The sequence below is a fragment of the Crocodylus siamensis genome, chromosome 1 (genome assembly GCF_052110815.1).
Source record: "Crocodylus siamensis isolate JL-2025a chromosome 1, ASM5211081v1, whole genome shotgun sequence".
Lineage (NCBI taxonomy): Eukaryota > Metazoa > Chordata > Crocodylia > Crocodylidae > Crocodylus > Crocodylus siamensis.
This window is the reverse complement of record NC_143395.1, coordinates 313,275,291-313,419,469: the sequence shown is the minus strand read 5'-3', so window position 1 is coordinate 313,419,469 and position 144,179 is coordinate 313,275,291.

The following is a 144,179-nucleotide window of genomic DNA, read 5'->3' as shown; positions in this document are numbered from 1 at the left end:
TGCCAATGCGGGAGAGGTGCCTTATAACCCCAGCTCCCTCTACCCTGTGGGTAATTTAGAAAGAAGATACAGGGAGGGGGACACATCTTGAGATACCTGAGCCTCATGGGCTGAGTACCTGTAGCCTGCAAAGAGAAGGGCTTAGGACAAGCTGAATGAAGATCCTTGGTGGTATAAGACCTCAGTGGCCCTGGCTAGGGGGCAGAGAGACCACAGGGATGGGGCAGAGAGTGACCCAGAGAGGGGTCAGTGGCTGAGTTCAGTCCACAAAAAGTAGGGCTGCACGTGTACTGGATAAGAAGCCTGAAGGCCCATGTAGACTAAGGCCCAAGGGGGACCCAAAGGGCTGTGTGGAGTAGGGGGGACGTGTGGGGCCCTGTGAGAAGGGATGAGTTAAGAGGCCCTATGAGAGGAAGTGGTATGCATGAGGCCTAGGAAGGCGGAATGCTAGAGCCCCACCAAGGAGCAGAATTTGACCTGGCCTTAGGCCAGAGCAGATATAAACTCAATATGCCATCTGCAAGGCACGGGACATAGTGTTGGGATGGTACAGAGCCATGTGTATCACCCTTGGCGTCACGGCATTAAAATGGGTAGCCTCCCGTATTTTACATCAGTTCATTAAACAGCAAGCTGTGGCAGGCGAGACTGGACAGGCTGCCCCATAAAGACAGGAGGGAGGGCCAATGATGAGACCAGGCCCTGAGCTGGCTTCCTGTCACAAAAGTGTTTTATTACTGACAAGTGTTTCATTCTTAGCCACTGTAGGGACAAAAGGGGGAAGGGAACATATTTGTCACCTTTACAAAAACATTTTTACAATCAAGATTTTAAAAGTCCCCCCAAAAGCCAAAAGTCTTTCATTTCTCCCTGCCTTTCTCTCTCTCTCTCTCTTTAAATTATGGGGACCTACCTGGCCTTAGGTGCATACCAGAGTGATTCTATTTCCTTGGTAGCTTCCCAGCCAAAGCAAAGCCCAGCTGAGTATACTCGGTAGACTAATTGAGGCAATACCAAAATGTTCATAAATGCTGTTAAGTGCAGTTATGTGGTTGGTACATGCCATTTAGGCACATAAAGTGAAAGTCTCAAACCTGATGCTTAGTATGCTGAGTAGCCCATATTCTTAAATGGGCCCTAAATAAGCAGCTTCTAATAATTCTATAGATTACCAAAAATATTGTACAGGAATATTAGATCTCATAGAGAAAACATAGGAGTCAAGTTACAGGTTGGAGGTAGATTTTACCCTTTGCAATGGAACCTTCCCCCCCCGCCGGTTTCTATTCTTCTACTTTGTCTAATGATAAATATTAATTCATTTCACAATTTTCTCTTTTTCTTTGATAGACTATGCGAATCATCACTAGGGTCAGGTAAGGTGAAAAACTGCTAGTGCTCAGACGGGACAGTGGGAAAGAGTTCTGTATCACACTGACAGAAAAGTACATAGGAAAAGACTCTCCTGAACAGCTCATCCAACCTGGAAGTCACTTCACTTATTAACTTTTTTTTCAGTAAAGTATGAAAATAGCCTTGGTTCTTTTCAGATAGGCAATGCTTTTCAGAGAAACACATTTTTTTCTTAATCCTAAATTTTGCAGTGGAAACAGCTTTTCCCAAGATTGCCGACAATTCTGCTCACAAATTGAATAGAAATGTGTTGGAATAATAAAGCAACTTTTCTTCTCCTGCCACTTGGCATTTCATATCCTAAAAGAGGTTCATCTTCTAAAACTCACTGCCTGATGGAGATTTTCAAATTTGTTTTTTCCCTGTGGCTCTTCCTTAGAACAGAGCAGCATTCTGCCAACATGCAATCTAATGTCAGAACCAGTGTATTTTAAGTTAACAAAAACAGTAATAAGAACAGTTACGGCTTTTTTGAGTAAGATGCAATAGATTTTGAAACCCAAAGTTAATGATTCATTTTTAAAACATAACAAACAACCCTCACTGATTTGGGGAAACTAGCTTTTGCTACTTTCTTTGGGGGAAGTTATCCTGAATGGAGAAGCCTTTTTCTTTCTTTTTTTTTTTTTTGGACAGATGTCTATGGAAGAAGGTTTATTGGTTAGTACTCCTTCATAAAGAAAAAAGAGAGTCTCTTTTTATTCATATGCCAAATCAATTTTGTAGGAAAGTTACCAAGGAAAAGTATGTAGTTTAAAACTAAACTATCTACTGAGGAAATGACAGCCTTACCCAGAGGGCTTCATGGTCTTTGAAAATTACTGCCTAAAATTTTGCAGATGTCCCATCTGATTTTTAAAATTATTTGCAATAAACATAAACAGAAGGATGAAATTCTCAAATAATCTCCACTCAAGATAAAACGTATATGCCATTTGAATCTTCATTTATAGAGCCAAATATGACATTTATATATTCCTTATACAGTGATTGATTGCTTTTCCCTTTGGTGTGTTCTTTTGTTGGATAAATAACAGCCACCATTCAGGGGAAAGATATCATCCTTGCACAAGAAAGAGGTGGAGAAAAATCCAATGAAAAGAGTAGCAGAAGTGAGAAACTCCTGTATTCTAAAGTTCATTTAAAACACAGAAATTTGTTTAGGAATGTCAATGTGACGTTTTCTTCTCATTTCTCCATCTGTAATAATATTTAAAGATGATGTAAGGAATAATTAGTTAATATTTAGAAAGCATTACATAAATGTTAATTATCAGAAAAGCATTTACCAGCAGGGTACAATTTTGCAAAGGGCAAAATGCAAACATATTTTTATTTTTATTTCAAGCAGTTATTTGTTTAAATAGAATCATCTCATTGCCTTATGGAAGATATTAATACAACTAAATAAACAAACTGTGATAGCATGAAAAACATTTGGCAGTCCTAGGCAATGAAACTTGCTGTATTCATTGTATTTTTTGAATGATTAGTTTACATTATCTATTGGCTATTGTATTTTGCAAAAACATGGCTGCTATTTCCCAATTATTTTAAGAATTAGAGTATACTCTTTCAACAAATACATCAAGGCAATGATAACTGATGAAAATAAGTATGCTGGGGATTATTTAGCTTAAAATGGTTAAATATCATGGCTAACTAGTACAGTAGATGACAGCTACCACACAAAAGTAATGAGAGTTTTAGGTTGTTTCTAAACATTGCAGTAAGGTGACATTGCTAGGGCACCATGGTTTAATACTTCGTTGTGAATGAATTAGGAAGTTCAAAATCTTTTAAAACCAAAATAATTCTTGAAAAATGGAGTGAGGCAGTAATCCCCAAGGGGGACTGTATTATTTACAAAAGTTTTATTGAATTTGGTAATATTTTTTTCTCCCCCAGATTAAGTGGTATTCTAGGGTATCTAAGCAGTTAGCAAGTATATTAAATTATATGTGGATTGTTGAACTAATTTGGATATGTAAGTGTAAGAGGGTTTCCATTAAAACAGTGCTACATTTATAAAAACACATAAAAAACAATGTGATATCATAGAGGGAAAAAAAGATCATCCCAATACTCCCACTGCCGTAGCTGGATTATTCTCTGCCAATGCACATACTTTTCTTCCCCTAGTTTGAGGATGAAAAGTCTAATATAAAATAAGATTTTGACATCCATAGATTTTTTTTGGTGTCAGAAATATCCTTTGTTTCTGAGTCAAGAAAAAGATCTTGCTATGTCAGAGCTTCTGTATGACAGGATCTTGCATCGATGACATAACTTTGAACCTTATGTGCTGGGATTGACTGATCCCATCTTGTACCTTTTGGAATCCTTATTTCGAGTTTGTTAATGCAACCTCTTTCCAGTTAATGTTCAGTGAAATCTGTTTAAAGATTGGTCTCAGTAGCGATTTTTGTCTTTTCCTGAAGAGAGTGAAAGATTTGTTACAGCTGTGCTTTTTCACTGTGGTTTTTATTTCTAGGGATAGTAACGTATGCTTCTAACTTGAGATGTTACTGTAGGTAATCTAATATTTAACAATCCTTAGACATCAGGTGTGTTCAAGTTTCACAAATTCTTTGAGCCTCAGAGGTACAAAAATCACTTTCATGGTGACCCTTCCACTGGTCAGAGGACTAGAAGTGCATATTCTCTTTGACAGCACTCTGGCAATTTTTTTTAATCTGATCTGACAAGGAGGATTTCAGTCTTCCTAGGGGTACCAAGAAGAGATTTATTCAATTGTTGTAGATAAAATGATGTGGCACAGAAAACCCTTATCCTTTTAGCCTTTTAAGGTGAAGAACGGCTTATCAGATAAATAAGAGGTAGAATAGTATGTTGCTCTTTAACAGGTTCACTGGTGAATCTAATCTTTGCAGAGGTGAAAGATTTGAATCAATTCAAAGAATGTCCATTTACTGGCAACATCCCACACAACTAGATCATCTCCCCAGGAGGAACAGTGCATGTTATACCAATCTGAAGATGCTGCTCTTGCTTTATTTAAGCATTGTTTCAGCTATCCTTTGATAAATTTGGAATTGTCTATGCCTCAGGGCCGGCTCCGCCACAGGATTCTGGGCGGGATCTATGTCCCCCTGCCCTGGCAGCAGGGAGCTCCAAGGCCCTTGCTCCAAGATCATGATCAGGGAGCAGGGCCTGGGAGACCCTTATCTCCCAGCCCCCACTCTGCCATTGTGATTTGGGAGTGGGGGGACTGGGAGACCCTTATCTTCCAGCACTGGCTCTGACTGCAGGACCTGTGATGGGAGATAAGGGTCTCCCGGCACCAGCCCCATGGTCATGGAGCTGGCATTGGGAGCTCCCTGCTGACAGGGTTAGGGGAGCCTGTTCCCCACCCAGCTCTGTAAGCACATAGTTGTGGGGGTTCAACACTCTGGGGAGCTTGTTCCCTGCTCTTCACTCATGAAGCTGGGTGAGGAACAAGCTCCCCAGCCTGTCCCTCCTCCAACTCCATGCTCATGGAGCTGTGCAGGGAACAAGCCCCCTAGCCTGTTCCTCCTCCTGGTCTGGGACCATGGAGCTGAGCAAGAAACAAGCTGCCCAGCCTCCACCTGGCATGCAGGGCAGAGGCTGGGAACTATCGTGGTCAGAGATGGGTCCCAGCCCCATGTCCCAATCAGTGATCAAGGCATGGGGCCTGGAAAGAGCTGCAGGAGTGGGGCAATTACCAGTCCCATGCCCCAATCCACTATTGGTGCAGTGCTCCCTTCCAGCCCATGGGCTAGCACCCAAGATAAGCCTAGAGCTCCCCCCATTGGTGGCAGGGGCCCATTGCAGGGCTGCATGAAACTTGGTGCAAGTAGTATCAAATCTGCTCTCAAATCCCCCTGCCCAAAGCACTTACTTCAGAGTATTTTATACCAGAGTAAATTTAGGCCACATCAAATTCATGTGTAGATGTGCCCACTGTGCAGTAGCATATTAGCACTGTCCATACTGTGATGTGCTGCTGCACAGTGTTATTCGACTGTCCCATGTAGATGTGCCCACTATGTACCAATTTATATTTTCACTCTGGAAGCATTCATAGAATCATAGAATAGTAAGATTGGAAGGAATCTTAGGAGGTCATGTTGTGGAAACCCCAGCTCAAGGCTGGATCATCCTTAACTAAACTATCCCAGTCAAAGGGCACATTTACACATGACACTACATCATCATAGCAACATGCTACAGCAACATAGCATTAACTGGCAAAAACCACGATAACGCAGCTGCATCACCATTGCAACATGCTCCCTCATTATAGTGTGCTCCTGTGGCAATGTAACAAGTAAAAATAAGTATGTAGTAAATGATGATGCAGTAACAATGGCACCATATACCCATTTGTAGACATGCCCAAATGTTATCTAACCTGGTATTGCATCTTCCAAAGATGGATATTCAACAGATTCTCTGAGCAGCCTGTTTCAAACCTTAGCCACTCTCTTAGTGAGAAAGTTCTTCCTAGTAGCTAACCTAATTTTTTTTGCAACAATTTAAGATCATTACTCAATTTTCTGTCCCCTGAGGCCACATACAAATCTTTAACTCCATCCTCTTTATAACCACTTGTTACATGATAGTTTGGCCTTTGAAGAGGGAGCAGAGGACCCTGTTGTAAAAGCTTTGCTGCAGGTGGTTACCTAATGTGGGAGTATCCCAGAAGCAGTTAAAAACCCAAAGAGAGAACAGAGTGGTAGGCTGGATGAAGGAGGCAAACTGTAATGGGAAGCTTGTTACCAGGGAAGGGTCACATTGCCATATTAGGACAGAGTTAAAGGACTCCTCCTACCACCTAGAGAAGAGGTAAAGTTTGTTGATTTATTCATTTGCTTGGTGTGAGGACTGTGTTTGTATTTAAAGGACCAGCTGAGAAGCTCCCAAGGGAGCAAAGTCAGCCTACAAGGCAGCAGGCACTCTAACCTACTTCATCTTACTGACCACCGTTCAAGTATTTAAGAAGTGTTAGCAAACTTCACATCAGTCTTATCTTATTCAGACTAAATAATCCTAGGTCTTTCAGCATTTCCTTATAAGTTATTTTTCTTAGACAACTAATGATTTTTGTCAATCTCTGCTGGACTATTTCTAATTTGTCCACATATTTCTTAAAGTGAGCTGCCCAAAAATGGACACAGAACTCTGGTTTTAACCTACTGATGCTGAATAAAGTGTGAGCACATTTCCATTAGCATAAGTGCTGCTTTCAGTGATGGCATTTCTTGCCTAGCTTGACATGTGACTCTTTAATACATTTATTTGCATATTCACCAGTTTCAGACAACTACTGCCATTCCAATTTTTCTAGATACTGTTGAAACCACAGCATGTTGTGCTTTGTTAGAAGTGTAAGAAATGCTCAGTTTTATTTCTGCATCTGATTCTTCTCAAGATAGATCATGGGCACTTACCCTTAGTCTTTTTAAACTGGAAAATCAAATGGCATGCATTTCTCTATGTCCATGTTCTTATCTGACAGCATCCCTATATATGGTGTACAACGGAGAGGAGTGGGAGACAGGCACAAACAAAAAATAGTTCAGTGTCTGGGCACACCTACACAGGGTCTGTGCTTGTTGGAGTAGCACTTGTTAACTGGAAGATCAACCCCATAGCATCAGTATCAAAATTAAGCAATCATCAGAACATTTATCAATGCCAGCTCAATGAAAACTTCAGTGCTATCAGTCTATGGAATAATGAGTACAAAATTGTTTTATAAAGCTCTCATTGAAAATTTCTTCAGTTCATGAAGTTCACTCTATTTCATTCTATAATCTATTGATAAATAAGTGAAAATGAAGCTCTGAAACTGTGCACTACATTTATTGCAAATTGATAATTATACTCACGCAAATTACAAATCTTTATTCATGATACAGGATCAATTTTCAAAGTAGAGCATAGAGATTTAGCCATGTGAATTCCATTAATATCCATGGAAGTCACATGCCTAAAGCTTCTTATAGTGCTTTGATAATGTATCTCTAAGTATTTGTAGTGAAACAGAAATTACATGGTAAATGTATTACAGGGTAAACATTTAAACTTGGCATTTATGGAAAGGAAATCTAGGGGTAATGCTTCTATTGATATGCACCAATTTAATTACTTTGTCTCTTGTGACATGCACTACTAAAACTAAATTCTGGGCAGCTTTGCTGAATCTTTTTGAGTGGATTTTATCTATGGAATATATAATATACTCCCTTCATTATGCATCAAGTATATTTTATTAACACATTTCACTATGAAGTGTTTAAAAGACTCCAGTAACTATATTCATGTTATGTGGGATTTTTAGGTACTTCTTATTGTGCTTCACACTTGGCATACTTATTTTTAGCAAATATTTAAATAATGTACTGATTCCAAAGTCAATACATTAACAAGGAGAAATGAATAGACCCTTGTCCTTATGCTTGAAATGTATTATATATAAATATAATCCTGACTCTCTGCTTCTCATGCATGTGCATGCACGTGTGTATTAGAAATAAAAAAAGCTAATATAAGTTAGTTCCCACTTAAACACCTCTTTGATTTTCCTACTATACTAAACACAAAAAATTAGGCTGATAGGCAGTTATTTATTTGCAAGTGTATATACAAGATTTCAGTTTTTTTCTCCTTTGTGCCTTTTTTAATAGTCGTTAACATTGTGTTGTGACCCAGCAGTTGGATACTACTGGGGTCATTGAATCATATGTGACCATCTCATGTTTCTAAGGCTAAGGAAAGCTCCTTAAAATATGCCTACAGTGTGACCACCATGAACCCAAAATTACTGTGGAGGAATAAGTCCAACCCACTTGTGCACAGCCTGATGTAAATAACAAAAAAAAAAAAAGTAGGCTGTTTTTCATGCATTGCCACAGAGATGTTTAAGATCTTGGTCTCTGCTATATTCCTGAAACATCACTGGATATGCTGATACCACTCTTATAGCAGCCAATTTTTTTGGAGTGTAGAGTGCATGGAGTGGCAGCAAGTGGGAAGAGCTTTTTTTCCTCAGCACCAGTCTTGGGAAAGCGGAAACGCAAAAAAACAGGAAACTGCAAAACTGGAAACACAAAACAAAAAGCAGCCAAGCAGCAGTGCAGCTGTCACCGGCAGCCTGGAAGCTGTTGCTGCCCTATGCACAGTCACTGGCCCAGGCTCAGAGCTCTCTTTGAGAGTTTCAGTAGAAGTGAAAGAGAGGGAGAGGAAAAATCTCCTTTGTATGCAAGTAACCTGGGTCTTGTAAGGAGGTGAGATAAAAAATGTTAATAAAATAAAAATATTGAGTTCCTATTGTCTTGGGGGGTTGTTTTTTTTGGGGGGGGGAGGGGTGTTGATCTTGGATACAACCAAAACTGCAGAACCAGTTTGGGTCCAGGTATTCCCAAAGCAAACATGCTCAGGCTTCAGATTTGCAGGGCATATCTGTCCTTGACCTAATACAAGTGGATAAAATGTATATTGATTTACAGTTTGGCAGAGAACAGGTTTTTTTGCATTTGAAGAAATGGAGGATTTTTCCCATTGTTTTTCTGAGTGACCTGTGTTTTATTACTGGCTAGATGATCCCACCCCCATTTACAAAAAGCAATGAAGAGCAATGAAACATTTGAGATCAACTATTGGCATGGTGGTACATGTGAAACTGTCAATTAAGCAGATGTAAAAATGTATAGTACCTATATTATGTATATTTGGAGTTCTTACATCACTTTCATTGCCATAGGAAAAAAAAGTCTGTTCCTAAACCTACTGTGCATGTGAAGGTGAAGGTCAAGCACAAATAGTATCTTGCTGAACCAAAAGCTTTTGATCTTTATATTGTCTGTGTTCTAACAAAAATTGGTTAGAACTATCATTTTGCAAATTTCATGCAGTTGCCTACCAAAGAATTGCAATTTCTTAGTGTGACGTCCTTAAGCAAACCTAAGTTGACCTTGCCAGAAGTAGTGGTAAGTTTAGAAATAGATGTAATATGCTGAATACATTTTTGGAGATTTTCATCTTTGAGGCAGGTAATGCATTTTTTATACTGTTTTTTTTGATACTATACTCTTTGGCATTCCCTTGCAGTCAAGACTGTTGATCTTCCATGATTATCTTATCTGTGGGACCTATACACTGACAAACTCTGTTGCAGCTCAGGCACGTGTTCCATGTGAGATGGGTGGCTCTGGGTTTTTTATTCAGTCTGAGACACACTGTTTCTGCCACTTCTGCATTTCTGTCTCCTGTAGTCATCATAAGTTTTCAAAGTACTGAGATCCTTTACAGCAGACTGATATTGGTATTTCATTTTTTCAAGATGGCTGTGAAGATGTCCTTGAAGAACTTTCTCTGCCCTCCCTTTGAACATATGCCTTGACTAAACTGGGAAAATAATATTTTCTTTGGGAGTCCGAAATCAGACATCCAGATGAAGTGGCCAGCCCAGCAAAGTTGATGTTAGACAATCATCATCTCAATACTCATAGTTTTTGCTTGTGAGAGGACGCTAATGTTGGTGCACCTGTCTTCCCACTGGATTACAAGGATCTTCCACAAGCAGCATCAATGGCAATTCTCCAGTGACTTGGGGTGTCTTCTGTACATTGGTCATGTCTGTACAGGAAGGTGGAGGATCACAACTGATAAACCATGATCTTGGTTTTGAATGTAATGTCACGATTTTCAAAAACCTATTTCCTCAGGCATCCAAAAGCACATTTAAGGCTATGCTGGATTTCTTCAGTGATGTCAGCCTTCTGTAAGAGATGGCTTCAAAGGTATGGAAAATACTCAACATTCTCCATTCTCACCATGAATCTGAATTACCAAAACTGGGGACTGTTCATTATGAGGTTGTTGATAGACAAGGTTAGTCTTCTAAATGTTAAGTGAGAGTTGCATTTTCTTATATGCCTTGGTGAAGATAGTGGTGATTGCCTGAAGGTCTGCTTCTGAATTAACATACACTACAGCATCATCAGTGTACTGGAGCTTGATGATTGAGGTCAAGGTGATTTTGGTTTTGGCTCAGAGTCGGCGGACTTTAAAAGGGTTATTGTCTATTTGTTAGTTTAACTCCACTCTAGCTGGAAGCTTGCTAGTGATCAGATGTAGAGTCACAGTACAGAATATTGCAGAGAGTATTGGAGTGATGAAGCATCCTTGCTTAACTTCTGTCTTAAACTCAAACAGATCCATGATAGATCCATTACTGAAAAGCACTGCTCACATACTGTCAGGGTGCAGGCAAAGAATGGTGATGAATTTCAGTGGACATCTGTATTTCAGAAGGATCCTCCACAGTGCTTCTTGACTGACAGTAGAAAGCTTTTGTGAGGTCAAAGAAGACCATTTAAGAGGTTCGCCTTGCTGTCCACCACAGAAAAGATCAGGGCGGGAACCCTTCTGAATTGTCTCCTTCCACTTGCTGAAGAGGTCCTCCAGGAATCTCAGTGTGGTTTTAAGGCATCAATAGGCACAGCTGACATGACCTTCCCAGCTTGCCAGCTGCAGAAAAAATGTAAGGAATGACATTATCCACATTGAGAGGCTTCTGTACTAGTGCAGTGTTGTCCTAAAAGAAAACTATATATAATTGAGGTGCCAATTGATATATATATTTATATATAAACTTATGTCTCTACCAAGCCTTTAACCTGCATTTTCAGCTTTTAATGCTGTCAATGGTAGCTATATTCGCAGGTTCAGGCGTGATTCACAACTTCCAAATGGTAAGCATATGCTTGTTTCTAAACATAAAAACCTGGATATATTATATAAGACTTCACTATGCCAATAGTTGATCTAAAAGTTTCATAGTTAAAGAATATTCTAAAACATGCTTTTGTGAAATTCTTCTTGGAACAAATGTGCTATTTCAAATTCTTGTGTACTTATTTGAAAAGAGTATTGTTCTGAAGACTCCATCTTTCGTTTTTAGCAAAATTTGTGATCTTTGTTGTGCAGTTTTCTTGCCACAGTGGATGGGAAAGCTTTGCTGCTCAAAGAACTGTCAATATATCTGCTCATATAGCTGCAGGTTCTTTAAGACAGAATGACATGGTTATACCCATGAAGACCTTGTGACTCTATACTGCTTGCCAGCTCCAGTGAGGCTGCTGTGCATGTCTCTCTCTTTTCCTTTTTTAGGATAATTGTGATTCTGTCAGTTTCATCATGTATGTGGCTGTTTTCTATTCTGGTTAGGTGAAAAAATGATGCTCTGTTGATATACCCTTTCCCAACCACAAAGATACAAATGGACTAGGATTTACATGTGACTGTGGAAATGGAAAAATACTGTAGAACAGTGATTCTCAACCAGGCTGATGTGAGATACTTTTAAGAGTGCTGCAGGGCTCTACATGAAATTAGCCTTATTAGGTGTGCAACCATCTATACAAGATGCACAAGATAAGCCCAGATATTTCAAATAGGAGTCCCTAGTGTCAATGACATTCTGTGAACTTCCTGAGCTCTTTGCAACAGAAGAATTGCTCTATTATTTTTCCACAGTCAAAAACCAAGTAGAAACAGCACTTTCCAAGGGATGCACTGATTTTAATGAGTGTTATTTTAGTCCAACAAGGGCTGCCTTCAGTCTAAAAAGGTTAAGAATCACTCCTGTAGAGAGAATGAAGATCTTTCTTGATAGGATAGTTCTGTTTACCACACTTTTCTTTCACAGAAACAAAGGCAGTAATAGTTCAATGTGTATTTTCAAGAAATAAAATAAGACAGGGCTGTATTGCACTGTGCACAAATAAGCTATTTAGTTTCCTACAGAGATCCCCAAACAGATATCTGTTGGTTGTTCTCTCTGTATCAAATGGGAAAAAGCAATGCAATATATATATATTTTTTGGTATAAGATGAATGCTAGCTGAGGAAACACACTTGGAAATATATGCTGTGCAAACCTCTGGAAAAATTCAGAGTTTCCACTGGAATCGCTAAACCAGTAATGGTGGATGCCAGAGAGGATATTGAATAGGGTATAGTTTACTCTAGAGGTGTGCAATTCAGTGCTCACTGTCTATAGCATCCACTTCAGCCACTGTCGGAAACAGGATACTGAGCTAGATGGACCATTGGTCTGACTGAGTATGACACTTCTTATGTCCTAAAAATGGCAACGTCCAGCTTCCATATTTGTTGTGCAAACATGTCTTCCATGGTAGTGGAAAATGGTTAGAATTTTTCATAAATTACTTAGCACTATAGAGGTAGGGGTTGAATGTTCTTGTATCAGTTTTTCTATCTGTCCACTAATGATATTGAAAAGTGGATACCTGGCCCCAAAGTCCTATTTTACCTAAATAGCTCACAGTACTGCTTATATTTCTACGTGTAGCCATACAATATACATATTTGCCATTTCTTCAATTTCAAATCCTATTTCCACCTGTATGGCTAGATTTGCATTTCTGAGTATACTCGGAAAGGATTCACTTATGTCTTGGATCAATCACATTCTACTAAGTCAGCATGTAACTGCAAATCTTTGAAAGTGTGTTTGGAAAAAAGCAAGGGAACTGCCAGTTTTGGTAAAAAGAAGTAGGGTTCCCTCAGACTTTAAACTATTTCCTAGTTATTAGGGTACTTGCTTAGGAGATGGAAGACCTATATGCCAGACCCCTGTAAGCCATATCCCCAACTTCTCAGCAAAGTGCCATAATGATCAGGCTAAGAGAGAGCCAGAGCCAAGAGCATCCTTCCATTGAAACTAAGCTACTGGACAGATAACAGTAAAATATCATAGGGCCAGTAAGGAACAAGTCAGAGGCAGCCTGGCCCTATGCTCAGGGTACTGAGCACTTCTCTGGAGGACAGGAAGCCTAGGGTTCCAGGGCATGTTCTTTCTAGTGTTCTCGGCACATTTTGATTTGAGGTCTACTTCATACAAAATGCACAAACACCATCAGCTAGGAGTCAAACCCATGAGCAGATCTAGAATTTTTTGAATAAGGGAGTACACATGGTGAGGTAAAACTCATATTTTTCTCCAGTTAAAAATAACCTAGAAGCTTGACTAATATGCCAGGGGCCTAGTGTTGTATTATTCTTTTCAAGATTGAAGCAAAAGCAAATACAACCTTATTGGAATGTTAGATAGCAGCGCCTATCAGACAGCAGCCTTGTGGAACAAACTGTAGCTTGACTGGTGGATCATCAAGACCATTAAAAAGAAGAGAGCTTTTTTAACACCTGTGAAATGAAGAGGTTAGAAGGGATCAGGTACATTATGATGAGCCATGAAGTCAATTGACTCCCTGGGAACAGCCTGGCTAGAAATGCTGCTGCCACTGCCACTTCCAGGCAGCTGGTTTTAAACTCTGGGTGGATAAGGAATCAAAGTTGGATGCAAGTGCACCAGTACAACCTGCCTGGATCTGCCCTTGCCTGGATATATTGTTTCATCTTCTTTCCTTGTATTTATATTTTATCTCCTTTTTAAGCAGTTTTTGTTTGGTTTTGTTTGGTAGTCTATTTGTTTGTTTAGCTAAGAGGGAGATCTACATCTAGCATCAAGATGAAATTCTAGCCCTATTGAAATTAACAGAAATTTGACCATTAACTTTAATGGGTCTAGGATTTCACCTGTAGGGCTGAAATTCTTATTTGCCTGATAATTTCTGGCCTTATCTGTGCTTTAAAAAAATCTCTACCTTGCTGTACCACTTCCTGAAATATAAACACATTTTCTATTATAGCTTTGCTTTTATGCTCCCTTTCAGAGGGCTTTCCTTTATTGTGTGGACACTTGCTTCCCAGTTGAATGGTTGGATTTTATTCAAAGTCATGATTTCTCTTTCAAGTCCACCTTATTCCTGTGTCCAGAAGGCTTGAGACTGTTTCTGTGTAAAAAAGAGTCTTAATTGTATTTGAATGCCTGGGGGAAGAGGAGGAGTTGTATGCTACTCCTTTAATTTAATTTCCACATTCCTTGTTCTTTCTCTTCTTGATCCACCATATGTTTAGATCACATAAGAGCATGTTTTTCCTCTTTTTTTTTTTCTAAGGAACTAAGCTAATCCATTTATGGAATTTTAATAATTTATAAGGAAAAATGTCCACAGACTTTCTGAACATAGGAAAACATTTCTCAAGAGTATAGAGCATTTAAGATTCCCCCCCCCATTTATATTTGGGTAAGAGAAGCTATTATTGTACAATGTTTCATCTGCTCAGTGTAGCATGAAACACATATATCTCTGCCGGATATATTTGCCAGGGATCTAAAAGCCTGTGTACCCAATACATGTTTTTTTTATTCAATACTTAAAACAATGACACAGAGTTAAGTAAAAACAGAGTTTAGAGTAAACCATTCTTCCTCTCATTTTCATAGTGCTGTAAATCATACATCTACAGTCTATTAGGTGATGTAATGAAATTACTAACACACACAATTGGATAACATAAGGACAGAGTGTATGTCCTGGTCCTATAAGAATTGAACATATGGAACACCCACAAATCAAGGAGTGTTTGTCATGTGGCATGGACATGGATTAATTATATATCGCTAGGTATTTATAAATTTTAATCAGAATCATAATATTGTAATTTAAGGCAAATTTCTACTATGATTTTTCTGTCTAAATGGCTTCTCTATGCAAGGTCAGTTGCTAAAGATATCAAGCTCTGCTGTTTGTCCTGACATCGCTGGACTATAGCAGTAGTGCTCAAGCTTTTTGGTCATGAAAAGCTTGAGCACTACTGCTCAAGATTAGTGGTGCTGCTTGGGTTCAGGCCAGATGAAGCCCTTCATGCCACAGCTGGGCTTTGAGATCTAGTACCTCCCCTACGTGCCCCCTCATGCCAGGATTGTGCCCCAAGAGCCTGGTACCACCTCTGCCCAGCCCCACATAGTTGGATCAGACTCGTATTCCAGCATGCAGGACTGGGGGGCTTCCAAAGGGTCTAGAAATTTGATAGCATGATCTAACAAGTTGATACCACTCCCCCACTGCCAAATTTCCTGACCTGTGGAGAGTTTTGTGGGCCTGATAATATGGTGCACCCCTGGACTAGAAGATCCTGTGATTTCTGTCTTCTTTCCCCATTCCGGAACAATTAGGTAGAAGAGTGTTGCCTATCTTGATAAGGATTGGTTCAGAGATCTGTTTCCTTGGTGAGGGGAAAAGTGCAGATGAACTCTAGTAATTAGACCTTTCTGTCTTTCTTGACCTTATGGACAGAAGGAGGGGTCAGGAAATTTCTTATGGGAAAAGTATTATTGTAAAAGTCTCAAAATATTTCAGGCTGAACAATACTTGAAACATCTTGGGTTTCACTGATTTGCATCAAATCCAAAGAAATATTTCAACCAAACTCTGCTTTCCTTGCTAGTGAACTGCATCAGGACCATTGATCCCATACTCTCAGGGTCCATCTGTGGGACAGATGCCCTAGGTGGGCAGCAAGCTCTTGTTTCCAGGTCTGGGGCAGTCTGTTGTATGGACCCACATGGGGCTGTTTATCCCAGCTGTGCCTCACCTGCATGAGGGACCCAAATCCTCACAGTTGATAGGGCTCTGGGTCCTGGCTGTGCCTCACCCACAGCTAGGATGCAGATTGGGCTCCTCCTACACTGACTGTAAGGTGTGATTAGATTTAATTCATGATCCTACAATTGTGCCTCCTGACATATGCATGTGGCATGGAAGAAGGTGTGATTGTGGGGGTAATTCATAGATACTATTGCACCTTTACCTGCCCATGTTGAGGGTGCCTAAGGTACATATCTACCCCAGCCTCTGCATAACTTCAGACTAACATGGCTAACTACCTCTCTGTGTTTAGCCTACCAAAATAACTGTGAACTGAAGTATAAAATCTGGATGGACGAAGAAGGGTTCTAATGATCATAGAATCATAGAAGTAGGGTCGGAAGGGACCTTGTAGATCTTCAAGTCTGACCCCCTGCCTGGGCAGGAGAAAAACTGGGCTCAAATGACTCCAGCCAGGTAGGCATCAAGCCTCTTCTTAAAGACCCCCAGGGTAGGGGCCAGCACCACTTCCCTTGGAAGTTGGTTCCAGATCCTAGCCACCCTAACTGTGAAGCAGATCTTATGGATGTAGTTCTTATAACTATGTGTTGAAATCCTCAACAGAAGGAGGTAAGAAAAGGTGATAGTCAAAAATTAAAATAAAACACAAAGCAGTATTAAAATTTACTGGAGTATATGGTACACTGTCAGCAAAGAATAATATTTACTTAAGTGGAAATATAATTACCCTATTTGCATTTGTGTTTAAAGGCCTTGATATGTAAATTATAACTCCTTGGATCAGAGACCTTATCTCCATGGGTATATATTTAGCACCTGGTACAATGGGGCCCTTGGGTCCTGTTAAGTTAAAAATAAATGTACTTAGCCTCATACAGGATTTTTGACCTGGCGAACAACACAGATCCACACTTTGTACCATCTGTGACAGCATTTAATAAAATAAAACATTAACACAAAGTCATTCACAGTACAATCTATAATCTGCTTCAGTAGAAACTGTAAACAACTGTGTATTCAATTCAGTTGGCACCATCGCTCTTTATAGAGCATGGTGTATGCATCAATGGTTCTTTGATGGCTGCTGAGTCTAATGCATGAGTGACAGTCCTGGTAGAGCACACCCACTAGAAATATTCTGAATCTGAGCAGCAGATTCTCTCCTCCTCTGATGCTGGTTATCACAAAACATGATCCAGTCTGTGTCATAACACCTCTCTCCATCTGGAAGCTGACTCCACCAACCAGAGTGGCATGCTTCACTCCTTTCCCAGTCATCCAAAGAGATTCCAAAGGATACTAAGTCATCTTTGCAAGCATTTCAGAATCTGCACAGTGGTCTACTTTTTTTCTAGACCCTTCATGAACTTCAGAATATAGCACATTCTTTGGGATCCTATGATCCAGCATTTGTGTGACATGACCAAGCCACCTGAGTCTTCTTACTACTCAACAGGTCCATGAATGACTTACCAGCAAAATTTAACACTTCCACATTTGTTCCCTGTTTTTCCATCTTATTCAAAGAATTTTATGCAGGCATCTGATATGAAAGCTGTTTAGTCTTTTGGTATGTTTGGCGTAGGTCATCCATGTTTCTGATCCATATAGGAGAGTGGATAAAACACGTCTCATAAATCCAGATTTTCACTTTATTTGTCAGTTTGTTATTGTTCCAGGCTCTGTCCCACAAAAGACAAAAGTTCCTACCTGTTTTGCTGATACTACAAGCAAGCTCAGCATCAACATCTACATTTCTGGTAACAGTAGCGCCAAGGTAGAAAAATTGGTCAACAGCATCCAGATGAGTACCATCTAGAGTGATATCTGAAACTGGTTCTGAAGAGCCCTGGTGCATGATAACAGCCTTTTCAAGCTTATTGATAGCCCAAAGATTTTGCATGAGTCAGAGAACTTGGTAATGAGATGTTGTAGGGCATCAACACTGTGAGCCACAAGGACTGCATCATCTGCAAACAACAGGTCCCTTATGATGATCTCCTTTAGCTTCATTTTAGCTATGACTCTTACAATATTAAACAGTCCTCCATCATGTCTAGTGCTGAGATAGACACCCTCTCAAACATCATGATATGCGTGTTGAAGGAGGAACAAAAAGTAAATATTAAACAATGTGGGATCCAGTTACACAGCCCTGCTTCACTCTGTTGTTGATGTTTAATGAATCAGACTCTGGGGGCTCCTATAGGCGTGTGGGTAGCCTGCTCTGATGCACTGGAAATCCAGAAGATTAAGCAAGTCTGCTGGAGCATGAAAATCGATGCACCGTGGCAGACTTCTGCATCACATGCATATCACCACCACCATTTTTTCAGTATGGGGACACATGGGGATGCACAGGGACACTGACATGTGACATGTGTTTTCAATTAGCATGGCTCACTAATTAAAGTGCCTGGTGCTGCATCCCAAAACACATGTAGAAGTGCCCTTGATTTTCATACATTAGAGTTGCCTTCATGCCATCATGTAAAGATTTCACAAGGTTTAGCAGTATAGGTGGACAACCAAGTTTCTTTAGAACAATGTAAAGCCCTGACCAACTAACCATGTCAAAGGCTTTTGTTAAATCCATAGAAGCCCTGTACAATGAGATACAATTCTCTTTGCACTTTTCCTGCAGTTGTGTTTGTCAAAGATCAAAGTCTTTTGAAAAATGTCATCGAAAAATGCTAACAGGTGTTCTAGGGGGCATCAATCTCCTAGTCGTCTGCGCAATCCGTGCATTAAAGCTCAAAGAACAAGTGTTGCAAGCTCTTCCACTTGCCGTGTCACCAGACAACTACCATTGTCCACCTTTGTGTAACACAACTGCTTGGCAATATCGACAAATCCCGACTAAAGCATCATTGCAAGCCTCTCTTCAAGCCTTGCTATCTCGCTTGGAGCAAGAAGGTCACATCACGCCTGTTTCTAAAAGTATCTACTTATCGGCTGGATGGGGCATAGCCAAGCCTGGCCGCCCTGATGAAGCCCGGCTCATCATTGACTATTGCATGGCAAACAAACATTGTGCATCCATCATCCAGCCAAATATTTCAGACCTTCCTCAGCAACTGTGCAGCATAGCCAAGTACCAAAGTCAACCATGGGTGGGAGTAACCATCGACATGGAAGATATGTTCTTCATCAAAGATGTCGATGGCTCCACAGAACCTCCGCACCTTTTAGCGCACCACAATTAGTTATCTAGGCGTGCCGAACAAAAAGTTACGTGAATTGTGTAATATCTCTTGATACTGCTGTTTATTGTTTTTTTTTGCAGGTAAAGGCCATGAGGTTTCTCACAACCATCATCCTGCACTGTGTCATATGTACCGTTTCGGGCACAATTCAACAGAATGTGTTCCTGACTTTACTGGCCGTCTCTACCACCGAATGTCATGATTTCAAGAAGACTGGAGAATCCACATATGACTACCGACTATGTTTCCTGAAGCCTTTAACAACGATGGACATTGACATTATTACCCATCTTGGATGACCACCTTCTAGTCTTAACGTATCTCACTATCTTGAGTATTTTCATTATTATCTTAGTCATGTTATGCATTTTTTCTTATCCTTTTCATGTAATCAAGAAACGAATTACCTCACTTTCTGCTTTTGTATATACACGCTTGCCAATTATTTATGAGCTCAACGAGAAAGATAACCAATTCTAAACGATGTCACCAAAAGTTGCCATCGGCAAGGGGGCATGTCAGAGATCAAAGTCTTTGATTTCAGATGCCGATGGCAAAAGGTCAGATGGCAAAAGGTCAGAGGCTAACACAACAAACTCTGTAATTGTAGTCTCACACTATTATTTTTTAGTTTGTAACATTACTGCATATACACACCCCTGACTGTGCCTCATTTCAAATTACTTGAGCTCCCATACAAGAGAAAGAAACTGACCTTGACAACTCAGCACGAGAGATATCTGTACCCATGGTGACCAGATAAAAATGAAACTAATTTAATGAAGTTGTAAAATTAAAGTAATATACTACGCACCCCATCCTGTGACCAAACAGAACCAGTACCACCCAAGCAAAAAAATAACCCCCCTTTTTATAAAACTTGAGCAAACAAAGAGAGCACAAGTGCCAGCTCGTTAATTATTCATGCCTGGTGTGTAGTAATTAGTCACCTTTGCCAAGTATAACTTTGAAAGAACTTCCGCCCAAAGCGGAGAACTGCGTATACACTCAAGAAGAACAGATCGTGCATGAATATTATCTCTCCACCTACATAACTTTCTGGTGTACCCCCGTCTTGCCGGCCCGACTATCTCTCTATCTCTTTCGTTATCTTTCTTATCAAGAGCTCTCGGTAATCTGCAGACTGCAACGGCTTATGTGAATCGCTCGGAATCAAGTCTATTACCCACCCTGTAAATGCTGGGTAACATGATATCTGCATGCTGTAACTGAATAAATCAACTCTTCTGCCTACGCTGCATCACATCAGTAGCGTAAGTAAAATAAACTTTCTGTGTAACCAATATGCTGTGTTTAAATCATCTGACTCCTGCTCACCATTATCACCCACATGTCCAGTTATAAATCCCCCTCCTCGCGCCAAGCCAGTCGTGCCAACCTAGGCTCGTTGGTCAAGGGTGCACCGGTATTAGGGGTGCGACAGTGTTACAAAAGACCATATCTATGGTAGACATTTCCGAGCGGAAGTCACACTGGCTCTGAAGATAGATTTTCTTAGCTAATATCTGAAGGCTAAGTAAAAAAATATGGCTTAAGATTTTTCCCATGATGTTGACAAGACATATACCTCTGTGGCTATTACAATTATTTCTGTCTCCTTTGTTTTGGTGGAGTTGGATTTAATGAGTGTATTTGAAATCTTGTGGAACTTTTTTTTTTCCTTTCAAAAGAGAAGCAATGCAATCTTTGCAACAAGTCTTTGTCTTCACATTTGTAAATTTCAGTATGTAAACAGTCAGATCCTGAATCTTTTTGATGCATTGTCCAAGTTCCTTTAGTGTAGCTTTGGCATCCAGTGAAATCATAACTTCAAACCCAAGAAATTCATCTAGCACATGCTGATCTACTACAGTTTCCCTTGAGTATATCATTCCAGAGTGCTCAATCCACTGTGATGGCCAGAACCAGAAAGGGCAAATGGGCAACTTTAACTGGAGAGATCTGCTTTTTTGAGGTATCTGCAGAAGTAGCTATAGGAGTAGTTTTCCTGTCTGTCTGAAAAAAGATTTATGTATTAGCTTTTTGTATTAATCTCCAGACCGCATGAACTTTAAAAAGCAGAACTGAAAATTATAGCCACACACATGGCTGATTTATAGAATTTTGCTTAGAATGAGTAAAAAAACTAATGAGCGTAATCACAAGGTATAATTAACATAGTGGGTTGAACTTAGGCGGGGACATGTTAATCTCAGACCCCAAAGTGATGTAGTTTGATTTGCTTATTGGATAAACCCAAGCTTGGGCAGCAACTTATTGTAATGATTTCTAACACCTTTTAACCCCATAGGATAACAGCTATAAAGTAACACTATGAATGGCTATATAACCAAAAAAATTAGGATAAATAGAATATAAAAGAACACACATGTCAAAGTAACCCTCAGGAAGGATGGAAAAGAAGGGTCATTGCTGTCCAATACCCCCATGGATCTCTCTTACTACCTGTGAAGAGCGAGGACCAGATCCTGACTGAGGGATCTCCCCCCCATTACCCCCTCCGACAGCCCAGTTCAGAGATGTCTGACTTCGCTGAATCAACTTGATGTGTATCTTCTAACTGAGGGACTATCGATAAGTTGTTAACCAAGTGGGAACCCTTGGTTAATTTCTTTATCTGTTTTATTATCACTGTCAATTTTAATCTGTATTCTTATATTATCTGTTTATCAGCTTAACCTTTTTATTAACTGTCATATGTGTAAACTACATCTTTTGTTGTCATAAATAATTTTTTTAAGTGAAACTTGTCATTGCTTTCCTCCCCAACATCATCTCCTCGATCCCAAACCAAAATAGCTCAGGGGCTAATAAAGTTGCAGTGCTCATTCAGTCTGCAACTAAATTGATATACTCACAGTGCCCAGCTGGCCTGTGACAATCCACCTCTCCAGTTGCTTCTTCTTATCAGTTATGATATTACCATCCAGGTCTTTCAATGGGTCTCTCTTGTACTTTGTTGGCCCAAGAGACTTTCTAATACTCTAATATAACCATCTCCTGTCACCTGCATCAGCTGTTTGTTGGATGCTGTCACAGAGACCCAGCTAAAATTTTTAGCAAATCTCCTGGAATCAGTTTAAACACTCTTATGAGCTTCTCTTAGGTTGTTGAGCAAATAAGTAGTAGGATTAGACTTGTAGGTGATTACGGGAGTTCTTTTTCTCTCAATGAGTGGCAGAAGTACTTCTGAATGGTCTGCAAACCAATCAACTTTTTTCTTCGTATTTTTCCAAAATTCTTAATTGCTACATTGTACATACTTGTCTTCAGGACTTCCCATACATCTGATGCAGTTTCATTCATTCTGGCTGACTTTTCTACTTCTTTACTGAAAAGATGTTTCTTGATTTGAAAGAAATCAATACAAGGTTGTCTGGCAGGTTTATTGTGGTGCATCTTCTTAGCTTGAAATTTCACTTTGTATCAGACAAAGGAGTGGTCTGTGTTGTAGTCTGCACTTTGAAAGGAGTGTGTATGCAGGATATCTTTTACGTGTGTATGTCTTGTCAGTACCAAAGAAAGTGTTGGTCTCTTATAAGCCTTGACTGGCATAGACTGCAAGAACTCTCTACCATTGTCATTCATTTCTTCAATTCCATGCCTACGCTGAATCCCAGACCAGATCTCAGTATTGGACCCAAATCTTGCAATGAAGTCTCCAAGTACAAGGATGGGTTCTTTCTGTGGAAGCCTGCTGATCAGTTCTTCCTGCTGTTGATAGAATTTGTCCTTCTCTTCATCACTAGCCTGCAGAATTGGAGCATAGACACTGAAGATGAGGTTGATGAATCCTTTCTGTAGTCTAATTCAAAGTGTCACAGTACATATGGATACTGCAATCAGAACTTCACACAGTTATATAAGTTCATTTCTGATGGCAAAACCTGCACCATGGTCTCTCCTTACTCCTTCAGGTTTGCCATGCCTGTAAATGCTGTAGTTCTTCTCCTTTATAAAGCCCTTATCTGAGAGCCAAGTTTCCAAAAGAGCTGCAATATTAATTCTGAAACATGCAAGCTGATTACTCAACACAGCTGTTTTCCTCAGATATGAATCCAGATCAAAGTCATGTCCAGGGGTCAAAGTCCATATATCCCAGCAAGTAATTCTGTTTATAAAATCAGTTGAACCAGGATGTAAGTACTGAGGCAAGGATTGTTTGACCCACCTTTTCCAGGGTCACCCTCAGGTGAGACAAGCAGGCCATCCCTAAACAAAGCTACTTGGAAATCTTGGTAGCTGCCTCAGGGCCCCTATGCCTCTCTTGGATACCTGTAACCATCTTGCAAAGACTTTCAGCGCATATACCTAGGCAGAGTTTTGGAGGACCAGAGGCCACCATAGACCTGTTATCCCCCTTTAGACCACTGAGCCAAAATCCAAAGGCCAGAACGAGTCTAGACAAACAGTGACACCGAGATTGTAGCTTCTGCCAGACAGTAACTTGAATAGAGCTTCTAACGGCCTGCTGCTTCAGCATGACTTCCTTTTCTGTTCGGGTGAGGTCCCTTAGCACTTTCTTCAACCAAGAAGTGCCCATAAGACAGTGGAGGATGCAGTTTAACATCGTGCCCAGGAGAAACAAATGCATATAAATACTAACAAATACGTATTTAAAAAAGGGCATAAGAAATCAATCTGAACTAAAGATACAGTGTCAACAAAGTACAGGTTTTGCAAAATTTAGACATGAAGAGTAAATATAGTGTCTGGAATTACACAAGATTAAATGGGATTATAATGACTTTTAGAATGGAGATTAGGTGGGAGGAAAAAGACTAAACAAAATGAGCATTATATGATAACTTTTAATTTAATGGAGACTGCATAAAACTGTTTTAAAATTGTCAAGTAGTTAACAGAAACAAAATGTTTGTTAGGTGCTCTATACTTAATCTGTTTTGAAGAGTCTCTTTATATCCTGAAAAAAAGGAGCTTGTCAACTAATTTGATTAAAGAAAACCAGTGTATTTAAACCTTATTTATTTCCATTCTGCTGACAATATTTTGATCTGTGTATCCATAGAGTGTGATGATTAGAAACATCCACTAGATCATCTACTGTGACCTGTATATCAAACGTCATTGTTTTTCACTCGGTTATCCTTACACTTACCTCAAAAACTTGTATTTGAAGCATAATTGTCTTTCCTTAAAACATACCTTCTAGAAAGTTGTCTAGTCTTGAGTGAAGCTATCAAGAGAGGGAGCATTTATTTCATGCTTTAATTTGGACCAGCTCTTTTACAGTTCTTTAAGTGTCTAATTTGAGTTCATTTGGCTTAAGTTTCCAGTCACTGGTTCTTTTTATTGCCCCTTAACAACTGGTATTTTCTTCCTCTGAATATACTTAGACTGCAATCAAACTACCTTTCAGGCTTTTTGAGATAAATAAATTGAGCTCATCAAGTCTGTCACTGTAAAGCATTTTCTCTAGTTCTTGAGTAATTTTTCAACTCTATTCTCTGACATCTTCAGTTTTTCAACATCCCTTTTTAAAATGTGCCCACGTGCAATGCATTCAGCATTTTAATGTCTATTTCACCAACGCTATTTATAGGGGTAACATTTACTACTATCTTCCTATTCCCAGCTTCCTCTGTTATATAAACAAGTGGTTGCTTTATTTATTTTTGTGAAAGAATCACAAAGGGACCCCGTGCTTAGTTGGTTGTCCATAGCGACCGTGTCTACATGAGGCACTGGCTGAGCAGTCATTACTGCACAGTCATGACACTGAATAACTTTTTCATGATGCTGATTGAACAGTAGCCTGAGCCTACTGTGCAGTAGCGTTGCATCATACTTCCTGCCATGCAACGCTACTGCACAGTAGTCACAGACTACTGCACAGTCACTGCCTCCTGTAGATGCAGCCAGTAACAGTTAAATTGCTTTCAGAATCATTGTTTTTCATGAGCCAGTCCCCACTCAGTAGGTAAAGCTTCTGTCCTTTTTGCTAGGTGAGCAACTTCACATTTGCCTGTTTGACTGGGTCCAAACAATATATATTATTCTTTATGGCTCCCTTTTCTCATGATTCACTATGTTGTCAATATTTGAGTGATCACCACATTTTATCAGCAATGATGTGATATTTATTCTCAGGTAACTGATTAAAATGTTGAATAGAATCAGTATCAATTCTTCGTGAATTTTAAGTCTAAAAATTATTAAAATGTTATTAACAGGTTATACTCTAAGACCCTCTTTACATGCTATAAGAATCGTGCAATTAAGTGGTGAATTGTGCAGTTACCTTGAAAACAGCTACATGTGCACATAGGCAGAGGGAGGGAGAAAAAAAAATCGAGCAGGGGGTTGAGCACATGTGCACAAGCATGCATGCACCCCCCATGGGAAAGTCTATGGGGGAAGGGGCACGGAGAAGAGAAAGGTCCATGGTGGCTGGGAAGGAATGGGGCTGGGACTGGTCAAGGATTGGAGCAGAGCCAGGCCTGGGATCAGGGCTAAGGCCCGCTGTGCCCATCCCTTCCCCTGTGCCTGGAGGCATTGCCAGCTCAGGTGGCCCTGGTGAATTCACCACCCTGAGTCCTACACTGCCCCGGCTGCCTCCCCATACTGGCCCTGGCCCTGGCCCTGGCCCCATACCACCTGGGGGGGGCCCAGAATGGAGCCAACCTTGGCTGTACAACTGGCCAGAGGAAATGGAGCCCACAGAATCCCTGAGCCCACCCTGCATCGCCCCTGAGAAAAGCCAGGCACAGTCTGGTGGTTCCTCTAGAGGCACGGCATCAGGCAGCCAAGCAGCCATGTGCATCGGTGCCCCACCCACCCAGTGGCAGGACTCACTTGGTTCTGCGCCACCCTGCTTTCAAAGGCAGAAGCAAGGCAGGGAGCAGGCAAAGTGTAACTCAGAGCTGCAGCCCATCTTTGCCCCATGCCCCCCTCCCCCCCGCAACCATGAATGGGGCCTCGGGCAGACTGGGTTGTGGGACAGTCAGAGTCTGGTGGGTCACCCATGGGTGCAATGTGGGGGAGCCAGGGGGAGAATGTAACCTCTTCCCAAAACACAACTGAAGGGAATTTTGGCCTCAGCAGCTGCTGAGTCTGGGTGCTGGGATCCACTCTAGGGGGAGCGGAGGGGAGAGGCTCAGCTGTCTTGGGGGTTCATGAAACCTCTGGGGGAGCAGGATCCTGGTTGCCATGATCTCCCAGCCATGGGGGTGTGTGAAATTTCAGAACTGTGGCAGCCATGATCCCTAGCTGTGGGGATGCCTAGGGTGCCTCACTGAGGGGGCTCCCAGCTGTGAGAGCTTAATATTTGCTAGTGCGGGGAAAGCCCGAGCACATGTGGCATGGCAGAAAGCATGGTTGTGCAAATCACTCATTAGATCTCATGTCACCTCTACCTGTACATGTAAAGGAATCCTAATTAATGTAGCTCAGGTAACTCAGGTAAAACTCCCCTTCTCCAACTGAAGGGAATTGTGAGCTGGCAGGTGTGCTGTGGGGGAGCTGCAGACCACTCAGTTTCCCTCCGTCCCTATAGAACCAGGCCAGAACAGTCAGGGGACTTAACTATATACACATTTATTTACATTAACTTATCACAAGGAAAAGAAACATGGATATAAACATCTGTATACATATATATATAAAAAGTATATCTGAACAAATAACATAAACAATACCCTCTGGGTAAATGGCATACAACCTCATACCAGTGCTCCAGATACAGGTAAGTCACAGCTAAGTATCTGACCTGAAATAGATAAACCCCAGAATAAACATAGATAGCCAACAAATAAACTATAGGTAAGTATGGGTGAAAAACAGATAAGCCACAAGTAAATACAAATAAACAGCATGTGAATAATAGCAACAGGGGGTCCCAGCAGAGCCTTAGGACTCTACTCATCCACTAATTTACAAGCATGAGAGTTCACAAAATATAAGGCATGACATCACACCACTTATGGTGCAAGATTCCCAGAGATAAACTCAATCCTGAGGGGAAACCCCAATGCCCTTGGGCTTTTCCCAAGCTGCCTCACGCAGCTCCCAGGGTCTGGACGCCATGCGCTGTGATGCACACCGAGAGCTTAGCTGCTGGAGCCATCTGCTGTTCCCCCCTGATGGAAGTCTTCAGGGGTGCTTCTGGGCTACTGCTTTGCCCTGATGAGCAGCAATCCTCAGCTCGTCTAAGCCCCGCTCTTCTCTCTTCTCTGTCCTGGATGTGTTTTCCTCATCCTGTGCACGCAACTCCTTTTATATGCTCCAGGGTTCTGCCCCTGAAGTCTTCCGGACCTGAGTGTTACAGTCTTCTCCTCTTTCCCTCCCCTCAGGAAACGGGTGTGACTTCACTCCTTTTGCTGTCTCCTGATTGGTGGGTGGGCTCCACCAATCAAAACAGGAAAATTTCAAGCCTGGGACTCAACCCAAGCTCCAAAAGGCAAGCCTGCTGCATTAATATTCATCTGCTGGATATTACCTGTTTGAAAATACAATTAATAGCAGCTGACATTTGTCTTTATAATAGGTTATATGTATTGACATTATATACTGCACATTTTATATTTGTATAAATGTGATGGGGACACTGGCAAATATATAGGTATCAGATAAAAGGCTGGTCTGAAAACAGAAATAAGAAGGCTGATACTTTAATTTTTGCTTAGGCGTTGACTGCTCCCTGATTTGTAAACCTCACCCCTGAAAGAGCTAGCAAGGGTTTCTGAGAATGATATCACTCAAAACTTCGATTTACCATGCTGATTCACTCAGTGAAATTAATTCATATTTTGATAGTAAATTTGAGTTGCATGTATTCAACATACTAGGAATTACACAGACAATGAAATAGCAACAGGCTTCTAGAAGTTATCAGCAGTGAGTAATATCTGTGGTCATTGTGCAGAAAATAGGGACATTTTCCATTACAATGAGTGAACAATTATCTGCATGCTTTTTAGGACTGACTCATAGAAATCTGCTTCTCAAAGTACAAAAAATTAAACTTTGTAGGTCAGATCCCCTGCTAGTATAAAACAGCATAGCTATAACAACTTCAATGGAGCTGAACCTATTTAAACTGGTGGTGATTCAACAAAAACATATTTTTGTTTTGTTTATATTGCTGCATGCATGGAAATACATGTATTAGGATAGGAAGATGATACTTGACTGCATTTGAAGGGCTAAAGTAGAACTGGGACTCTTTTTTTAATGCTTATACAGAATTTTCCATAGACTGATATAACTCATAACATACAGGCAACCCTTGCTTAAAGCTATTTCGCTTAGCACTATTTCGCTATAGCAGTCATTTCACTTTGACACATGGTTTCACTTAATGCTCATCGGCTTCACTATAAAGTTCATGGGTATCGAGCAGGGAGCATTGGCAGTATGCAGCCTCGTTGCCATCTTGCTTCATTAAAAACTTTCGTGCTCTGTGCTCTTTCATGCTCTGTGCTCTTCCGTGCTCTTTTGTGCTTGTGTAACTGTCTTGCTTCGTTTTTCAAGTTACACCACGAGTCAGAAACATGCAACTGTCTCTGAGAGTGCAAGCGCTGAGAAAAAACAGCACAACAGCATAACACTGGAGCTTAAATTGGATGTCCTGAAGTAAATTGGAGCAGGGGAATGCCAGAATGAGGTCTGTAGTGCATTGAATTTGGCTGGGTCAACTGTTAGGACCATATTGAAAAATAAAGACAAAAGAATGTAGTAGAATTGTAGGTCCTTTGAATACTTTGAAACTCAGTAGGAGTAGGGCTCCAGTTATGTTAAAAATGGAGAGGTTGTTAAGTGTGTGACTTAAGATACAACTCAATGCCATATGCCCTTGTATATGCTGCTTATTCAGAAGAAGGCTAAGAGTCTGTATGATGATTTACAGAAAAAATTGCCTGAGGGGTCTGCTTCTGAGCCTTTTTATGCAAGTAAGGGGTGGTTTAAAATGTTTAAGAGGCACAGCAACTTGCATAATGTTTCTATTCAGGGGGAGGCTGTTAGTGCTGACACCCGAGCAGCTTCCAGTTATAGAAATAAGCTTGTGGAAATTATTGAGGAGGGGGTTATATGCCTCAACAAGTCTTCAACACGGATGAGATAGGCCTGTTCTGGAAGAGGATGCCTTCTCGGACCTACATTTCCAGGGAGGACAAGTTGATGCCAGGTTTCAAGGTGTCCAAAAATTGACTTATTTTATTGCTTGGTGGTAATGCTGGAGGGGATTTTAAATTGAAACTATTGCTTGTATACCGCTCAGAAAACCCCAGGTCTCTTAAGGAGTAGGTCTGGGTGACAATGTCAGTCTTTCAGAGTTGGTTCAGGGATTATTTTTGTCCTGCAAAATATTTGAGAAATATTGTGCTGAGAACAATCTGTCCCACAAGGCACTTCTCATTTTAAATAATGCACCAGGGCATCCTACCATACTTGATGGCCTTAGTGATAATGTAAAAGTTGTTTTCCTGCCCCCAGGCACCACCTCCATCATACAGCTGATGGACCGGGGTGTCATTGCTGTCTTTAAGGCTTCTTACATAAGGAAAACATTCACCCAGGAAGTTAGGGCTACAGAAGGAGGCTTCGACTGTAGAAAAAATCACTGTTTTAAGTAGTCACACTTGTGCAATCAAACCCCAGCTGAATTGCTTGGATTGCTTCATGTAATTCCAATACATTTTTAACTGACTACAAAATGACAAGTGAACACATTGACAAATCTTCTTTTTCTTCTATCTAAGTATACTTCCTTTTATACTTCCTGATTCCTAACAACAAAATAATTAAATCAGCCAGAATGTAAACAGAGGAAAATCATGTAGTCCATTTGAATTACCCAAAAGGAAATAGCTTCAGAAGTCCTTCAGTGCTTGAAGAACGTGGCTTCTGGAAGTGCCTATTTTTGTCTCTTTTTCCCCTTTCAAAATGAAGATAAATTGAAGTGTTGACAATATTTTTTCTAAGAATCAAGCTACTAATTAAATATACTTCCTGTATTGTCCTGGCTACTTAAGATTTGAAACCTAACAGGATCTTCTCTAACACTAAACAGTAAATTTAGTTAAGTGACTGACAGTCCTTGAAGTGTGATTTCCGGGTGCTGTTCTGAATATTAAATGGAGTCACTTTTAGTTGTAGTAGACACCACCAACAAAAAATCAAGGTTAGACCTGGTATGTTCATTAGGTATCTTGTTGCTACGAGTTTCTAAACCTTCTCTACAAATGAGTTTGGAAGCTACCTTCATAGTGTGGTTCCTGATATCATTTGACACACCTAATGCTATCCAAGATGGATAGGCATGTACACCTTTTGAGACTAAGAAGAAAGGATATGCTATCTTCTGTCAAGGATTTTCTCATGTAGAACTCCATAATATTGAAATCTATGATGGACAGATTTGTTAAGATTAGCATTAGCTAAACAGTTACAGCTAAATATAACATATATAACCAACACAATTTTTGTTCTGTTCTGCTTTAAGATCCAGTCATGAATTCCAAAGTGTCATTTAAAGTGTCAGGTGGAATTAAGGTGTATTACAATGAAGAGACTTGTCCAAGATTGCTTAGAAAAGTATTGAAAAATTTGCCTCTGAGTGAATGTACCATATTTACTTGAATATAAAATGAGATTTCCCTTATCAATCAACATGGAAAAAAGACTGCTCATGTTACATTTGCATACAAGGAAACCACACAGACTATATTGACTATCTTTGAACTGCTGCCAAAGGCAACATGTGTTCAGTAACAGAAACCATCTATGAAGTTGATTAAATGCAATCAACATTGAACAGGACTATAAAGTACTTTAATGACTATAAATAATACTGATTTTTTTTGCAAATATATATTTATATATACAGTACCTCTACAAACCTGTCAAGTGGCCACTGTGGTTCACTTGGCAAATCAAAATATACTTTTGACAGTGAAACTATTGTAGTTCCGTTACACCGTTTGCACTGTGCACCTGTGCACCTATCACCATTCCAGACTTAAAACTGGGATCCCTGCTAATGATTACAGATGATGCTCACTATTCACAGGGCATACATTTCCATGATCCCTGTGAATGGCAAAATCCATAAATAGGGATGAAAGCAGGGCTCCTGGTGACTGGGGGGGAGGGTGGCATGGCTTTAGTGGCTCCAGCGGGAGCATGGCAGTGGCAGTGGGAGTCCGGTGGCAGTAAGCGCAGCGCTCCCAGGGAGCTCTGGTAAATTTTTGAAGTGTATTTAAAATGTGGGTTTGGCATTTGCGAATATTTGAAACTGTGAGTGCTAAACCTGCAAATACCGAGAATTTCTTGTATTGGAAATGGCCCTCCTTGTGCATGCTTGAGTCCTTAAAGAATTACTCTACCCAGAGAAGGTTCACTGGTGCATTTCCAGGCTTTCTTTGGTGCATCTGTGTGGACAGGGGACTCAGACCCTTCCTTTTTATGACATACTGGGAGCACAGGGTAGACATAACACAAGACTGAAAGCATGCTGAAGAGTAAGAAAGTTAAACAGAATATTAGGGAAGGAATAGAGTAGCCTTGAGATGATAAAGATGTAAATATTTTTTAATGAAAATGCTTACCACTGGCTAACCGCTAACTGCTAAGAGTTGACTGTTTCTTGATTAGATCATTAGTTCACAATATTTACTGGGAATGGGGTTTCTGACATAGAATGAGGAGGATGTCCAGTCATTGGAAGTCAGGCTAGGTTGGAATGACTACAAAAAATGCACTGTCCAACGATGATGGGTAGTATAAAATTTCCTGTGGTATTTCTCTTACGCCCCATTTAAATAACATTGAAAATACTACAGCAAAGGCAGAATAATTTTGTGGAAAATGTAAATCCTTTTCATGCACCCTTAGATATTATATATATCTTGCAAGTAAGTTAGACACACCTGTACAGTTTAGATGCCTTGCATTTGTAAGCACTACATGGCATATGTACATTCTTCTTTACAGGTGTGCAACTATTTTGTCATGTCAAAGTTCTACAAAGCACATGAGTGTTCCCCTTTGCTTTCAAATTACTGGATTAAGATCTACTAAGCATTAGGAAGAAACACATTATTAATGTAATGCTCTTTCTTTTATTTCTTAAAGATGAGGATTTATTTTATTTCAGAATAAATGATTTATTGTCTGAATCTTGCAGAGTGCCTCAAGTACTTAAGAAACTCTATAGGGCTGGTCATTTTGCCTTCTTTTTTTTTCTTGTTTTTCTGAATGTAGGCACACTGGATGATACTGGAATAGTAGTATTTCATCATCTCTTTCAAGTGATTAACTGAATTTATTGAAAGGCAAAAAGATCTCCCCTGTTTTACTGTCATCTGCCAATCCCTCAAACAATCCTTTTCACTTGAACTTCTTTTTTACTTTCTTAAGCCAGTTGCCTTCACTAACAATGCAGCGTGTGTCTAAAAATCCCATAAGCAAAAAGGCCATTTCTAGCAACTGTTGGCAGCAAAAATGAAACACAAACATTAGATTCTACTAAAGAGAACCTGGCTCTGGCTTCTACTAGCATGTGAGTAACTAAGATCATTTTGTGGTTATGGACTCATGCTGTCTGTGCCTGGAAGAGGCTGGGATCACTTTCTACTTGAAAGGCTACTGCTGTTTGAATCAGGTTATCTGTTCAACAGCTTGCTTTTTAAAAATCCATGTAACGCTCATAGGAAAGGGGCAACACATTTATAATTCTCTTATATATCAAATCACTCAGTATTCACATCATTTTCTTTGTAAGAACTACTTTGATTTTCATAGAAAATATTTATTGTTTTTATTCAGTTTCTAAGATAATATTCATCCTATTCACATAACGGTATTTTATGCAGGGTAGCACTGCCTATTATTCAGGTATAGTCTTTTTATAGGACTGTTTTTTTTATAGCATGTTTTGTTTTTTATAGCATGTAACACTGAAAAACTGTAATCACTTGGGCTGAAATTTTCCATTTTGTCTCCCTGCCTCAGGGGTAACTTCTGGGAGGGGCAGATGTATGGGTAGAAGTTTAACAAAAATGTTTCAGCTCTTCCTCAGAATGAGACTAGGAAAAAATAAATTCTGCCCGTGTATTTTAAAATAAATAAATAAACAAAAAACCCAAACCAACTTGCAATCTTTTGTCTGTTGCTCTATGTTGTGGAGTGTGCCTTCCTACTGAAAATCCACCTAAGCTTAGACAAACCGTTGAAAAATTCGGGTTTGCACAATCTTGGAAGTTAGATTCTTGGAAGTTACAGTCATAATTTACCAGACTATGACATGAACTAGCACTCAGTCAAATCACCTACACCTATTAGTTAATATCACACATCTTTAACTGATAGTTCCTAAAAAGTAAGAATCATTTTTATCTGCCAGAGATTAAAAGAACGTTGTTGGACACGGTCTGGTGAAGTGGATTCCTAGGACTTACCTTAAATGTAAAAATATTTCTTATTGTTCCCTTTGAAAAACGTATGTAATAACAATCAGTAGAACAATAAAGCAAGAGAGGAAGAGAACAAACCTGAATAATGCAGGGTCTGCAGTGACAACATCTGCTCTGCCTTGTCTAGCCCCTAAGTAAGTGCTCAGTAGTATCAGTGGAACTTTTTACCAGTCTATTTTATTCTTTTCCCATTCAGACTTATTCCATCCTTTTCACCTTACTAAAGGCCTGGCATTAGTGAATGAATAGGGTGCACTTGATCTCCCAATAACTGGGCTTACAGTACTCTGTAGCACATCAGCTTCATCCTGTACTATATCTATCAGTACCATTACAAGAATTCTCCAGTTTTTCCTTTACTGTACAGAATGTAATTTCTGTATGCAAATACTAGTCCACAGACTAGTATAATACATAAATATATTGCTTCTATAAAAGCATTTTCCCTAAATCAATTTAAGGAGCCTGAACCATGCCAACTCACTATGTGAGAGATTCTTATTCTTGCAGGAATTCTTCATGTCTGTGTAAAAAAAAACGATTTACATTTTTAAAAGTAAATGCCTACACTCTATAAAGGACAGTTCTTTCATATGTTAAGCAAGATCAATCCATTTTATCATATTTTTAGTTCTGGCAAATCACAGCACTGCCTTACAGGAATACTTTGCAAGTGAAGAGACAGGAATAGCAAAAGCCCCCTCCCTCCACAGCTGCTGCTTGTCAATAGTGTTGCTGTATCAGCAACATGTTTAAACAATCTACGATGACAAAAATTCTTTTTTCTCTTTCTCTCCAGGTGGGAACCACTCCCCGCCTTCTCTCCGTGATTAAAGAGAATGACCCTTATGTCAATGACCCTAGGATCAGGAAATGTACCACCTTATTGTAATGACAGACCTAGGCCTCAAGTTTTTTTCAGTTCATGAAAGCAGATGTTTTCATATAGCGCTTAACTAGAATGCTCACTGAGACAGCCCTAAGCCTCTCTATAACCATCAGTTCTGTTTTCACAAGTGTACGCAGAGTATAATATATGTTCCTGATGGTCACTTCAGTTTTCAATTGACGAAATGATGAGCCTCTATTTTTCTAGTGGCTTTCATGTAGTAGTATCTCAATGAACTTTGTATACTATGTGTGGTCTAGCTGAGCAATATTTCATTAGGATGGTTACCTTTTGTCACTTTTTCTCCCTGGTGCATTAGTTGCAGTATATTCATATTAAAACAAGACCACCAACAACCAAACCCTCCAATACAGGGAGTACTAGAGTAAGGTCTAATTGACTGTATATAGACAGTTTATAAATACATGAATAGAACATCTCCCTTTAGTTTTGCTAGGTGTCTCGAAAAGTATTAACATGTGCTACATGCTTTTTATTGCTTTAGGGCAAATTCAGTTATTCATGTGTAGTTTCCATTGGAATACCATGAAAGGTGAGTATATATCCCTAAGGGTAGCACTTGTCCTAAAAAGATTAATAACATGCCATGATAGCATTTCTTCAACCACACAGAACACTAAAAGAAAGTTTTCTTCCACCACAAGTTCTGTGCAAGCTTCAAAAAACTTTCCTGGAAGGATTTGGAAATGGTATTGGTGGTTGTTCATAGACAAATAGTTAGGAAGGTAATTGGCCATGCTGGCTGCAGGCCCGCTGGTGACTGATGAGTCCAATCGCAGAGAGGCAAATCCTGCTGCAACAGTTGCATATGTATGTCTGATTGCTACAGATGAGGATGTAGCTTTCCTCCTATTCCTCTTCTCCTTGACGCTGGCTCTGCACTGACAATCAAAGAAGCCTGTTGCCTTTTTGATTTGGACCTGCCAGGCATCACAATCTGCAGCCTGTATTTTCCACAGTTTGGCTCTGAAAAAGACCTTTTCAGAGTGTGCTTGAAGCGCTTGTGTGGGATCCCTCTTTTGGGTTTCCCGGTTGTCAGTTCCCTGTACAGCATGGCCTTTGGTAGGCAGTTGTCATCCATCTGGGACATGTGGCCTGCCCCCCACAGCTATGTCTGCAGGAGATTTGCCTCAATACTGGTGGTATTGGTTCTTTCTAGCACATCCACATTGGTGACATAATCCTGCCGGCAGATCTTGAGAATGGTGTGGAGGCAGCACTGATGGCAGCTCAAGGGGGTGTACTTTGCAGTAATGTAAGACCAATGACTTAGTAGCATACATCAGGGTGGAGATAACAACAGCTCTGAACACCTTGACTTTGGTCTCTGCCCGTAGGCTGTGACTATTCCAGACCTGCTTGTAAAGTTTGCCAAAGGCACCGCTAGTTTCTGAAAGTCTGTTGTCTACCTCCTTGTTGATCTTGGTGTCATACAAGATGACACTCCCCAGGTATCCAAATTGCTTTACAGCATTTAGCTCAGTTCCTTCAGTGGCATATAAGCTTGGCATGGAGCTGGCTGATGAAGATTTTCAGTCTTTTTCAGGCTCATGGTAAGTTTGAAGAGTCTTACACAGTGAAAAATAACAATAGCACCTTGCAAAAAGAAGGCAGAACAGTGTGGATATGTCTAATCTACAGGTTTTGATATTTGTTCCATAAATATTACAATGAAAACCTGTTAGTATTTTGCACCACTGCAATGCTATTCTGGCATTAGATTTTTTTTTATCATTTTGGAGTCATGTAGTATATCAAAAGAAGCTTTTGGAAGCACGGTATTGGACACAAACTACATGACTATTAACAGTCCTCTAGTTCAAAGAGTCAAACAAAATCATTAGAGCTGATGGAACATCTTTTACTGACTTCAGTGGGCTCTGGATATGTACATCCCCTTGCATCTGTCTGGGCTATCCAGAGGTAGGACATATAACAGAGTGCAACATATCCTTATTTCTATAAGCAGATGTTTTCTGTTACTCTCTGTGACAGGAGGCCATCATGCAGTTAGTTTAACCATTGGCCCACCCACCTGTCTAGGAGAGTCTGCCCACCTGCCTCTCCTGCCATGCCTTTGATGTAAGTTTAGAGTAACTGTTTCTAAGGTGGGAGGCTGCCCATTTACTGCCTGATGCCAATGGCATAATACACATCTCTGAACCTTCCCTCATACCATGTCCCATGCCGCACAGATGGCATCACTATATGGCTCCGGCCCCATGATGGACCTCCTCCTTTGCCCGCCTGGAGTTCAGACCCCACCTGGATCCCTCCTTCTGGTCTGTAAAGTTCCCTAAGCCCTTCTCTCTCTCACCAGTACCCCCTCTGGGACCTTTGGCCATACAGGTCTGGGCCTTGCCTCTGCGCCAATTGAAATTCTAGGACCCTGGCTCTAGCAATCCCTCATGGTGGGCCCTCTGGCCCTTCAACAGTTTTGGTCCTGGCCCCAGCATTGACCAGTTGAGGGTTTCTCTGGTTAGGTTATTGAGCCACTTACGCTCCCTCTCATATATGGGTATACCTTCTTGGGCCCCTCCAAATTCAACTCACTCAACCACCAAGGCCAGCCTATACACAGCCCTTCAGGCCCATCCATGTGGACCCTACTCTGCATGGCCCATGCACAGTCCTTCAGGCCTGCCCATTTGAGCTCTACTCTATGCAACCTTGTCACCTGAGTTGACTGCTTTCTCACATGCCCTTTCACTGGAGCCACTACACCCCCCTGGAACTCTCAGTCCTTGTGCCCCTTAGGTCTCAGGCCTGATGACAAGCCTACTCCCCTCACCTGTCCCCTGTCTGGGTAACCCACCAGGTCATGGGGGTTGAGGCTATACAGCACCCCATATTCACCTTTCACTAGGGAGGCACTGGTGTGACATTTCCTGGGGACCACACCACTACAGGCAGCCCCACCACACCTTCCTTTCCTAGCAGGGTGTAGTTTTAGGTCACTTCCCAGGATCAGGAACCTCCTCCATCCCCATAGTTCCTACCCTTAACCACCAGCTGTTCTGGGAGCAGTAGTTGCGGCTGGTGATGTTATTCATCTGGCTCTTTGCAGTAACTGCCCATTTAGCTTTGAGAGCCTGGGCTTATACTGAGGCTGCCCAGCCCCATCCTCCAATCCAGGAACCATCTCGTGGTCATGTGACCACCTCATTAAGCTACACTGCACCTACGTGTTCCAGCCTCTTAAAGTGACAGGCACCAAAAGTGCCCTGCACGCACTCTTAGAATGATCATCAGGGATCCCAGTTTTCTCTGATTAAAAAAAAATCCCCAATTTTTAGACAGGAACCCAAAATCCATATTTTTCCATAATTAAAATGAAATAGATAGATAGATAGATAGATAGATAGATAGATAGATAGATAGATAGTAGTGTTTCATTTTAATCACAGAAAAATGTGGATGCTGGGTTACTTTTTTAAATCTGAAAATTGGTTTGTTTTTTTTTATCAGAGAAAACCAGGAGTCCTGATGATCAGGTATATTTTTTAAGCTGATAGCTGGCTCTTGGATACTTAAAGCTGGAAAGTGAAGCTGTTGGAAAGGAGCTAGATGTGTGTAATTAAACCCATGTTCTGCCTCATTACTCTTTTTGCATGGGCTAAAGTTGCTAGCTCGCACTTTAATATATATTGCTATTGACAATTTAGATTGTATGAAAAAGAAAGACTGTAATGTGAAAACTATGAGAACTGCAACCAGAAATAGAAACAGTCAGAAATGTCAAATATTTATTAACCACTACATAAACTGCAGTAAGTGAATATAAAGCAAGTCTGATTTGCAAAAAAATGGTATTTCCTTTTCCTAAAGAAAAGAAATAAAGAGACTTTTTACCAAAGGAATGGAGGTACACTTGGATTTACTCCTTTCTGGCTAACAAACATATTATATCTATTATAAGCAGCCACAAAAGAAAAACATTCTGCTCTAGAACTAAATATTATACACTGTTAAGAATTCAAATCCTGTAAAGGTGAGGCTACCAAGAACCAAGATAGACATTTTTCTTTCATTTAAGAATATATCTTCTGAAGACTGTTAAGACAAAACCAGGACATGGGATTTGATAAATGTTCCTGAGTTAATCACCCATAAACAACTTCTTGAACATTATTCTGACACTGAGTGTTGTCCCTGAACCTTAATGTTATAAAATTGGAAGGCATATTTACAGCCCAATCCAGATGGACTAAAACAAAGTACAATTATTTCTTCTTAAGTCAAATGTTGCATGCAGATTACAAATGGAATGTCTCCAAGATTCAAATGAAGAACTCAGTTGCTCAATTGTTATACTCATTACACCATCACTAGAGTTGGTTTGGGCTGTGCTAATTAGTGACATGCCTGTTATAGAAGTTGGATAAGCAGACTTGTTTCCAGAGCAGCACTGGGAAGAGTTGTTATGAAACTAATTACAGCTATCAGCAGTGGTTCCATTTTAAATGGTCTATGAACTGGGCAGTCTCACAGAAGCATATATAAGTGAATGTGCCATTAACAATGAACCACCCTGTGAAAGGAAAGCAGTATAAATATGTTCAATTGATTCTGGGGTTAGGCAGGAATCTCTCCTTCTATTCATCCTCTAAAGTAAGTTTCACTGTAAAACAGGAGTTCTTTCCCCAAGTGAAAAGAGTTATGCCAATTCTTGCTGCTGTTCAAAATAATATAGAACGTATTTCAATTACAGTAATATAGACCACATTAGTCTAGAGCTGAGAGTATTAAGTTCATTGTACTCAATAATTACTCTAGACTGAGAGAAGGGTATTTTCTGAGATTTTTACATCACTGTGCATGAGTTTAAAATCTGTATCTATGATGTCTTCGTGTGGTACAAATGGAAAAATGCAACTAAGAAATCATCCACAATATATTTTGAAAGTCTTCTCACAGTTGCTTATCACTGTACATATAAAGTATGTTCATTTTACAAAAAAATATGTCTAATTCACAATGGAGGATTCATTATTGTCCACAGATAGCAGAAGCTTCTTCACAACGTTTGTTTTATGCCTGCTTTTTTAAATTTGTTTTATGCCTGTTCAGTCGTCTTTTTTCTTTTGTTACTGAGGTCACCCATTAATGACAGTTGTGATTTGCTTATTCCTGGACAGTTACATGATCTGAAGCAACCAACTTCATTCATGATGGTCACCCAACAACTTATGAACCACAGACTAGCATTGAACTATGGCTGGGTTTCCAAAAGCAGCTAGCAGGTCTGAAGCTATTTCCCTGGGATGGACTTGTGCTCCTCAGTCACTCTAGGGATGTTTGAAATTTTTGCTCCTAAACTAGATCTGAATTGATGACTAAAGTCATAAACAGCATTTGTAATTAACTCATTTTTCAAAGGGTCCATTCTATCAACAATTTTTTTCTGGGAAACCTTTTTACAAGTGGAACTGGATCTACTAAATGGGAAAGAGTTCTCACTGAATCTATGAATTCCATTTGCTGCACCAGCTTGAAAAAAAAAAAAGATTTTAAAGTGAATATGTCATGGGTAAAAATTTGTGGGTAGACTATCATATAAAATATTTCATGTAGTAATTTTTGCATTCATTTAAAAATGAGTTGTGTTTTTGAGCAGTTTGAGTAAGGCAGAGCTGACTCTCAGAGGACATATTCTTCACTATTCCAGGAAGTGAAATATCTGTTCTATAATCACTGCAGAATAAAAAACTAAAATAGTCTTTATTGCATCTCTGCTCTGTAAGGACACCTGTCCTTGAAGCTGAATAGAACTGAATCAGACTACTCCTATATGGTCTCTTTAACTCCTGTTCTTCTAAGTTCCACAATGACTAATGGAGGGGGAAACTTCTGTGCTGCTCTTCCTCCTGCCACACTTTAAGTAACCTTATGGCAGAAAATACTTTCTGTTTTAACAGTTGATTGCAACATTATAGTATCTGTGGGAGAGAAAGTCTTTAAAGTTAACTGGGAGTCATGGTGGTCCTGGCTCTTTCCTCTCCTGTGAAAAGCCACCATCTTAATACAGTAGCAATTTTTCACCCACTTGGTACATGGTGTAAGTCAATCAAGAAAAAGGACCAAAATCTTAATATGTGAAAATGTTAAACTCCGCTAACCTACCATTAGGGAATTAGCGATACAATATGTTCTAAACTGGGTGAAATAAAGATCTTTCCCATTGCCAGCTTAATTGTCTTTTCCCTCATTCTGGGCAGGCAGAAATTACACATAAACCAATCTAAGTGATCAGAAATCAGTATAAACCCATAACCATACAGAAGTTCAGTGCACGTTAACCAATCTAAAAATGGTGGAACCAGGCCTAAGATAGACCTGATTCAAAGTACACTCAAACGTAATTGATTTAAGTTAGACTGATGAATCACATTTCTGTATCAGACCCCATATCAACTGAAGTGAGATTACTGTTCTCTGGCATCCCAGTCTCCTTTGCACCCCCCTGCTACCTCCCCTCTTACAGTTTCATAGTTAGTAGGGTTGGAAGGGACCTGAGCAGATCATCGAGTCTGATCCCCTGCCATGGCAAGAAAGAGTACTGGGGTCAAATGACCCCAGCAAGGTGTTCATCTAGTCTCCTCTTAAACACCCCCAGGGTAGGAGCCAGCACCACTTCTCTTAGAAGTTGGTTCCAGATCCTAGTTGCCCTGACTGTGAAGTAGCGCCTCCTGATGTCTAGTCTGAATCTACCTTCTGCCAGATTGTGACTTATTTCTAGTCACTCCTGCTAGTGCTCGGGGGAACAGGGACTCCCCCAATGCCTGCTGGTCCCCTCTGACTAGTCTGTAACAGGCCACTAGATCCCCCCTCAGCCTTCTCTTGTGGAGGCTGAACAGGTTCAGGTCCCGTAGCCTGTCCTCATAGGGCCTGCTCTGCTGCCCCCTGACCATGCGAGTGGCCCTCCTCTGGACCCTCTCCATGTTGTCCACATCCCTCCTGAAGTGCGGCACTCAGAACTGAACGCAATACTCTAACTGTGGCCTGACCAGTGTCACACAGAGGGGGAGTATCACCTCCTTAGGCTTGAGATGCATCTGTGGATGCATGACAAGGTATGGATGGCCTTCCTGACTGCATCCCCACACTGCCGGCCCATGTTCATCTTGGCATCAATGACGACTCCAAGATCCTTTTCTGCCTCTGCATTGACAAGAAGGGAGTTCCCCAACCTGTAGGTATGGTGCTGGTTCTTCCTCCCCAGGTGCAGCACCTTGCACTTGTCAGTGTTGAATCCCATCCTATTCTCATCCGCCTACCCATTTAAACTGTCTAGGTCCAATTGCAGCCTATTCGTCCCTTGTAGTGTACCCACATCCCCCCACATCTTAGTGTCATCAGCAATTTGAAGAGGGTGCTTTTTACCCCCTCGTCCAAGTCGCTGATGAAGATGTTGAACAGTACAGGTAGAAGGACTGAGCCCTGCAAAACCCCACTGCCCACATCCCATGACCCATCCACTACCACTCTCTGGGTGCAACCCTCCAGCCAGTTGGCAACCCATTTGACTGTGTAGGTGTTGACACCACAGTCCCCCAGTTTCTTAATGAGAATGGGGTGAGAGACAGCATCAAAGGCCTTCTGAAAGTCCAGGAAGACTATGTCCAGTGCTACCTCTGCATCTAAGGATTTGGTGACCTGATTGTAGAAGGCCACCAGATTGGTCTGACAGGACCTGCCTCTAATGAACCCGTGTTGGTTGCCCCTAAGCATAATTTCCCCTGCTGGCCCCTTATGGACATGTGCCAGAATAATTCTCTCAACGTGCTTGTCCAGGGTTGAGATAAGACTAACTGGCCTATAGTTTCCCGGTCCTCCTTCCTCTCCTTTTTGAAGATGGGAACCACATTGGCCCTCTTCCAGTCCTCTGGCAGCACACCAGAGCACCACGAGTGCTCATACAGCCATGCCAGGAGTACTGCAATGACCTCAGCCAATTCCCTCAGTACTCTAGGGTGGAGATTGTCCGGACCAGCTGATTTAAATACATCCAGTCCCTCCAGAAGTTTCCTAACTAGATCCTCACTAATTCTTGGCCTAGGTGCACCTTCCCTGGGGTCTGGGTGGGGCCCAGAGGGGGGATGGCTGTTCCGGTCTCTGTTCAGGAAAATGGAGGCAAAGAAATCGTTAAATTTGTTAGCTTTGTCATCTGGTGTGATGACCAAATTTCCTAGCTTGTCCTACAGGGGCCCCACGTTATCCGGTAAGTTCTTTTTGCCCCCTATGTATTTAAAAAAGGACCTCTTGTTGTCCTTGACCCAGGAAGCTAGTCCCAGTTCCATCTCTGCCTTGGCCTTCCTGACTGCCCCCCTACATCCCTGAGCAACTGCAGCATAATCCTGCCTGGTGATGGCTCCTTCCTTCCATTGTGTGTACACCTCCCTTTTAGCTAGGAGACACTCCCGGATGCTTTTGGTGAGCCATGGGGGCTTTTGCACCCTCATGCCCCCTTTGATCCATAAGGGATGACCTCCCTTTGAGCTTGGAGGATCATCTCCTTAAGGAGCAACCACTCTTCTTGAACACTTGGTTCCCCTCCCCTCCGGGACCTCAGTGTCTCCCCAACTATTCTCCTTAGCTCATTGAAGTCCACCCTCCTGAAATCTAGGGCTGCTGCCTTGCTGTAGGCCTTTGCCACCTTGCGCTGGATAGTGAATTCCAGCAGGTGATGATCACTGTTGCCCAGGTGGTCAAGCACCTGCAGCCCCCTTACCAGGTCATCACCGGTGGCCAGCACTAGGTCCAACAAGGCATCTTCCCTGGTGGGGCTGTGCACCTCCTGGGTTAGATGGAGGTCCTGAATTCTGGCTAGGAACCTGTGTGAGCAGTCAGACCTGGCTGATTGCTCTTCCCAGCAGATGTCTGGAAAGTTCAGGTCACCCATGATGACCACATCCTTTGACCTAACTTACCTCCATGATCTGACTTAAGAATTCCTGGTCTAGCTCTTTCCCTTGTTTGGGTGGTCTGTAGTAGACCCCCACCATTAAATCTCTTTCCCCTCGAATGCCTTGTATTCTAACCCAGAGCACTTCAGAGTGCCCCTCCTCTGATTCTTTGGTAATTGATGAGGATGTGTATTCCTTCTTAATGTAGAGCTTCACGCCCCCACCTTTCCTACCTGTCCTATCCCTCCTGTACAGCCTATAGCCCTTGATATTCACCGCCCAGTCCTGCACTGGGTCCCACCACATTTCAGTGAGCCCCACTATGTCTGGGTTGGTGTCAGCTAGCAGGAGGGTAAGTTCCTCTTCCTTGTTTCCCATACTACGAGTGTTTGTGTAGAGGCATTTGAGGCCTCCTGTGGATGTGTGCACTGGCCCCCTAATCACAGCATTTCTCTGGCCCCTGTTGTTTACCTGTGTATATGTTCCACTCGTTGGTCTAGGCTGGGCTGTACTTGTGGGTGTTGCTTGGTTTGGCAGTTAAAGGCTTCCTCCTCCCTTGTCTTCCCCTTCCCCTGATGATCCTAGTTTAAAGTCTGCCAGAAGAGATCTACCAACCTAGAAGAAAATAAATGCTTACCTTTAGGAGAAAGGTGGAGCCCATCCCATCCGAGCATGTCTCTTGTTGTGATGCTCCAGCCCAGTTCCCAGTGGGCCCCCACCCAAGCTTTCCCAGTCAAGCCAGCACAAATCCTATCCCCAGTTCCATCTTCTGATTCTGGCCATCTGTCAGTTGCAGGCAGACTGCAGGAGGAAGGAAGGCATCTGCATGAGCCCTGAATTTCATTTTGGATTTGGTGTTTTAACCTTTGAAAAAGTCTGAATCCAAAATGAAATGAAATGCCATCTGAAATTTCACACAACCCTATCCTCTTCCACCAACTAACAGTGGTCACACAACTATGGGGAAATGAGGGATCTGGGGAAAGGAGACCCAACACCATATGCAAAAAGGGCACTGAAACAGAGATATTTTCCAGTGCATCACCTAGCACATACAGGCATGGAACCACAAAAGGGACTGAGAACAGTGCTGTAGCAAGATCATTAAGGTACAGTTTAAATGCATGCTTGATACTAACAAGAACCTAGGACCCAGAAGTAGATCATGTCCTTCCATGTGGAACTGTCCCATTTCCTCACCAAGGACAGGGCCATCAAAACCCTTCACATTTACATCACTACTGGGTGGCAGGAGGAGTCATCAGTACAGACTCCACCAGAGGAGGAGGTACCAGGTGGCCCTGTGATGATGGGACAACCAGGTGCCCAGGAGCAGGTCCCCAGGGAGCACTGGGCAAGAGGAGAGCTAATGGATCTGGTGCATGAGTCCCTCCCATTGGTGTTGGTCCCTGCATTATCACAGGATACAGGAGCTGAGGTGTCCTGCAGCTGGACCTTAACACCCTTGACATCTTCTCAGGTGTGGTTGAGAGAAGGCAGCGTGGCATGCAGGAGTTGGGGGAAATATCCAACACCACCAAAATTGGGACCCAGGATCTGGAGTCTGAGCCTGTGCCCTCTACCTCATGGGTGCCCTCCCCACAATTGTCCTTGATCCTGTGGACTGCAGCTGAGTACAAGATGCCATTTCCCACACTGCTGCTATAAGTATTCCAGACTCACCCCTGTGACATCTCAATGCCCCCCACTACCAGCATAGCCACGAGCACAGCATGACCACTACTGCAGCCTCACACCCACAACCCATAGCTAGCCCTCCCTGCACTTCTGCTGACAAGTCATGCCCTGAGGACATGCCCTCCCTGAGGACACTTCTGCTGACAAGTCATGCCCTGAGTGAGGACACTGTACAGCCCAGGAAGGTACAGTTCACCCCCACTCACATAGCTATGATTGGGACCCAGGCCCTGGGGAAAATGCAGAGCCCCTGGGGGAAGATGGAGTGAAGGAATGGGGAGAAGGGTGTCCTGCAGCCACTACAGGCCTCTATATTTTGGATGAAAATCCCAGAAGAGGTTGAGGGGGACAGTGCAGGGATGGAGAAGTGTAGGAAGGGGGTGAATCACCCTGCCCTGACCACTTACAGTGTGAGGCCCCTGGATGATAAGTGCTCAAGAGGTTTCTGTCTTTCAGTATGTGGTGGACCAGACCCATCCTCCCTTCCCCACTCCCATAGGTCCTAGACTAGAGTCAAGTCACCAGGTCCCTTGCCCCCTGTCCTTGGGTAGTTAGTAACCCATCTCCCAATCTATGCAAACATAAGTCTGCCTCATTCACACCTTTCTGCCCCATCTCTCAAGGCCATGTTCAGCTCTTGAGAGAAGTAGAGCCACCACCCAGAGGAATAGGTACCAGGTGGCCAGAGCAGTGGTACTGAAGCAATCTGCCCTCCCCCTTGTACTTATGGAAAGGCACTAAAAGAGTTTATGGAGATCTGCAAGCAAGGTGTTAAAAACAGGTACAAATGCAGGTGCTCAGTGCCCCACCTCAGTTGGCAGCACCATGGGCAGAGGAAACCAAGGTCAGTGACAGGAGATAATACATAGCTATCTAAGAGAACTGATGGAGTTGTAATACAGCAAAAATGAGAAATAATTCCCTTTGCTAAATAACACCACTGTCTCCCTCCCCCCCTCTCTTCCTCAGTCCAAGAAAGGCACTGGCATGATGGCAGGAGTCCTCCATGGGAACCATTATTTCAGCTGCTCTGGTCTTGCTGCTATGCAGAGTTGCACCTCCAGAGTTGTGCACCTGCAGAGGCTTTTAAGTGAAACTTCAGAACTTTTCTCCCTCCCCTCTGAACCTATCCCTGTGGTATGAGTTCCTAGCAGTCCATGAGTGCCAGATGACTCCAAGTCTCATGGTGCAGGCAACCCCTAGCACCTGCTCCTCCAATCAGTGTCCCCTCCAGGTCTCCGATGCCTCCCCCCATCCCAAACCCTGAAAACAAAGCATTCCCTTATCCTCACCCCCACCATTCCCAGAGTATTCAAAGTAGAAGAACAGTTCTGGAAAGTCAAGTGCAGTGCAGAGCAGGACTCTTTTTAGGCAGGCAGGGTCTGGGTAACCTCAGCTAAGGACACAGATTCAGAAGTTTGTCAATAGATGTGGCAATTGTGAACTTGTCCAGTGTATCAGCATATCATAGCAGAGTCACAGGTAGCATGTGAGGTGTATTCTCAGGTTAAATGGAAACCCAGGCTTCTCTGGTATCGCAGCAGAGTGCAGCTCTTGAGAACCTCCCAGGGGACCATCTCTCCTGAGTATCACTTCCGGAAGGACACAGTGCTGAAATCCATCTCCTGACCTCCAGTGCTGAGATCCATTTCCTGACTTCCAATGCTGACCTTGTGAAGGAACACCTAGATACCTTCAAGTCAGCTGGCCCTGACAATCTACACCCCAGGGTACTCAAGGAGCTTGTGAGCATCATAGCCCAGCCTCTAGCATGGATCTTTGAAAACTCCTGGCGCTCTGGTGTAGTGCCTGAAGACTGAAAGAAGGCCAATGTGCTGCCTATCTTCAAAAAAGGGAGGAAAGTGGATCTGGTTAACTATAGGCCCATCAGCCTGACTTCTATCCTGGGGAAGATCTTAGAAAAGTTTATTAAAGAAGCCATCCTTAATGGACTGGCCAACGCTAATTTCCTAAGGGATAGCCAGCATGGGTTTGTTGTGGGTAGGTCTTACTTGACCAATCTCATTCCTTCTATGAACAGGTGACCTGGACAAGGGAGAAGAGATGTCATATATCTTGACTTCAAAAAAGCCTTCGATCTGGTATCCCATGATCACCTCTTGGCAAAACTAGCCAATTGTAGCCAATGATCCGCTGGCTGGGAAATTGGCTCTGTGGTAGGACCCAGAGGGTAGTAATTGATAGAAGTCAGTCATCATGGTTCCCTGTGACCAGTGAGGTCCCCCAAGGCTCTGTCCTTGGACCCATATTGTTCAACATCTTCATTAATGATGTGGACATTGGAGTCAGAAGTGGACTGGCCAAGTTTGCTGATGACGCCAAACTCTGAGGCAAAGCGTGCACACCTGAAGACAGGTGGGTGATCCAGGCTGATCTAGACAGGCTCTGCAAATGGGCGGATGAGAACCTGATGGTGTTTAACACTGAAAAATGCAAGGTTCTCCACCTTGGGAGGAAAAACCTGCAGCATCGTTATAGGCTTGGCGGTGCGATGCTGGCTAGCACTATGGAAGAAAGAGACATGGGGGTCATCATTGACCACAAGATGAACATGAGCCTGAAATGCAATGCTGTGGCTAGTAAAGCAATCAAAATGCTGGCTTGCATCCATAGATGCTTCTCAAACAAATCCCGGGACGTCATTCTCCCCTTGTACTCAGCCTTGGTGAGGCTGCAGCTGGAGTACTGTGTCCAGTTTTGGGCTCCACAATTCAAAAAGGATGTGGAGAACCTTGAGAGAGAACAGCCACATGCATGATCAGAGGTCAGGAAAACAGACCTTATGATGACAGGCTGAGAACCATGGGGTTTTTTAGCCTGGAAAAGCACAGGCTCGGGGATGATCTGATGGCCACCTATATGTTTATCAGGGGTGACCACCAGTATTTGGGGAACGTTTCTTCACCAGAGCACCCCAAGGATGGTGTAAGGTCAAATGGTTATAAACTACTGCGAGACTGTTTCAGTCTGGACATTAGGAAGAATTTCTTTACTCTCCGAGCCCCCAAGGTCTGGAGTAGCCTGCCATCGGAGGTGGTTTAAGCACCTACACTGAACACCTTCAAGAGTAAATTGGATGCTTATGTTGCTGGGATCCTACGAGCCCAGCTGACTTCCTGCCCTTTGGGCGGGGGGCTGGACTCAATGATCTTCTGAGGTCCCTTCCAGCCCAAATGTCTATGAAATCTATGAAATCCTGTAGAAGAAGGATGAGAGGAGGGGGTGGCATAAGAGCTCTTCCAGCATTCCCTGGAGTCATCAGTCCCTGCCCATTCTGGAGATGGTCCAAGTTCCTGAACGGCCTGAAAAGGTGCCCTCCACAGTGTCTGCAGAGGGACTCATCTCCCAGGTGAAGGAAGGACCTGGACAGGTTACTTACTATAGCTGCCTTGCTGTCTCTATGTGAGTGTCCAGGTGAGTGCTGAGAGGGTTTGGGACATCTCCCCTTACCTATTATTTTTATCAGCAAAAGTCACAACTTCACACAAAGTTTCTGTGTCTGCAGGAGATCCATGACCTGGTACTTAGGCATGGAAATTTAAAGCTTTCAAGTCCTAATAATCCAGGGAGAGATCCTGGTCCTCAAGAGCAAAAAAGCAACTGGCCAGGTCCTCACAGGATGAGGATGTAGTTGACCAAGGCCCCCAACGTCAGGGGTTGCTTTGCCCTCTTCCCCACACCTGTGCCACGGGTTCCTGACCTGTCATGCCTGGTTTATGTGCTGTGCCTCCTCTGCTCAGGCTTCAAAGAAGACCTCATCCTGATCTCACACATGTTATGGAGGACACGTACATCAATGATCAGCCATGTCAGGTTTCATACTTTCATAGTGCTTAGGGTCAGAAGGGACCTAAAGCACTGTTCTGCTTCAGACAAGATGCTTTGTGTTTTACCCTCTCTGCAAAATTGCTAATGTGGCTATGTTCCAGATTCCACCAAAATCGTAAGGTAGCATAACCAATGTTCTGCATCAAGATGATCAAATCTCTTATGTAACACAAAGATTTTACCATTTTCCAGAACACGGACAAAGGAAAAACTTGGTGCTGGCTCTCCTATGGAAAAAGCAACAACCCCTGGAGGACAAATTGTGATTAAAGTCTAACAAATGAAGTAAATAAATCCATGCTTAGAAATTATCAGGCAGTTACAATATGGTTTCTGACTGCTGTAATTACTAACAAATCAACACTATGCCACTTCATAACAATACAGGCATTTTAGTTGAAGAATATTTTAATCATTGGGAGTAAGCTTAAGCTTAGACCAGTGGTTTTCAAAATGTGTTCTGTAAGCCTCATGTTCTGTGATAGTTCAAAGAGATTCGGGATAATGACAAAGTGGGCCAGGAAGTTGCCTGGCTTTATGTCAGTTCACATGCTCACAGGGCCAGGAGTAGGGTATCCACAGTGGAAGAAGTTATATGAAAGGGTTCTTCAACTTTAGGAAGTTTCAAAACCACTGGTTTAGACCTCACTAGAAATAGATTGTCTTACGGGCTCCTCCTACTGCATACATTACTACTACCAGCAAAAACTGTTTTTGCCAGTAGACATTATCTTCATTTTGTGTGGATGTCTGAACAGCAGAAAACAGTTTCTATTGTTGACCTGATCTAAACCACTTGGAAAGTGCTTGGAAAATGCTCTGGGACTTTCTGTGCTTGCATTTTTTAGTTCTTCTGGAAAAGGCACTTCACATTTCTGACTTTGTATTAGTGTTATCTACATAAGGTATTAGTGTGGACCTTATTGCTACTTTATCTGAGCATCTCACAGGCTAGTTATTTTCACAAAAATCCTGGCAATATTAGGTAGTATTTCCACCTCCATCTTGCAGATACAGAACCAAGAATCAGGGTATATCTTTATACTACATATTCAGCATTGCTGGAGACCATCTTCTCAAGCACAACCTATCCACCTGTTTCTACTTGCATGTGCAAAATCTGGAAAGGCAGTGGTGAATCTGCTTTGCATGTATCTCCTCACTACAACCACTCTTGATACCTCTGTTTCCATATGCTTAATATGGCTGCAGGGAGTGGCCCTGGAGAAATTGCACTGCTGTTTTTCTGGTATGGTGAATATGAGCATGAGCAGAGTGTTCTCAAAAGAGTTCTTCATTGAGAGCACCAGAGATAGATATAGATATGGATATCTTTCTATCTATCTGCATTACATTTCTACAAATCATTACATTTCTGCTTTTGGCTATGCATCAAAGCCTGTGTTTAACCATCACAGCAGTGCCTCAGACTTGACTGTGCTCTGCAGTTATGTACCCAGCCCATGAAGTGTTAAGATCTACCATCAACTTTTCACTGACATTCTTATGGCCCAAGCAAAACATGTCTGGTCTTCCATACTTCTACCCAGTATCTCACATTTCAATTAGACCATGTTAAGAGCACTTAAGACCACCTTTGCTCACCTGGATCCAATACCTGCCAAGCCCACTGGTTAAGTACAGGGCAAGGAGAGGGAAAATGGGGATGGGAGGGCAAGGAGCTTCTTAACAGCTGTGGGGCTCAGGATGGGCTGGATCTGGGGTGTGGGGATAGTGCAGACTGCAGGAAGCCCAGAAGTAGGCAGGAAGGAGGAATCACTGTCCTGCCTTCTGCTGCTTCCACCACTATTGAGCCAATCAGGGTGGCAATCCAGGAGTAGAGGAGCAAGGTGGAATGGGCAAATCAGGAGATGTGTGGGCAATCTAAGCAGCACAGGAGGGCCCCTTCCTCACTGTCTCCTCCACTCTAATCTACATTACAGCTAGAGAGATGGTAAGGAGCAGACTTGGTAGCCCTTAGCCATACTCTCTAGTGGTTGGTCTGAACAGTGCAGCTTAGAGAAGGTATTAATCCTTAATGTGTGATTGCCCTCAGCTCATGCTAACTTTAACACAACTTGAGTTGGCATGTGCTAACTGCAATGGGTAATCTCACCATTAGTGTTTATAACACTATCTGGGTGCATCTACATGTCCATTAATGCACCACAATTAAATTTAGTACTTGTATAATTGAGTGTTACATTAATGTGCAGTAACTGGTGTTATTGCGCAATAGTGCCAGCACGCACGTTTTAATGACATTAGTACACAGTAGTCTAATAATGCCGTGTGCCCTCTGTGTTTTAGGAGATCAGGTTCAATTTTTTTATTTGCCCCAGGGGCCTGACCCAAGAAGCTTTCCATCTTCTAGGAGGGTACACCAGGTCACAGCATATTCTGAGGGCTGGCTTTCCCTTCTGTTGATGTTGTTCCACTTTACATAATGTGATTAAATATTAATATGGCCAGAAACACTTCATAGAAATGAAAATGGCTTTGTAGCCTACTAATTAGGGAACTAACCTAGGAGTAGGGAAACATGGGTAATATGCTACTGTAACCACTTACATATTAACTGGAACAGGCATTGGAATCTACATTTCCCTCCACCCTATAAGCGCATTAGCTACTTGACTATGGAATCATGTTCACTATTGTTCTAGTTCTCTGACCTAATGGATACTAATTATTCTGTGCAAGGTTGAACAGTTTCAGTATGAGGGAGGCATGTATCAAGCCTTCGCAGAAAAAAGAGGGACCTAGGAAAGCATTAATTCTTTAATGATTTGATAAAAAGAAGTAGTATATATAGCCTTTTTCTCTTCCCAGTGCCTGTGCTTTGTAGAAAGGCCCCATATAATCACTTAACTCCAGGAGAGGATTTAGGACTCTTAATCAAAATGGAGGAAACAGCCTCCTACCAACCCAAAATAAGTTTAAAGTCATGTTTGTACCAACCAGTGTTGTGTTCAGTAAGACCACAGTCTACCTTCTCCCCTCTATTCTTCATAGGGCAATTCCTGGAAATGAGGCTATGTAGCAATCTTAGGGGAGTGTTGAGGGTGTGCAAATAAGTAAGTTCTCTGTCTCATGCATAAAAACATTTCTTGATGAGTGCTCAGCACCTCTCTAAACTAACTACATTGCTTCTTTTTAAGGAGCTGGTGTACCTCAAGAATGAGTCATACTTCACGATGCTGATTCCAGATATGCAATAAAAGCAATGTAGACATTTCCTTATCACCACTGCCCCTCTCCCTATTGCCCTATTAACTAACCTAACCTAGTGCCTCCCTGACCTGCATACTAGTATTTTCTGGTTCCCTTTATTAGATAACCAAAAAGAGTTTAAGCACCTTTTTTAGATTTGTGGACACTAGTAAGGTTGGGTTGGGTAGTGGAATATTCAGTATTGTGACATATATTGTATTCACTTGAATACAAGATGCCCCTGATTATAAGACAACCTCCCAGTAATTAGATTTTATATATGAAAAATGTATCAATCTGATTTTGGATGTTTGCCTTGGATGTGTCCCCTTTCCAACTGCTAAAGCAGGGAAAATGAATCTGGGGGTGTGGGGGAGGGGTCAGATGGACCATTTTCCCTCTCCCCCACAACTTCATTGTTGTGCAACTCTACCCCACACCCTTGCTGTCACACGTTACTCTCCCTGAGCACATGGAAGTAAGGGATACATTTGAAAACACCGACTTAGAAATAAGCATGACTACAGTAGACAAATTACTACAGGCACTCATAAGGTGCATCTACACAAGGTGTTTACTGCACAGTAGACTAATTTGCTCTGCATTAAAAGGCTTGGTGGTTACACTTACAGGACTACAAGGCAAGAGTAAACTAATAAACTCTTCAGCAGGGAGTAAATATACTTGTAAATATACTTATATATTCACAAGTATACAATACATTTATACTTGTAAGTATAAATACTATCCTGCTGCAGAGTTTTTTACTCCACAGCAGTGCATGTGTACAGGCTGACCCAGCTGGCTGGGGCACAAGAGTCTTTCAGTGCAAGGGCTGCCTACTGGCTATCCCGTCCCTGAAGAATCCCTGCTTCACAGCCATCCCCTCTGCAGCACATTGAGGAACCTCCTGCCAGCTAGGGCTGCTAAGACCCAGCTAAACATAATGTGATTCCAGGCATACATGCAAAAAGCAATGTGGTAGGCCTCCTGCTGCCTGGGGTCTCCTGGAGCAATCTGCTCCTGGGTCAGCATCTATGCACTCACTACCGTGCAGTAAAAAAACTCCACAGCAGTGTAGAACTTATATTTAAAAGTACTATCCTGCTGCAGACTTTCTTACTGTACTACCCCCTAATACCTACATACAAGTAGGGGTGTGATCCTTACTGCACAGTTAGTTACACATAGTAAATGTATTATGTAGACACTCTCACTTATATTTAGTATGAACTATGCATGATATTAGTTCAAAACCAAAAGTTTTATGATTTACCATGTAGTTCATTTGGGCTGGGCCCCAGAAGAGTCAACAGCATAGCAAGCCATGGTAATTCTCCAGCTCAGAACAGCTTAGTATATGTTTGTACTCTATTTTTAACTAGCAAATGATTCATTTGCTAATTAGCACCCCCCCCCCGACTCTTGACTGGAACATGATGTTCTTGACATGAGTCGTGGGATCTTTTAAAAATTTATATGCAGATAATCTGCTACAGATCAATCTCATGGATGGTGGAGCCACACCAATCATATGCAACAGGCTGAGAGAAGGTGCAACAGAGCAATTCTAAGTGAACTGTTTGAGGACCTGTTTGGTAATATTTGCCAGGAATTTAAAACTGCTGAAAAAACAGGTATCATTAGCAATGGTAAAGACAGGCACAGATCAGCTGTGAGAGTGAAGAATAAGTTGAAATATATTCAGTGTAGTGGCTCACCAAGATTTAAGATGAGTCAGCACTGAGGGGCACTGACTGCAATAAGCATTACCATATATCTTATACAGATTAGTTGCACTAATATATCCTTGTAGTAGATTCCCTCTAGGCTGCAATCAGACCTAGACAGGTTAGACTGCAATCAGACCTAGACAGATTACAGGGGTGGGCGGACGAGAACAGGATGGGTTTCAACACTGACAAGTGCAAGGTGATGCACCTGGGGAGGAAGAACCAGCACCATACCTACAGGCTGGGGAACTCCCTTCTCATCAGTGCAGAGGCAGAAAAGGATTTTGGAATCACTTGATGCCAAAATGAACATGAGCCGGCAATGTGGGGATGCAGTCAGGAAGGCTAATCGTACCTTGTCATGAATCCACAGATGTATCTCGAGCAGGTCCAAGGAGGTGATCCTCCACCTCTATGAGACACTGGTCAGGCCGCAGCTGGAGTACCATGTCCAGTTCTGGGCGCTGCACTTCAAGAGGGATGTGGACAACATGGAAAGGGTCCAGAGGAGGGCCGCTCGCATGATCAGGGGGCAGCAGGGCAGGCCCTATGAGGAGAGGCTATGGGACCTGAACCTGTTCAGCCTCCACAAGAGAAGGCTGAGGGGGGATCTAGTGGCCTGTTACAGACTAGTCAGAGGGGATCAGCAGGCATTGGGGGAGTCCCTGTTCCCCCGAGCACTAGCAGGAGTGACTAGAAATAAGTCACAATCTGGCAGAAGGTAGATTCAGACCAGACATCAGGAGGCGCTACTTCACGGTCAGGGCAACTAGGATCTGGAACCAACTTCTAAGAGAAGTGGTGCAGGCTCCTACCCTGGGGGTGTTTAAGAGGAGACTAGATGAACACCTTCCTGGTGTCCTTTGACCCCAGTACTTTTTCCTGCCATGTCAGGGGCTCGGAATTGATGATCTGCTCAGGTCCCCTCCAACCCTACTAACTATGAAACTATGAAACTATATATTTGCCTAATATTGGTCATGTGTTATGTATAGTAATGCTAAGTGTTGGTTTCATTTAGTCAGCTTCATAGTTGGTTTCCATTACTGAGAACATGCTGCTTTTGGCATACATTTAATGATAAACAATGAACAATGAATTTAATGAGTTTTCCTTGTATACAAATTAATGATGAGGAGCTCCCCCCACCTCCCATGCTTCCCAGGGCTAAAAAAACTATATTTATATTTGGGTAAATACAGTAAGTCATCATTGTGGGTTTGGCACCAAAAAGAAGTTTTGCTTTTTGTAGACTGGTGATATATCTTTAATTACAGAACTTGGCTGACATTTTTTTGGAGACCCTGAATGTATCACTTCTTACCCAGTACCAACTACGCCTTAGATTCTGGTTCACCTTCCTTAAAAAAAAAGAAAAAAATTGCAATGACCTAGTTCTGCACAATTCAGGAAAACAGTAGGTAACACTCATAATTTGAACCAGCACACCCCATAGACTTTTTTTTACATGTAAGTGACCTTCAACACCAATAGGTAAAGTTGTAATCCCAATGAAAAAAGAACTAGCTTAAAAACCTGTGAGTGGGCTTTTAAAATATAAGGAAAAAAGAAGTGAAATTGAAAATACTATTTTTGCTGACAGCTTTAAAGAACAATAACATCTCTCTTTGACCTTGACAATTATCAGTTTCCTATCTAGCTTTCTTTTTTGTGTTTTGCCAAGTTTCACAAAGTTTCGACACTAAAGAAGATAAATGACAAATGAATGGTATCAGGTGTCCTTCAGTATTCTCAGCAATGCCCAAGGGTTCCATTTGTTTTTTAGTATACTCAGCATAGAGATGGGCTGTGCTAAGCATTTTATCGAATTTGTAGTCAAGGTGCCAGTGTAATAATCATCATCTGTGTAATCTGCCTTCCGGGACAAAATTTGTTAGCCAAATATCCTCTTTTTTTCTCCATCCCTTCTCTATTAGTAAAGTCAAACAGCTTGGAGTGAAACTGCAAGCATGAGCTAAATTATTCTTGAATTTCTTATGTTTTAATTTAGAGCTATTTTAGTACTCCCTTGTATCAAATATCTTTAAAGAGTTCACAAGAAAAAAACACCATAGGGAAACCTGCTTTTCCAATATTCCTGTCTAGAAAAATAGATATATTAAAATAGTAAAAATAATAAACTACAAGCTAAATGCAGTAGATGCAATGATAAATGACTGAAATCTAGGTATTGGGCTATAATTCACTCAAGGGGTTCTGCTGATGACATAAACTATGAAAGTGAAGATTGAGTTGTTTATAGTCATCAGCACAACTTTAAGAATATATTTCTTCCTTTTATATAATCCTCTCTCCTGTCAGTTGTCTTTTATGTGTCTCTATCCTTTAAAAAACTGATTAGGAAAAAAGAAAAAATAGCATGCCTGTCTGAAACACCAAAATATTAATACCATTTCTCATATTTAATTTTGGAGACATCATAAATATAAACTTTAATATAAATGTAAACAGAATATTGCCACCTGATAAAATGGGAGTATGTTATCCCTTTTTTCTGCATAATAGCTATTTACCAGGCATTTAACCTAAAACAGGCTATTCTGAGTTCTATCTGGTATAATACAAAGTCATTTTGTTGAATTTAGGGTTTGTCACAGGTGTATAACTCAACACTGGATTATATTGTTTTTCAGCAGATCTATAATTTTGCAAGTATCAAGATAATTTGGGTAAGGGAGAGACAGTCAAAACCCCCGATTGCATCTTCACAGGTTTCTCTAAGCTGCATAAGTTGAACCAATAATGAAGTGAATTTACATTCACTTTACAGTCAGGTAAGACAGTCAGATGCCCTCACTGGCCCAGGCCAAAAGGTAGGTGGCACTAGATTACACCTCCCAGCCTGCTCCTTGTTGCCAAGCCCAGACGGCCTAAGCCGAGTGAGAGTCATCCCTGATTGGCTGCTCAGCACATGTCCCTCAACCCACCACTGTCTCCTTCCAGTCAGGGAAGCAGCCCTTGTTCATGTTCCAGCTTCTGCCGCTGGGTTCTGCCCATACATGGACAGCTCCCTGGCTGCTGGAGCTGGCACCAGCCTGGGGATGAGGGTAGGGGAATCACCCTCTGCCTGCAGCTGGGCAGACTGGGGCATAGGAGGCTGTTCTGCCTCCCCACCCTGCCCTGTAGGGCTGATAGGTGCAGGAAGGATGCAAGCTAGGGAGCAGAGGCTTTGTTGCCTTAGCTCTTTGACAGCCTGGGGATGGGGCTGGTTCAGCTTGGGTGAAACAGACAGTGCAACCAAGTCTAGCCTGCCTGCTCTGTATGTGAGGGTTGGAGAGGATGCAAGGAATCCTGAGATGCAGGGAGCTTTGAACCTAACTTGAGTCAGGAGGGGATCTGGAACTGATGTTCAACAGACCGGTTCCACCTAAATCAATTAAGTCTGATACTACACCCCTGCAGGTCTATCTTAAACCCATTTCAGCCTTTTTGAAACCAGTCTGCGTGCACTGAACCTCTGTTCTGCTACAGGTTTAAACTGGTTTCCAATAATTTATAGTGGTTTATATGTAATTTCTGTCCCTAGCCTTAGAGCTCATGCTCAAACCACTGTTAAAGGGGCACTGGTGTAGCTACCTAAAAATTCAAGTAAGATGGATAATACTTCAGAGGCTGATGGGTGCAACACAGAAGTAAGAATGGACCTCTTGTTTCCTTAATGCCTATTCTAGATACAGCAAAAAGGTCCACTTCCTTTCCAGCAATATCTTTCTTTCTCCAGTGGCAAGTAAATAGACTGTAGTCTTCATGTTTCCAAAATTTATTGTTGCTGAGGAGGATGACATTGTGATAGCCTCAGAGCCTGGAGAAGAACCCCGGGGAACCTGGGGAAGAAGCAAAATACTATGCATCTCTTCCCCTTACCTGCAACCTCTCTTTGAAATCCCCAGATAATTTTTAAAGGAAAGTCTGCTAGATATTGAATTACTTTTCATTTTACCTTTCTGCCCCATTCTGATATGGATATGAATATCCTAAAGAAGCCTGAAGGTGTTTAACACATGGATTAGAGTGCTGAGTAGGAATTTAGGTGCCTAACCTTAGATATCTATATTTGGAAATTGGGGCTAATATTGCAAGAGCATAATAATAAGTTTGTAGTTTTTGAGCACACTCTTAACTTCTTTAACTTTGGGGATATCTTAGTTTACACATAATGATTACAAACCAGAAACTCTTTAATCAGACCATTTTTACTTTGTAACAAGCCATTGCCACAGCTAAAATCTTTAATATTCAAGGGCATCTATACACATGCTCCAGGGGTGGGCTCTGATTGCTGCTTTAATGAAAAGGCCCAGAGTATCTTCCTTATCAGCATACTCACGCTTCAAAATGACAACGGAGGTACTTTATCTAAAGCTCATCCAACAAGCTTTAGATAAAGTGCCCCTGCCACCATTTTGAAGTACAGGGATGCTGATACATGAGATGCAGAGGCTGGCTGGAGCATGATAATTACCAAACTCTAGCAGAGTTGATTAAGTCAAGTGTGCTCCAACAAACTGTAATTACATCATGTCAGAGCAGCCTCCATGCTTATGTATAGGCACCCCAAGCAGACAACTTTCCTTTGCATTTTTCAGAATCCCATCTTCACCTCAGAAAATTATATCCAGCATTAAATATACGTTTAATATTGTTTATTTGTGTTAAGGCATCAGGAAGACACTGTGCTTGGTGCTGCACAAACACAGGCAATAAAAGTTGCTTATACCAGACTCTAAACTGTTTACCTAAGGGGATAAAATATAAATCTAGCATGGGACTTACTTAAGTGCCTACAAATTAGGTACTGCCTAACTTTTTGATACAACCTCTCTGATATTTTTCTTAGGACTCTGTGATTCTGTAAAGCCCATTCCACTCAGGGCTGTGGTTTAAATCATAATCTAGTCCAGCATACTTCTAGGCTAGACTGAATAGAGAAGCGTTTTACTGATTGCTGCTAAAAGTGGTTATACAGTTCAAAAGGACATTAGAAAACCCAGCTCCCATTGTTCCCTTACTTGCACTGATCACTGAGAATTTTGAATTTAAAGATCAAATTGGAAATGCTTTTCTTAAGGGTTTACTTTTGTCCAGAAAACACCCATGATTTTTTCCTTATTCTAATCATAATCAGCTATAGGGAATGCCATTTAGAAAGCTCCTTGAAATAAAATACTTGGTAAAACAGAGAGATTTGTTATGGAGTAGGGATTGCAGTTATTATTTGGTTGCAAAACACAGAAGAGAAATAGCTACAACAGTTCCATTTAGCAAGGAATTTAACAGATGTTTAGTACAGAAACAATCCCATTAACTCCTGTAGCACCAATAATGTACCTAAAGGCTAGGTGTAGACATCTGGGAATGTTAGGGGTGTTATATCACAATTAAAAAATGGCCACCCATTTTAACTTAGTTCACTCAGGTGTGGACCTTACACTTAGATCCTTAGTTAAGTCCATCTATGTGAGAACTGGACAGAAGTTCAGAAAGGTTAGATCAGTCTAAAAATGGCTGAACCAATCTAATTTAAGCCTACCTTGGAAGTAATCTAATTTATAATCGGTCTGATGAGACCAATGTAACTGAATTTTGGTACAGTTCCCAGTCCTAGGGAAGGCCAAGGCAGAGATGGAGATAGGACTAGCTTCCCGGATTGGGGACAATAAGAAGTCCTTCTTCAAATACATAGGGGGTAAAAAGAGGGTCCCGGGTAATGTGGGGCCCCTGCAGGACACGATGGGCAACTTAGTCATCACGCCAGATGACAAAGCTAACATATTTAACGATTTCTTTGCCTCTGTCTTCCTAAGTAGGGACCAGTTCAGCCACCTCCTTGCTGGGCCCCCCTCGGGCCCCGGGAGAGACACGCCTGGGCCAGGGGTTAGCGAGGAGTTAGTTAGGGTACTTCTGGAGAGGCTGGACGTGTTCAAGTCCGCTGGTCCGGACGATCTTCACCCTAGGGTTCTACAGGAACTGGCCGAGGTCATTGCGGGACCCCTGGCGCGGCTCTATGAGCACTCGTGGTGCTCTGGTGAGGTGCCGGAGGACTGGAAGAGGGCTAATGTGGTCCCTATCTTAAAAAAGGGAAAAAAAGAGGACCCGGGAAATTACAGGCCAGTTAGTCTTACCTCAATCCCGGGTAAGCTCTTTGAAAAAATTATCGTGGCACACATCCAGGAGGGCCTTGCAGGGGAATGCATGCTCAGCGGCAACCAACATGGGTTCATCAGTGGCAGGTCTTGTCAGACCAACCTGGTGGCCTTTTACGATCAGGTCACCAAATCATTAGACGCAGGGGTTGCTGTGGATGTAGTCTTTCTGGACTTCCGGAAGGCTTTCGACACTGTCTCTCACCCTGTCCTCATCAAAAAGCTGGGAGACTGTGGTGTTGATGCCCACACGGTCAAATGGGTCGCCAACTGGTTAGAGGGCCGCACCCAGAGGGTGGTAGTGGATGGGTTCTTCTTGACCTGGAAGGACGTGGGCAGTGGGGTTCCACAGGGCTCGGTCCTCGGGCCCGCGCTGTTCAACATCTTCATCAGTGACTTGGATGAGGGGGTAGAAAGCACCCTGTTCAAGTTTGCTGATGACACTAAGATGTGGGGGGATGTGGGTGCACTAGAAGGGTGCAATAGGCTACAAGCTGACCTTGACAGGTTGCAACAGTGGGCGGATGAGAATAGGATGGGGTTTAACACTGATAAGTGCAAGGTGTTGCACATGGGGAGGAAGAACCGGCACCACACTTACAGGTTGGGGAACTCCCCTCTTGCCAGCACGGAGACGGAAAAGGATCTTGGAGTCGTCATTGACTCCACGATGAACATGGGCTGGCAGTGTGGGCAGGCAGTCAAGAAGGCCAACCGTACCCTGTCATGCATCCACAGATGCATCTCGAGCAGGTCCAGGGAGGTGATCCTCCCCCTCTATGCGGCACTGGTCAGGCCGCAGCTGGAGTACTGCGTCCAGTTCTGGGCGCCACACTTCAAGAGGGATGTGGACGATATGGAAAGAGTCCAGAGGAGGGCCACTCGTATGATCAGGGGTCAGCAGGGCAGGCCTTATGAGGAGAGGCTACAGGACCTGAACCTGTTTAGCCTCCACAAGAGAAGGTTAAGGGGGGACCTTGTGGCCTGCTACAAACTGGTCAGGGGGGATCAGCGGGTATTGGGGGAGTCCCTGTTCCCCCGTGCGCTGTCAGGAGTGACCAGGAATAACGGTCACAAGCTGGCGGAGGGTAAGTTTAGATTAGATATTAGGAGGCGCTACTTCACAGTCAGGGCGGCTAGGGCCTGGAACCGGCTTCCTGGAGAAGTGGTGCAGGCTCCTAGCCTGGGGATTTTTAAAAGGAAGTTAGATAAGCACCTTGCCGGGGTCATCTGACCCCAGTGCTCTTTCCTGCCAAGGCAGGGGGTCGGACTAGATGATCTACCTAGGTCCCTTCCGACTCTAGCTACTATGATACTATGATACTATGATAAAAGCTCAAGCACTGGCCCCAAATCCAGGGTTGCACTTTTGTTATTCTCCCCAGCACCAGGTGATTTTTTAGACCTTCCCCCACCCTCACGTGGGCAACCTCCCCAACAAACCAGGTAGTCTCTACCACCCAGACTTGCCAAACCTCTCAACCTTCTCCCTCCCACTCCCAGTTTTATTGGTGTTTGCTAGTGTCAGAAGCCAAGAAGGGACAGTCAGCCAGGATGGACCATTCCAGGAGGTTCCTGGCTGAGATACAGGACCTCTACTTAATTCAGGAGGTGCATGGCCCCACCAGAGGAAATGCCCTGTTGGATCTGGTCCTGGCCACAGGCGATGACCTGGTAAGGGGCCTCCAGGTTCTTGACTACCTGGACGATAGTGATCATCACTTGCTGGAATTCACCATCCAGCGCAGGGTGTCAAGGGCCTGCAGCAAGACACTAGACTTTAGGAGAGCCAACTTCAACAAGTTGAGGAGACTAGTGGGAGAGGCGTTGGGGTCCTTGAGGGCAGGGGAACTCAGTGTCCAGGGCGAGTGGTCATTCCTTAAGGAAATGATACTCAGGGCCCAAGGGGAGTCCATTCCAACAAGAAGCAAGGGGGGCAAGATTGCCTGAAAGCTCCCCTGGCTCACCAAGGGCGTCCGGGAATGCCTGATTGCCAAAAAGGTGGCATACACCCGGCGGAAGGGAGTGCTATCTCCAAAGAGGAGTATACCTCCTCTGCTCGGGCCTGTAGAGGGGCTGTCAGGAAAGCTAAGGCGGACATAGAGCTAGGACTAGTGTCCAAGATCAAGGATAATAAAAAGTCCTTTTTCAAATATATAGGGACGATGAAGAAGGCACCGGGTAATGTGGGACCCCTGCAAAGTACGCTGGGCAATCTGGTGGTTGCGCCAGAGGAGAAAGCAGAACTCTTTAACCAGTTCTTCACCTCCGTTTTCTTGTGCAGGGACCAGGACTTCCCCGCTGTGATGCCAGACAGACTCAAGGGGAACGCCTCCAGACCTTAGGATGGGGAGGACCAGGTTAGAGAGCTTCTGGAGGGGCTGGACGTGTTCAAGTCAGCGGGTCCAGATGCTCTCCACTCCAGGGTGTTGAGGAAGCTAGCAGGGGTTATTGCAGGGCCCTTGGCATGGCTTTATGAGTGCTCGTGGTGCTCAGGCCAGGTGCCAGATGATTGGAAGATAGCTAACATGGTCCCCATCTTCAAAAAAGGGAAGAGAGAGGACCTGGGCAACTATAGGCCTGTCAGTTTTACCTCAATCCTAGGGAAACTCTTTGAGAAGATCCTCAAGGAGCACATCTGTGATGGGCTGGCTTCAGGGATGATGCTCAAGGGCAACCAGCACGGTTTCATTGGGGCAGGTCATGTCAGACCAACGTGATTGCCTTTTATGATCATGTCACAAAGGCAATGGATGCAGGTGTCACCATGGATGTAGTCTTTCCAGACTTCAGCAAGGCCTTTGACACCGTCTCCCACCCCATCCTCATTAAAAAACTAGGTGACTGTGGCACTGATGCCTACACAGTCAGATGGATTGCAGATTGGGTCTTACTCAGAGGGTGGATGGGTCATATTCAACCTGGGGGGAAGTGGGCAGTGGAGTCCCCCAGGGGTTGGTCCTTGGACCTGCACTGTTCAATTTCTTCATCAGTGATTTGGATGATGGGGTGAAAAGCAACCAGTTTAAATTCACTGATGATACCAAAATTTGGGGTGAGGTGAGCATGCTAGTAGGGAGGGAAAGTATGCAGCTAGATCTGGATAGGTTACAGGAGTGGGCTAACATAAACAGGATGCGTTTCAATACTGACAAGTGCAGGGTGCTGCACTTAGGCAGTAGAAACCAGCAGCACACTTACAGAATGGGAAACTCCCTTCTTGAGAGCATGGAGGCAGAAAGAGATCTTGGAGTCATTACTGACTCCAAGATGAACATGGGCCGACAATGCGAGGTCACAGTTGGCAGGGCTAACTGGACCTTGTCGTGCATCCACAGGTGCATCTCAAGTAGAGCCAAGGAGGTGATCCTCCCCCTATGTGCAATGCTGGTCAGGCCACAGCTGGAGTACTGCATCCAGTTCTGTGCGCCCAACTTCAGGAGGGATGTGGACAACATGGAGAGGGTCCAGAGGAGGGCCACCCGCATGATCCGGGGACAACAGGGCAAACCCTACAATGAAAGACTGCGGGACCTAAACTTGTTCAGCCTTCACAAGAGAAGGCTGAGGGGGGACCTGGTGACTGTCTATAAACTCACTAGAGGGGACCAGAAGGGTTTGGGAGAGACACTGTTTCCCCTACCGCCCCCTGGCATAACAAGGAATAATGAACACAAATTATTAGAGAGTATGTTTAGATTAGACATCCACAAGAACTACTTCACAGTTAGGGTGGCTAGGAGCTGGAACCAACTTCCAAGGGAAGTGGTGCTGGCTCCTACCCTGGGGGTCTTTAAGAAGAGGCTTGATGCCTACCTGGCTGGAGTCATTTGAGTCCAGTTTTTTCTCCTGCCCAGGCAGGGGGTCGGACTTGAAAATCTACAAGCTCCCTTCTGACCCTACTTCTATTAATCTATAATTCTATAAGAAGGTAAGTCAAGGTAGTGGAGGTGGTTGGTTGGGTAGGGGGCCTCTGTTCATCTGCGATCGGGAAGGTCAGGAGCTAAAAATTACTCCTGGTCCCAGGAAGGGGAGAGAAGCCCCCATCCGATGCCCCCTACAGAGCCTCCAGCTCCCCCAAACCAGCCACTCCTCCCTTTAATCTGACTTACTCCAATCAAGCTCCTGGGACCAGTGAATGCTGATAAAACCAGCCCCAGGAGTGGCTTCTTGAATTAAGTGTCATGGGGTGGGGGAGCTGAGGGGTTCTGGAGGTTTAGCAGGATCATAAAACTTCTCTGATCCCCCTCCAAGATTCCTCAAACTGTTCTGAATGCCAGGAACACCCCCCTCCACACACACACACACACACACAGACACACACCAGACCTTGCTAGCCCTCCAATCTCCCCCAGTCCCCTGCATACCCCACTTGCCCCCAATCTCCCTAAGCCCCAGCACTATCCCCACTTACCTTAACCCAACTTAACTTAGATCAGGTGGACACTTTTAACTAAATTTAACTTCTTCCTAATATCCCCAAATGTCTGTATGTATCCAAAAGTAAGCATGTGGAGAAAAGTTTGCAGGATCAAGACCTGTATTCAGTTTCACTGTATGTGGACTCCCCACCTGTCACAGACCAGCTGGGTACTATGAGTATATCAATTTAGCCACTGGGCTGTTTGGTTTGGGATTGAGGAGGCAGAGTTGGGAGTAAAGCAATGGCAAATTTATTATAGCTTACACACACACAACAGTTAACAGAAAGATAAATGTGATAAGCAGATAATGCAGTATTAAAGAGCTAATAGTAAATAATAACAACAGATAATAACAACAGATAGATAAATCAATCTGTCGCAGGCTGGCTGGGCACTGTGAGGGTATCAGCCACTGGCTGTTTAAAACAACAGATAGACAGACATGGGTTGGCAACTTGTTGATAATCCCTCAATGCCAGGTGTGCGTTAGGTGATTCCAGCAAAGTCAGGCATCCCTGATTGACACTGTCAGAGGGATTACTGGGGAAGTTCCCTTGATCAGGATCTGATCCTCACTCACATGGGGAGTCTGGGTTCTGGGCATGAAACAGCAGTGACTGTTCTGTTTCCTCCTTCCTGCTGGTCACCTCACGCACATGCTTTTTGTACTTAGTCTTATGCTAATCTGTTGGCTTTAGAGCCACTCACAATCTTCCCCTATAGCTGTTACCCTATGGCATTAAAAGGTGTTAAAAGGTATTATAAAAGTTTACTACCCAAAGTTGGATTTATCCAATAAGCAAATTACAATGCAGCATCTTCAGGTTTGAAATTAACATTACTCTGCCTAAACTGAACCCCTTTAGAACGCTCTGCCTATGCTTTTTTGAGATGTGCTTTCGTGGAATGTGCTGGGTAGGCCAGGTAGTTGAATCTAGTTTTTATCATCATCAAGGCTAAATTCTGAGCAAGAAAGAACCATTAGTTCAACTAATCTTACAGATATAGCTTTGTCTCTGCGGCTCAATTACTTTCACAAACAGTTACATTTGCTGGTTACAAATGTACAAGCTTTATATTAGACAAAAATTCCAAATGCCTCTAAGAAGCGCATATTTATTGCTTATGAATTTCCTTGGTTCTGGCCGTCACACCCACCCCTCCCCAAATCCTACATAGTGGGTGCATCTACACAGGCCCTTGGCCACACAATTGGTACTGCACAGTCATTTAGTCTTTGCTTTAGCAAGTATTAAATAATTGCACAGTACCCAGCAATACTGAAGCATGAGCGTCATGGCTTGTGCCCATAGATGTTTCATCACTGTAGCCATGATCTACATTGCCACAGCTTGCTGCTATGGCGACGTAATGTCTCATGTAGATGCGTCCATTGATGATTAGAAATCAAATTAAGACCACTGCAGACTACTGCAACTTGCAATTTTAGCATAGTGACACTCTTTAAAGTCACTGAGTGTACTGTAGGCAAGCTAAATAGAAAGAGTTCAGCACCTACCACCCCTGAAAAACCATCTTCTCAATACACATGTTGATAGTGGAAAGGTTTTTTAGCTTCATTTCAGAGACAGAAAATACTTTTGGGTAAAAAGTTCTTTTCTAGAATAAGCTATTGAATAACGATAGCGTACTACTTTCTGTGTGCTTTAGTGGCTTTCCTCCAGGAACCTGTCAGACTTAAGTAATTGTCAGTAAGAGCTTACAGTTTCAAGGGAAGATCAAAGAGATTCTGCATAATGCATAAAACATGTATGTTTATAATACATCGCAAACATTCAAGCAGTTGTGACTACAACACATTTAGTTCCTGACTAGGGATATATGGTAGCTCTTAAGTTAAACCATTTGGTTTAGTCTGGGGCTTTGATTCAGAACATTCCAATTTTAGCACTGCCAAGCTGAACATTGGTTTTTCATCTAACTGGATTGCTTTATTCATTGCACTGTAATGCTGTTTTTCATACTGTATTTTGACCTACAGCAAGACCTTACTGAAAGAATAAAAGTTGAAGGGATTGAAGGATTCTCAATCAATTGATAGATTGCCATCAGCTTCACAGTAATTTTCAATTCTTATGCATGAATCTCATGGCAGAGCATAAATATATTTATTGCAAAAATGTAATATATATTTATTTATAGTAAAATACATGAATAATGTTTTTCACAAATTTGAAAGCCTATAAAAGCTATTGCTTAGCAAATTATTATTTTTTTAAGTTCAATGGTGGTTGTGGGGGGAGAGAAAAGAAAGAGAAATTTCTTATGAATTACAAATGAAAGTTTAATCCCAACAAGGCTTTATTTGGTCAAGAATCAAATCCCTTCTCTGGGCCCTCAAAAAGCCAATTATTGGAAAAGATTCTCTTTTGCTGCTGTCATTAACAGATAGACATTGATGACAATTTAACTTGGTTACAGCACAGCTCCTGGGCCACAGCTGCTTACCAGGCAATCTAAGTACCACTCGAATGCTCAGTTGCAGATTGACCTTGTGGTAATTGAGGTTATGAAAAGGCTCTTGTTCTCTAAAATCTCGAATGAACACCTCTCCCTCTGGGAGCCAGCGGGATATTCAGCACTGGCAGGCCTGCTGAACCAGTGAGAACCCTTCCTCAGCTCTGGTCTATTCTAGGGTACTGATGAGAAACAAATGTCTATTCTGGGGCTATGAGGAATGTAATAGAGGAGCAAGTTGAGATGAAATTATCTACCCTCTGCAATTAGTTTACCTTAATCATGTCCCACTTTACTACCCCTGCAAAGACCTGCTAAGTGTTTGAAAACTATTAGCACTTTCGTCCCTGGGAAATGGGAGTTTTGTATTCTTATTTCTTGACCACACTGGCATTTTTTCTTAAAAACAGGAGTAATGGCTTGCAGAACTCTGATTGGTGTAACACACAGAACCATCTGCTGTAAGTCATCAATGCCTTAGATTTGCAGTATCGAGCCAGCATTTGAATATCTCTGCCCTTGCCAGAGATTAGCATTTCTGTCAGTTGAAATTAACATAGAGGCTTTCTCAGGAAATGGGGGTAATTAAACTAATCACAAGAAGTACACAACATGAAAAAAAAAATCTCTATTCAATTAGTTATGCTAGCCACTGCTTGGCAAAAGCTCACTGTTTATAGTAGCTACCTATAAGGGTAAGGGTAAGTTTAATGATAGTTAAACATATTTTAACTAATTTTGAGTTTCAACCAGAAATTAAAGTATTATTTTGTTTTACATATTAAATACAAATTGAATGGAAGCTAGTAAAATGTATACTTTTTCCTCCCATAATCTGCTAATGCTTAACGGCATTACTTTTCTCTCATTCACACTGTTGCAAATTGTGATGAACTCCAGTACAGTCAATGGAAAATACTGACAATTAACATCTCTGAACGTCAGGCTAAAATATAAGATAAACTCTAAATTTAATATCCTACACATTTTGACCAATATATTAAATATATTAGAACAAATTAAGCAGATATTAGTCATTCTTGCACAGACAAAGTCAATGAGACTATGGTGTGACAGACTGGGTTTTACTGAAATATTTCTGACTGTTTATGTTGTTTTAATATTGTCTGCCTCCTTCTACCACATTCATTCCTAGCCCCAGGAATGAATGGTCAAGTTCCAGAGCTGAGCAAAACTGACATCGTTTCAATTTTAGATTTTGCAGAGTGATATTCTTTTGGGAGAAGAAGGGACAAGAAATAGCTGTTAGAAGGAATTTTTTTAAAAAAGTGTACAGTTAACCCTTTTCTAAGTTACAATTCTCTATATTTTTCCATGTAGCTCAAGAACTAGAGCTCATTGTGCTAATCAATTATTATCAATCCTAGTTACACATATTCAGAAAAACAAATCTAAGACCTGGGTGGTAGGATAGATATCTCCTATTGCCCGTCTGAACCCACTTCAACCATTCCTGGCTTTGGACTGTGATGCAGTCAACCACATTAAGTTGTTCTGAAGTTAATAAGAAAAATGTTTCAGGTCCACTTTTGCATACAATAATATAAGGTTTATTAATACACCCCCCTCCCCCCCACAGACACACTATGTTGTTATCAGTTTAGACTCTAAAACATATTGCAGGAAGTTATGAATGAAAAGATAATAAAATGGTTTTCAACTGTCTCAGTAAAACATGCACACTTGCCAACATTTTTGTCATCAATAATTCTCTCATAAACATGGGTCTCTCCTCTCATTATGCAGGCTGTCATGCTTTATTGAACCACATAATTTTACCTAATTAAAATAAGCAGTATGTATCCCCTCTCCTTTTTTTTAAAAACCTGGATTATTGCCAGTAATGATGTCTAGAGTATCCTGAGTGGACATCCTATTAAATATTCATTTCTGTGCTCTTTGTAAAATGTACAGTAACTCCTGCTGGTTTCCTTTCTGCATCCCAAGATTCATGCTTTTTTTACAATGATTTTATATGTACTAAACATATCTTTACATTTAGGTAGCAAACATTGTTTGTTAAAATGATCAAAAAATTGGATACTATGTAAAATGTTTGAAATTAGGCCAGCAACATAAACCCTTAAGTCCCTCATAAGTAATTACGCTATAAATCAGTACATAATCACTCATCTGCTACTACTGAACATTTTTGTTTAGGCAGCTTGTCTCCAATGAAAACTTGATTTTTTTCACTTTGAAAAATATCATAGTATTATCATTTTACTAGATGTTAAAGCTGGAATTATATCCTAGCTTCCATATACTGTTTGAAACAGAAACAAATCTGGCCCAGTAAAGGTGGTAGTCACTACAGAACAAGCAATGAAATCAATGGCTGACTTCTGACAAGTACCTTTTACATTAAAAAAACAGAGTAGTTGTATTTCATTTTATTGAAATAAACTCTGTGTGTAGGCATATGTATAGGATAGCAGTGATTTCACTAAAATGAAATCAGGCTTGGAGGAATGTTTAATGAAAAGTTATTGTATGTGAGGAGAGAGTAATGAAGTATAGATTGTGGGAATCTACTAATATCTTTAGCAGTTTACCTGCTTTTTTTTTAAAACTGCATGCACAGAAGAACAAGGATGGCAACAATGTATGCTAAAATTTTATCAAAGCCTGCTGTGAATCACCTTTTTATGTTGGCTTAATAAGTAATGGCAAAAAGAAACCACATGACATTTATTACAGTTACACGTTTGCTGCACGTATAAGCAAGATCCTATTGTTAAGGAAAGAAAGGGAGTTTGCATTTACCATATTGCCATATTTTATTCCATTTGTTCAGTTCCATTAACAGCTTTTACCTTGTAGCTGAATTTCATTTTCAGACAGATTTAAAATCACACTGAATTCCATTTACACAGATGGATAAGCAGAAAGAGAGAGAATTCACGAACATCAGAAGGCTGAAATGACTCATTGCAATCATCTTCACTGAGACAACTGTCATGGGTTTTAAAATGTTTGACTCTCTGAACATTCAGGTCTTTAACAGGGTGCAATTTCCATTCAAGCCAATGAGAGCTATGGCTGTTTATCTGGGGACTACATTTTGTCCTTATCTGTTCTATGATCTGTTCTCTGTAAGAATCATAGTAATATAACCATTCATATGGATATGTTTTTGCTGAACAGGAATGCAACTACTTGTGTACTTAAAACTGAGCATCTGATTAAAGGCTTTGTTTCAATGTCCAAACTTATATAGTTCCCCTTATTATAACAGCTGTATACATTATAACTTTGAATGCATTTTCTCCCCTAACTTCACTGTAAAATAGAGCAGGTTTATTTCGCTTCATTTTGTAGAATTAAGGCAGAAAGAAGATAAGTAACCTGCTTAAGGTCAAAACGAAGTCTGGGGCAAAGCACTAAGTTTTTTTCTGTAATCATTAGACTATTCTCTCTCTTTGAAACTTTGCCTACGTTTCTCTGTTATCTTACAAAATAATGTGGGAACTATTGTTTACTATGGGCCAGATCCTATGCCTCCTGAAAAATGCCCAAGGCTAGGAACAGAAACTGTAATTGTCCCTAGACAAGTTGTGTCTGTGTTGTCCCTGAACAGAAATATCCTGGGTTAGCATGAACACACATTGACCTCCTAATTAAGGTTAAGTGAGCAGTTGAATGCACTATCACTTTCCTGCCATTGATTCAATGATGCAATCTCAGGATAACAATTTGGACACACTTTGTGATGCTTTGTGATAAACTGTTATTATTTCTTATCCTATGACCCTTTTTAGGACTTATCATGGAACAACAGACATGGGCAACTGAACAATAGCACTTTGTCCTGAAACAAAATGATTTCACCTGGGATGAATATGACATCTCTTTGCTGCTTAAGTCATACTTTTAAGCATCTAACTCACTAAATGTGACCATATTTTACTTCATGTAACAGCAAAAATCCCACTAAGATTCTTGATTCATCTTCATATTGGCACAAAAAAAAGGGAGCTTTATCCCTCGGTGACTATACATGGCCTACAGCACAGGCTCAGAAGTGAAACAATTACAACCACCTAGGCATCTAATTCTTATGCAGCTTTACCTGGACATATGTATAAAATCTATCTAAGCACCTGAATCCTCTGAAAAAGCCCACTCACATCAGCTATTTGATGTCAAGTTCAAGCAGAGCATTAGTGGCAGCATTGTGTACTAATCTGCTGATTGAGGAACTTGGATAAGAGCTAGGTACTAAGTCCACTTCACCACATAGGAAATTGAAACCAAATCATATCCTTCCCAGGAGAGAGCCCTGGCCATCTACTAGACACAACTCAAAGAATTCTGCATCTCCCCTATTAAAGCTGAGCAGCTAAGACTGATTCATAGGCCTGGTATAGAGAAACCCTATCTCTCTGGTCCAGTAAAATGTAGTAGGCAGAATAGAAATTGAGCCCATATGTTTGTACAGATCCTAGCATTATGGTCCTCACAGTCCCATTAGAGGACTGTGTTGTTGTTGTTGTTAACAGCAGCAATACAAAAATTGCTTTTTATGTATGTTTAGCTGAATCTCATCTTCATTTCCTGGTTGTGTACACTTCCAAAAAACAGAATAAATCATAATTTAGAAGGCAAGCAAGTCTAAGTGAGTCTTGGTAACTCCATTATTAATTTTCAGCATCAGCTTTCCTTTTTCATAAAATTATATCTAGGAAAGACAACTTTAAACTAGGTTTGTTGGGGGATGGAGACTAAAGCCCTGAGGTAAGTGGGAAAGTTGGTGACCTGGAAAAAGAACAAACAGGAGGGGGCAACAGGGAAGTTGTTTTCATTCTTCCTGAGCAATCAGGACAATCAACAAGTTACCTCAGGTGTCTGTTGAATCCATACATGACTTCTTGGAGCCTGGGGAACAAGCAGGAAGAATTGTAAGTCCTTGTGCAGTCACAGGACTATAACAATAGACATAGTCCATTATGACAATGGAATAACAGAGACTTGGTGGAATAGCTTGCATGACTGGAGCACTATCATGGATAGGTGTAAACTGTTCAGGAAGGACAGGCAGGGGAAAAGAGGAGGAGGAGTTGCACATTATGTAAAAGTGCCATATGATTGATCAGAGCTCCAGCACTAAACTGGAGATAGGCCTCTCAAAAATGTCTGGGTTAGGATCAGAGGAAAAAGCAACCAGGGTGATGTCATGGTGAGAGTCTGCTATAGACCACCAGACCTGGAGAAAGAGATGGATAAGGCTTTCTTCAAACAGCTAGTAGAAGTTTCCCAATCACTGGCCCCGGTTCTAAATCCTTGCAAACACCCTGACATCTTCTGGAAAGACAATACAGCAATGTGCAGCCAATCCAGGAAGTTTTTAGAGATTGTTGGGGACAACATCCTGGTGCAAGTGCTGCAACAGCCAACTAGGAGTCATGCTCTTCTTGACCTGCTTCTCACAAGCAGGGATGAATTGGTGGGGAATGGAGAAATGGATGGCAACTTGGGCAGTGGCAACCACGAGATGTTAGAGTTCAGGATCCTGAGAAAAGGAAGGATGAAGAACATCAGGGTAAGGACCCTAGACTTCAGAAAAGCAGACTTCAACTTGCTTAGGAAACCTATGGGCAGGATCCCCAGGGAAACCAATATGAGGGTGGGAGAAGTCCTGGAGTGCTGGCTGTACTTTAAAGAAGCCTTAATGAGTGTTCAGGAACAAATGATCCTGATGTGCAGGAAGACTAGCAAGTATGGCAGAAGACCAACTTGGCTTAGCAGGAAATTCTTCAGTAAACTAAAACACAAAAAGGAAACTTGAGCTCCATCTGAGAGTACGGAAGGCACTGGCCAATATTATTGCATAGCCACGGGCAAGAATATTTGAGCACTCTTGCACTGGCCAGGTCCCGGAGGACTGGAAAAGGCCCAGTGTGGTCCCTATTTTCAAGAAGGGGAGGAAGGAGGATCCAGGCAACTACAGGCCAGTCAGTCTCACCTCCATCCTTGGCAAAGTCTTTGAAAAGATTATTAAGGCTCATATATGTGAGAGCCCAGCAGGAAAAATTATGCTGAAGGGAAACCAGCACGGGTTCATAGCGGACAGATCATGCTTGACTAATCTAGTCTCTTTTTATGACTGTAAATGTCTTATTTTATTTCTGTATAACTGCCGCGCGGCACTCTCACATTTATGTAACCTTGTAGTTTTGGCTTCTAATCAAAATGAAAGCTTTATATTTTCCCACGCTTGTATTAAGCTGCACATGCATATTTTGTAAGTTTCATTTCTTATCTATAAGTGTCATTCCTGCAGAAACTAAACTTATGTAGAAAATCTACCTAGTAACTATTATGTAAAAGAAAACTATCCTATCCCTGTATGCTTAGCTTATATCATAGTTAGTGTCACAGAGGCAGTCCAACCAACTTCTATAAAGAGGCATAGAGGCAAGAAGTAGCAGAGAAGATGACTGGATGACCCTTCAGGCTTGATCACCCTGTAGCCAGTCCTCAGCCTCCCCGCCTGGGCGTACCCCAGCGAAAACCAAGGCCTCAAAAATCCAACAATCGACAGCGATTCACCGCGTTACAGTTTTGTAATCTATCATCCTGTTCATGAGCTGTTGACCAGCCCTAGGACTAACTAGTGAGTAGCCGCACCTATCCCGCAAGGGGTGGAAAGCAAGGGCTCACTAGTGAACCCTGTGGGCCAACAGACCCCCTTTGTATCCGGCATACTGTAACTGAAGAAACATCAGAGACTCCACCTCTTGACTGCATCTCTTCATAGTTTAGACAGAATATCTACGCTTTCTATACTTCTATTTACTGCAACTTCGTTCCAGCCGGTCTCCCCTCTTATTCGTAAGAGGGTGAGGCCAGGTGAGTGAATAAAACAAATTTTTACCTTACCTTATATTTACTCTGTAATAACTTCTACCACTAACACCCTATCTCAATGAGCTGTTGACCAGTTCTGGGACTTAAGGAGTTGGCAGCTGCACCTAGCCCATTGGGTTAGAACGCAAGGGCTTACTCTGGAACCCCGTGAACCAACAGACATCCTACAAACTTATTATAGAAAACTAACAACTTACTCTAAGTTGTCTACTTGCGCCAACTCGGCGAACCTCAAAGGCAGTCATAAAGCTACCTCCAATCCCGCCCCACAAGCCACGCACTTGCCCGCTCCGTAAAGCCCGCGGCTCCCCAAGCGGTGCCGGAATCACTAGCCCGGCATTCCGCCACAATGACCAGGTTACAAAACACCTTGACACAGGAGTAGGGGTTGATATCATTTACTTAGACATCAGGAAGGCCTTCAATATGGTATCCCACCCCATACTGGTGAACAAGTTAAGAGGCTGTGACTTGGATGATCACACAGTCTGGTGGGTGGCAAATTGGCTAGAGGGTCATATCCAGAGAGTGGTAGTGGATGGGTCGGTATTGACCTGGAAGGGAGTGGGTAGTGGGGTCCCTCAGGGCTCGGTCCTTGGACTGATACTCTTCAATGTCTTCATCAGTGACTTGGACGAGGGAGTGAAGTGTACTCTATCCAAGTTTGCAGATGATACAAAACTGTGGGGAGAAGTGGACACACTGGAGGACAGGGAACAACTACAGGCAGACCTGGACAGGTTGGACAAATGGGCAGAAAACAATAGAATGTAATTTAACAAGGAGAAATGCAAAGTGCTGCACCTAGGGAGAAAAAATGTCACACCTACTGCCTAGGAAATGACCTGCTTGGTAGCACAGAAGCGGAAAGGGATCTCAGAATCCTAGTGGACTCCAAAATGAACATGAGTCATCAGTGTGACAAAGTCATCAGAAAAGCTAACTGCACTTTATCGTGCATCAGCAGATGCATGAAAAACAGAACCAAGGAGGTGATACTTCCCCTCTATTGGGCACTGGTCAGTCTGCAGTTGGAGTACTGCATGCAATTTTGGGTCCCACACTTCAAGAGGGATGTGGCTAACCTGGAGAAGGTCCAGAGAAGGGCCACTCATATGGTTAAGGGCTTGCAGGCTAAGCCCTATGAGGAGAGACTAAGGCACCTGGACCTCTTCTGCCTCTTCAGCCTTCACAAGAGAAGGTTGAGAAGCAGCCTTGTGGCTGCCTATACATTCATCATGGGGATGCAGAAGGGAATTGGTGAGGCTCTACTCACCAAGGTGCCCCATGGGGTTACAAGAAATAATGGCCATAAGCTAGCAGAGAGCAGATTTAGTCTAGACATTAGGAGGAACTTCTTCACAGTTACAGTGGCTCCCAAGGGAGGTGGTTGGAAGGGGCTCCCAAGGGAGGTGGTGCTCTCCCCTACCCTAGGGGTCTTCAAGAGGTAGTTGGATGGACATCTGGCTAGGGTCATCTGAACTCAGCACTCTTTCCTGCCTATGCAGGAGGTCGGACTCGATGATCTATTAAGGGACCTTCTGACTCTAATATCTATGAATCTAAATCTATGAACTTACAAGAAGTGGAAACCTGGATAAACAACTAGGGAGGAGTATAAGAGAATTGCTTGGGCATGCAGAGATGAAGTCAGGAAGGCCAAAGCACAACTGGACTTACAGCTATCAAGGGACATGAAGGGTAACAAGAAGGGTTCCTTACAAGTATGTGTGATGTATTCAGTCTATTCCATTGGTGTATGTAAATCACAGTATCCCAGACTGGGCCCCAAATTACTAGGTTATTCCCTGTTTGTTTGTTTTTTCCCAGTGGTGTCTCAAATCTCACCTGCCACATCTTGATGTTAAAAAGTTTATACAGGGAGGGTGTAACTTAAACACTACTGGGTGATGGGGTACTGATTAATTCCCTTGAATTTTTTAATTTTTCATAAAGCAATCTGGTATACATAAAGATGAGACTCACAGTGTGTTCTGTATGATAAGGTTCTTTTTATTAGATATCTATCTAATTTTTTACAATGTTTTCTCTAGTTTCTTAGGTAATATGCATCCAGAGGTGGATGAAATAACAGAAGCCTGCTCCTCACGGTAGTGATTGAAGACTTCTCTAGTGGAGGTAAGTATAATGTCCACTATCTCTTTCAAAGCATCCCAAAATAAATGCAGGTAAGATCGACAAAGATAAGTTTCAGTCCTTTGGGCTCAATGAACATGTTTTTTTCTTTTTTAAGGTATAAGTCCAACAAAAAAATGGTGCCTTCCTCTTTAAGCACACTTAATGGTGTCAGGCTCATTGTCTTTACATTTCACCTTTCTAATGATGCTCCAGCCCAGCCTGATCTAGTTATACAAATTTTTTAAAAAATAAAGAGTTTTACTTGTCACCATGAGGCTCAGCTACCTCTTCTTGGCTCGCCCTCTGCTTTCTGGGTCATGTTGTTTCCTGGATTGCGCTCCTGGCAATGTCTCTTCAGCCAGTATCTCCCACCTCAACACTCTTCTCTCTCCTCCCCAGCCAGCTGATGGTTGACTCCTCCTTGCCTTGCCATCCCAATCAGCTTTCTTTATGTTCCCCCACATCCTGGCCCCTCTCTTGTTTTCATCTGGGTATCTCCCTTCCTCCCTCTCTCTCCAGGGGTGCTCTATCTTTATTGAGCAGCTGTTCCAGAAACATGGATTTCTCTTTTCCTTCACTGGTTCCTGCCAGTTTTCAGTTTGTGCCATCACCAGGTCTTTCTCATCATGACAGTATGTCAGCAACAAGAGAAAGTATGGATCCCTTACTTAATGCAAGAGGCAACCTTGTGACAGAGGATGCAGTCAAGGCTGAAGTACTTAGTGCCCTTTTCACCTCAGGCTTCACAGGCAAGGTCAGCTCCCAGACTATTGCACCTGACAGCACAGTTTGGAGAGGAGGTAAGCAGCCAACAGTGGTGAAAGAACAGTTTAGGGGTCATTTAGAAAAGCCTGACATATACAAGTCCATGAGGTCAGGTGGGATACAGCTAAGGGTGCTGAGGGAGTTGGGTGACATGATTGCAGAGCCACTGGCCATCATCTTTGAATACTCATGGTAATTGGGGGAGGGCCCAAATGATTGGAAAAGGGCAAACATAGTGGTCATCTTTAAGAAAGGGAAAAAGGAGGATCCAGGGAACTACAGACCAGTCAGCCTCACCTCAGTCCCTAGAAAAATCATGGAGCCTCAAGGAGTCTATGTCTAAGCACATGGAGAAGAAAGTGATTAGAAACAGTCAGAATGGGTTCATCAAGAGCAAGTCATGCCTGACCAGCCTGATTGCTTTCTATGATGAAATGACTGGCTCTGTGGATGTGGGAAGATCAGTGGATGTTTTACCACCATTATTTTAGCAAGGTGTTGATACAGTCTCCCACAACAAGCAAGCTGTTCATGCTTGAAAGGCAAGCTGAGGAAGTATGGGCTGGATGAATGGACTGTAGTGTGGGTAGAAAACTGGGTGGAGGACTGGGCTCAGAGGGTAGCAATCAATGACTTGATATCTAGTTTGTGGCTGGTATCAAGTGGAGTGCCCCAGGGGTCAGTCCTGAAACCAGTTTTGTTCAATAACGTCATCAACAACCTGGAAGATTGCCTAGAGTGCACCCTCAGCAAGACTGCAGATAGCACTAAACTGAGGGGAGTAGTACATATGCTGGAGTGTAGGACGAGAATTTGAGGTGACCTAGACAAATTGGAAGATTGGTCCAAAGAAATCTCATGCAGTTCATCAAGGACAAGTGCAAAGTCCTGCACTAACAAGAGAACAATTCCATGTACCCGTACAGGCTGGGGCTGGGCAGCAGGTCAGCAGGAAAGGGGGATTACAGTGGACAATAATTTGAATATGAGCCAACAATGTGCCTTTGTTACCAAGAAGGCTGATGGTATACTGGGCTGCATAGGTAGGAGTGTTGTCAGCAGGAAACGGGAGTGATTTCCCCTCTATTCAGCACTGATGAAGCCACATCTGGAGTACTGTGTTCAGTCTGGGGCCCCCACTACAAAAAGGATGTGGACCAATTGGAGAGAGTCAAGCGGAGGGCAACAAAAATGGTTTGTGGGCTGGGGCACGTGACTTCTGAGGAGAGGCGGAAGGAACTGGGCTTATTTAGTCTAGAGAAGAGAAGCCTGAGGGGGAGATTTAATAGCAGCCTTCAACTACCTGAAGGGGGGTTCAAAAGAGGATGGAGCTAGACTGTTCTCAGTGGTGTCAGTTGACAGAAGGAGCAATTGTCTGAAGTTACAGCAAAGGAGGTTTAAGTTGGATATTAGGAAAAACTTTTTCACTAGGAGGGTGGTAAAGCACTGAAATGAGTCACCTAGAGAGGTAGAGGAATCTCCATCCCTGAAGGTTATTAAGGCCTGTCTTGACAAAGCATGGGTTGAAATGATCTAGTTGGGGTTGGTCCTACTTTGAGCAGGGGATTGGACTAGATGACGTCCTGAAGTCTCTTTGAACCCTAATTTACTATGATTCTATGCTTCTATGATCTATCTTTTTGATATCACCTCCTCAGAAGAAGAAAGTTTAGTGGCAATTTTTAATAGTGCCCACAGTATTAGCTTTTTATACTCTTTTGTTTAATGTACTTCAGAAGCAACCAATACCATAGTGTTATAATTAAATATATCTTGCTTCTTCTGTTTCAGAAATCAGCAGGAAATATGTTTATTATAACTGATAGGAAAAGTATGTATTTTTGGAGCAGAATGCTACAACTGTGCTATTTAATAATTTTGAAAAAAATGTCCAGTGTGGATGTATAAGCTTCCACAAGGCTACCACATACACTGAGGAGAATATGCAAGGATGGGTACTACATAAATATGTACATAAAGCAGTACCTGCTTTGCACATGCCTATACATAGCAGGTATTAGACAGAGGAAGAGAAGGACCTTCCTAAATTTAGGTCCAAAAGCTAACCGAATAGGATAATCACCAAGAAAACAAGAAACTTGAATTATAGTCCCCTGTCCAATGCAGAGGGAATCTGAACGTATATGTCTCGGGCTTTTTATCCCAGTGCTTTAACCACTAGACAATCAGCCAGGCATTATCCAGCTACTTCTCCAACCCTTCTTCTGAAACTGGCTCCCTGGGCTAAACAAGGAGATATTTGGGGCCAAGAGAAAAAGCACATGCTACAGAGTAAGTCACTCTGTTCTCCACTTGTCTCCATCTATTGTATCCAATGACTATTAAATGTAAGGTGAAGTTTCTCAGCTCAGAAAGAGACTAAGGAACTGTGCTAATGTAAATTTGAACTCTCTCTGAATGAGGGAGACCCAGGTCTTGTCCTTCCTAGTGTCCATACCACTCAATTATTAGGGCTAAAGCATAGGAAAGCTATTTGCCTCCAGATTTATGTTCATGTTTCTAGTTTCCCAGCAGGTGCATAACCTACTGAGGATATGCAGTAGCCATGTGGATATAGAGATACCCATACTGCACGGGTAACAGAATTTCAAATTAGAAGTGCCAAAAAGTGTCTCTTACTTGACTGGGTAAGTACCATATAGAAGCACGAAGAGAAACAGAATTCTGCATTATGTGTTTTAAATCACAGTAACCTTTGTCTGGTCATTCCCCCCCCCCCCCAGTAAACAGTTAATATGGATATTAAATCCACACAGCAGAATAAAGCAGTTGTTAAAGTACTCCATGGTTGTTTAAGACTATTTTTAAAAATAGTGAAAAGTATCTTCTCTGAGCCCTATTAATAGAAAGAACACATTGACTTCAGTGGATTTTGGATAAGAAGACTATTGCTTCCTCATATTTCAGAAGCCTAGAGCACCCATATTTTTAATTCTAAATTCATTATTTTTAATATCTTAAAAATCTCATTTGTGATTTAGGAATTAATTTTTTTTAAGTAAAGAAAATCAGGAAAAAGTAGATGCGTGTGCTTTTGAATATGTGTGTAATGTTTGACAATTTGCAGTAAGTATAAAAATACATAACTATATATGTTGCTTTTAATCTCAAATGATAAAAGTATTTTGGGGAAAATAATGTCTACATATATTAGTACTCTATATAACCAAACAGAAGGTGATGCTGCTAACAACATTGAAATGTTATGTGAAGTCCGGACCAGGACGACACATTTGCAAGGGCCTTGTTACACAGTAACTTTAGGTGGTTACTGGATCTCTTAACCATTGGACTGGCTGCATATTAACACCTTTTTACTGTTTTAATGCACTCTTTATTTATCTTAATGTTACCCCACTCCAGACCAGGATTATCTCGAATCTGCCTAATTTTGCTCCTGTTTTATTAACTTGTGGCAACTCTCTGTAGCTTTTCTGCCCAAGTTGAAGTCCTGAAGCATCCCAGGAGGCAGTGAGCACCACTGCTTCCTCCAGCCAGTTCCACTCCTGCTGGGAGCAGAGCCAGACATCTCTGAGCAGGGGAAGGAACTACATCACTTGGACCCAGCTCCAGCTCCAGCTCCACCTCCGCTCCTCTGCCAGATGTAGAGCCAGCGGTGTCTGAGCAAGGGAGGCTATCATGTCACTAGACCCAGCTGGCTGAACGGAGCTGGATCCGAGAGATGAAGTTCTTCACCCTCTCCCCTCCCTCCATGTTTAGACCAACTGGCTCTGCTTCTGGAGGGGAGAAGAGCCTGGTCCAAGTGACCTGGTTTTCTCCCCAACTTGGACCTACCTGGCTCTGCTCCCTCTTGTGGGGAGCAGAGCCAGTTTTTGGGGAGCCTGATGGATCTAAGATGGACTTGTGGGGGCCAGAGTTAGCTACGTCTAAGTAGGAGAGGGAACTGTGGAACTCTTAACTACTGGGAACAGAGCCAGGAGCAGACTTGGTCAGAGTGATGGCAGGAGGCACCATCACACATTTTGCCCTGAGGGAGCAGGGAGCCTTGTCCTTCCCCCCTCTTCCCCTGCTCACCAAGCCTGTAGTAGCTAGTCACAGCTGTGCAGCTGAGGGGCAATCAGAGTAGGCTCTCTGCCTTAATGTGTGACTGCTCCACTAAACTGAATAGCACTAAGCTGATTAATATTTGTTCAGCTTACAACATAAAGTCTGACAAGGCCCTAAGTATAGTGAGTGAAAACACAACCAGAAAAATTGAGCCTTAACCAATTTTAGAACTATTTTCTAGAACTTAACTATTTTTGAACTTGTTAAGTTTGTCCCAGCCATGGAAGTCCTATGATTCAATTATTAGTTCCTTGATTTTGTTCACCCTACTGGAAGGTCTTTTCTGGTGTTATTTAGTTACCTCTTAAGCCTCCTCTATTTTCTATTGGTACTTGATTTAACAATTATAGCTCAACAGCTGTTCTCTGAAGCCTATTCAAGGGGTTTAACCTTGCTTCTTGGGGGAAGTGTTGAAATAAAAGTAATGATTTTGCGTTAAAATTATTTCTAATAAGAATATTTAATTTCTGCCTTCTAGTGCCCTTCAGAAATGGTATGCTAATGTAATATATGTACCTTTCCTACTCTCTAATACTGATTTGAATATTCTGAGGTATCCCTCTGTTTATTTTCTGTTAGTCTGCACATTTTTCTCTATTTTTACTGTATTCTTTTAAATATTTACTTCATTGTTTCATTTCCTTTAGATATAAGGAAAACATCTTACAGGATGTTGTGGGTCAAAATAGTAACAGCAATGTGTTATACAGAGAATCACTCTAGCTTAAAGGTGTAAGTCAATCATTACCAAAAGAGGCCAAAAGGATTTTCTTCATAAAATTGCATAATTGGTTAAGAGAATTATTTTGGTGGGGTGGGGTACATGCTGTCACTTTCTGGTACTAAATTTATTTCAAAATAAACAAACAAAAATAAACTCAATCCTTAGAGAAACAAATTATAAAAGTTGTGCTAGAAAGGGCCATTTAGGAGCCCACAGAATGGGGTGGATGGTTGCATGTATGTATAAGAAGCATATCTATTATATAGACATTCATCTATTACATGAATGACATACCAAGTACTAAGAGGCAACAGGTATGAAAGAAATCTACCATCACTCATTTCTAATCAGGTGCTGCAAAAGAGAAGAAATCCTTCGAACTGAATAGATAGCCATGAAATATACTATAATGATAGTTTGAAATATGTACCAGATCTAATTTTTCCCCTGTCCAATGAAGAGAAAACTCAACTTAAAATGAGAAGGGACATTATGCTATTATTTGTCTCAAAAAGTTGTGTATGTGCTTGAGCAATACCTCTTGACTGATCAAATGCAGACATTGCTAAGTTCCAAAGGACACTTAGAGCATGAGAGATGATCAGGCTAAGTCCAGAGTTTGTCCTTTTAATGAGTAAATTTAGGTACTAAAAACATTTCAGGTTTTTTTTAAATTTCTTATTTTGTCTTTGGTGGACTAAACAGGTGGAGAGTTTTTACTAATTCCAACTCATTTTTTACTACTTCTTTGAAGACACTGATATTTATTTTATTTTTAAAATAGCTTCCTAAGCCATAATACAACAAATTGATAGAGGATAACTTCTTAATATGCAATTACTTCCTGGAGACAAGTAACAACAGTATAGATCAGGGGTTTTCGACCTTTTTTGGATTGGTGTACCCCTGCTAGCTGGATGCAAAGCACTGTACCTCAGACAGCCAAGCGCAGGTAGGGAGTGTGGGAGGGGTGGCGCACAGCTGAACATGGAGCGGTAGTCCGCATGTGACTTTCCCCTGTCCCCAGCATCCAGCTAGGCAGGCAGCACCTGCACGGCAGTGCAGGATGATGGATGGTGACGCTCCATCCCTGTCCACTTGTGCATACCTCCTAGAGCCTTCTCAAGTACCCCAGTATAGATGTTTTTCAACAATGACCAGACTTTGGCTCAACTCCTTCATAGGAATGAGAATAAATCCAAACTGCCAAGATGCTGGCTACTGACAGTATATAACAGCTTAGATCCATTTCCATTTAGAGGTGTGCAAAACAGGCCATATTCGGTTCAGATTCAGATTTGTCCCAAATTGGAGATAGTGATTTGACTAATTGATTCAGATCACTGTCCTGATTCAATTTAGCCAAATCTGAATCTGAAGATTCAATGTTGCTTCAGAGAATCAACAATTTGGCCTGTGACAGTGGGAGATACCTGCAGCGGTCAGAAGCACCAGGGACAGTCGCTGACATTTCCAAAGAAGGAGATAGGGATGCCCACTTTGCAGAGAACTTACCTCTGAGGCAAGCTGGGACAGAGAAGGAGTTGCACGAGCCGGCATTTTGCTGACTCTTGAAGCAGCTGTCAATCAAGATGGGCAGTGGCCAGCTGACGCATCATGGCAAGAGATTTAAAAACCCCACTGGAAGGAAGGTGGGGTGGGGGGAAGCCAGCTGGGAGCACTTTGTGCATACCAAGACCTAGTGCGCTGGCAGGAGTGGTCTTAGTGACACTGCCCCACAGCAGAGGAGTGGGGCAGTAGCTGGCACCCAGCTGGGAACAGGTAGTTCCTGGCTGCGGAGCATTAAGGCTCCAAGGTGGTGATTCTCCTTAACAGAATTGACCAACTCTATTGACTCTGATCCTGAAGCCAGGATCTTGAGCCTCAGGGTTGACGTAGGACCAAGGAGGCCAGCTGGACTTTCGGAGGCAGACACCCTTTTGGGACTGATACAGGTGCCTTAGCCCCAAGTTGGGGTGAGAGCACAAAGACCTGAGCAGCTGGCGAGTGGACAGGGTGTCGGGGAGGTGGAGCCCTGAGGACCACTGCGGTGACCCCGTGACCCATCTTTGGGTCAAGGGGGGAGGAACACCACTGAACCCCCTCCTTCTTTACATGTTCTATCAAGTTATGGCAGGTGAGTTGGGGGACCCAGACTATGGGACAGGACTATACTCACAGTGCCAACTGGGGGGACTACATAGCTATAGTGTCACGGGTGGGGCTTAGAGCGGCCGTGATCTCACTAGCACCCCTTGCCGTGTCAATCAGGCAATCCAGTACCTTCTACTTGCCCACCACATCTTTGATATTATAAGGTTCAATATGGGAGGCTGCCTCTTATCGCCCTGGACACCGTGCTAATACTATTCCCTGTCCCGAGTGGGTGCCTCAATGAACCCCTGCCTTATGGGCAATGCGTGCCTCCCACCTCCCCTTTAGCACATCCCAAGCCTTGCAGGTCTTCCTGGACATTATCTGGTCCTTAACCTTCTGCGCCCTACCTGGCGCCCCCAGGTTTGGCCCACAACCAGCGCCTTTCTCTGGTGCCCCCGGGCTTGGCCCACAACCAGCGCCTTTCTCTGGTCCCCCCAGGCTTGGCCCACAACCAGCGCCCTTCTCTGGCGCCTCTCCGCAATCTGAATTAGTTATTTGTATCAATTGGGCTCAGGCGGCCTGAGCCTTACCTGGCCCCTTCTGGGTCCTGTTAATTATGATCGTCAAATTAAGCTCAGGCGACCTAAGCCTTACCTGGCCCCTCTAGGTCGAGTGGGTCTCATCAATCATGTGAGTCCAGTTAAGCTGAGGCAGCCAGAGTCTTATCTGGCCCCTCTTGTTCCTTGGGCTTCCTTTTGCTGCGGAAGCCCTCTGGAACACCTTTTAGACCGCACCCGTCTTGGGGTGTCCGTCAATAATACATGCCCCCCCCTTGGGGTGGCTTTATACTGTACGTGCCCCGCCTTCAACATGTGCCTGCTCCCAGGCTTCCCAGCACCTTCCCTGGGCCCTAAATAGCCCCTGGGTCACCCTCACCAGGCTAATCATCTTTGCAGCACCCACCCTAGGCTTCCGCTCATGTGGCTCCCACACCTGAAGCCCAACGTGAGTTCCTACAGGCTTCACTCTGGTGCTCAGCCTCTTGAGCGGGGTCCTTTGCCCTGCTTGGGCCTCTCACTAGCCTTCACTCAGGCCTACCCGCTGTGCCAGCTCAGCGCTGAATAGCTGTGCCACCCCAGGCACCACTCTGTTGCCCTGTCAGGGCACTGGGAACACCCACACAGCTGGGGAGATCCTGTGAGGCCTCCTCATGCCCCTACAGCCTCACCCGGTCCTCCGGTGTCTCGCTCCGGGGCTTCCTGCTGCCCCCTATCAAAGCTGCACCCTCTACGGCGCCAGGACCCCTTCCCACACTACTGCGGGGTCCCTATGAGGCCTCCTCTGCCCCTTATAGCCTCACCCGGTCCACCGGTGTCTCACTCCAGGGCTTCCTGCTGCCCCCTATCAAAGATGCACCCTCTACAGAGCCAGGACCCCTTCCCACGCTACTGCGGGGTCCCTATGAGGCCTCCTCCACCCCTTATAGCCTCACCCGGTCCACCGGTATAACATTAAATAAACCATGAGCCAAATGGCTGCAACATAACAACAAGAAGCCTTCTGGCTTATAACATATGGCCTACACTTCCTTGGCTCTCTAGCCATGCCGTAGTCACTCAGATGGTCATGCTGCAACCATCAGCTCTGCTCTGCTCTGCTCTGCTCTGCTCTGCTCTGCTTCTGCTCCTGCTCCTGCTCCTGCTCCTGCTCCTGCTCCTGCTCCTGCGGCTGTCAGAAGGGAACTGCCCTCTAGGCTCCAGCCTGGGTGGTTTATAAAGGCCTGGCCCTGCCCCCTTCTGGTCACATGGCCCACCTGGTTGCTGCAGCAACCGGCACCTGAGCTGCCCCTGGAGATCGGCAGCTCCACTTCTCCACTTCTAGGAACAGGGCACCTCAGTGCTCCTGTGACACATAGACACAGCTTTAAATGATTTTTCTACATACCTCGAGGTACCAGGCATGGTTCATGAATGCTTTAATGGTGGGGCGGGTGGCTGTGATGGTGAGAGAGATGGCTGCGATGGTGGGGCCCCCCATCTACTCAGTGGCAGACCTGGAAGTGGACCGGAATTACTTCCAGTCCACTTCTGGGTTCACTGTGGAGCAGAAGAGGGCCCCCCCATACCCTCCCAGCTCAGTCTTCAGCTATGGGGGGACCCCAGGTGCCCCTCAGGCACAGGAGGCACCAGGGACCAAGCTGAGGGGTGGTGGGTCCCCTGCACACTCTGTGGTGGACCCAGAAGAGGACCAGAAGTGCTTCTAGTCCACTTCCAGGTCCACTGCCAAGAGTGCTGGGGATGCCCCATGTTCCTGCTAAACGCTTCATCTGCCCCAGCATCTCAGCATTCATGAGCTGACTGGTACTTTGAGGTGTGTAGAAATCTCTATGAAACGATTTGGAAGGTTCCAATTTGATTCCAAGAGATTAAAGGGTTTCCTGATTTGATTTGGATTCAGAGATTTGGCCACTGAATTGAGCCAAATCTCTGCCAAATCAAATCAGCAACTGAAGCATTGCACAGCCCTATTGCCATTGGGAACAATTGGAGATAGTGGCCATTGGGAAAGACGACATCTAAGTTGAGAAGCCTCTGGCTTCAATCCTGTAGACTACATAGATGATAGCTATTTGGAAATTAGAGTTCTTTGTGGAATGTTGGGGGAAAAAATCAGGCAGTAGGAAAAAAGTTTCTAGTGTGCTCTGGCTGAAGAACAGCTCTAAAAGGTACACATTCATTTTTATAATGGCTCATGTTTAAGACCCATTTGTATCAAATTAAATTTACAATAAAGAATAAGGGTTATGGTGTTTATGTTGTATTACCCAAAATGTTTGCAGTGATGATTTATGTTGAAAAATGATCTAGTGAGAACTTTTAAATCATTAAAATATTCAAATTAAAATGTATGTTAAGAAAGTTTGGTTTTAATTGTTCAAATAAACTTTAGATTAAGTCTTTAAACTAAAAGTTGTAAATTATAAGTTTTCTGATGACAACCATCTCCTTGTCTCCTATTTCCAAAGTAAAGGACTCTACAAGTTTTTCTAGCAGTCATTTTTGTAAGAAATATAAAATATGCAGTCAGAAATTAACAGTCCAAACACAGCTCTTTAAAAAGAGACAATGCACATGAAATCTAAAATGTTATCATCATGAATATATTCAAGAAGAAAACTTTTTGGCCCATGAAAGTTGAAAATTTTCGTCTAATCCATTAATTATACAAAATTACTCTGTATTTTGGGTGTCTTTCTTCTCTGTTTTGGTATTTGTTTTATTTAGGGATTTGTTTCTTTTGTTTTTAATGTTTGCATATGGTATTTCTCTGTGATTTTGCATATTCAAGTTTGTTATCATCTTTTGTGCTAACAAATGGCCATTTGTGCTTACAAATGGAGAATTGGGATTGTTAATATGTCCCCATCACTGTACAAAATTAAGCAATTAACGTTTGGGCTTTTGAATACAGAGTTGTCAGTCTGCTTTGTCACATGGCAGACAATCCACATGAAGAGCTTCTGAACTTTTATTTAAAAAATTCAGGGAAAAATCAGATAAACTATGTCAAATATGAAGTCTTAAGTAAGCAATTCATGAATAATCCTTCTTTTCTTTCCTTTTAGCTTTGGAGAGTTTTTATAAGAAAAAAATCTTTCTTCCAATTTGAGCAAGCTGTTTAGATTTTACTCACTATCATTTTGGGGGGAAAAGGAGAACATGTTAGTTGACATGGGTTGGAGTTGTTGAAGAGGGAGTCCATTTGTGTTTATCTGAAGATAAGACAAATGCATACACAAAAGAAAATAATAACTAAAACTTAAAATACAGCATTTGCTTCCAGTGCTGATTCTTTCTTGCAACTTCATTGCTGGAAAAATACAGCTACAGCACTTGGTCTTCTCAGCCACTTTGAGGACAAGTGGACTTGGACCAAGATTTGCCCCCTACAGATTTGCTTTTGGCTTTCCCGCTGGTCATGGGCTCAAATCAATATTGCAAAAGATGCCATTTTATTTAAGCCATATAATTTTTAAACTAAAGAAGGTAGGCCAAAAAAAATGGAAAAAAAGAATGCACACATATATACTCATAATTTAGTAAAAAGAAAGATTATAAGATATAGAACACAGCAGGAACTCAAGTGTAATACTCCAGATGTTATTGAGGATTAGGCCTAAGATGGTGGAAGTGACAGTATTTTCTGGGTTCTACTCTCTAGCTCTAGGGTCAGTGAAGAGCCACTGGGGTCACAGTTGAGGTTAAGATCACAAAACAAGGTGTGGTAAATCTGATGTGTTCTTTCATTTTTTCTTTTCTTACTCCTAATACACCTGTTCTTCCAGAATCTGTGTAAAGTTATGCAGCCCTCAGAAACAATGATCTGTGAAATGTCTTAGCTTATCATTCTCTTGTTCACCAATAAGGCACAATATCTGGCCTACCAATTTTGGTCCCTTGATTTCCAAACCCACACTCCTTTTATTTATCAATATGATCTTAACATGATACTTGAGTGGTTGCAGAAGGGTTTTTACTGGAGTAATTTAACTTTTAGGTCATAAACTTAAGCAGCTTTTTACAAAAAGCATAATGTAACAGACTGAGCTGGAATTTTAGAATTTAGAATATGCTGGCCTCTCTTCAGCACTTCTTACATACTGTTTCTGGCCTCTGGCTGAGTATGCAAGCACTTCTAACAAGACTGTTTGTATATGTAAACAGGGAATTCAGTTGTGTGTCAAGACCTGCCTCCAAAGGCAGCTTTGGCACCCCCTGGCAGCCAAAATAATCCTTCCCCACTTAGTCTCACCAGAGTACCCTCCTGATCTCACTTGCAATGCCTTTCTGGAATATTCATACAAATTAGGGAGGCCGCTCTCAAGGACCAGGCCTTCAGTCTCTTGCTCCACCCTTCTCACCATGTGGCCTTCTCCATCTGGTCTGACTCCAACCCCTGAGCAGAGTACCTCTTCTACTGGATGTCAGCCAAACACCCACTCTAGGGCACCTTTTAGCAGCCTTCCCCTTCAACTACACCTATGTCATGTAGTTAAGCACAAGCACACCATCATAAACTACTTAACTCTATATGAACCTCTCTGCAGCCCTCCTTCACCTTGCAAGATGAGGGACAGAGTCTTTAGCCCTAGGATCAAGCTTATATTGTCCCTTTCTCCACCCCCTTCTGGTCACCTGACCTACAACTCCCTTGTAACAGGGCCCAGGCACTGCTAAATGTGTAAATGAGTAGCTTACTGTTTTGCTGCTTGCAGAATGCAGGTTGATCCCTGTAACTCTTTAATTGTCTTTCTTATACATATGGGCCTTTGTAGCTAGCCGCTCTGCAAGCTGCACTTGCTCTACTGACACTTTCTCTGGCAAGCAGCAGGAATTTTGCTGCTTGTCATCTTCTTTTGCATCACACAAGTAACAACGTTAGAGGTTCTTAGTTTACAGGTTCTGTACAAACTCCTACATATGCTATTGAAACATTCACTTTCTATGAATGTGCAGTAAATTGTTAGTACATAGGAACTTTCAGGTGGTGAATAGAAAAGGGCAAAAGCATGATTGGAAACAAGTTAGTTTTGAAACAAGGGAAATTAGAGGAAGGGATATCCACCAGAACCAAACTATAATTATGTTACGGCAGGAATAACAGTGACACCATTAAATAGAAAGGTGCAAGTTGTTTTTCTTAGCATGCAGAAAAGTTACATTGTCATTTAGCCTTGTTAGTGTTCAGAGAGAAGCTGTGGTAGAAAGCCGAATTTTCTCTTTATTCTTTATGTTTGGATGCCATTTGTTTTATGAGTCTTTGAACTTGTGGTAGAAAGCCGAATTTTGAACTTTGGTTTCAGACTCATAAAACAAATGCAAGAGTATCTTCCTAAAAACTGGGGATTACTATGGGGGTGGAAATGTTTTCAAGAAGGAATTGCATGCATGCTGTTTGTCATTTCTCCATCTCAGGAGTGGTGGATTTGTTTAAATTACTCCAGTTATACTTAGACTATGTCCATGTACATGAGAACACTGATTTCAGAGAGGCCAACCCGAAAGCCCCCAGAATTCTGCCACCAAAAACTAGTGATACTCAGGGGTGGATACAAATGGGATGCAATAGCACAGATGCACCCTCCACCTCCCCTTTGATTCCTACTCCACCCAAACTTTAAAAGCAGCTGCCTGGGAGGGGAAGCTGCATTTCTCTTCAGATAATGTGTAAAGAGTCAATTGATTTGATGGCTCATTATTATGTCCCTGATTCTTGTTAATGTCTCTCCACTCTACAAGTGTTAATAACCCTCCAGTCTTTTTAATGGTCTTGATGTTTCCTTATTCAAATTATCCTTTCTTCTGCAATTTTGCTGTCTGTTAGATATTACTGGTAATGTCTCTCTTCTATTTTACAGCTCTGCAGACTGTTTCTAGCTCCAGGTAAAAAGCTTAACTCAGGTGTGGTAATATTAGCTCAGGTATAGAAATGACTAATAATGAAGGCACTGTCAAGACATTCAAGAAGGCTAGCATTTGTTTTATGAGTCTGAAAACAAGTTGTACATTTAACTACAATGATGACAGGAGTAATGATACAGTGTCCTTTGACTCCTTTTTTGCCTAGTTAGTTGTGTTTTTAAAAAAATGATCTGTACTCTAGAATATTAGGGCACTTACATGTGGAGAACCTGCTCCAACGTGCTGGCAATTCAGTGCATCAGAGAAGACTCAATGAAGTGAGTCTGATGGAGCACATAAATTGATGTGTTCTGGGAGCTTTGCACATCATGTATATCAGCAGTGCAGTGTGCCTCTGCACTGACAAAATGCAGTGGTGCTCTTTAAACTAAAACACATTCAATTTGCTTTAGTTCAAAGCACACCTATGCCACTTTCTCAGTTCAGAGGTGCACTGAGCTACCGATACACATGATGCACACAAACACTTTAAAATAGTGTGGTGCTCTAATTAAAAGCACCCGGCACCACGTTGGGAGCATATGTAAAAATGCCCTTTGTGAACATTCCAATAGTTATATTTGTCTTTTGCTTTGATCTTAAACTGAGTAATATAATGCTAGCCCCCTACAATATTAGTAAAGCTTCTACTGTCTCTTTAACTGGAGACATATGTGTCATTATGTATGAGCCATATCATCTGCACCCTCATTTTCAAAATCCTAGCTCCACCAAAGGTGAAAGTGGTAACAGAAGCAGGTCATTCATGTTTGGAAAAAAAAGGGGTAACAATACTCTGGATTTTGGCCATGAACTGGGTTCTTGGTTTAAGATGAATAAGATTCCTTTTTATGGTTATTTTCCTGACAGCTTGGATGACACAGCTTTATCTCTGTATTGCTATTCAGCTATGCTGAATACATTTCCTACTTTCAAATGCCATTTTGTTTTTAAGAGCATATACAATCTGAGCATTTTTACAGTCCTGTTACTGAGTGCTTATAAAGTGTTTATCCTTAAAATTGTGTCAAATTATATTAATTAGCACTGAAAAGATACTCCTAGATTGAAATGTTTAAAAAACACTCAAATTGTATTCTGTCTATGTACATGGCATCTGCATGTACTAATAAAATATTCACTAATAATCAAGGGCCTTAGCAAATTAACACCCTTGATGTTCTTGTCTCTGGACATTTTTACCATGCTGGGAAAGACTTGGAAAATAATTGGATTGCTAAATTTCTGCCATTCAAGGAAAGCAGCTATGTGCAATAGATCATACTAGCATGGGATGAGATAAAAACAATGGGTCCATAACTATGTAGCTTTATCCACAAAATCTTTGTACTGCCACTCCACCATAGGCACTGTGTATGATCTACACTTCCCCAAAGGGAAGCTCATTATTCCTCCAGGGAGGAATAATGCTTCCTCAAGTGCTTCTTGTGCATAGAAGGAGAGGTTTCTGCCTGCCACGCTACTTTTGGATGATTATCCTTCTTTCCATGGTAAGTTTGGCCTATACTATAGCTAGTATACAGAAAGCTGTTGTTTTGTGCCCTTTGCTTCCCACCCTTTCAACAAATGTATGCCTCAGAATGACATATTTAGTCTGTTCTGCAAAAGTTGACTAACTGATAGCTAGAGGAGTACTAAGATATATTGTGTCCCTGAGCGTAGAGCATTATTTATGCTAAGAGCCATAATTGCTCTGAAATTTTGCTCTCTGGTCTATTTAAATATATTGCACATTCTAAAACAGTGACAAGTTCTGAGTGCTCTTAAATAATAATTTCAGGAGAGAGGAATGATTCAGAGTTTTCTGAGTGTTTCATCTGTGCCTTACCTTTGGAGTGCTTTTAAAATACTTACCTGAACACCATATGCCTCCAAGTCATACACTAAGTACTTGTTTTAGAGTGCCTTGCTAATGCCACTCCTAGCGGGCACTCCAGCTACTTGTATTCCTTTTCAAATATTAAATTCAGATTTGATAAAAGTAGAACAAATCTGATCCATGGTAATGAAAGATGGCTGCTAAAAAAAAGTAAGTCTAACTTCTATCTTTAGGCATATCCCCAAGAGGTGGTACAAAGTTATGCAACCTTTCAGGTGTACCACAGAAGAGTATTAACCTCAGTGCCACCCCTCTAACTCTTTTTTTTTTCTACTTAGATCTATGCATAATATACACAATGAATTTTATTTTTCACATCCAACCTGCTTAGCTGGCTATTCTATCATGGGAATAGCCATCCATATCTGTGAATTTGTTCCTTTCCTTTCTCCGCTTTTTACTTAAAAACATTGAGCACATAGACCCTGTTATTCAATTTGTGGAGAGCAGATATATGTATGCTCAGGCATTTCTAACAAGGCTGTTGTTGGGGTGTAACGGCCACACTCTAGTTCCAAGTGTATTGCCAGTTTAGCTTTAAATACCAATATACTCAGGAGCTAGGAGCAGTGGAGAGAGTAAGGACACAGGCACACAAGTGTCTTGCACACACATGTTCCCCCTTACCTGACCCAGAGCAGAGGTGAAAGCAGCAGAGGTGAACAGAGCAGCAGCGGGGGCAGCAGCAGCTGATCCCCCTAAGGTAAGTGGGGCAGAGAGACCGAAGCAGCTGAGCTGGATCTGGAGGGGAAGCCCCCCGGATCCCTTTTAGCTGAGCCAGTAGGGAGCCGCGCTCCTTAGCCGCGCGAACAGAGCACACAAACAGGGTGGGCTGGGGGGGACAGTCCCCCAAGCCAGGGAGCCCCCCTGGGCATATCCCTCAGGGAGGCACTGGGTCCCCCCAGTAAGGGAGAGCAGGGGGGCGGGATCGCCAGTAGGCATTTCCGGTAAGTCTGGAGCACCTGATTGGCGGATAGAGCGGAGGTGGGAAATTCAAACCGCAGCCTTTAAAAGCCGCGGTTTGACGTAGCTTCTGGCACTCGGGAGCTAGGAGCAGTGGGGAGAGTAAGGACACAGGCACACGTGTGTCTTGCACACACGTGTGCCCCTTTACCTGACCTGGAGCGGAGGCGAGAGCAGCAGAGGTGAACGGAGCAGCAGCGGGGGTAGCAGCAGCTGATCCCCCTAAGGTAAGTGGGGCAGAGGGGCTGAGGCAGCTGACCTGGATCCGGAGAGGAAGCCCCCCAGATCCCTCTTAGCTGAGCCGGTAGGGAACTGCGCTCCTGAGCCGCGTGAAAAGAGCGCACAAACAGGTGTGGTCTGTAAGAGCGTGCCGGCATTTGTGCTGGTGTTTGCGCCGGAGGGGGGAGCAGGAGGGGCCAAGAGACTGACTCGTGTTAGCACGGGCCAGAGGACCCGAACTCAGCTAGGAACTCCTATGATGGTGTCAAAACGGAGTGCTGCCAGAGCCCCTGCCCGGGGGGCGTGGCCTTCCTGGGGCTTGTCTGAGGCCTCCACCCAGATGGAGCCCAGGGGGGGCTGGCATCCCCCAACCCCCTGGCCTGTGGGAGCTGCCCAGCAAGGCCTGGGGGGGCAGGGACTGGGGACCCCCACACTTGTCCTGCAGGCGCCCGCCTTAGGGCCCTGGAGGCGTGGGTGAGGGGGCTCCAGGAGGAGGTTAGCAGGCTGAGGGGAATCAGGGAGGCAAAAGAAGAAATTGGCAGCTATTTTCTTTCCCTGCAGGGTTGTACGACCAAGGAGGATGCACCTCAAGAGAGCCATCCACTGCTAACTGGCAGACGGTCACCTCCCGTGCCAGGGCTGCTCAAGACACAGCAGCACCAGTTCCTACAGTCCGGCTGGAGAACACGTACAAAGCTCTGGAAGCCCTGGAGGAGAAGGACGGAGAGGACGAAACCGGGGAGGAGGCAACTCCATGCACACCGCGTCCTGTGCAAGCTGAAGGAGGCAAGAAAGCCAGGAGGAAGAAGTGTTGCGTGATCGTCATTGGTGACTCCATCCTGAGAGGTACGGAGGGCCCCATCTGTCACTGGGACCCCTTGGCACGCGCGTTATACTGCCTAGCTGGAGTGAGGATTCAGGACATGAAAGGGATGCTCCAGGCCGTAATCCAGCTCACCGATTATTACCCCATGGTCCTAGTCCATGTGGGCACTAATGATGCGGCCAGGAGGAGCCCTGATCACCTGATTGAGGACTACCATGCTCTGGAGTGCATGCTGAAGGAGATGGGTGCATAGGTGGTTTTCTCTTCTATCCTGCCAGTGAGTGGACGAGGCAGACGGCATGAAACGTGCATCGCGGAGACCAACCGGTGGCTACAGGAATAGTGCTTCGAGGAGGGCTTTGGCTTCCTCAACCGTGACCGGCACATCACAATGAGAGACATGCTCAGATAGGACAGGCTCCACCTTTCCCCTAAAGGTAAGCGTGTGTTCTCTTCTACGTTGGCGGACCTCCTCCGGCGGGCTTTACACTAGGCTCATCAGGGGAAGGGGAAGATGAGGGCGGAGGAAACATCAGACTGCCAGACCAAACAGCACCCACAACTACAGCCCAGCCCAGACCGACGAGCAAAGCAATCAAACAGGTAAGAGAGAGGGGCCAAGGTAATGCTGGGACTAGGGGGTCAGTACACACACCCACAGGAGGCCTCAAATGCCTCTACACAAACGCTCATAGTATGGGTAACAAGCAGGAGGAACTCACCCTCCTGCTGGCTGATACCAGCCCGGACATAGTGGGGATTACAGAAACCTGGTGGGATGAAACGCATGATTGGGCAGTCAATGTCAAGGGCTATAGGCTGTACAGGAGGGACAGGATAGGAAAGAGAGGTGGGGGCGTGGTGCTTTATATTAAGGAGGAATACACATCCTCATTAATTAGCAAAGAGTCAGGGGAGGGGCACTCTGAAGTGCTTTGGGTTAGAGTACAAGGCAGTTGAGGGGAAAGGGACTTAACAGTGGGAGTCTACTACAAACCTCCCAACCAGGGAGAAGAGCTTGACCAGGAATTCTTGGGTCAGCTCACAGAGGTAGTGAAGGCTAAGGATGTGGTAGTCATGGGGGACCTGAATTTCCCAGACATCTGCTGGGAGGAGCAGTCAGCCAGGTCTGAACGATCACGGAGGTTCTTGGCCAGAGTGCAGGACCTCCATCTAACCCAGGAGGTGCACAGCCCCACAAGGGGGGATGCCTTGTTGGATCTAGTGCTGGCCATGGGTGATGACCTGGTGAAGGGGCTGCGGGTGCTCGACCACCTGGGCGACAGCGATCATCGCCTGCTGGAATTCACCATCCAGCGCAAGGTGGCAAAGGCATGCAGTAAGGCAGTGGCCCTAGATTTTAGGAGGGCAGACTTCAACGAGCTAAGGAGGATAGTTGGAGAAGCACTGAGGTCCCGGAGGGGAGGGGAGCCAGGTGTCCAAGGAGAGTGGTCGCTCCTTAAGGAGATGATCCTCCAAGCCCAAAGGAAGGTAATCCCAACGAGGATCAAAGGGAGCAGGAGAATACACAAGCCTCCGTGGCTCACCAAAAGCATCTGGGAATGTCTCCTTGCTAAAAAGGAGGCTTATACCCAATGGAAAGAAGGGGTCATCACCAGGGAGCACGATTCTGTAGTTGCTCGGGAATGTAGGGGGGTAGTTAGGAAGGCCAAGGCAGAGATGGAACTGGGGCTAGCTTCCCAGATTAAGGACAATAAGAAGTCCTTTTTGAAATATGTAGGGGGTGAAAAGAAGGTCCCGGGTAAAGTGGGGCCCTTGCAGGATGCCATGGGAAACTTGGTCATCACACCAGACAGCAAAGCTAACATGTTTAATGATTTCTTTGCCTCCGTCTTCCTAAGTAGGGAACAGAACAGACACCTCCCTGCTGGGCCCCCCGTGGGCCCTGGGAGAGGCACACCTGGGCCATGGGTTAGCGTGGATTTAGTTAGGGAGCTTCTGGAGGGGTTGGATGTAGTCAAGTCAGCCGGCCCGGATGATCTCCACCCTAGAGTTCTGAAGGAACTGGCTGAGGTCATTGCAAGTCCCCCGGCACAACTTTATGAGCACTGATGGTGCTCTGGTGAGGTACCAGAGGACTGGAAGAGGGCTTATGTGGTTCCCATCTTCAAAAAAGGCAGGAAGGAGGACCTGGGAAACTATAGGCCGGTTAGTCTCACCTCGATCCTAGGCAAGCTGTTCGAGAAAATTATGCTGGCACACATCCAGAAGGGGCCAGCAGGGGACTACATGCTTAGGGGCAACCAACAAGGGTTCATCAGTGGCAGGTCCTGTCAGACCAAGATGGTAGCCTTTTACGATCAGATCACCAAATCATTAGATGCAGAGGTAGCATTGAATATAGTCTTCCTGGACTTCTGGAAGGCTTTTGACACTGTCTCTCACCCTGTTCTCATTAAGAAACTGGGGGGCTGTGGTGTAGACACCCACACAGTCAAGTGGGTCACCAACTGGCTGGTGGGCCGCACCCAGAGGGTGGTAGTGGATGGGTCCTTCTCAACTTGGAAGGACGTGGGCAGTGGGATTCCGCAGGGCTCGGTCCTCAGGCCCGCACTGTTCAACATCTTCATCAGCGATTTGGATGAGGGGGTAAAAACACCCTGTTCAAATTTGCTGATGACACGAAGATGTGGGGGGATGTGGGCACATTGAAAGGATGCAACAGGCTACAATCAGACCTAGACAGGTTACAAGAGTGGGCGGATGAGAATAGGATGGGTTTCAACACACCTTGGGAAGAACAACCGGCACCATACCTACAGGTTGGGGAACTCCCCTCTTGTCAGCACGGAGGTGGAAAGGGATCTGAGGGTCATCATTGACTCCAAGATGAACATGGGCCGGCAGTGTGGAGAGGCAGTCAGGAAGGCCAACCGCACTTTGGCATGCATCCACAGATGCATCTCGAGCAGGTCCAAGGAGGTGATCCTCCCCCTCTATGCGGCACTGGTCAGGCCGCAGCTGGAGTATTGCACCCAGTTCTGGGTGCCACACTTCAAGAGGGATGTGGACAGCATGGAGAGGGTCCAGAGGAGGGCCACTCGCATGATCAGGGGACAACAGGGCAGGCCCTATGAGGAGAGGCTACGGGACCTGAACCTGTTCAGCCTCCAAAAGAGAAGGCTGAGGGGGGATCTTGTGGCCTTTTATAAACTACTCAGGGGGGATCAGCAGGCATTGGGGGAGTCCCTGTTCCCCCGAGCACCGCCAGGAGTGACCAGGAATAACAGTCACAAGCTGTCAGAGGGTAGGTTTAGGTTAGATATCAGGAGGCGCTACTTCACGGTCAGGGCGGCTAGGGTCTGGAACCAACTTCCAAGAGAAGTGGTGCAGGCTTCTATCCTGGGGGTGTTTAAAAGGAGAGTAGATGAACACCTTGCTGGGGTCATTTGACCCCAGTACTCTTTCTTGCCATGGCAGGGGATCAGACTAGATGATCTGCTCAGGTCCCTTCCGACCCTAGAAACTATGAAAGTATGAAACTCCCTAGATATTGACCTACATGACTGAAACTGTATTTTAAAACTAAAAAATGAAAAGTTCCTCATCTAGCACTATCTCCTTAAAGTAAGGATAAGCTCCCAGGAAGATAAGCATTCAATTTACTCTTGAAGGTGTTCAACGTATGTGCTTGAACCACGTCTGATGGCAGGCTGTTCCAGACCTTGGGGGCTCGGACAGTAAAGGAATTCTTCCTTATGTCCAGCCTGAAAAGCTTTTGTAGTATTTTATGACTATTCGACCTCATCCTCCCTTGGGGCGCTCTGGTGAACAAATGTTCCCCCAGATGCTGGTGGTCACCAGATAAACTTACAGGTGGTCATCAGATCACCCCTGAGCCTGCACTTTTCCAGGCTAAAGAGCCCCATGGCTCTCAGCCTGTCATCGTAAGGTCTGCTTTCCTGACCTCTGATCATGCCCGTGGCTCTTCTCTGGACTCTCTCAAGGTTCTCCACATCCTTTTTGAAAGTGGAGCCCAAAATGGAGGCAGTACTCCAGCTGCAGCCTCACCAAGGCTGAGTACAAGGGGAGAATGATGTCCCAGGATTTGCTTGAGAAGCATCTATGGATGCAGCCCAGTGTTTTGGTCATTTTACTAGCCACAGCATCACATTGCAGGCTCACGTTCATCTTGTGGTCAATGATGATCCCCAAGTCTCTTTCTTCTGTAGTGCTAGCCAGCATCGCACTGCCGAGCCTATAAGGATGCTGCAGGTTTTTCCTCCCAAGATGGAGGACCTTGCATTTTTGGTGTTACACACCATCAGGTTCTTGTCCACCCATTTGCTGAGCCTGTCTAGGTCAGCCTGGATCACCCTTCTGTCTTCTGTTGTGGATGCTTTGCCCCAAAGTTTGGTGTCATCAGTGAACTTGGCCAGTCTGCTTCTGACTCAAATGTCCACATCATTAATGAAGATGTTGAACAATATGGGCCCAAGGACAGAGCCTTGGGGGACCCCACTGGTCACAGGGCACCATGATGATTGTCTTCCATCAATTACTATCCTCTGGGTCTGACCACGGAGCCAATTTCCCAGCCAGCGGATCATGGTGGACCCAAAGCCACAATTGGCCAGTTTCACCAGGAAGTAATCATGGGATACCAGATCAAAGGCTTTTTTGAAATCAAGATATATGACATCAATCCCTTTTCCCTTGTCCAGGTGATAGGTCACCAGGTCATAGAAGGAAATGAGATTGGTCAAGCAAGACCTACACGCAACAACCCATGCTGGCTTTCCCTCAGGATGTTGGCATCAGCCAATCCATTAAGGATGGCCTCTTTAATAAAGTTTTCTAAGATCTTCACCAGGATAGGAGTCAGGCTGATGGGCCTGTAGTTAGCTGGATCCACATTCCTCCCTTCCTTGAAGATAGGCAACACATTGGCCTTCTTCCAGTTTTTGGGCACTACACCAAAGCACCAGGAGTTTTCAAAGATGTGTGCCAGAGGCTGGGCTATGATACTCACCAGCTCCTTGAGTACCCTGCAGTGTAGATTGTCAGGGCCAGATGATTTGAAGGTGTCCAGCCTCTCATGGTGTTTCTTCATGGGGTGAGCATTTATGGAGGGCAGGGGATCACCCTCACCCAGACATCGCTGTCTCATAGTGGGCAGGGGCATCCCATGAGACTGATGAAAATCTGATGCTCAGATGGCAGCAACCTGGTCCTGGCCCTGCTTGCCTGACTTACCATGGTTCCTAGGAACCTGTGCACATCCAACCCCTGATCTGAGACCAGGCAATGCACAGCCCCTGGTACACAGCATTTTATCTGAGAAATGTTGCAAGTTCTTAAAAAAAGCTTCTTTCTTATGGCTCTGCAGGTCCTTCAGCTGTACTTGGGGATGAGGCTACAGTCAGCAGCATCGATTCATCCTCAGGATTGCTGCCACCCACAGACAGGACCCTTTGGATGTGTTGCCTCTGGCAGAGGTACACCCAGGACTGCACCATTCTCCTGGTGACAGTGTTGGAGGACCGGCTGGCAGATGCCTGGGCCTGGTGGATGGAGGATGTGGCCCATGGAGCAGCATGGGCCTGGGTTCACCAGAAGTTGCCGAAGCAGCTCCTGGCCCTGGAGCACAAGTGGGTGGAGGCTCTGCAGGAGCAGACTACAGTCCTGCCAGGGCAGTCCAGGCCACAGATGACAGCTGCTGAGTGCTGGACACCATCCTTGCCCTGGTTGTCACCTTCATGCTATGTGGAGCCCAGCCCTAGCCCTAGCCCTCCCTGCCCCCTGGCATTCACCCACTGCCCAGAAACAGGCCCCCACATACGTCTAGGAGGAGGTCCTGCACTGCTTCTAGAAACATGGATTCCCTGTCCACACCCCCACCTTGGGTCCTCCACTACCTAGCCCCCACCCTCGCCTTGGCCCAGGCCTGCTGCTTGCCTCAGCTCTACATGGGTGCAGAGCTGGAGCTGCCTACAGTGGGGCCAGGATTGCAGGCCAGCTCTGCCAACCCTTGATGCTGGCTGTGGGAGAGTGAGCCATCCATGCCATGGTACCACCAGCCACCATCACCATTGGGCAAGCCCCCTACTTGCTGGACTTGCCATGGCATATGCACCCACAAGGGACCAGCCAGAGGATGGAGTTCTGGCCTCCTGTCCTCAAGCTCTTCCCCCTAGGCACCCCAACCCCACAGCACCCCACCCCAGGACATCACACAAGGCATATTGTAAATAATTTCCACAAGGAAGAGGTTTTTTTATTGTTTGTGTGTTGGGTGGGAGGTGGAGAGGTTGTGTGGAGGGGAAAGTCAGGGGTCTTTATTTTGGGGGAAGGGAGGGGGGCTCTGTTTGATGTGAGGGCAATAACTACTTTTTCTTCTGAGACATGTCTGCAGTGAGCATGGCACTGGGGCGGGGGGGGCGGATACTGGGGAAGGCAGCGGTCCAGGTGGGCTACAGTGGGGAATACAGGAGGAGGTGGTCAGCCACCATTTTTCATACCTGGTTCCCTGGCCCCTGGTGCTGCATGTGTGGCTTGCCCAGGGCCTGGGTGAGGGACCTGCTATTGCCACAGGTAATGCTCCTGCTGACCTGCCGGCCTCCACCCACTGCACCTCCTCTGCCCAGGCCTCACAAGAGAGCTTCCCCCAGGCCTTGCAGATGTTATGCAGCATGCAGGCTGCAACGATGAGCCTGGGGAGGTTGTCTTTGGTAAACTCAAGGCAAGCAATGAGGGTGTGCCAGTATCCTTTGAGGCAGTTGAAGGTGCATTTCACCAAGGCATGGCTCTTGCATAGGCTCCAGTTAAAGTGGGCCTAGTGAGGGTCCAGCTAACCAGTGTAGGGACACATGAGCCAAGACAGGATGGGGTAGGTGGGGTCCCTGATGAGGAGGGGTGGAACCACCACAGTGCTCAGTTGCAGGTCTGGTACCCTGGCATGAAGCAGCTACTCTGCACCAGGGCTAGCAGGGCAGAGTTATGGAACATACAGGTATCATGGGCACTGCCTGCCCAGCTGGCACTCATGTGCCACAATGGTCCACAATGGCCTGGAGCACCACAGAGTGAAAGCCCCTACAGCTATAGTAGGGATGGTCACCATGAGCAGGCAGGTGATAGGGGTGTGAGTCCCATCCACAGCCCCAGTGCACTGGTGGAATCCCAGGGCATGGAATCCGGCCACCACTGCCAGGGAGTCAGGCACATGGAGCACATGTGCCTCAGCACACCTCCAGCACGGCCTCTCCAGCAGTGGCTTTGCCAAACCCAAAGAAATGGCCCACATAGTAGAGACTGGTAGGTGTGGCCAGCTTGATCTGGGTTATGGTAAGTCAGGTGTCTGTGGGGAGAGGCAGCCACATGACGGTGTCCTGATACTCCTGGTGTTGCCAGAGCTGTTCCAGGAAGTCACAGAAGGTGGCCTGGTCATGCAAAATGTATCCTCCCACTGCTTGTCATCCTGGGTGTGCTGGACAATGTGAGCTGCCAGTCCTGGATGCCCTGATAGGCCCAGAGGTGAAAGGGCTGGAGGCCCAGGAGGGTGAGGGCAGCCCCAGTGATAGAATCCAGCAGCGCATCATAAGAGTCCCTGCCGCCCAATTGGACGGGGTCCAAGCAGCACCTGTGCTGTGGCAGCTGCCCTAAAACAGTGTGCTGTGGTTGAGTAGGTGTTTGCTGCATGTGGGGGAACCAGGAGGGCTGGAGCCTGGGGCACTGGTCCTCACTGCCAGGGGCAGGGGCTAGAGCAGCCATAGGCAGAAATGACAAAGAGAGAGCTCTCAAGTGCTGCTTCAGGGCTGTGCACTGCTTCTTGGTGGGGAAATGGCAAGAAGCAGAGAGTGGGGCTGCCTTTTCAAGTTGGCTGTCAGCTGCTGTCAGCTGCAGCCAGAGCCTGGAGCTCCCCCCAGTGTTGGCTCATTGCAGAGCCACAGGAAGTGGCACTAGTTTAGTGCTCAGAGCAGAAATTCTGATGCCACATCCCTGCATGTGTAGATGCCTGCCTCGGAGTATTTACTTGCAGGTAATTTACTTGCAATTAAACTGATTACTTCAAGAGTAAATTGGATGCTTATCTTGCTGGGATCCTATGACCTCAGCTGACTTCCTGCCCTTTGGGCAAGGGGCTGGACTCGATGATCTCCCGAGGTCCCTTCCCTAATGTCTATGAAATCTATGAAATCTATGATCTTGGATAAAATGCATGAGTAGATGTGCCCTGTGCGTGGTGTATGGGAAGCATGTACAACTGAGAAGAATGCAGATCCTGAGGTAATATTACAGAAGGGAACAGTGGTGTTTTGTTAAAGGGGAACCATTGGCATGGCTAAAAGAACCTTGTCAATCCTTTCTAATTTTTCTTGAAAGAGAAGTTACAACTAGGGAAGATCAGTATCATTAGTAGTATAGTATGTAAAGGCAGAACAAGACTGCAAATGTGAGTTTGTTCATTTTGGGTCCAACCTGTAATGAAATCTATGGGAACCTTTCCATTACCTTTAATAAGACTTGTCTTTCTGCAAACTAGATTTCTCAGAAGCAGTCATAATTGTCACTGAATTGCATGACAATTCTGTCTTATAAAATGGAACAACACTCATTTAATATAATTCTGTATAATACCAAGTGTCTAATATCATTAAGACAGAGCTCTAGTACTGTAGTTTTCTCCTTGAAGGTGGACAGGATTCCACTAATAAATTTAAGGACATGCCAAGGGATAGTCTTGATAACACCACTTTGATGAAATTGATTACCCCTACTTTTGACTAACTGTGATTGAAGTATTACAGTGTAAGCTACAGGCTGCGCTCCTTTATGCACAAGTGCATTGTAGTCATTAGGGCTGTGCAAAACAGAAGCATTTCATTTTTACTTCCATTTTGCTGTTTTGATTGGACAGTGTTTCATTTCATTTCGAAGCACTGTTCCAGTTCATTTAATCGAAACTGTTTTTCTGGTTTGATGTTTCACCCATAGGCTATAATGGGAAAGCACAAAACTGCCTATAATGTTGTCCATTTTTGGAATATTTAGATGAAAACAGCAGGGATGGTAGCCCCTTCTGAGGGCATGAAGCCTGCCAAGTTTCAAGGAGATAGCTGGAGATTTTTTGGGGAAACTGCATCTTAAGCTGCTGATAAGCAAAGCTCGTGATGTATGACTGTGTGTGTGTGTTAAGGCACACCCTCGCTGGTGCTGGGGCCTCTACATGACATGGTAGTGTGCCCCAATGTGGTCTCCTCCTCCCCTACAGCCTCAGTCTGGTCCACCACTTTAAATGACAACGGTAAGCAGCACAGTAGCACCAGCAGCATCTCAGGTAGCCAAACTGTCACAGCTAATATCAGAGCAGTCCTTCCCTGCTCTTCCCCCTTCCTCTCCTTACTTTCTGTTTCCCTGCAGGCAAGCCAAGCTTCAGCTTCAAAACTCAAAATGTCTCAAAACTTTTGAAATGTTTCAACTGCCCTTGTTTCATTTCAAGGCAGTTTTGAGGCCCTTTGTTTCATTCCTATTTCGCTGTTTTGAGCTCAAAATGAGTCGAAACAGCATTCAAATTAAACAACCAGCAAAATTTTGCACAGCCCTACTAGTCATGTAATTTTTCTCTTAAACAATAAAAGACACAGGAGTTACATCAGTAAACTAAACTAGCATTTTAATTTCTATATTTTCATTTTTTTCAACTAGTCATTTTGCTTGAATAGACATAGCTGAAGATGGGGATATGTAACCTTTTCCTTGCACATCAACCGTCCTCTACCTTGATTTCCATCATTGCTATCCCGTGCATTGGTTTTTCTGAGAAAAGCAAGCCAAGTTGGATACATTAAATAGCAGATGTGTGCTGCAGTCCTTTGTCCTTGAACACATTAGGAAAAAAGGTGACCACACAAAATCATAGAATCAATGGACAAGAAGGGACCTGAAAGATCAAGTCCAGTACTATTCCATAGGCAGGAAGTTCATGATCTCAAACTACCTCAAAGAGGTGCTTATCCAGCCTCCTCTTGAACACCTCCAAGGATGTTGACCTTACCACCTCTGCCAGGAGTGTGTTCCAGGTTCTAGTTACCCTTACAGAGAAGAATTTCATAGAATCATAGAATTTCTTCCTTATGTCCAATCTAAATCTTCCCTCTATTAGTTTGTGACCATTGATCCTTGTCCTCCCCAGGGGTGCCTTCCTGAAGAGTTGCTTCCCCAGATTCTTCCCCTGACATACTTGTAGATGGCTATCAGGTCATCTCTCAGCCTCCTCTTACTCAGGCTGAACAAGCCTAGTTCCCAGAGTCTCTCCTCATATGGCCTATCTTCCAGGCCCTTGACCATATGGCCCTTCTCTGCACTGTCCTGAGCATATCCACATCCTTCTTGAAGTGTGGTGCCCAAAACTGAGCACAGTACTCCAGCTGCAGCCTCACCAATGCTGAGTAGAGAGGAAGAAGCACCTCTTTGGATTTGTTGGTAGCACATCGGCTGATGCATGCCAGGGTTCTATTCGCCCGGCTGGTGACTTCATTGCACTGTTGGCTCATATTCATCTTCTGGTCACTTGTGACCCCCAGGTCCCATTCAGATGCTGGGTCAGCCAATGGGCTACCACCTATCCTATAATTATGGTGAAGGCTCCCACCCAGATGAAGGACCCAACACTTTTCTCTGTTGAACCTCATCTGATTTTGATCAGACAATAGAACCAGTCTGTCTAGGTCATCCTGGATCCTCACTCTATCCTCTGGGGTGCTCCCACAGCTTGGTATTGTGGGCAAACTTAATCATAGAGCATTCTACCCTTTCATCCAAGCCATTAATAAATATGTTAAAAAGCATGGGTCCAAGCACCAATCCCTGTGGGACACCACTGGAGACAGCCCTCCAGGATGAGGCCCTCCCATCAATTACAACTCTCTGGGACTAGCCTCTAAGCCAGTTAATGATCCACCTCACTGTAGGCTGGTCCAAGCCCGTACCCTCCAGTTTAATTGAGAGAATGTCATGGGAGACAGAGTCAAAAGCTTTACTGAATCTAGGTAAATGATTTCTACCTCATGTCCCTTGTCCAGCTGGTTAATTACCTGGTTGTAAAAGGACACCAAGTTTGTTAGGCATCATCTACCCTCTACAAAGCTATGCTAGTTGTTTCTAAATTCCCTGTCAGCTACAAGCTTGTAATTAATGGCCTCCTTAATGATTTTTTCAATTTTTTTTCCTAGGACCGAAGTCAGACTAACCAGTTTAGTTTTCAGGGTCATCCCTCCTCCCTTTCTTAAAATGGGTACTACTTTGGCAGTCTTCCTGTCATCCAGGATCATTCCAGAGTTCCATGACTTTTCAAATATCTTCACCAAAGGTCATGCTATAAATTTAGCCAGTTATTTTAGGACTCTTGGATGTAACTTGTCTGGCCCAGCAGACTTGAAAACATCCACTTGTTCTAAGATGACCCTCACTTGGTCAGAGCTGATTTCATATTGTCTATTGACTTTCCCATATTCCCTGGGCCTCTGGATAGGTGCACAGCTCCTGTTAGCTTTCTGGAATACCGATGTGAAGTAACCATTTAGGAGCTCCGCCTTTTCATGGGGTCTACTGTGGGCTGCCCTTCTGTATTCAGTAGGGGTCCTGCAGTGGAGGTTGATATTTTGTTGTTCCCCATGTACCTGTAGAAGGTCTCTTTGTTGTTTTTAATTTTGAATGCTAGCTTGATCTCCATGCCTACTTTGGCTTTTTGTATCTCATTCCTGCAGACCCTGGTTATATGAGTGAACTCTTCTCTTGTTGCTGATTCTTTTTTCCATTGCATAGATGTGTGTTTTTTTCTTTTTCAAAAGTTCTCTAATATCTCTGTTGCTCCAAACAGGTCTCTTGGCTCCTTTCCTGCTTTTAGATCTCATGGGAATGGCCTCTTTTTGAGCAGAGAGGATTGCTTCCTTGGGGAAGCCATTGGTACAGAACCCCCAAATCCTGCAGTTGGTGGTCACAGAGGGCCTTTCTAACTAGATTCTTTGGACAGGGTAGAATAAAGCACAGGGTAGAATACATTTATCTGGAGTTCCAAGAGGATTGGTAGCTAGTATAAAAACAATCATTTGGGATCTATATTCTTGAATGCTGAGACTACCTTGCTTGGAATGGCAACATTATGCTTTATGTAAGGAATTATTTGCTATGTCAAATTTGCTTTTAAAAGTCCTTTTCAGTTAAAGAAATTGAAAACTATATATCAAACCTGTGTGGTACTCCCACGTGCCACTCAGCATTCGGCCACTCACTACCCAACCCACACTGCCTGGCATTTGGCACATGCTACCCGCCCTGCTTGGCATTTGGCCATGCACTAAACTCCGCCCCTACTTAGCATCAGGCCATGCATTACCCTTCCTCCCACTTGGCATCCAGCTGCATGCTACCTCCCCAGTATTCTATCTATCTATCTATCTATCTATATGTAGATATGTATGTTGTCCTGTGGGGCCAGGACAACTCAGGAACTCAATATTGCTCTGTTAGAAGGGAGGGTGTGACACAATTGCACATATACAAACACACAAATCAATTAGGTGTATACACACACTAGGTGCATACACCCTCACACTACCAACTCAGGCATACACACACATCCAAAAATACCAACCTAGGAACATACACACCTAGTACCAATTCAAGCTCATACACGCTATACATATCAAAAGTTAGACAAAAATCAGTTGTCAATACCCACACACCCAATACACATACATGAATCACTAATTCCTATATCACACACACACAGTGACATATATATTTCATACATTTCATAGACATTTGGTAGGAGGATCATCAAGTCCAGCCCCCTGCACAGGGGCATGAAGTCAACAGGGATTATAGTCAGCAAGATAAACATTCAAAAGTATCTTGAAGGTGTTCAAAGTGGGTGCTTGAACCACCTCCAGTGGCAGTCTATTCCAAACCTTGGGGGCTCAGACAGTAAAGAAGTTCCTCCTTATGTCCAGCCTGAAACGGTCACAGAGGAGCTTGTGACCATTTGATCTTGTCATCCCTTGGGGTACTCTGGTGAACAGATGTTCCCCCAGATCCTGGTGAACACCCCTAATAAACTTATAGGTGGCCATCAGATCACCCCTGATCCTGCAATTTTCCAGGCTGAAGAGTCCAATGGTTCTCAGCCTCTAGTCATAAGGTCTGCTATCCTGACCTCTGATCATGTGCGTAGCTCTCCTTTGCACTCTTAAAATTCTCCACTTCCTTTTTGAATTGTGGAGCACAAAACTGGACACAGTACTCCAGCTGCAGCCTCACCAAGGCCAAGTACAATGGGAGAATGACGTCCCAGGATTTGCTTGAGAAGTATCTACGGATGCAAGCCAGTGTTTTGCTTGATTTACTAGCTGCAGCATCACACTGCAGGCTCATGTTCATCTTGTGGTCAATCATGACCCCCAAGTCCCTTTCATCTGTAGTGCTATCCCGTGTAGCACTGCCAAATCTATAAGCATGCTGCGGGTTTTTTTCTCCCAAAGTGGAGAACCTTGCATTTTTCGGTGTTAAACACCATCAGGTTCTCATCCACCCATTTCAGGTGCCTGTCAAGATCTGCCTGGATTACCCTCCTGTCTTCAGGTGTGGATGCTTTACCCAAGAATTTGGTTTCATAACCGAACTTGGCCAGCCAACTTCTGACACCAATATCTACATCATTGAGGAAGATGTTAAAAAGTAAGGGCCCTAGGACAAGGCCTTGAAGGACCCCACTGGTCACAGAGCAACACAATGATTGATTTCCATCAACCACCACCCTCTGGGTCCTGCTGTGGAGCCAGTTCCCCAGCCAATGGATCATGGTGAGGTCGAGGCTGCAGTTAACCAGTTTCACCAAGAGGTGATCATGGGATACCAGATCAAAGGATTTTTTTAAAGACAAGATATATGACATCAATATCTTCCCCCTTGTGCAGGTGATAGGTCACCTGGTCATAAAAGGAAATGAGATTGGTCAAGCAAGACCTACCTGCAACAAACTCATGCTGGCTATCCCTCAGGATATTGCTGTCAGCTAGCCTGTATAGGATAGCCTCTTTGATAAACTTTTCCAAGACCTTCTCTGGGATAGAGGTCAGGCTGATGGGCCTGTAGTTTGCCAGATCCACTTTCCTCCCTTTCTTGAAGCCAGACACCACACTGGCATTCTTATGATCGTTGAGCACTTAACCAGAGCATCAGGAGTTCTCCAAGATCTGTGCCAGGGGCTGAGCTATGATGCCTGCCAGCTCTTTGAGTACCCTTGGGTGTAAATCATCAGGGCCAGCTGACTTGAAGTTATCCAGCCTGTCAAGGTGTTCCTTTATGAGGTCAGCTTTGGTGGATGGTAAGGAATCTCCCTCATCCAGGCCTCCCTGTCCCATAGTGGACAGACGCGTCCCATGGGACTGGTGAAAAACTGACACAAAATACCCATTTAGCAAGTTTGCTTTTTCCTGGGCATCGGTTGCCAGTTGTCCCATCTGGTTTAGCAGGGGTCCAATGTTGCCCTTGCTTTTCCTCCACCTCCCCACATATCTAAAAAAGGACTTTTTATTGTGCTTGATATTTGTAGCTAGCTGGAGTCCCATTGCAGGCTTGGCTTTCCTGATTTGCAACCTGCAGGTCTGAACCAGTGCAGAGTATTCCTCTTTGGTGGTGGATCCAGTCCTCTATCCTTTGTAGGTCTTCCTTTTAAGATGCAGGAGGTCCACTAATTCCCATGAGAGTCAAGGGGACTGCTGTGCCCTTTTGCTGCCTTTCCTTTGAGACAGGATAGAATTTGCTTGTGCATCCAGGATCGCTACCTTAAGGAGCAACCACTCACCCTGAGCTCCCCTCCTCTTTGGGTTGTGGCCCTTTAGGGCCTCACTGACAAGCCTCCTGAGCTTGTCAAAGTCAACTTTCCTGAAGTTGAGGGTATCTGTATTATTGACTAACGGTGGATGGTGAAGATGGTCAGGTTGTGGTCACTGTCACCAGCTTCCCTTCAATCATTAGGTCAGTGATTGGTCATCCCCCATTGCTAGTACCAGGTTGAGCAGCACTCTACCTCTCATTGGCCCATAGACTTCCTGCATCAGATAGGGGTCATTCTCCCATGAGAGGAAGCTTTGTGACCACTCAGATTTGGCTGAGCATTCCTCCCATGAGATGTCAGGGTAGTTCAAGTCTCCCATGATATCCATACACTGGGAGCACACAGCCTCAGCCAATTCCCTGGCAAACTCCTAGTCAAGGTCTTGACCTTAGGTAGGGGGTCCATAGTAGACTCCCACCATAGTATCTCCTGTTCCATGTTCCCCATGGATTTTAACCCAGAGGGTCTCAAGTCCACTGTGGGTGCCAATGTTGGCTTGCAGGGATGCGTAGCTTTCCTTGACATAGACAGCTACGCCCCCACCCCTTTTGTCCATTTGATCTCTCCTGTACAGGATATAGCTGTCTATACCTGTGGCCCAGTCATGGTTGGAGTCCCACCAGGTCTCCATTATCCCTATGACATCATAGATATTTGCATTTAGGAGGAGGGCAAGTTCCTCCTGTTTGTTCCTCAAGCTCCTGGCATTTGTGTATAGGCATGCAAGGGCCCTTGAAGGCCCTTGCCTTGCCTACAGTTCATTCCTGGGCTGGGGCAGGGGTGGGCTCCCTTAAGTGCCTTGGTCTGCTGGCTTTGCAAGGGTTGCTCAGTGGGCCAGCAGTGGCAGTAGTCCCCCCATCCCGCAGCGGGCTTAGTTTAAAGCCTGATGGAGCAGGTCAGCCAGTCTGGTTGAGAAGAGCCTCCTCCCCAGTGGAGAGAGCTGGAGGCCATTCCTTCTCAGTAGCTTGCTAACTCCCTCACTAAAGAGCGGGCTGTGGTCATGGAAGCCAAAGCCTTCCCAATGACACCAGCACCACAGTCTTTTGTTAACTATCTGGATCCTTCTCTTCCTTCTCAGCCCATAGCCTGAAACTGGAGGGATCGAGGAAAACACCACCTGCACCCCTAGAACCTTTAGCCCCACTCCCAGATCTCTGTAGTGCCTCATGACCCAGCTGGGAGTGCTCCGAGCCATGTTATTGGTGCCCAAATGGATGAGGAGCATAAGGTAGTGGTCAGTGGGCTGGAGAAGATTAGGGATCTTCTCCGCAATGTCTCAGATTCCAGCTTCCAGGAAGCAGCAAAATTCCTGGGCTAAGGGGCCAGGGTGGAAGATTACCCCCTCATTCGCCTTTAGGATGGAGTCTCCCATGACAAACACTTTGCATTTTGTCTTGGGGAGAGCAGAGGCAGTAGCTACATTACAGCCCGTATTGCCTGCAGGAGCTGGCAACTCAGCAGGCTCTGGAGGGGTTGCAAGAGGTTCATACCTGTTGGAAAGCTCCAGCAGGGCAGGGGCCTTGGTGCAGTGGGCCTTGGGGCCTTTGACAACCTTGGTCCAACCCATGTTCTGGACAGTAAGGGAGGTCCCCGAGGGAGACCGTGGCCGACCCCTCTCCTGGAGGGAGACCGTGGTTGACCTTCCGTCTCCTGAGCCCACTCAGCCCAATCTAAGCTGACTAGGTCCCTCCCTCCACAGGCCTCTGCTTATCTGCAGTGTTAGGAATGAAATTTGCTGGAACCAGGATTAGAACTGGTAGACTAGAGAGAAGCTGGCTGAGCAGCTGAGGTTTGGGATTACTTAAGGTCAACTGGCCCTGGGGTTACTTAAGGTCACTTGTGCAAGGGAAAAGCCGGTGACAAGGGGGAGACAGCCAGGAAAGAGAGAGAGGCAGAAACCTGGCAGCTCAGGGCTGGAAACTGAGGCAGAGAAATGGGATCTTGGGGCTGGAAACTGAGGCAGACAGATGGGATTTTGGGGCTGATAAGTGGTGGCAAGGAGGAAACAGTCAGGAAACAGATAAAAACCCAACCTGGGGTTTCAAAATAGCAAGTTTATTAAATAGACAAGACACTACACAGCCCCATGAAGTTATTGGTTCACACACACACACACACACACATGTGCGTGGGCGCGCACTCCCACAATGGCAACTGGAAGAAGAGACTCAGTGGAAGGGTTGGAGCACAGGTACAGAATAGAAACAAAGTCCAAGTCCTTTGTTGAAGAGAGGGTGGGGTTGATAGCTACCTATCCAGGCTGGAAAAGGGTCTTTGTCCAGCAGGTGTTGTCCAGCAGGGGGTCACTAGCAGGGCCTCTGGGTGGTGTGGCGAGGTGCTGGTCCAGATTGAGAGGGCATCCCAAGGAGTCAGTCTTCACTACCCCTTTTTGTGGAGCAGACTGCCTATAATCTCCTATGGGAAGGGCATGTCCAGGCAATGTAAGTCCTGTTCCAGAGGATTCCAGGTGTTCATACTGAGCATGTACAGCCTTGGCACATCTTTTGTGTCTTGAATGCTGAGGGTGGTTCCAATGGCTGGGTCGTTGGTCCAGGTATTTGTTTTGATGGTTTGGTCATTCAGAGGAAGCTATTTTTAGACCTACTGCCATTGTCTCTCAAGCACCCTCATTCATCCCCATTCATTCAGGAATCAAGTTACATGGGAGGGGTAGGTATGAGTCATAGGTTAAAACATACTTACATAACAGGGCATGGGGACAAGATGGAGACTTGACAAACAAAATGGAAACTTCACATGACTTACATTAATTTACATATGTAGGCCTGAATCATATAGTATCAGTAAAACAGTAATATAGAACAGTAAAAATCAATATAAACATAATAATTATACAATATAAAGAAGGAGAAAAACAAAACAAATACAACTTGCTACTAAAATAAACTGCTAAAGCTTATCCTATGTCTTAGCTCACTTAAACTTATCTATACGGAATACAGAAGGAGACAAAAAGTCAGAAACGGTTGGGGAAGGGAATAGAATGCATTTTAAAATTTAAAAAAAAGAGAAAAACTGGGGGGGTTTGCTACATATATATACATACATATTTATATTACATATATAAGTATATATATAAATTATATATGTATGTGTGTGTATATATATCTATAATTATATGTAGATAGAGAGAGCGCACTGTTTCATTTTAATTACATTAAAATGTGGATGTGGGGTTACTTTTTTTAACTGAAAATTGGGGATTTTTTTTTAAATCAGAGAAAACCAGGATCCCTGGTGATGAAGCAAGATCTTATATTACTAAGACTTTTAATTGTGTATGGAATCTGGTGCAAATTACTTGCTTGTAATTCTGCTTCTTTGAATATACAGTAGATGATTTTGTAGTGACTGGGTTTTTCCTCTTGGGCTTTACCTCCCTAACACTAGAAGAGTGGGATCTCCACTAACCTGCAAAGATCTTAGTGTCTCTAAAGAAGTCCACAGTCACATTTTGATATCTTGAGCTGGAATTCAAAGTGCACAATCTACATCAGTGGGAGCCAACCTTTTTGGCAGGTATGCCACAAAGTAGCCACACTCCATCTCCAAGTGCCACTCCAATTTGTTTCCATTACCCAATTTTCCAATCAGTTTTCTGTTTCCTGTCTTGTGATCTCTGACTTATTTGCTATCAGGATGCCAGTCCCCTTCCCAGTCTGTTGTGTGCCACACACAGAGACTGCCTATGCCCCTTGTGGCTCCCATGCGCAGGTGAGCGTGTAAACTGCTGCCATACCTGAACCTCATTTGTAGTTTTTCCAACTAACTTGTCATATTTGTCTAGCAAATCATAACTCCACCATGATATACATCAAGGGTTTTCAACCTTTTTTAGTCCAAGTACCCCCAGTGGCGAGATGCCAAGCAGTGAAGGGTTAGTGTGCTGCTGGACCCCAAGTGTCCAAGTAGGGTGGCGCACAGCCAGACATGGAGCAAGGAGGATGACATGCAAGCCATCAGAGACAGAGCGGTGCCACCTCTGAGGAGTAGGGCTGGGGCGGGGTGGGACAGGAAAGCTCACACAGCCCAGGTGAGGGCAGTGGTGCCCCTCTGCAGGGTACGGAAGTTCACCAGACTGGTGTGTAGTGGGGCAGCCACCACATGCAAGCTTCCCTGTCTTGCCAAAGAGCACTGCTGCCCTCACCTGGGCCTGGTGCGCCATCATAAACAAAGGACTAATTTCACACTCCTCCTTCATGAAGCACAATCTACAGTATTGAAAGAGCTTTCTACAAATCTCTGTCTTAATGGGAGAATTTCATATCTAAACAAAACTGCAATTCTCCACTGAAATACACATGGAGACAAAAAAAATTCCATGTAAAAAAACCTCTTATGTCATTGAGGCTATACCTACCCCTACATATAGGAATTTACATTTCATTAACAAGGAATGACCAACAAAAAACCTGAAGCCTTTGCTTAAAGAAAAATATTTGTTGGCAAAGATCTGCATAATAAAAATTCTGTCTTCAATCATGCAAGTAAGACTTATGAAAGTTAATGGGACCTGTATATGCATGGCTAATAGATAATTTGGGCACCAGACATTAACAAGAGTGCTTCATTGTGTTACTTTATGTATGTGTATGTATTCTAAATAAAAGCATGAGCTACTGTAAATGGATTTAATAATTTCACAGGCAACCCTGAGTGACCTTTGCAATTCTATCCAAAGTCCATTGCCCAGATCATATTTCCTGATCCATTTACCCTTACTAAGTGTTTTATCAAAAGCAACTGCCTTGCCATTTGTTGAAAAGAAATCAATAAAAATAAAGTGAGTATTTGTGTTAGACGCAGCATTTGCAGTATTATTTCTCCACTGGAAAAAAAAAAGAACACAGTTCAAATAGAAGCACTTAGTTGTAGAAAGACAGTGGTGCTTCTTGAAAGAACTAAGGCTTTGTACTAAAGTTTTCAGGAGCTACTTAAACTTGTAGTTTGCCTCTGGAAATTCAGCAGGTTCATACCATTATAGCACTGGCAGGCAAAGTAGTAGCAAATGGATTTAGTAATAGACTTGGACTTCCAGCATAGAGATCAGCTGAGAATGGGAGCTTCCCTGAGGTTAGAAATAGTATTGTATATCAAGGTTATCAGGAGGCACAGAAATATGGGGCTGCATTGCTCACTGGAGTCTCAGTGCCAGTCAAACTCTTAGGCACATACCTAACTTCAAGTATATGTGTAAGCCTATTTAGTCTTAAAGGTAAGCATGTCCTTAAGTGTTTGACTGTGGTTTTGTTTGTCCTAGGTCAAGGCATTCTACTCTTAGCTTAGGGTAAAATCACAGTGTCTTTGAACCCAGTTTTGGATTTATAGCTTACTTTTACAAGTGAAGCATGTTCACTATTGAGATGTGAACTTGTGCTAGGCAGGAAGCAAAAGAACTCCGCACTATTTTGGAGCAATTGATTAGTGTAGAACTAAAGCAAGTACTAAATGACTGCTCAGTAAACATCATTACTGCACAGTCGCAGAAGTGGATTGTTTCTGACCCTACTTAGCAATAGCTCATTGCTACCACACAGTATTGTCAGCGTCACAGTTGATGCCCGCCAATGCTATGTCACTGTAGTGATTAGCTACATCACTGTAGCTCATCACTACGGTGATATAGTGTCTCATGTAGATGCGTCCAGTATCAGGCAAATCCTAAACTAATGTGACGGGTGGGCTGGCTGGCAGTGACCTAGCCCAGGGGTTTTGAAAGGGCAAAAGATGATTGGCATTCCCTTTCCGCACCAGGCCCCAGAGACTGGCCCCTTGGGTCACCTGGAGGGGGATAAAAGGGACAGTGTGGGCTGACTCAGGAGAGAGCTGGGACAGCAAGGGATAGCAAGGAAGGGGCTTCACAGAGCTGAGCCAGTGGGGCAGGAGCAGTGCCCTGGAAGAGCCTGAAAGAGCAGGACCTGCAGGCAGCAGTGTGACCCTCAGCAGTACAGGGTGCGGCCGGCAGGAAACGTTCCCCCAGCTCCAGGAAGGATCTGATTAGTGACCTGAGAGGTTCTCAGCTGTGCTTCCAGCTCCTCCAATTAGAGGCCAGGCAGCTCAACATGAGGCTGGGGCTCTGGGAAGGTTAAGACCCCTAGCAAGCTGGAGCAGTGCTATCAGTTTTGGCTGTGTGGCAGCATTGTGCAACTGCGTACTAGATGGCAGATCTAGGTTCAAATCCCAGCAGAGGGGGCTTGGGGTGAGATAACAAAAAGCAAATCTTCTTGCAGTGGAAGGGGGCCATTGTGTTCCCCCCTTTCTCCTTCTCCATGTACCAAGGCCTTATGTTTCCTTATCATTTGACATTTTGCATCTCGTGCCTTTTTCTATTTCACCAACCCATATTGTTTGTTCTGCTGTTTGTGTTTTATATTTTGTTAACCCTGTTTTTGTCAATGATTGTAAGTGTCTAACCTTTGTTGAATCCTGCCCCCTTGGAGCACTGTAGTGTCCACTATACCCTCTGATTTATGTTTGTTATGTTTCCAGTATTAAAAAGGTATATGGTTAAGTCCCCATTGGTGGTCTGGCTCTGCTCTATAAGGGAGGAGAGTCCCTACACCTCCCACAGCACTTGTGCACCTGCTTTAATCCCTTCAGCTGGAGAGGGGGTACCTCTTGGAGTACCACCCGGGTTACACTAAATTGATTTATATAGAATTGTTGACAATCTCTGAATAGATTGTCATTATTCCCTTTATTTTTTTCTTTTTCTATTATTAGTGTTTATTTAGTATTTCAAATGTGTATGGACTCTCAGCAAACCAATGCACTTCAGGAATAAATACAATTTTTATCAGAGCAAGAGTAAGGACTTCATAATCAGAATTACATAACCTGTGCAAACTTGTGTATATCAAGTTTGTATATATCAAAGCATTGCATTCACATTTAACCAAATTTAACCCAACTAGGACTTGTATTCAGGGTTCAATGCACTTCTCAAACTCTGGATGATCACAAAGTTGGAAGAATAAGGATCTGGTACAGATGAAACAGACATACCACTTTTTCCTGTATACCTCTGCACTCACCTAACATTTGTGCTTATCCTTTATAATTTCCAGTTTGGAGAGATCAAAGAAAATATAGTAAAGGGATCCTAGGAATTGCAATCAGGAAGGTGGGGGATGGGCTATTAACTTGGACACAAACTTCCAAGCAAACCTATTTTAAATTCCCATTTACATTTCATTACAATTACAAAAATTGTAGGAATAGGCGTGTCCTCCAGAGATGTGAAGATATATCCTTATGCCTATAATAGGAGTATCATGAATTTACCCGAAATCCGAATTGTCTTTGGAGTTCACCTTGTAGTATGCATGGGTATTTTTCCAAATTAAATTTACTTCTGTGGTGTTTAGTTTCTATTTGTAACTAATATAAAGCTATGGTTTTATCATTTTCATATCTATGGGCACATCTACATGAGTTTTTAGTACAGAGTTATTTAATTAGTTCTGCTGTAAATACCTCAGTGTCTACACGCACAGCCCTATTAGGGTGCAGGAAAATAATAAACTTTGCAGCAGATTAGTATGGGGTGGCTGGCTAGGGCATGAAAGTGTTTCAATGCAGGGGCTAGCCCTAAATTGGAGCACCCTCATGCCCCAGCCAGCTCCTATGTACCACATTGAACCACATGTGCCTTCTCCCTCACCCCCTGCCCTTCCCTTCCCCAAACACTAGCTTCCCTTGCTCACCAGTGTGCTCAGCTGAGACTGGAATTTAGAGATATGTGAGCATGCAAAAGACTAGGATGTCTTACTTTGAAACTATGGAAATATGGGAGGTAGCCATAGGTTCTGGCCCCTGTTCCTATCTCCAATGAGCAGAAACTAACCCACTGTTGTCTATCTATTTTAGCCAATGACTATTAAATGCCAAAATACTACTGAGGGCAGCAGCCAAGACCAGAGCCATCTTTACTAATCTGGGACAGACAGTCTTTTGAAAATCCTAATTCTATCCACTTTATCAGGCACCCATGAATTCAGTTTAAGACCACATAACTTCTGCACAACTATCAAACTAGATTTTCAAACCATATTTCCTCCTAGAATACCTTTTGAAAACACATTTGAAAAAGAAACACAAAACCCAAGACATGTGGCTATAAATGTACATGATCTTATAGCTAGTTTTAAAAATCCCAGCCAATTTATTACCAGACAACAAGGGGTGCTAGGGATTGTCCAAAATGTCATATTGTTTCACAGTTTGTAGATGTACTGTCACATAAATGGAGGTAAGATATACATTAGAAAGAGATGGTGCAGATACAGTTTCTACTCTGCATGCTATGGATACAAATAAAATGTCATACCTTAGGATCTAATACAATGCCACTTCAGCTACTATGAATAAAAGACAGGCACAGAATGAAGGAATTTTCTTTAGCTGCTGGGCTTTATCATCTCAGTCCTTCTTTTAAAATTCAAACGTTGCTTGGTACATTGTTGGGAGTAATGGTGTTGCACAGTGCCAGCATGTGTCTGCTAAAATTAAGTTCTGAAAAATTCCTTATTGATTATAACATTACTGTGTAACAAAATTAATTTACAACTTATGCATGCAATATACCAGAAAAGATGGAGGTAAACAGAAGGAACAAAAGTTCTTTTAAAACTATTTCATGGATTTGGGATTTTTTAGATATATTCCTGAACTGACTGGCATATATAATGGTAGCACAATAGATCAATATTGTATCTATCTAGTTACAATGATGTTGATAAATAAGCAAGTAACTAAGTCTGTCCTTTACTACATCAATGCCACACTGTCATTAAAAACACTGGGTTAACTTAAGAACCCTTCTGGTGGGAAATGTAATTGCTACCATCAAATTTTGCTTGACCTGGGTGCAGCCTACTCTCAGAGAACCATTCAAATAGTCATTGTGTGAAACATGACACTATCACTATGAGTCGTTGCAATTCTTATGTTATTTTATCCTTTTCCCATGTTTCTACAACATCAAGTTATCTATTACATCCAAACTTTCTCTCCTTCATCAACAGAGAAGACATTTACAACAAATGAATGATCAGGCTGCAAAGTCAAGTCCTCAAACATTAAGAAACACAAGAATTAATGTTGTCTGTGAAGCCTGAATTTGGCCATCTTGTGCATAAGCATTAGGATGCATTTTTAATGCTTGCTATTTTTTTGCAAGACTTTGGCGTCACTCAGTAAATAGGCATTTATTCAATATTTCATTATGTCCATCACATTTATTGTATACCCTTTGGCATTTTAACACATTACCCCTCCCAGGCATTTGATAGTGTTTCATAAACATTAGTGGATTTATCTTCACAGCATGGCTAGAGTATTTCATAGATATATTTCATAGACATTAGGGCTGGAAGGGACCTCGGGAGAACATTGAGTCCAGCCCCCTGCCCAAAGGCCAGGAAGTCAGCTGGGGTCATAGGATCCCAGCAAGATAAGCATCCAATTTACTCTTGAGCATCCAATTTACTCTAATAGTCCTATTAGATAGGACTATTAACTCTTTTTGAGAGTTGGGCTACTAAACTATAGAATTTAGGGCTAAAACTGACAAAAGTTTACTAATTTGGGGTGAAAAATCCAAATCTTGATTTTTTTCACAACACCTAAGGCAGAATCATGTTTCATTTAGTAGACAACTAAAGTAAACCTTGAAGCCAGCTCTTTGCTTTTTTCCCCCTGAGACTTGACTATATTGGGGTCAATTTCCATTAGGAATGTCAAAAGGCAGATCCCTGATACTAAACAGAGCCCCTTTCAAATGTCAGGTTCTTGATTTGAAGTATGGAAGATCTAATATGTCGCAATAAAATGGTTGTATTTTTTTAAATTAAACAAAGGTGATACAACATTTATTTTCAGTATATTCACATTCTGGTATCTCCTCAGGGTCTATAAAGTGTTTGTCTTGTACTGAATTCATTCCCAAAAACAGCTGAACTGCTATAGCTGAATGATCCAAAAAATGTAGCCTGAGGCAAACATCCAGCATGGAAAATTCCAGCCTGAATTGTTGAAGTTTGAAAAAATTATAAGCAAATAAAAATAAGGTCTTATAATGAAAAGTCCCAGGCAATTTTACATATTCTGTGTTATAAGCTTTGATAACAGTTAGCTTAAAATGTAAGTATGCTTCAAACTCATACAATTAGGCCTTAGTGGGCATGTCTACACATTCATTAATGTGCCTCCATTAATGTGCCATTTACTTTAGTACCTCTGGGTACCTATATACAAGCACGGAACCTGCTCCAGTGTGCTGGAATTCCAGTGCATTGAAGTGTGGCAATTACTGTATAATTACTGTTCAATTATTGTACAATGAGCAATTAACACATTTTAAAATAGGACAATGCATATTAAAGTGCAACAATAAACAAGCCATAGACTGCAACATTCATCACCAATATAGGCCAATCCATGAAAGTGAAAGAATTATGGCACAGATTTAATTTTACACACAATTCTGCTTCACATAGTGGGCAACACCAGTGAAACTTGCAACCAAAATCGAGTTACCAGGCTAAAGTGTAGAAGCAATTCTCTTATCCACTTTGGGCATGTAAGTGTCCCTGTGATAAACCTATTCATGGGGGATCTCCAGAGCCCTGAGTTTCTCCTGTGCTGCCACCTGTCCCCAGCTGCAACAAAGGATTCTCTGCCAGCTCTAGGTAGCCTTTCCTTTGGTTTGTGAAAAAAAAAATTAGATACTTCTTTCTATAGAAAGGGCTAGCCTGGATTATCACTCCTCAGAGATCATTCATAGATTCATAGATGTTAGGGACTAGAAGGGACCTCTTGAGATCATCAGGTCCAGCCCCTCCTTGTGCTTGGGCAGGAAAGATGCTGGGGTCCAGGCATTTTTTAACATATCCACAGTACGTGATTGTACTACTTCTGTGGGAAGTCTATTCCAAACCCTGGACACCTGAGATGAAAAGAAGTTTTCCCTTATGTCTTATCTAAAGTGGCAATCTAGTAATTTATGACCATTAGTCCTAGTCTTCCCTTTGGGAGCCCTGGTGAACAGATGTTCTCCCAGTCCACGATATGCACCCTTTATATATTGATAGACCACCACCAAGAACCCTTTGAGACTTCTGTTATCCAGGCTGAATAGACCCAGGTCTCTCAGCCTCTTTATCATATGGTCTGCTCTTCATACCTCTAGCCATACACATAGCCCTCCTTTGGACTCTCTCAAGCTTCTTCACATCCTTCCTGAAGTGTGGTGCCCAGAACTGGATGCAGTACTCCATCATTCTTCCCACAAACAGTCAACAAGGAGATAAAACACCAAAAACATTTATTACATAGAAGAAAATAATTATATAGGAAAAACATGACAATAGGTTTTCAGACAGAAAAACAAACAAGTATGTTTTCTTACCCTCTCAACTGGCTGCACCTTCATCCTTGTTGAGACTCCTGACACTATCTCCAGAATTCAGTCTTTCTGCTGTTTCTGCTGGGATCATTGGACTTCCAAAGCACGAGACCAAAAAGACCTTGATTCTATCCCAGCTAGACTTTAAGAAACCTCCAAAGCAAGCTCCTCTGCATTAGAATTTTTCTAAATGTGCAATTAATTCACAGCAATGCACTCAGGTGCACATCACACTGGAGTTTATTCTTCCTGGGAGGCACCTTTTGAACATACTTCCAGGACCACAGCACACTGAGCCAGGGTAAAAGCAGCCCTAGCTGGCACAGGGCCCAGGGGGGCAGCCTGCCAGCCCAGAACTGCCCCTATTTGGTTCAATGTGGTACATAGCTGTTATCTGTTTCTATAAGAAACAGATAACATTGTTTGGAATGCTCTGAATGGCCCTGTAGGTTTTTCTGGGGAGCAAGATCTAAAAGTCAGTGTAAATTCCCCCAAACACCACTTGTACAGCTAGTTAGCAATGTAAGTGCTAAATAGCTGCTGGCTGGGAAACTGCATTTGAGGATTAAGGTACTTTTGTGTCAAATAACTTCTCTCTCTTCACTTTTGCTTTCTTCTGTCAGAATGCATTTCTGATGCTTAATCTGATAATTTGCCTACTCTGATCTGACACCAAGGAAATGCCTATACTAGCATCTACCAAGGAAGACTTGATCCATTTTCAGTTACTACTTCTGGCAATAGACTCTGTTATCTGTTAAAAAAAAATCCTCCTGATTATGCCTGCAACACGAATCAATGGGGATACAGAAGCTGTGCATGTGCTTAAGGTAATTTGGGAATATTTCTTATCCACCTGTGTTCCATTTCCCTGGTTAATTTAAAACAAAACTATAGTTAGGTGCATACAGTCCTTTGGAAATGATGTCCATTAATTTGTACAGATTAATGTACAGAGTTCAAATTGTACAAATTAATGTACAATAGTTCTTCTTTTAAGAAAGTTATAGGAAAATAATGCTTATGTTAGCCCTCTTCAGCTGCAGGGTATCCCATCATGAATTATGTTTAGTGTTTTTTACTAAATGTTTGTATTTTTCTCTCTTGAACCACTGTTACCAGCACATAAGCTGGTTCCCGTGCATATCCTCTAGCACTAATAGCAAGTTTTATAGGGAGTTTTATAATAACCCTCCAAGATGATGAGTGCTGATTTATTTCAGGACCTGCTGGACCTGCTGGTAGCTTTCTTCAGATAGATTAAATTTATGCTAGAATAACTTCATGTAAATAAGGCTCATACAAATGGAGTTGAGAAGTAGGAAATCCTAATTCTTTTTTTTCCTCAGAAAAAGTATGAAACTTGAAAAGCGAAGGATATTCAGCTCATATACTGAGGAACTAGAAAGGAACTTTCCCTTGGGTCCCATTAACTGGAGCAAAATTGATGCAATTTCCAGAAAGTGAAGGTTCTACTCTTCAAGGCATTGCTCTAATATCACATGGGTTAACCTGCCCATTGATCTTTTAATAATAGATTTATCTATTATGGTTTTCCTTCTTCAGGAATGAGATACTAATGGCAGACTCCTTCTATGGAAATAACTCATCAAGGCTAAGGGAAAAATAAAGCACAGCCTGTACCTCTTTCAGTAGGACCAATCTTTTTGGCAGGCATGCCATAAATTAAGTCCCGTGCCTCCCTGGATGCTGTTCTGATTCCCCTGCTCCTTCTCCCTGCCTGATCTACTGCTCTTCTTTCTGTTCCCTGCCCTGTACTCCCTGCCCTATTTTCTATTTTGCTTTCTGTTTCCTGTCCTATCTGTCACTGTGTTGCATGCCCCCTTTTTGATTTGCTATGTGCCACAACCAGAGGCTACCCAGGCCACTTGTGGCCTGCATGCTTCAGGTTGGCCACCCCACTCCAGATAGTCCTGTACTACTGCCTCTGGTCACAAAGGGATTTAGGTTCTTCAGTAGGAATTAGTGCCTAAATAATATTCTGGATCTGGGTTTCAGTTAATAAATGCTTCTTAGTGAAGTTTTTCATATAAATACAAATTATGTTGTAAAGAAATGAAAAGACAGATTGCTAACCGTATAACTTTCATTTGCTATCTTCTCTGAATATTAAAAAAAAAGAAAAGCTCTTTTGTCCTAAGTCAGGTGAGTTCTTTAATTCTTCTGTTTTGCTGGCCAGGATCTACTACTCAAATGTGCTGAAATTCTACCAAAAATACTTGACTGTGTGTGCACTGTGACTTCAATAAAACACAAAATATTAGCTCCAAAATTAAGAACATACTGTATTAACCAAGCTAAAAAAAATAAAATATTTACAAAATATCCTTGGCTTAAGAATGAGAAATTTTAAGGAATGTTGAACAAACTGCTTCTGGAATATAATTTGTTTTTCACTCAATATAGCAAATTTAGAGTAAAAAAACCCCCACAAAAATAAAATGATAATTTAAGCAAAGGATCAAAGATGCAAGCAGCCACAAATCAGTCAGTTCTTGGCTTCTCACAGTGTGTTGTAGTGTGAAAACCCTAGAAGAAATTTTTGGATGTAATGAATGGGGGAGGATTGGTTTTTTTGCACCATGAAACAATAGAATCTGATAATGCAGCCTATGTAATCAACTAGGAAAAAATATTCCCAATATAGGGAATCTCCTGGTTATGTAAAATTAGTATGGAGAGGTCCATACACACTTCTGAAGCTATTAAAGTCCCATAGCTGGAATGTTTTTGTTCCTTGCCAATCCATAGCTTTCAGTGTCTTGCATGTTGACAGACTATGCAATTTAAAGTAGACTTCAGTGGGTGTGTCTACACGTGACACTATGTCAGCATAACAATACACTACAGGGATGTAGTGTCTGTGAGCCAAAAAAGTGACATTACTCCTACGTCGCTGTAGCAATGTGCTCCCTCAGTATAGTCCATTGCTACGGCAACATAGGGGCTAAAAATAACTATACACCACCAACACAGCACAGTATAGACTGTTTCTGCACCATCATTTCGTACTTCTAAAAGGACAGCACTTAGTACTTCCAAAAGCACTTTTGGAAATACCAAATGATGATGCAGTAACAATGGTGCCATAGGGGCATATATTCCAGCATACTCAAAGATGGCAAAAGAGCAGACCAGCATACAGAGGTCATGTCTACACATGCATTAGTGTTCTTTAGTTAATACATATTAAATCTAGTACCTCCTTTGTGAGGTACTAGGAAAATGCACATTAGTTTGTCTGAATGTGCATTAATTAAATAGCAGGTTTTTAAGTGATACTGTACTTAATGCATATTAGCTTATTTCAATGCACATTAACTAAATAGCATGCTTTTTAGTGATGCTTTAATGCACATTAAAACAGGCTAATGTGCATTAAAGCACATGTGTAAGTACACCCGAGTGTCCAAAGTCCAGAAGAAGACCAAAATGTTCACTTGCCCTTTCCACAAACTCATTCCTTTTGACGTGTTTTGTGTTCTTCAAATATAGTCAAGGAGTTGGTGTACTTTATTTATTATGGTAAATCAAGGGACAGAGGTATTAACCAGGGAAATTATTTTCTGTGAATCATCAGATGCATGAAATATGAAAATAATCCCCTGTTAGTCAAAAGACTTCAATCAGTGCATTGGATTTCATTGTTTTGCATGAACTGAAGGAAAGTTCTGAAATTGACCTTGCAGTTTCCTTTCTCAGGTGTTGATTCTGACATCCTTCTTCCTTTTTAGGGATATATTTTTTTTTTTATCTAAACCCTTGAAGCTCATGAAATTTAAATAAAGAATGTCTTATGGTAGCACACAGTAAGGTTTCTGAGATGAATGTTGTATTGTTCCTTGCATTCTAAAAGAAAAACCCAGTTTGTACTTGAAAGACCTCTGTTTCATTGTACGGACATGGATCTAATTCTATGGCCTTATTTTTTTCAAAGGGTGGCATAGAAAACCTAAACTTATAGCAAATTTTATGTTGATAAGGTGGGAAGGTAAGTGGTCTGAATGATTTTGTTAAAGATAAATTTTTTTTTTAATAGAAAATAATAAGACTTACCATTTTAAAAAGAAAATATTCACTTTTATGTGAATGCTGTTTTCTTCATATATCGTTGAGCATAAATGTTGAATGTTCTGTTAGGTAATAGTAAGAATATATATCTGAAGCAATACAAAACTTGAACATATACTTAGAAGAATAGATCTTACACCATGTGGGTGGCTTCTTTTTTTCATATAGAGCCTTACTGAAGTCTATCAGGCTCCATGTTGGTGCTACAGAGATTAATGGATCAGATTGTAGGATCAGGGCCTTAGTTCAGGCACTACAAAACAAGTGAGTATAATCAGCAAACCAAATAAAAATGAGTGACGGGAAGGAAGAGAGACTATAATTTTACATAGAAAACTAGTGAGATATTTAAATCCTAATCTTACCATTTAATACATTTGGATTCTACTAAAGGAGTCATTATTTACTATTATTTCTTTATTATAACATTTGTTATTACTTTCTTCACATGTCATAGACAACTACGTGAAAGTGTTTTAAGAACACAGTGAAAGCAAAGAGAGACATTTCTTAACAAACAGGTTTTCAAAGGCATCTCCAGGTATCGGGGCAATACAGAGAAGGGGTGTCAAGGCTGATGAGAGTTATAAATATTCAGGTTTTAGCAGGATGAAACCTGATGTCCCATTATTTTAGCCTCTTTCCCCATTTGTGTTTGCTATGTTTCAATTTAGCATCCTCTTTGAATTTCATTAATGTGTTATTAAATCTTCCTTCTAAATCATTAATGAAGATGTCAGATAAGAAGGCAGCTGAAACCTGCCAGCCTGGTATGCAGACTGTCGTTCATCATTAACTATTGTTTATGGTTGTTCAGCCACTTTTCATGCCATATAATAGTGTTCATATCCAAGGCAATTTGATTTTTCAGAGAGAGTTTTTGTCAGACACTACTGAATGCCATGCTCAGATGTGAATTTGTTATCTTTCTGCACATTCCCTTCAACCACTAACTTTGTTATTCCATAAAAAAGGCAATCATATTTTGTCTGTAAAAATCAATCTTTATAAACTAATGCTGCTTATTTTTCATGGTTCCAATTTCTTCACTGACTTCACTACTAGAGTGGTATGGACCAGGTCATACTGAAAAATAAGAGTCCTAAATTCATTTTGTATTACCCCACTGTAAGTGCTAATTTTTATATTATCCCATAGATCTGCATAGTCTTCTTCACACTTACCATTCCCCTCTCCACCACCTCCAATACAGAACTGTTGTCTTCAGCTATGAGAAGTTTATAATAGTGAATATTGCTTTACAGAGATCATCACCTTTTTTAAAGTCCAGCCTTTCCTTTTTCAAAGGCTATGTGCTTGTGACAATCTATTTAGCAAAATTCACAGATCCATTGGAATCTGACAGGACCATGCCATGAATGCTATGGGCTCAAATGTGCAACCTCAGGACTGTCAACCATGTGCCTTAGTGCCCATGTCATCCCATGGTGAAGTCCAGCCATCTGCAGGGATCAGTCCCAAACTGAAATGAAGGTTTTGGTTTAGATTTCTGATGATCTAGTGCAGGGGACAGCAACCCCTGGCACGCATGCCAGGCCATGGCATGTGAGATCATTTTGCTTGGCATGTCACAGCCAGCCCAGGCTCTCGGCAGCTACCACCAGCCACGGAGCCCAGACTGCAAGCCCTACTACAAGCAGCCTGGGCCCTGTGGCTGGCAGTAGATGTCCAGAGCCTGGGCTGCCTGAAGTTAGGAGGATGCAAACAGCTGCAATGGGCTCTGGAGCTCCAGCTATGCTCCAGGGTGATTGCATACTTCCTGGTGGATGGCAGGGCAAGAGCCTGGGGCAGCATATACCTGGCCCCTTCCCCACTAACTGCCCAGCAGTGTAGATGCAGCCACTACCAGCCCAGAGCTGATGCCAGGGCTCTGGAGCCCAGTGCAGCTGTTTGCAGCCTCCTGGCTTCCTGCCACATCTGATCTGTGCTCTGAGAAGCTTCAGTAGGCAGGCTGCAAAAAGCTGCACAGGGCTCCGGAGCCCTAACACTGGCTCTGCTGGTGGCAACTACACATGGCTGCTCAGAGTGCAGTTGCACACATCAGGGTGCGGGGTGGGGAAGAAGCCAAGACAGTGAAACTGTAGCTCCTCCCCTGCCATCCACTCAGAGGCATGCATGCAGCCTCTGCCAGTAATGAGGATCAGGCCCCTTGCAGCTTCCCCCACAGTCTGCTCTTGGCACGCCAAATTGAAGTTTGGTCAGAGTTGGGGTGTTTTTGGCACTCTAGCCAAAAACATTGCTAACTCCTGTTTTAGTGACTGCAATGGATTTGAGTAAGTAGAGTTGCACAGAGAATCACCAATGTACCTCTGATAGAGGACCATTTAACCTTTGTAAACTGACAACTTCCAGCTTCACCCCTTTCTGAAAGAGTAAAGGCAATGAGCTGGGGTGTCAAAGTGTGTTTGTACTCCACTCTGTCTGAGACCCTAAACAAGTAAAAATGTAGAAGGTTGTTGAGCCCTCTTTCTCCTTGACGCTTTGTTGTGATTCAGTCTTAAGGGTAAGATACTGGTGTATTATAAAAGGTAAGATACTGGTGTATTATAAAAGTAGATGCATTAATGGATTTTCACCCAGAACATGAACTGGGTGAAATAAAATGCATTTAGGTGCTTAAGTTCACTTAGGTACCTAATAAGTGGACTACAAACTGGCCATAAGTGACTATCTGAAAAGAGAAGACTTAAATGCTAAAAGAATTATTTGCCAAGTACACAGGTTAAATGGGCAGGCGAATTAATGTGTCTGTCTGCTACTAAGACTACTGTAAAAATAACTTGGTTATAAACTCCTTGGTAAACTTTAAAATATTGTCATTTCCTTATGGATTGAATGTAATGCTACTTGTAATTCAGTGAATAACCATGTTGTACTTAAATTACTTCTCTATTGCATATTCACTACTATTTTTAAAATTCTCCTTAAACATTTTACTTTGCCTAGGACTTGGCTTTTCATTTTAAATATGCTTTCCTAAAAAACAAAACTAAACACAGTCTCTTGCATTAACCAGCACTGATTTTAAGTTCATATTAACAGCAAATGTATACAAGCCTTACATTAATGTTACAAATGAGAATTTTTAAAGTTACAACATATGGCTTTTGAAGTTCCCAGGGAGAAATAATGCATAGTTTTTAAAGTAAAAAACAGAGAAAAGGGTGACTATAACATTGCTACTTCTACCACTAAATTCAGACATAGTATTACATTATTATATGTAGAATAATGACTTTCCTGCTGAATTATCCAAAACCTTGTGAACTATAAAGGGTTATCACACCACAGCAATGCTTGGTGCCTACAGGCACAGATCATAGATGCATGTTTCAGTCTTCTGTTCTGAGTGAGGTTATTCTTTTTCTGTGGGGTCTCTAGAACAAGAGATGCTAAGAGTGGCAACAAGTAGAGAGTTTAAAGGTATGTCTACTAGCCAGACAGACACCTGTGCACCTTTCCAGACTTAAACTTCAGTGCAGTTTTCATGTGTTTCATGTCTATAACATATTGGCCTCTCTTCCTTATTTTTTCTTCTTTTTCTTCCTCTTTTTTTTGTAGAGATGTTAACAACTGAGAAGGAGAGAGAGTTTGGGCACTGTTGCTTTCAGAAGTGCTTTTTAAACGAACCCATAGCAGTAACACTCACAGCTTGCTGATTTTGGAAACCTTGTTTAGAGGGTTACAGTGAATATAGTAGCAACACAGAGAGCAGGGAAGTGGCAATAACAGCAGCTTCTTTTCCCATTCCCAGTCGTGGGGAAGCACTTATGATAATTACTAGCAAAGTGGAAAGCCCAGCTGGAAATCTAAGCAATTTCTTTTTTCTGTACTTTATCTAATTGTTGTATTTCCACTAGTCTCTTTCTGGAATGAAGTAGAACAAAACAGAGTAAAAAGGACGGAAATTAAAACGATCATAGCTGGGTACCTAAAGTTAGGTTCCTATTTTTTTCATTTAGGCACCTAAGTAAATACAGACCAGTTTGCAAAGATGTTGTGCATCTTCAGCTTCTGTTGATTTCAGTTGCTTCAATACATCATCAGCCCCTGAAAGAATTTAGGATTATAACTTTTACTATTTAAGTTTTGAAACCTCTGTCATCTTTCCTTTCTTCTGTTAGATGATCTAAGTTTACCTTTTCATATCTTTTTTCCCTTCTTCTATCCCTCTCCCCTTTCATTTTTGGTAGTTATGACAGATACCATTTAGCTTACAAATCTTAGGCAAAAAATTGAATGGGAAGTAGGCCAGCAGGAATAACCTACTGTAATTAAGATAACTTCATAGCAATATATTAACAAAATTAATACAAACTAAATAAGTATATTCACTAATATAAATTCTTAGATGACAATCACAGTCAAGGTCAGCAGCTCAGTAGAGTGGACTGTGAATGGTTTAAAAATATATTAGGCTGGCTGCTCTGGTAGTATCTTTACTAGCTCCAGAGATGCTTTTTCTTTGAATTAGACTAATTTGTAGCCCCTCAGAAGCCCTCCATGGTTTAAGCAGTTATAACATCCTTGACTTACCTGTAATTCTACCACAGCAGTCAGCCATTAATAATCCACTGTACTGAGCTGCTGACCTTGATTGTGATTGTTATCTAAGAATTTATATTAGTGGATATACATATTGAATTTGTTTTCTTGTATGATTATGAAGATAATTTAATTATAGTAAGTTTGACTGAGTATTCTGTAGTTACGTTGTGCATATCTTGCTCTCTCATGACATTTATTCATAAATAATCAAGAAATAGTCTTAGGTTTACTGTGTGATTATGATCAGTTTTAAAAGGCAACAGAATTAAGCTACCCAAATTGTAAGTGAAATACTTTCTTGTGCGTAAAGTTAGTGAATCATGAAAAAGTCTTGGAAGTAACAATTTATCTCGTCTCCTTTACTCTGCTTTAAACATTAAAAAGATTTTCATATTGTGAACAAGCAATTTCTGGGCTAATTTCCAAATCCCCTGTGGAACTCTGTTGTTATCGTTCTGTTACAAGAATAAAGTTATTTTTTAATGACCAAACCCACAGATATTCATAATTATACTCAGTCTCCCAGAAGCTGGGTGGGTAATAGTATTCAGGTAAAGTTTGGGACTTCTATATAATGTGCCACTTGAATACAGTTTTATTTCTAGAGAAGGGTTTAAGAAAGGCTACCAACTTCCATTAGGTTTGCTTCCCTGGAGCCTGAAAAGCTCTCTTGAAAAAAAAGGTAGCCAGCCCATCTGAGTGCTATTACTACAGATAATTAAACAAGCTAGTTTAAACCTAGGTTAGGTATGCTATGACTTAAGTGTAGATGTAATCAGGGTTAGCCAAAAAAGTAAATTCTCTTACTCACTAATAACAACCTAGCAATCTTGTGGAAGTTGGCTAGAACAGCTAAAGAAGATTTCAATTATACCCTCTGGGTGGTTCCCTAGAGATGATTCTCTACATTTGGTGGTCTGCTGCCTCCTCAGTCAATGCCAGATATGTTATTATTCAGGGCATATTGCATCAGACAATTCCTAAATCTGTTTATTAGAGTTTCCTTGGGGGTTTCCTTGGATGCCTTAGTTAGACCTGATAGATGATTTAGATACTTTGAGGATACTTTGATACATTAATTCTGGAAGTTCTTCAAGAAAAAGCAGTTCTCCACATTTGGGAAGGACAGAAAGATCCCTACAAAAGTGAATTCCAAGTGTCAGTGACTACCTGGAAGGAAGTTAAGAGTAAGAGAGGTGATTTGAAAGTAAGACACCAGGCACTGTTGCTTATAGAGGGGCCTTGTTACAAGTTCATTTGCAAATCATTGGAATGTAGTCATCTATTAAAGTTAGTTTGTTAGGAGATTACTGTTGCCTGCAAGTTACCTTTCCCACCTGTTACATGTTCATAGAATAGGAGTATCTGCATGTTAAGGCAGGAAAGAACAAGCTAAGGGCCCTCTAAGCTTCTCAGAGTTATACCTCTTATGTGAGGATTAACTCCAGTTGGTCTTAGGTCCACCTGACTTTAATATCAATCCATTCCATGAGGCCAATACCAGCAATTAATGGTCCTCCAGTCTCCCAGGATGTAAATTCCCAGCCCCTACTCTACTATGTGGATGATGTAGCATTCAGAAGTCTACAGCCCAGATGGACAGAAATCTGAGAAGAGCCAGGCTACTGTGGGTGACTAGGGTATGACAGAGAAGTAGTGTGAGTGAGGTGCGACATTGAAGATCCGAGCAGCCGTGGGGCAGACTGAGCAGTTCCTAGCCCCACTCCTGTTCACCAGCCATCTAGTGGCAAGTCAGAGCTTCACATGTCAGAAAGGGTATTAATCCTTAACATGTGACTGGTCACAGGACATACTACCTTTAAGATTTCCCAACACAAACATTCTTAGAGTTAGGAGTGATTTGTAATGTGTAACAAGACTGGAAAGGAACAATTTTGCAATGCCATGAGGGCACTTAACATGTACTGCTTAAAGGTACTCCTGCTTGGGTTTTAAGTTTGCTTACTATGTATTAAAGTTGAATGTATGACACCAACTGAGGATAAGGTGAGCTGAAAGGAGTGTTGGTGATGGGAACCAGTGGGAAATCTATGTGTTAATAACAAGGATAAGAAACCTTGATTTTTGACCACGCTGGTCTTAATGAAAAACAACCAACACCTTGATTGTCCAGATATATAGTGGGATATGTAGGAATGCATTCAATGTCACTTGGGGCAGGGGAAGAACTTCTCAGACTTTGGTATTTTAGCTGATGATCCATAGTGATGTGTGTACATGATATACTGCCACTGAGGTTTCTTACTGAATAGCATTCTTTCCATGAGGACAGTCATCACCAGGGATCCTGGTTTTGCTTGATAAAAAAAAAAATAATTGATAAAAAAAAAAATAATCTCAAGCCCAAGTAATTAAAAATCCACATTTTTCCATGATTAAAATGAAATGCCACTAGAGAGAAAGAGAGCTAGAGGGAAAGAAAGATCTATATATCTACTATATAGATATAGTGGCATTTCATTTTAATCATGGAAAAAATGTGGATTTGGGGTTACTGTTTTATCTGAAAATTGGGTTATTTTATCAAAGAAAACCAGGATCCCTGGTCATCATTGGATAGTCCTGGGAATATGTGTATACTAGACGATTGGAAGAGTGTCTCTATCTGGACTAATAATAATTTTGAACGCTAAGGGACTTAGAAACTTTGAAATTGGCTATTTAGAGATCTGGAGAGGGGGACAAAGTTCTCAGACTGACCTTGTACAGAGACTGCTAGTGTAAAGCAACTCGTCTTGTATAAAAAGGGTATTTTTCTTGAGAAAAGAAATTTCCCTTCATAAAGATTTCAAATACAATGTTATTTTGCAGATTCTTCTGGTGAAGATGGATCCCATCTGTTCAGGTCGGGATTGGATGCATCCCAGAGTTGCCTACCCAAGGAAAAAAAATGACAATTTGCAAATTCTTTACTGACATCCAAACTTGTTTTAACCTTTTTTAAAACTTGTTTTTACTATTAAACTCTTAAATTTTAACCCAACCCTTATAACTGGAGCCTAGAATCAGACCAAAACCTGGCAAAAGAGTTACATTTCCATTGTGTATAACATATATTAGTAAAAAGATATGTCAGAAAAAGGGGTTGGTAAAAAGTAAAACAAAAAAACGCACATTGGCTTGGCAACCTTGCTTGACTGCAGCCATTATTTTACACCATAGTGGCCTCCTCAGGGGTCCTTTACTCACCCTCCCATCCTGATAACCCAAATGCACCCTGTACCATACTGTTCCTCCTCTGCAGCTCAGGCCCCAGCCCCCACTCCTTCTGTCCCAGTATGGTCCCCCAAAGAAGCCTACTTGCAATCCAGCAGGGTTGTAGGCAGTCAAGAGGACTCAGCAGCAGCAAAACAATTTGGCAGAAGGGGGAGGTCTACAAAAAAACCTAAGAGTTCCCTTCAGGGTGCTGTGCTTCTGCTTGGACACCAGATGGTTCTGCTGTGCTCTGTGCTTTAACAGTGCATCTAGCTGCCTCCCCACCACAGAGCTTCAATCAGATCGGCCTACTTAAGAATTTTTTCATACAGCTCAAGTTTTTATGCATAGGCATTTTTAGCTTGATATTTTTACTGTTCATAAATTTATGGACAGTTGGCAACCCTGATGCATCCACATCACAAACTGAAATAAGTGTCCAACATTTTTGAAGATGTACTGGCATTTAAGAGTATACAGAAGTATGGAAGCTTTTGTCAGTAGTGTGCTAAACCCTTCTGAGTTCTCCCTTTTTTGGTGGATGAAATGGATGGGTTTCAGGAATGGACTACAGGTCACTATTGTTCATTTAACTCATAGGTGAGATTCCTATGAAATTCACTATTCAATCTCAGCAGTGAATATATTTACCATATGCTGAAATATTGAAACCACACATGCTGGAATACATTTGGAAATCTGGCTTTCACTAATGTACAGAGAGCTGAAGAAATTTTTATCATCAGATTTTTTCCTTGGTGAATGATACATCCAGACTGAAACCTTTCTGTTGGATCTTTGCCTTATATATGTCATATATATATGGATTTTTGCCTTATATATGTCACATCTATATAAAGCAAATCACTCGCAAAATCGTGAGAGCAAATTGCTCGCAACCGTCCAACCTGGAGGTCCCAAATCTAGAACACAGTATTGGCCTTTGAACAGCAATGCACAGCAGAAGTAATGAAGAAACATGCAGCCGGGAAAATGAAAACGTCTTGTGTGCAGTCCTCATCACTCTCCTGCCCCTGCTGCACCAGACTGCTCCAAGCCAAAATCAGACTCATAAGTCACCTATGTACTCATGTGACCTGGCCTCCACCCCACCTTTGTTCTCTTCCCTTTCTGTTTTTTCTGTTTCTTTCTCCTTTTTTCTTTTCTCCTTCCCTTTTTCCTCCCCACTTCTTTTCTCTCTTCTTCCCTCCCTGCCCCCGCTGGATGCGGTCGTCTTCATCCACAAAGGATGAAAGTATATGTGTATCTCTACACACGCACACACACACACACACACACACACACACACACACACACAGGGAAAGTTGGGGGGGGGAATTTTCTCAACTCAAGATGAAATATTTAGTGATAGGGAGAAGATATATAATTTTCTCTGAAAATCTAAAGGATAACTATATTCATCTCTATCTCTTAAGACCACTTCTATATTCATTTTATTTTGTTTTTTTTAGCATTTCCTTTTTGGAGTAAGCTAATATTTGTTATTGGGGAAACAAAATCATATAGTTGCATTGCACGTGAGGCTTTTCATTACAATTGTTACTTCTGATGGTGCATTTTCACTCACTGTAGGCTTTATATTTTTGCACAAAATAAAACTAATGAACATATTGAAAAAGAACCCCACAGCAATGTTAAAATGAATTCTGATTATTAACTGCAATAATCTTAAACATCATGGAGGGCCTTGTGGGTACAAAACTAGCTGCAGAGCATGACAGCTTGAGCTCATCTTATATTCCGTAAAGTCTGCACAAATATTACTAATATCCCAGAAGCATTCAGCTGTTACCTGTTCCCATGATTCACACTTTTACATTTCTTACAATTCTAAACAACAGAGACAAGTGGGAATGATCATCAAAAGAGAGCAAAAATAGTTGGATGTAACCCAGTTTAAAATAGGACAGGTGAACTCACTAAGGTAGTTTTAGCACCTTTGTGTAAATAATGCTTTTCAGCTTTAGAACAGTAGGGCTCGCATGTTTTGGCCCCAGAGGCCAGATAAGTGATGTGGGGCCAGTCCATAGGCCAGATAATGCCCTGTGCACTAGGACTGAGCCCTGACCTTCCCAGCCTGGCCCCCTGCCACTCTGTGCAACCCTGATTGGATATGTACCCCCTTATTTGGCTCTGCTTCTTGCAGCCCTGGTTGGTCCTGAGTACCAGTCCTGAGTATGGGGATTGGTCCTCCCCATACTCCCCCAGTTAGCCCTCTGTGCTCAATCTAGCATGCTTTTTGGTCCATAGGGCTCCCTCTATGTCCTGAAATTTTATGGCAGAGGAGCAGCAATTAGCTGCCACTGTTCCCCAGCTGTCAAATTTCTAGACCCATGAGGAGCCCTGCAGGCCAAATAGTATGACTCCATGGGCTGAATCTGGCCCATGGGCTGTGAGTTGAGCAACTGTTCTTTAAAACAAATCTCATCTTGTAATATTCACAAGCTTTTTGGCTCTGCTAAATTATGGCCTCACTGCTGCTGCTCAAGTTCTTGTTTCACTTATCCTCAAAGCAAGTACAAATTAGACTCCACAAAGAACCTTCATTCTCCACATAAGGAAGGTTTTCATTTAATTCAAAATACACTTGTTTGACTATGTTATCTGTAATTATTCATCATTTAAAACTATATATTTATCTATATTATCTAGATAGTTTATATATATATACACACATATAGTTTTAAATGAGTAGTTTTAAACGATATATAGTTTTAAATATATATATGTCTCAATATACAGTTTTATATATAGATATATATTATAGATATATAGTATTTATATATGATTTTAATGATGAATAGTTTAGTTATAAAAAGTGTTGTGATATCTATTAGAGGTGTACTGATACATCGGTTCGATATTGGAACAGTCAGGATATAAAGAAAACTTACTGTATTGGAAATGGGCCTGATGTGGCCAATAACTTGGCCAATAAATGCCCATGCAAGCGTACAGCCACAACACAACACATAGGCAGCGAGGAGCACAGCCCAGCAGCTTGAAGGGCTGCATGCAGGTGGTAAGTTTGTTGTGGTGGAAAGGAAGGCAGGAGGGAAGGGACATGGGGGGGGGGTGCAGATCAAGGCTCCCATGGTGAGGGAGGACTGGGGAGGGAGGGATATGGGTGGGGGCTATGGCAAATTTTGGAATGACTGAAGCCCCCCCATAGCCCCCTCCCAGCACCACTGATGCCCACCCCTAGTGCAACCCCGGGCCAAATCCTGCTCCCCCATGCCAGAAGAGTTTGGTGCTGTCCTGACTCCAGCCTGCATCTGTGTGCTTCGCCCCATATCCCACTCCACCCAAGTTGGGCAGCAGCTGCCCCATCCCCACACCCCTTCCTTCTTCCCTCCCCTTCTACCACAATAGACTTACCATCTGCACACAGCTCTTCAAGCTGCTTGGCTGTATATCGGAAATCAGATCGGTATCAGCCAATATGCCTCCTTAAATTCAGCTATCTGTATCAGCCCCCAAAATCTCTATCAGTGCACCCCTAATATCTATCTATCTATCTCATGACACTATTTTTGTGGGAAAAAAAACAACATCTACTTCTCCTGTTCCAAGTTTAAACATATCATAGTTAAATGTAACCTATGGAACTTTTAAACCACAGTTCTGTGGTGTAATAGGAAGTTCATTATTATTGTTTAGGAAACTGCCAGGTGCAGTCATTGTGCTTAATCCAGAGACTATAGAAAAAGTTCTGAAAACTCCTTATTTCCATTTGCAACAATAGCAGAAAGTTAAAAATTATTTTCTCATTACAATTGCCAACCAGAGTCAGGGGCACTTAATGCTTCATAAACTTAAATGCCAATTAAGCAATTTTAGCTGTCTTCTCTATTTTTTAGTATTTTCTGCCACCTAATTCCATAATGTAAATGAGACAGCATTAGAGGCATTACTAGGCAATTCTCTTAAAATAAAATTTAACTATATATAATTTCCGAACACCATATATCATTTTTTCTTCAAGTTTTGTGGATGCATGTGAATATAAAATCATCACATAGAGATAATACCTTGGGTCTCAGACAGAAGTGACATTTTTTGCCTGATCTGGCTTTAGAAAGCAGATCTTCAGCTGTAACCAAAAAGAAGCTCATGGTTGCAGACTGATTTAAAAGGGCCTGATCCTGCACAAATCTGGACCCTCATTGCATGAGGGTTCAGATGATCATGCTCCAAAACAAAGCGTGTTGTGTAACTTGTTTCCGCAGAGCTCCCAGCCTGTCACTGTTTTCAGAATGGGAGGAGGGAAGGGGAGCAAAGAGAGTTTGGTCTGGGTTTTTTTCAGCCTGTGCTGGAGGGTGGACTGAGTAGATTGAAGCCCCACCCTCACCTTGGGGTTGGCAAACCCCGCAAACAAGCTCCTTCTTCTCTGTTCAGTAGGTACTGCAGTACTGCTGCAGTACTGTCAGATACTGCATGGTTAATCTCTACGTGTATCCTGCAGTAGCTAGTATGCTGTAGTGCACGTACACTACAGCAAATAAAGAGGGTGGGGGAACTCTCCCCTCCCTCAGGCAGCTGTTTTCCAGCTCCTTGCCCCAGTCAGCTGTTCAGGGAGGGGACAGTTTTCCCACCCTCTCCTGGTCTGACCAGGAGCAATTTGCCTTCCTCTGTAGCAGGTGACACGATTCTCTACCTGGGACCTGTGGCAGGATGCCCTCTAGGGGTGCCGTGACCTCCCCTAGCGCCCCTACCTGCCGTGCCAAATTGGGTCTTGAATGCACCCTCTATCTCGCCTGTCACATCTTGCTGGTATATTATTAATGGGAGGCTGCCTTCCTGCCCTCCTTGGCGCGGTGCCTGCCTTGCTGTACCGGGACTCTGGCCTGCTCCAATATATGTGCCCTCCCCGAGGCCTGCTCCAATATACACGCTGTCTCCCGGGGCCTGCTCCAATATGCCCTCACCGCCACTGGGGCCCTGCTTGTGCTCCCTGCCCGCACTCAGGCCTTGCCTCGTGCTTCTCACACTCTCCACCCACACTGGGGCCCTTGCTCGCACTTCTCGCACTCTCCGCCCGCACTGGGGCCCTTGCTCACACTTCTCGCACTCTCCGCCCGCACTGGGGCCCTTGCTCACACTTCTCGCACTCTCCGCCCGCACTGGGGCCTCGCACTTCTTGCGCCCGCCTGCACTGGGGCCCTCTATGGCCGACTCAGGCTTCCCTGAATTTGGGGCTCAGGCGGCCTTAGCCTTACCTGGCCCCCAGATCCTTTTTTGGATCCTGCGCCCGACTCGGGCTTCTCAGAATTGGGGCTCAGGTGGCCTTAGCCTTACCTGGCCCCTAGACCCGCCTTCTTGGGCCTATGCCCCACTGGGGCCTGTCCCACTAGTCGCTCACACTGGGGTCAGGGTTGGGACACCCCAAAACACAGCGCCCCTGCGGCGCTAGGAACCTCCCTTCTACTGGGGAGCTCCCTTGAGGCCTCCTCCACCCCTACAGCCTCGCCCAGTCCTCCGGTTCGTAATTACCACTATCAACCCAAAACAGAAACTCAAAGACCCTTGGCTACAATGTAAATCTTAAGCCAACCTGGCTAACCTTGTCTCATCCCTGTCAGGGTCCTCTCCACCCTGTATCTGCACACTAACGCACAACACCACCCTGCTCGCTCTAGCAGAGCTCTTGCTCCTTAGGCTGCCAGAGGGGAACTGAACTCTGGCCTCAGCATCCTCGGTTTATAAAGGCAAGGCCCTGCTCCCTTCCGGCCAGCTGACACAATCAGTTGCTTTAGCAACTCACACCTGTGCTGCCCTATTGAGTGGCAGCTGAGCCCATGTTACCATTATCAGTAGCAGGCACCTTAGTACCCTGCTACAGGACCTCTTGAGCGTATATTGAAAATATTTTACAGAATCAGGACATTAGCTGCCCTGCTTTACCAGTGGCAGGTTAGGGTGTTAGGCCTATGTTGTCAGGGTTGAGGGTAGTCTTGTGTTGTATGAGGGTAGTCTTATTATGGTTGTATGGGAAGGTTGGATCCTGCCTCAGGCAGAGGGTTGCACTAAATGATCTCTGGAGGTCTCTTTTATCTTTATGACTTCTATAACTTCTATGACACTGTATCACAGGTCAGGCATTGTCCAGACCTGTCTCCAGATCTCTTTTTGAAGCTGGCTCCTGGGTAGTTAATACAGGAAGATATATGGGGTCAGGAAGAAAGAACGAATCAGTGGGTATATGTCTCAGTGGAGAACATGCTGGCCTACTAGAAAAAAAAGATTTGCTTTCTAGCCTGGCTTGTTGCTTTCAATAGGGTAGAAACTTTCCCACTGCATCAGCTGCTCCCCCTGTGCCCCACTTTTTTTTTTCTAATGACTGTTACATAGATAGGAGGTAAGAGGTAGAGGTTCAGCTTCAAAAAGACCACCATAGAATAGCCTGGTTAATGTGTGACTTATGATGTGGCAGTCAGAGTATTGGGCCAGAGATTTAAAATCTCCTCTATCCTGAGGAACCTAGAACCTGGGTCTCTGGCTTCCTGGTTGTATGCCCTATTTGCACCAAATTGTGGGAGGTCCCTACTTTCCCCCTCAACTTTTTATCCCAGAATTATGCTCAGATCTATGTGAATGTACCCACGTATGTTCCTGGCAAGTATGTAGCCCTGCAGGCTTATGTATTCAAAATGTAAAGCTGGGGCAAAAGATGGGCAGATAGATGGTCAGGAAAATGCTATATAAATACGCAAATTGAAACCTAACATAGCCGTATATGCCTAACTTAGGTGTATGGAGTCTAGCGAGGCATTTAAGAGTTAGACCTTGCAACAATGAGGAAAGTCCTCTTTGTGGATCTCGCCCTTATGACAATCATTTGTTGCTTTCATGAGAATGATTTAATCTACTAATCTATAGCCTTTACTGGTTGATCTAGCTCCAGTACGTTACACAGTGCATACTTATGCTTTACTCTAATACTATTAATTTCACCCTGTTATATTTTCAGTAGTTTATTAGTTCTATTTAGAATTATTCATTCAATATCTAGTGGATGGTCTATTATTAGTCCCTTCTTATCCATTAGAATGTCCTTTCAAATCATATATCAGTGAATATATAGGATATATGTTCCTAATAGGTTACGTAGGAAGAGGTTGTAATAATAAAAAAGCTATATTTAGAAGAAATATATAAAATGAGTATTAAAGCATTTTGACTGAGTGTCCATATGACTAGGGTCTTCACTGAATGTTGAAGGCCCTCAAATTCTAAGGTGAAAGGCCACAACATAATATTCCAGATAGAGAGTGAAAATAAAGGGTCAGTTTTGTGTTGCTCCAGTGACACAAAACAGTCATAAAGCCAGCTTTTACTGATTAAAACATGGTGATTTGCAGAACAGAATCAGTCTTAGATTTCCACCTCTGCCTGCCCCCCACCCCAGAATGCTACAGCAAATAATTTTGAGATAGTAGTCACCATTAAGAAGTCAATATTTATCACCAGTTATTACCCTGCCAATCCAAGACATCACCATATTTATTTCCCCATAATTGCATAGGAAATAACTGCAATATTTCAAGTACCATGGCAGAAACTGTGGTGGATATTGTCTTTTTAATGGTGACCATTGGCAGAACTTCTGAGTGCCTCAGATAATTTATAATACGTGGTAAGTTTTTTGCGTAGCTAGGGGAGGAAATTGTATAATTGAATATTTACTTGATGGATTGTATCTCTTGGCTATAATGGAAAAAGAACATGTATGTTTAATTTTATAATTACATACTCAAAAGCAAACCCATGATGGCTCTAATCCTTTATTAAACATCTTGTTTTACTGAAGATATATATTTTTTAAAGTAAGCAAGCAAACTTACTTTAAGTAGCATGAGTTTATCCAAGTGTCAAGACTAGTTGCAAACAATGTCTGGAAAAAAAATATATATATATACATGGTCCTTTCCCTCCTGCTTTCTTGGAAATAGAAGTACAGTTGTTATCCCTCCATCAGAAAATAAATGTAATTGAAGAATGAAATTTTATTTACTGCAAAATTAAAAAAAAACACACTCAAGTTATGTTGCAGTTTTCTGTATCCAAATGGACAAAACAAGTGATCGTTGAATACTGTTACTACTTGCCACATTGCTTCATGTTTCTACTCTTACAGATTGAGCTAAGTGCTGAGTCTACCCCAGCTATGCATTTTCTCTGGACTTTTTTGTTAGGTATTATAACAATTCTAATTTTATTTAAACTTCATTTTTATTGAATTAACCCCAATTACAGTAAAGAATGACATTTGCCTTATCAAAGAAACTTTGAGAGATGACAATTCCTTAACTCATATCCCAGCTTAGTGACTGAGTCAATAATTCATACTTGCCAATAGCCAACACAATTACCTGCAGCTATTGCATTCACAACTGAGCTGAGAAAGTGTGAGCCTTACTTTGGACAAATGATCTCCTGTTTCTTGAAGTATTTTTTTATATGGAATGGATTTCTGAAATTCAATAAATCACCACCCTTCATAGACAACTTGACACATCTGAGTTATGGGTCCAGAGACTACAGGCTTAAAAAGAAGAGGAAGATTTTGAAGGCAAAATACTATCACTACAGAACATATATACATATTCATACTGCAGCGAACTTACCAATGCAACCCAGCAGGTCCGGGCTCAAAGAATGCTGTTCATGATTGGTGGAGCCCATCCACCAATCAGGTAACTGTTGGGAGGGGGTTGCCCCACCCCTGCTCAGGGCAAAGATAAAAAAAGAAGAAGAAAGAAGCCTTGTACGTGGTTCAAGACTGCACTCTGCCAGTCCAGCAGAACTTCAGGGGCAGAGCTTCCCGAAGTGAATAAATGGAGCTGCATGCCCAGCATGTGGGAGATGCTTCAGGGACAAAGAAGACAGAAAAGCGGGGCTTAGAAGAGCTGAGGAGAGCTGCTCAGCAGGGTGAAGCAGTAGCCAAGAAGATCCCCTGGAGTCTTCCATCGGTGGGGAAGACAAATGTCTCCAGCAGCTAGGCTCTTGGTGCACAACATGGCACGTGGCGTCCAGACCCTTGGAGCTGCATGAGGTGGCTCAGTTCTGCAACCTCTGGTATGCGGCCAGAGACATTGTGCACACGCCGGTGCATGGAACAAGATCTTTGGAGCTGCTTGGGTGGCCCAGGTCCCCAACCTTTACACGAGGCTGGGAGCTCAGTTCAGGAGACGCTGCATGGAGGGTTCGGAAGTGAACTGAGCCTAGTGCTGCATGAGGCAGCCCAGGCCTCCAGCCCATAGCAAAAAGTTGAGTACAGGGAGCCAGGCAGTGCTCAGGCTACTGAGCCAGCAGGCAGGGCTAAGACAGAGTTCTCAGAATCCCTACATAGCAAAGCCCCGTTCTGGGGGACAGCGAACCCCGAAGCCCATCACAGGTGAGAGAGTAGCTTGGCGCAGAGGACAAGGGCCACTCTCTAGTCCTTGGAGCTGTGTGTTTCAGGAAAAAAAAGATTCCCACAGGGTAGGGGGAGTTGCCCTTGGTTAGTTAAGGGCTCTTGAAAGTGGAGGTCCCACTGGGAGCTCCCCACGCCCCCCCAGAATTAGCAGCTCCTTTGAAGGGTTTGTGGGAAGGAGCAAGGGGCATTGGGGTTTTCCTTTGGGATTAAATTTATCTTTGAGGTTCTCGTGCTGTAAGTGGTATGATGTCATGCCTTATATTTTTTGAACTCTCATGTTTGTAAATTAATAGATAAGTAGAGTTTTAAATTTATAACTTTGACTGAGATCCCCCTATTATTCACCTGTTGTTTATTTGTTTATTTGTATTGTGGCTGATTATTGTTCACCTATACTTACCTATAGGTTATCTGTGTTTATTTTGTGGTTTACCTGATTCAGATCAGATACTCACCTGTGACGTACCTGTATCTGGAGCACTGGTATAAGGTTTTATAGCATTTACCTTGAGGGTATTGTTTATGTTATTTGCTTCGATATCATACATATACATGCATACACACTCACACACACACGTGTGCGCACACACACACACACACATATATGTTTATATCCATGTTTCTTTCACTTGTGATAAGTTAATGTAAATAAATTTATATATTGTTAAGTCTGCTGACCGTCCTGGCCTGGTTCTATTATGTCTCAATAGAGCAGGGACAGAACCTAATCTTCAGCTTACTCCCCTTTACTTTCCTGCTTAACCAAAATCTGAAAATGTAACCACTGTTAAAGACTGGTACTCATGGTTAGATCTATGATTTTGAAAAAAGCTAAACACAATATCTAGGGCTGTAAAATAGGATATGATGGACCACAAACATCTAGCAGACAGTAAAATTACCCAAAGAAATGTTAGCTTGATTAGTGGAACATCAAGACTACTAAAAATGAGTATGAACGCTAACACCTATGGAGTGAAGAACAATGAATCATTAAGCCCTTGAGCTGCTTAAAAAGAAATTCCACAGCTGCTGGTGGGTAAAGTAGGAATCAAGCCAGGGTCTGGCCATGTCCAGAACCACACATTTATGTTCTTAAGAACTTAACTGGCAAGACCTCTGGAACCTCAGATGAGAGATCCCTCCGGGATGATATAGCAGTTTTGAGGATGTAAAGTTTGGATAAAATCAGGATTATGTGTGCAGTTAGATGATTAAGTCATTCATATGTCTCTTCTAGATCTAGAAACATATATTTAGTATTTCTATGAAGAAAATTTTAACTGGCTTTAAATTGATAGTGCACGAGCCCATATTTAACCACATTCTCTTCTATTTTCTTTTGAGAGGAGACACAACATGCACACTCATTTTACAAGCTCCTGCTGAGTCATTCTGACGTCCTCCTTTTGGTGGTTTCAGTCTTTATCACTGGACTGTTATGAAAGTCTGCCAAAAAATATTATTATTAAATTAAAATGCTCAGATTTTATGACAGTTTGCAGTGATGAATGATTTTTTTTTGCCTGATAGAGCCATGCAATACTTTAACCACGAACATACAGAACACATCAAAGAACTTAAGTTGGAACTGAACAGTACAGGATATGAGATGTACTGTAATGTACCAATTCACAGGAAAGGTTTTTTAAAGAGACTCTTCTTTGAAGAAATCCTCCTGTACCTCTTCATTTTTCTTTCTTTATTCCCCATCCCTAACACATCACAGTCCCTAAATTATCTAGGTGCAGTTGCAGTTCGAAAGATGGAGTTGCTCTCTCTGGCTTTCCCAGCACTAATCTTTAGTCATTTAATTCCTAAAATAAGAAGTAACATTCTGACATAGCTAGAGTATATCCTCTTTTCCTTTCTTTTTATTTAGTTTTAAAGATATATCAAGTATGCATATCAACCTGAACTACATACATGTCTGTCATAATCAGTAATCAATAAAGGAGAAAAGAAAGGGGAAAAAGGAAAGAAGAAGAAAAAAGGAAGGGATAGGGCAGAAAAAGAGTAGTGTGCAAGGAGTTATAATTTAGTCAAGAATACCAAAGTATTCTAAGAAAACTTTCCAAATTGTACCAAATTTGTCAAAGCAGTTATGCTTTGCAAATCATGACCTGGATCAACTTTTATAACCCCATTATCCCACAATGGATGAACTGCTTTGCTTTGCTCTCTCCTATACACCTTGCTTCTCCCAGCAGGGTCCTCTCTTTTTTCCTCCCCTTTTCTTACCCTTTGTATTTTAATCATTGTTTTCTATGTAGAAGCTCTGCTTCCTTGCAGTCCCTTCACAGTATCTGACAAAGTAAACTGCTGCTTACAAAAGTTAATGCTATACACCTCTACTTTGGGTACTTAAGAAGTTGCAAATCTACCCTGTCTTCTCTCCTTGTAGATGGCAGATCTGCCATTTCACCATATCACATATCAACTTTTGTAAATGGCCTACTTTTTCCAAAGCAACTAAATAATCTTCCATTTCATTAGTATAGCCTGCTGTAAGGGTGAAATCTG